The 120,036-nt window shown below is 40.8% G+C and overlaps 2 protein-coding genes across 13 annotated transcripts; one reads left to right on the top strand and one right to left on the bottom strand.

The window, feature by feature from the left end:
• The first annotated feature begins 9,801 nt into the window (after positions 1 to 9,801).
• Positions 9,802 to 43,742, top strand: LOC139466828 (SCO-spondin-like). Of its 6 annotated transcripts, none has more exons than XM_071248533.1 (18): positions 9,802 to 10,022; positions 10,808 to 10,886; positions 17,205 to 17,466; positions 17,747 to 17,949; positions 18,699 to 18,896; positions 21,320 to 21,589; positions 21,718 to 21,915; positions 23,098 to 23,349; positions 24,614 to 24,814; positions 25,746 to 25,919; positions 26,256 to 26,450; positions 26,811 to 27,077; positions 27,708 to 27,893; positions 29,335 to 29,523; positions 33,114 to 33,311; positions 34,669 to 34,795; positions 37,197 to 37,297; positions 41,562 to 41,649. In XM_071248533.1, the coding sequence occupies exons 1-17, from the start codon at positions 9,846 to 9,848 to the stop codon at positions 37,273 to 37,275; spliced, it is 3,255 nt and encodes a 1,084-aa protein (XP_071104634.1). In that variant the 5' UTR covers positions 9,802 to 9,845; the 3' UTR covers positions 37,276 to 37,297; positions 41,562 to 41,649. The 6 variants fall into 6 exon arrangements, with proteins under 6 accessions (XP_071104634.1, XP_071104638.1, XP_071104633.1 ...); XM_071248537.1 differs by lacking the exon at positions 37,197 to 37,297 and adding an exon at positions 37,067 to 37,092 and having other exon boundaries at positions 9,804 to 10,022; positions 17,205 to 17,465; positions 17,749 to 17,949; positions 41,562 to 41,685; XM_071248532.1 differs by lacking the exon at positions 37,197 to 37,297 and having other exon boundaries at positions 9,810 to 10,022; positions 17,205 to 17,465; positions 17,749 to 17,949; positions 41,562 to 43,742.
• A 4,792-nt stretch (positions 43,743 to 48,534) lies between these two features.
• LOC139466827 (SCO-spondin-like) lies at positions 48,535 to 114,944 on the bottom strand. Of its 7 annotated transcripts, XM_071248524.1 has the most exons (47): positions 114,627 to 114,938; positions 98,974 to 99,065; positions 95,359 to 95,931; positions 94,185 to 94,454; positions 93,786 to 93,803; positions 92,885 to 93,427; positions 92,262 to 92,423; positions 91,151 to 91,414; positions 89,084 to 89,245; positions 88,103 to 88,363; positions 87,894 to 87,908; positions 86,855 to 87,397; positions 86,233 to 86,415; positions 81,463 to 81,645; positions 80,129 to 80,302; positions 79,101 to 79,280; positions 78,646 to 78,819; positions 77,251 to 77,430; positions 76,796 to 76,969; positions 75,769 to 75,948; positions 75,318 to 75,491; positions 74,341 to 74,520; positions 73,890 to 74,063; positions 72,863 to 73,042; positions 72,405 to 72,578; positions 71,421 to 71,600; positions 70,868 to 71,041; positions 70,383 to 70,562; positions 69,808 to 69,981; positions 68,170 to 68,355; positions 67,294 to 67,473; positions 66,603 to 66,776; positions 65,996 to 66,175; positions 65,557 to 65,730; positions 64,373 to 64,552; positions 63,935 to 64,108; positions 62,765 to 62,944; positions 62,341 to 62,514; positions 60,978 to 61,157; positions 60,051 to 60,059; positions 59,569 to 59,763; positions 56,973 to 57,158; positions 56,306 to 56,449; positions 55,363 to 55,709; positions 52,542 to 52,647; positions 51,107 to 51,192; positions 48,535 to 49,394 (listed from the first exon to the last, which is right to left on the bottom strand). In XM_071248524.1, exons 2-47 carry the CDS (start codon positions 99,044 to 99,046, stop codon positions 49,356 to 49,358), a joined length of 8,796 nt encoding a protein of 2,931 aa, XP_071104625.1. In that variant the 5' UTR covers positions 99,047 to 99,065; positions 114,627 to 114,938; the 3' UTR covers positions 48,535 to 49,355. The 7 variants fall into 7 exon arrangements, with proteins under 7 accessions (XP_071104625.1, XP_071104626.1, XP_071104627.1 ...); XM_071248525.1 differs by lacking the exon at positions 70,868 to 71,041; XM_071248526.1 differs by lacking the exons at positions 71,421 to 71,600; positions 72,405 to 72,578 and having other exon boundaries at positions 114,627 to 114,939.
• Between the last annotated feature and the right edge of the window lie 5,092 nt (positions 114,945 to 120,036).

Genomic DNA, 120,036 nt, shown 5'->3' with positions numbered 1-120,036 from the left:
ACCAGCTGGTCGCGAAAAGGTAAGTGTAACCTGCCCCACCGGTGGCACACGTCACAAACACATGCAATGTCAAGTCAATTGAACACCAGAAAAAAACACGGGAACATACGGTTCATCTGATTGAAAAAATGGTCAACATATGAAATTGCATTGGACATCTTTTTTTGTCGCTAATGTGTCTGTCTTAAATCTCAGTAATATGTTTCAGATCATACATTTAACAGTTATTGAATATAAACAACCTAACCATTGTGCTTGGTTTGTTCAACATTTCTGCCAAAGTGATCCAGGTTTCTAATGTTATAGATTTAGATATGTCACGTATTCAATTCACGTCACAGCATGACCGGAGGCACCGTGACCGTCCATCTACATCCTGATCACACACGCGGTGTTGTTGAGATATAGGGTCTGGGTGATACGTACATCAAACACACCGCCAGAGGCAGTGGATGGTACAGATGTGAAGCCTAATAATTTTTGGCCTTATAATGTTTCTCTTTATGTTTCTCTTATAGTGCTTGAGGGGCGGTCTGGTAGCCTAGTGGTTAAAGCGTTCGCTCGTCACGCCGAAGACCCGGGTTCGATTCCCGACATGGGTACAATGTGTTGAGCCCATTTGTGGTGTCCCCCGCCGTGATATTGCTGGAATATTGCTAAAAGCGGCGTAAAACCATACTCAGTCAGTCAGTCTTATAGTGCTTGATATGTACCACTCGGTATCGTGACCCGTGAAGACCCGGGATAGAATAGGTCTTTACGCAACCCATGCTTGCTGTAAAAGGCGACTAACGGGATCGGGTGGTCAGGGTCGCTGACATGGTTGATGCATGTCATCGTATCCAAAATGCGTGGATCGATACTCATGATGTCAGTCACTGGATTGTCTGGTCCAGGATCGATTATTTACAGATAACAAATAAACAAACATTCAGCATTGCTTGTTCGTGTTTGCTTTGTGAAGGCCGCCTGACCAGAGAGGCAGTTGGGCAATTGGGCATGTGGACAAGGAGAGAAACTTGCCTTACTTCCAAACTGCCATCCAAACAAATGTTATATAGTTTTCCAGGGCAGTAAGTGGGTTAGGATTTTACTTCACATCGGCAAAAACAGCGTTTATACGTCCTTTGCGAATAGTAGCAGTGTTTACGACGTACTATGCGTAACAAAAAGGTTAGGGATCATGAGTATTTTTGGGGATATTCTTTACAGTTAAGCCTTGGCACGCGATTCCCAAAAATATTCATAATCCCAAACTGTTTTGTTGAATATTTGTTTGTGGTTCATTTCTTTCATGTCTGGTTTTATGACTTTAAGTAAACACGAGTGATAGCTTATGGTTCTTTCTCTGGTGAAGCACGGCGTCTGACATCGTGTTTGATGCGGTGGGCGTCATTGACAGTCTCATCCCCTGTTGCCACAGCGACATCACACACCACCGTCTGCTGCAGGCGTGTCCGGATCAATATTATGATGGAGAAAAGAATATTAATCACCACATGGTACGAGAACTTGATGTTGGAGTACATTACATACTTGTGTTTCATTCACGAATTTTGGAATGTTACCTGCGGTGTTCACACAACCTTGTCCTAATGCTTCATTTTTTTATATTGAAATTAAAATATGATATTGAATAAGGTGTGTTTTGTAACAAAGCTCGACAAGAAAAATATGACGAGTCTGTACAATGTTGCATCGACGTATATATTATAGACGATATTACCAGTCTGAGTGTGTGAATGATGATCTACTCTATAGTCAGTCTGTGAATTGTAACCAGGGGTTAAACAATGATTCGTCTGCTCCTACCATGCCTTGGGGACAGGCGAGGGCTACTTGAGACCTACCCTGCCAGGGAGACGTGCGATGTGTAATGGAGGCCTATCTGCCCCGGAAACAGGCGAGGGGTATTGGGGCCCTACCCTGTTCCGAATAAAAGTGAGGGATGCTGGAGACCTATCCTGCCTAGAACAAACACGAGGGGTACTAAAGGCCTACCCTGCTCCGGAGACAAGCGAGTGGTACTTGGGAACTACCCTGTTCTGAATAAAAGTGAGGGGTACTTGGGACCTACCCTACCCAGGAAACCAGCGAGGGGTACTGGGGACCTACCCTGTCCCGGAGACAAGCGAGGGGTGCTGGAGGCCTACCCTGCCCCGAAGACAAGCCAGGGGTGCTGGAGACCTACCCCGCCCCGGAGACAAGCGAGAGGTACTGGAGACCTACCCTGCCCCGGAGACAAGCGAGGCTTAGTAGAGATCTACCCTGCCCCGGAGACAAGCGAGTGGTACAGGCGACCTACCCTGTTCCGAATAAAAGTGAGGTGTACTGGGGACCTACCCCGTCCCGGAGACAAGCGAGATGTATTGGAGACATACCTGCCCCGGAGACAAGCGAGGTTTTTTTTGGCGACCTACCCTGCCCCATAGATAAGCGAGGGGTACTAAAGACCTACCTTTCCCCGGAGACAACCGAGGGGTACTGGAGACCTACCCTGCCACGGAGACAAGCGAGGGGTACTAAAGACCTACCCTGCCCCGGAGACAAGCGAGGGGTACTGGAGACCTACCCCGCCACGGAGAAAAGCGAAGGGTACTGGAGGCCTACCCTACCCAGGAGACAAACGAGGGGTACTGGCGACCTACCCTGCCCCGGAGACAAGCGAGGCGTAGTAGAGATCTACCCTGCCCCGGAGACAAGCGAGTGGTACTGGGGACCTACCCTGTTCCGAATAAAAGTGAGGGGTACTGGAGACCTACCCCGTCCCGGAGACAAGCGAGATGTATTGGAGACCTACCTTGCCCCGGAGACAACCGAGGGGTACTGGAGACCTACCCTGCCACGGAGACAAGCGAGGGTTACTAAAGACCTACCCTGCCCCGGAGACAAGCGAGGGGTACTGGAGACCTACCCCGCCACGGAGAAAAGCGAAGGGTACTGGAGACCTACCCTACCCAGGAGACAAACGAGGGGTACTGGCGACCTACCCTGCCCTGGACACAAGCGAGGGGTACTGGCGACCTACCCTGCCCCCGAGATAAGCGAGGGGTACTGGCGACCTACCCTGCCCCCGAGACAAGCGAAGGGTACTAAAGGCCTACCCTGCCCCGGAGACAAGTGAGGGGGTACTGGAGCCCTTACCTGTTCCGACTAAAAGTGAGGTGTGCTGGAGCCTTACCCTACCCAGGAGAAACACGAGGGGTACTAAAGGCCTACCTTGCTCCGGAGACAAGCGAGGGGTTCTGGCGACCTACCCTGTTCCGAATAAAAGTGAGGGGTACTGGGGACCTACCCCGCCCCGGAGACAAGCAAGGGTTGCTGGAGACCTACCTGCCCCGGAGAGAAGCGAGGGGTACTGGAGACCTACCCCGTTCCGAATAAAAGCGAGGGGGTACGGAATCCCAACATACCTCTGTAAAAAAACATCACAATACATTTATTTAATGAATCCAGCATGTCGAATAAATAATCCCGTTAAAACCTGATTAGAAATTATACTTTCTACTCGTACACATTATTTGGGAAACACAACAGCCCTCCCTACTCTCAGCATCCCACATATCACATGAACACATCCAGAGAGAACGTACGAATCTGAGAATGTCAATTTGCCACAGTATCGCGTTACACAGTCTCCGACTGGTCATGCTCGACAAACTACATTCATACACCTCATTGACAATACAAACGTTTTCGCGAGGAATATGTTTTCAGATATCGTGCGTGCATTTCACACTATGATTCATCCTCATATCCGTGTCACCTTCTCGCATGAGTGCTACTCCACAACGTTCAGCTGCTTGTCTATGTACACAACGTACCAGCCTTTGATACCCATCGAGGCCCGTCGCGTTCACATTTCAGTTCTTCAACAAAGACGCAAGTCAGGTTCAAAGGCGCGATATATGCCTCCCTGGATCCATTTCAGATCAGACTTCACAAAGTAGCTACTTACCCTATTAGTCCTTCCCAATTTCATTCAAATTCAATGACTACACTTAGATTTTAGACTTCAAACTGTTTTATGCGTGTACAACATTTCAAAGGGAAGATGTTTTGATAGCATCGTTGGCCCTTTTAGTCCATGTAATCTGGGCAATTTTCTCACTCAACCTGTAACAAATTGCAACAAAATTTATTTCACCACAATGCATTTCCACAAGGTCCCAAACACAACACGCTCAAAGTCCCAAGCAATCCCTGTTTGGGAAATATGTCTAATTTGCATAATCCGTATTGGCCACCAATTATCAATATATCTTCCATATTTCAGGTGAGTTTCAATCTATTGATGAAAAAAACATGCTTTGTTTAGCAAAGTAGCCATATAATGTTTCTGAACAGTTTTTTTCAACGGGGGCTACTGGACGTTTTCTACTTTTGAGAAATCTAGATTAAAATCAAGATGGCCGACAAGTTTCCTAAATATGTGTTTAGACTGTGGAGTCTTCTAACTCTAAAACAGTCTGCCGGGACTTATATGCATATTACTCATGAGTCATGTAATGACAACGTCCTGAAAATGTTTACATATATCAACTGGATCAACTGTTTTGATTAATGCTCCCTTCAAACGTCAAGACTCTTAGTAAGCAAACCTCGAATACAGAATCGCCAACTGAAGATGGAAAACGCCGTTTAATCGACGTGGTGTTTTCTGTTCCCGTGCCCTGGTTTCTGTACATATAGACCAGGATAAAACGTGACCTTGTATCTAAGGCATCATGTACATTTACATCCCTTAGTCACACCAGGATTAGCTTCTTTGCCTCGATATGACTGCTTGAAAATGACGTTTAATGTGGACTGGAATACCGAAAATCGTGTCACTGCATATAAACAGGGTTAAACAATACCGTTCGATACTATTTCATTTCTCAACCAGCCCCATGGAGTATCTGAGTGAGAATATAGGTCCCCAGCAACCTATGATTGCCGTAAGAGGCGATTAAATGTGGATTGGGTGGTCAGGCTCAGTGACTGGGTTGATGGCATGTCATCGTATCCATCGATGCCCATCATGTCGATTACTGGGTGGTCAGGCTCAGTGACGGGGTTGATGGCATGTCATCGTATCCATCGATGCCCACCATGTCGATTACTGGGTTGTCAGGTTCAGTGACTGGGTTGATGGCATGTCATCGTGTCCATCGATGCCCACCATGTCGATTACTGGGTTGTCAGGCTCAGTGACTGGGTTGATGGCATGTCATCGTGTCCATCGATGCCCACCATGTCGATTACTGGGTTGTCAGGCTCAGTGACTGGGTTGATGGCATGTCATCGTGTCCATCGATGCCCACCATGTCGATTACTGGGTGGTCAGGCTCAGTGACTGGGTTGATGGCATGTCATCGTGTCCATCGATGCCCACCATGTCGATTACTGGGTGGTCAGGCTCAGTGACTGGGTTGATGGCATGTCATTGTGTTCAACGATGCCCACCATGTCGATTACTGGGTGGTCAGGCTCAGTGACTGGGTTGATGGCATGTCATCGTATCCATCGATGCCCACCATGTCGATTACTGGGTAGTCAGGCTCAGTGACTGGGTTGATGGCATGTCATTGTATCCATCGATGCCAACCATGTCGATTACTGGTTTGTCAGGCTTAGTGACGGGGTTAAACGTTGATGGCATGTCATCGAATCCATCGATGCCCATCATGTCGATATGTACGTATTGTGATTGATTATTTAGGCTATAAAAACATAAAACCAGAAGCATGATACCAAGATTCCATAATCTGGCAGGTGATAGTGTTAGTGATTCTTGCAACAAATATTGTTATTTAATAACCCACTCACTTACTCATATACCTCAAGTAAACGTTAACTAACATGAGAAGGAACGAGTTATGACATGGTCGGACCTGTCGGCATATTGAAGAAAACGATTCGCCAGAATGGGTTAACTGTATCATTTCTGACCACAACACCGAGTATTTTTTTACATGCATTTTCAACACACGAACAACAGATATAACCAGACACCGCTGGTATTTACCGATTACGCGCATTCTATCGCATTGTTCGTGACCTGTTCTTGTTAACGGCTGTTCATTTATATGGAGAGTAAGAGTGGTTTCCCTTTGATAACGTATGAAGTATATTAAAGAAAGAGCACCTTGTCGATTATATATAACTTGACGTCATGCTGTTTGAAAATCATTTAATCCATGAAGGAACATTCCATTACGAATGAAGTGAGGTGAAATTGGGTTTAACGTCGCCTTCAAGATTATTGCACTTATATAGCATCGTGCATGCACGTGTATGTGTGTGTGTGTGGCTGCTTGAACTAGTCCGGGCTGATGCCGATTTATAGTGCTAGCCCACTGAGATACCATGCCGCAGTTGACATGAATACCCCACTCAGACACAGTATACTGACTCCGAGCTGACCAGTCCTTGTTTTAGCCCCTTCATGCCGAGCGCCAGACAGGGTAACAACAAGTAGCTTCTTTTAATGTCTTTTGGTATGACGCGGCCGGGCATCGGACCTCGGACATCCCGCTTTCCGGGCGTACGCTCTACCACTATACCACGGAGGCGGTCTTAAGCTGTATGACAAGAACGTCGTTAAATGCAAGTCCCCGTATTTAGCGCAACAATGCGACATCTCTGCGACGTCCCACGTGACGTATTGAACACTCCCTAAAGCAAAATCGGTGTTGCGACGTGTCGCAAGTTTGTGATCATTGCTACTTATTTCGCAGTATTTTCTTATCACATTTTCGTTTACCTTTCGAATTATATATATTTGTCCTCAATATTTGCTAAATTTATCTATAAAGAATGACAACTTTACGATAATATCCTTCCATTGATCAATTGTACGTAACAACACGAGGCTACTGCATGATACAAAGCACCGATATTTATCTTCTATAGCGGTTTAATTGTTTATCTTTAAAAAGAATTTGGTATTTTGTAACAAATATATTAATAAAATTTCAATCAAGGGAATTCCTGAATATTCGATGACGTCATTGAGAACACGTTTATGACGATGGTCTGTAAATAATCGGATCTAGACCAGACAATTCAGTGGCTGACATCAGGAGTATCGAACAACGCTATTGGGATACGATGACATGCATCAACCAAGACAGCGATCCTGACAACCCGATCCCGTTAGTCGCATGTTTCGACAAGCTATGTTGCTGAACACCAATTTGATTTTCAAAGTACATGTACTTTACGTTGTTGTTTTGTTAGATACGTGTGTGTCGTGTTTATTTAAGTCGAACAAGAGAGATATGAGTAGTGAGCTCCATTGCCTGACATGATTACGTCATATGGGTTGGGCAATGGCGGTTTACATGTTTAACTCACGCCGATGAATTAATATAATAGACAGCATCGTATACAAACGTGTTCCGTGTATTCGAAAGTCAATGTAGGGCGGTGGCTGGGTGAGACTGCTGTGAATAAGCGTTTAGATATGGCTCTGGTGCACTGACAGTTATCAAGTTAAGATGATCGTAACTCAAAAGCTTTTACCCAGATTAACGCAAGTCGTGGCGTTAAAGTGCTTTTAGATGACATTATACAGATTCTATTCACTGGTATCCTGTTGATGTGTTCTCAGTGGGGCGTTGATATGATTTGTTTGTTTGTTTGTTTGTTTATGTTTTGGGGCGGTCGGGTAGTCTAGTGGTTGAAGCGTTCGCTCGTCACACCGAAGATCCGGCTTCGATTCCCGACATGGGTACATTGTGTGAAGCCCATTTCTGGCGTCCCCCGTCGTGATATTGCTGGATTGTTGCTAAAAGCGGCGTGAAACCATACTCGCTACTCGTTGTTTATGTTTTGTTTAACGCCGCACTCAGCAATATTCAAACTATATGACGGCAGTCTGGAAATAATCGGCCAAGTCAGTCCAAGACAACCAAATGATTGACATCATGAGCATCGATCCACGCAATTTGTATACGTTCACAGGCAACCAGGTCAGCAAGCCTGAATACCCGGTCCCGTTAGTCGCCTCTTACGCCAAGAATGGGTTGCTGAAGACCTGTTCTACCCCGGATCTTCACGGGTCCGTTGATATTAAACCAGAGTCACAACCTATCCTTTCATCACATGTAATGGCGAAATCGCATTTACCTATGAAGGCGTCGAGGGTGGATGGGTGAATAACCGATGGATGGGTGGATGGGTGGATGGGTGAATAACCGATGGATGGGTGGATGGGTGGAGACATGACGATTGCATAGATGATAGGTGGATGGTAGGGTCGTTGACGGGTGGATTTAGAGATAACACGTGGAGGGATGGAAAGAAGATAGTTGGGAGAGAGGATAGTGAGTGAGTGAGTGAGTTTGGATTGTCTTGGCCTGACTTGGCCGATTATTTCCAGACTGCCGTCATATAGTTTGAATATTGCTGAGTGCGGCGTTAAACAAAGCATAAACAACGAGTAGCGAGTATGGTTTCACGCCGCTTTTAGCAATATTCCAGCAATATCACGGCGGGGGACACCAGAAATGGGCTTCACACATTGTACCCATGTCGGAAATCGAACCCGGGTCTTCGGCGTGACTAGCGAACGCTTTAACCACTAGGCTACCCGACAGCTCGTGGCGGAGGGTGGATATATGACGGGTGGATTGGACCAGCTCGAAGATTTGTTTGTTTGTTGTTTAACGCCGCACTCAGCAATATTCCACCTGTATGACGGCGGTGTGTAAATAATCAGTCTGGACCAGACAAGCCAGTGATTGATATCAGCATACTGATGCCCACGCAATTGGGATACGATGACATGCATTAACCAAGTCAGCGAGCCTGACCACCCGATCCTGTTAGTCGCCTCGTACGACAAGCATAGTCGCCTTTTACGGCAAGCATCGGATCTTCATCTAACCCAATAAGCTACATTGAGTGGTTACACTTGGGTAACTCAGTTGTACATCTGTCAGACATACAACCACCAACATCTACTTTATGTCAAGATAATACATATCAGCCAATCATAAGCAATCCCTTCACTTTACCGCGTGACTTGATTTACAATAAATACTTATAAACAAGTGCAAAATACATATGACATGCTCAGATGATTTAGGTCGTCACGCACCGTACACTCACAACAGCAGGGGAGTACGTTAAGGAGTCAAGACATCGTCCCGCGACATTCAGAGCGTGACTAAAGACTCGACACAACGACATTGTACTACATACAAAGCCAGGCCCACTGTCTAAAGAAACACCAGAATGATATTTTCCCACAACCCATTTTCCAACACTAAATCGTTACGACCTGCTAGATAAGAGAGGCATGACAGACGCATTCTCTCCACCTTGCTTCCATGGATACTCCACGGTCGTGTGGAATCTGGAGGAGATGCTCATACTACACAGCTAACTATGCCAAAGCTGCTATGCAAAATGTGATGTGAATTTAGTTTAAGAAATAGGATACCCTTTACTCCTATTTGCATATATTGTAATGGACCATCAAGCAGATCGATAGTTGATGATTGATTTGCATCATATGTTCTGACTGATATACAGACGACACTAATCGATAGCGTTCCCAAGCTACAACATGTAAACAAGCATAGAGAAGCCGTTCGATGTAAAGTACAAATCATTGCCTGTAGATTATCAGGTTGTGTTATGTATGTTGTACAGCACACTTAACACATAACATATTAAGGCGATCTGTAGTCATGTGATCACGTGATATAACCCCATCTCTAGCATATTCTGTTTGGAACCTTTCTGTACACTGTAAGTTACGAGGACTACAGCTAACTGTTGATTACTTAGCGAACACAGACATGTCATATCCCTCATTCACTACTTCTTACAAAAGCTGATCTTGCCCCTTGATGTCATGGACTACAAAAACTATTAATGCATGCACGAACGTAAATAATAGAACGAAGTGGTTTGTCTGGTTTGACGACAACAGGCGTTTTAGTCCAACCGCGCTGATACCAGCTGACGGGTGTGTGGTTGTCGACACAAGAGAGAAAAAGCTTGTCAACGACGGCATTCGTAGCAAGGTAATGAAACAACATATCTGAATATATTGATTGATCCTGAGCTTCGTTTCTCGTAGTTTCTCACACATCTATGTTCTACCTAGTCAAGTTCGGGTACATTAACACATGCGTGGTTTCTCTTTATAATTTTAGCAAGAAGTTAATATCCGATTCCACTTAATCAATACCCATGATTGATAGGAATCCAATCTGCTTACAAATCCCTTTCTGACCGGACTGTATCAAAAAGGTATAGAATTTATCCACGCACCGCATAACATGCCCTACCCGACAAATCAGCCTACAGCAGCTTGGGTAGGCTCTGTTACGTGGAGCGGACATAATAGGGACGTGTCGTCAACATGGGTGTGTGGCGGTCCAATGTACAATAAGCCCGCAGCTTATTTCACAATCACGTGGGGTGTGGGACCAGTGACTTGCTGGAAGGGTGAGGCCAAGAGAAACTCCCTCCAACCGGTCACAACATATTAATGTTGGGTGTGATCCTGTCTATATTGTGAATTGAACAACACTCACAGAGCTAGTTTCGAAGGTAACGCAGGTTTTCCACTTACTGGTTCAGGTGTGTTTCTGATCAAGACTAAAACTGTTCCTATTCATGTACTAAAACTACCATGTGTATTATTGACAAACGGAACATCTTAACCCTTACTATCATGATTATGTTTTCATATAGAGTTTAATGATATGCTACATATCTCTGCTCTGTAACATATGAACAGGTATATGTGTCTGTTTATTGAAATCATGGTTTGCCTGTTGTTAATGTATGCCTTTTTGTTCAGATGGCGTCGCCATTGAGATGTCTGATTATACCAGGGATACTAATATTTATCAACTTACCGTCCACATATCAACAAGAAGGTAAGAGGATTTGGAAGTAATTACACACACACACACACACACACACACACACACACACACACACACACACACCGTCCACACACACACAACGTTCACACACACACAACGTCCACACATACACACACACACAGACACAACGTCCACACATACACACACACAGACACAACGTCCACACATAAACACACAGACACCGTCCACACGCACAAACACACACGCACACACACACTGCTGAGAGTATACATAATTGATACATATGTGTTAATCATTTTCAGAACAACCATATGCACATAGATATATAAAAGATACATATCATTTTCAGAACATACAAACACACACACACATACACACACACAAGCACACACACACATATACACAGACATATATATGGCCATGTATCAATATTTTTCTGAATTCACTTTTCAGTGAATCAGAACTTTTGTTCATAATATTATCGTTAATATAACAAAAGTCAATGTGATTTAGAGGTCACAATTTATATCTTTTACAATGTAAATATATCTACATAAAGGAATCCACTGCGTTTATGTATATACCATTTACATTGCTGGACCATCTTCATGCATGAAATCAAATGCTTTTATGGAGACAGATTTTTGCAGTTGATGTGAAATGGGGTTTAACGTTGCGTCCAAGATTATTACACGTATATAACGACAAGCAAACACGCGCGTGCGTGTGTCTACTTGTACTAGTCCGGACTAATGCCGGTTTTATAGTGCTAACTCACTGAGATACCAACCCGCAGTTTAACACGAATAACCATATGCTCATACATATATAAAAAATAGATATCAATTTCAGCACAACCATATGCACATACATATACGTATCTAAACAATACATATCATTATCAGAACAACCATATGCACATAATATTCATATATAAATGATACATATCATTTTCAGCACCACCATATGCACATACATATACGTATATACGCAATACAAATCATTATCAGAACACCCACATGCACATAATAGACATATATAAAAGGTACATATCATTTTCAGAACAACCATATGCACATAATAGACATATATAAAAGACACTTTTCATTTTCAGAACAACCATATGCGCATACATATACATACATAAAAGGTACATATCATTTTCAGAACAACTATATACACATAATAGACATAATTATATAAAAGACACTTTTCATTTTCAGAACAACCATATGCGCATACATATACATACATAAAGGTACATATCATTTGAGAACAACCATATGTACATACCCGATATACATATAATGAAGCCAGATATTATTTACAGCAAAATAGCATGTGCAAGTACATATACATGTGTGCAAGGTAGGTATTATTTCCAGAATAACTGTATACACGTCCCCAAAATACATACATACACAGGTAGACATCGTTTTTTGGTACGTACATATACAATTATACAAGGCATATATCCTTTTCCGAACAATCACGTACGGATAATACACATATGTATATATAGGCAGATGTCACTTTCAGAACAACCACATGTATATATACATATATATATACACATCTATACAAGCTAAGTATCATTTCCGACCAACCATAGTCACTTACACATACATATATACAAGGTAGGTATCATTTTCAGAACAACCATTTGCATATACACATACATCTATACAAGTTAGGTATCATTTTCAGAACAACAATATGCACGTACACATACATCTATACAAGGTAGGTATCATTTTCAGAACAACAATATGCATATACATATACATCTATACAATTAGGTATCATTTTCAGAACAACCATATGCACGTACACATCCATCTATACAAGCAAGGTATTAATTTCAGAATACAATATGCACGTACACATACATCTATACAAGTTAGGTATCATTTTCAAAACATAATATGCACGTACACATACATCTATACAAGTTAGGTATCATTTTCAAAACATAATATGCACGTACACATACATCTATACAAGTTAGGTATCATTTTGAGACCAACCATATGCATATACACATACATCTATACAAGGTAGGTATCATTTTCAGAACAACAATATGCACGTACACATACACCTATACACGTTAGGTATCATTTTCAGATGAACCATATGCACGTACACATACATCTATACAAGTAAGGTATCATTTTCAGACCAACCATATGCACGTGCATATACATCTATACACGTTAGGTATCATTTTCAGATGAACCATAGTCACTTACACATACATCTATACAAGTTAGGTATCATTTTCAGAACAACACTATGCACGTAGACATACATTTATACAAGGTAGGTATCATTTTCAGTACATAATATGCACGTACACATACATCAATACAAGTTAGGTATCATTTTCAGAACAACAATATGCACGTAGACATACATCTGTACAAGTTAGGTATCATTTTCAGAACAACCATATGTTATATACCAGAAGAATATGGAGACGGATTTTTGCAGTTGATGTGAAATGTCGGTTTTATAGTGCTGACCCATTGAGATACCAACCCGCATTTTAAGATGAATATCCCTCTCTGACACAGCATACTGACTCCAGGCCGACCAGTCCTTGTTTTATGCCTTTAATGCCGAGCGCCAGATAGCAACAAGAACCATATCTGATACACACACATAACATCATACGGAATTTACATGTAACTGACATAGCAAAACCTCAATCTCTAGTCGAGGATCTAGGCCTACCACTAGTTATAAACACGATTTAAACCTAAAACCTAGCCAACAGCGAACACACATTAAAACCCAAACAGGAAAATTCCTTGTTTGCTAAACCCTTAAATTTTCTATATTTCCAAAGATGAATGATTGCCTGGGTTCGAGGTACAATATAGCCGGTGCTCCAGAAATACATACAGAAAAAGCCTTCAACACCTTTATCCCTAACATTCAGAAGCAAATGTCTGTTTCTGTACACCTGGCTATATGGCAACAAGGTGCAATGAACATGTGTAAAGTAATAGTTTGGAACTCCTTGTAGGGGTCGGAAGCCATAGATCCTATAAAAACTACTTTATAGCCAACTATAACAGACATAACTATATATCATCATCGCCATTAGCATTGTCAGCATACCATAAGTGTAAGGGTTTACTGTAGTACATAATCGAGCTGTTACTGTATTAGTGTTCATGTTTATCAACTTTCTTATTTAAACACTTAAACATTGAAAAACCTGTTAATTTTATGCATATCTTTTCGATTTCATTGTATGAATGTATTTTTCTCATACAATATTATTAAAGAGTATTCACGTGTCAAACTCAAATATACTTTGGCATTGACATTTCACACGGCTCATCTTCAGTTTTGTTAATGGGCCGTTCATCAGAAACAGACAATTCACTCATTGTATCCGATCCCATTAGTGGCCTCTTACGACAAGCATAGTCACCTTTTACGCAAGCATGGGTTGCTGAAGACATTTTCTAACCCGGATCTTCACGGTGCTAGTCCGATTGAAGTATTTTTACCCTCTGACTTATCGAAAATTTGACAAAATAAGCTTAAACTTTAAAAAAGGATAATGTTAAAATATACCAGTAAGAATTTCGCATAATAACACAATAACATTTCCAAAGACACAGTCTACAGCTATTATCTCAACAGATGACCTTGTTAGTTCAGTATTTTCATATCTCGTAGCTCAGTACGAGGAGGCATGGGCCAGTTTACATACAATCATTTCTGCGGGGCACGGATGCGGCCAAATGCGTCCTTAGACATGCTAGAAACATATGACCCTGAGTTCGAATCCCAGATTGGCCTTGGATGTGGTACATTGTACATGTAAAATATTCAAATATCACAAACGATCAGGAATTTTTCTTTCAAGCAAATCCATTGAGCCTTGCTTATTGTTTTCATTACATGGCTGTGGACAGGATAAGCTTTCTGCTCTACCAGTAGCACCCTTCATTCACATGTCATTGTGTAAGTGACATTAACACTGTTTCTTTCCAAATGTAATTCCCCCTACTGCCGTGTGACACAGAGTCAACTCGACCTCATAACGCATGCCTCACAGGGACGGGGAGCTATTAACCGCTATGTATATCTCCGGGAATTTAACGACGCAATATCACATGGAGCTCACGAAACTGCTTTGATAGACTCCCAGATACTTTGTGTGTTCCGTTTCGCATACCTGTGAGGGGGATACTGCACGCTGAGTTGTACTGTGTGTGGTCGGTGAAGCGTGACATATAGTGTAGTCGATATATTCGTCCGATTAGAGGTATGACTCAGTTATGTCAAGTTGTGTGGGTTGTAAAACACTGAACAATAGACGCCAAGAGGTTCCACTTGGCGTTCCCTGTGGGGATTGCGGGACAGAACAGGTTCCCAGTCCCCAGTCTAGTCTCAGTGTTGGATCTCATGAACAGACAACGTCACAGTACCCAGACTTGTCTCATTGTTTAAACTCAGTGGTAATGTATGCCACAGTACCCATGCCTGTCTCATTGTTGGAACTCATAGATAGAGTATGTCATCAGTTCCCTTGTCTGTCTCATTGTTGGAACTCATGGATAGAGTGTGCACCAGTACCCTTGCCTGTCTCATTGTTGGGACTCATAGATAGAGTATGTAACCAGTACCCTTGCCTGTCTCATTGTTGGGACTCATAGATAGTGTATGTCACCAGTACCCTTGCCTGTCTCATTGTTGGGACTCATAGATAGAGTATGTCACCAGTACCCTTGTCTGTCTCATTGTTGGAACTCATAGATAGAGTATGTCACTTGTTCCCTTGCCTGTCTCATCTTTGGGAGTCAAGGATAGAGTATGTCACCAGTACCCTTGCCTGTCTCACTGTTGGAACTCATGGATAGAGTATGTCACCAGTACCAATGCCTGTCTCAATGTTGGAACTCATGGATAGAGTATGTCACCAGTACCCTTGCCTGTCTCACTGTTGGAACTCATAGATAGGGCATGTCACTTGTTCCCTTGCCTGTCTCATCTTTGGGAATCATGGTCAGAGTATGTCACCAGTATTCTTGGTATTCTTTGGTTCTCAGCCGTCTCATGAGTATCCGATGTTCAACACGTGTGACCTGGTTGCAGTGCCCCGACAACATTGATCCTTGCTCATGCAATCACTGGATTATCAGAGCCAACACTCATGTATATTGGCGACAAGGTAGACAAGGTTAACTTATTATCACTCCGCGAGACGAGTCTCTGATGACACAAAAATACCACGACAGTATTTTGTAGTTTTATTTCTTGAGTTTTGTGTAGGTGGGGATCAAGGGACTTCCTGCTTGACATTCAACTAGTCTACACACTGAACACCAAAACACTAGTCCCCCCACATGGGTACGTTTGAATAGACGCTGACAGAATCCGGTGGTCAGGGCTCGAATGCCAGTTTCGACTTAATGATTATCTTTGTTCTGCGTGCACCACGATCGATACCTGCGTTGTCCTGACGCACAGTGAGACAGTCCGTGATATACTTAAGTACCAGATTCTATTTGGCTTGAAGGGCAAAATAGCTTACATGAATAACCGGCGATCGACTATAAGATAAATGTTCGCCGATATTTACAAGTCACATGTCGGAAGCGGAGTGAACTGGAACTGGAATATTGTGGCTTCGTAAGTCGATATTCAATATATGAGAAATGCAGTATCGATCAACTCTTAACGAAGATCGACTGTGTAGAACAGTGTTCGGTATGGACGTCCATATATCGGTTCTAAGATGTTTACATCGACCTTCTTAATTCCAAACCATACAGAATTTTATCCCTGTGGTAGCATGCTTTGCAAAACACGTCTGTTCAAGTTAACGGCTACACTATGGAAACTAAGGATTCAGTATACAGCTATATGATGGTCAAACCATATGCGACATAGGGGAATGTATTCTTAAACGAGAGGAGTTCACTCCGTAATAAAATCAGAACAACTATAATGATGCCTTGGAAGAAGTTGTCCAAACAAATTATAATATGAGTGGCCGTTTTAATTATGATACATCTTTACAAATGTTTTGATTATTTGTGGTGGGCAGGAAGAAATGCGTTTGGTGAATAACAGCAGCAAACCCCTTTCCATGAGATATCTCGGCTAAATGACTGCATTGCACGATTCCGACTTTATCATGAGCATGTGTTGATGAGTGACGATGTCAGGTGTTTGTCTGATGAGTTTATGATTGTTCAGTTTATAATGAGTCACTACTCGAGTGTTGTAGACATTGTCCCGAGAAGCTGTTATTTATCTTATAATTTATAATGGCAAGCGTTGAATAAATAATAACATTCCTAACGAACGACTGTTTCCCAGTTTTTCAGCTCACCATGAAAAATGCCACGGCTGCGCCTGGAGGGACTTCCTATTTCGACGTTCAAGTCGTTGCTGGAGTCACGGGAGACGGAGAGTGGTCCAAGGATGGCACCCCACTCTCCCCTGTACAAGGCAAACTGATAATTTCCGTCACTGACCTATATCGCCAGCTGTTCGTATTTGGCGTCGCGGCATCTGACGGTGGAAGATATACCTACACTATACAGGGCCGGTCCACGTCAGCCTATCTCATAGTGGGAGGTAGGTGTAGTAGCAGAGTCACCGACACATACAATAACTCTATCAGATTATGACATAAAATAACCTATTGTTCTTTGGTTCATGTCATGTTGTCCTGTTTCCCATTCTATGTTGTATATGGGACGGTCACTCACGACTCTCCAATCGACATCGAGCACAGTCATAGTGTGAATGAACATGAATAAGGGCAAATATATGCAGTTATATTATGTACAACTTTGATACTCTTTTGAACTAAATCTATAATAAACACTTCTCTGTGTAAGGATGCCTGCCTGTATAGCTTCAGGTCCAGTGGACGGGAACTGGGGTCAGTGGACACAGTGGAGTAGTCCCTCCTGTCCTGCCACGTGTGGTCCTACAGCCAGAGGCCCCGTCTACAGATCCAGGACCTGTACTAACCCAGCCCCCAGCAGTGGTGGAGCTTCCTGTCCGGGTCAAAGCAGTCAAAGTGATACTCAAGAGTGTGGACCCACTACCTGTGGTATGTACACGTCAGGCTTTTTCAGTTTGGATGCTCCTCCCACTTGAAATAACCAAGATGCTGCTCCATGTGGCGTAAATCCACTCACTTATTCCAAAGCATGTATTACTGCATTCAGCATGGTTGTTTGTTCTGGAAGGCTCACATTGCCTAGGACACTTCTGTGGCAAATCCGGGAACCGTCATGAAATGTTTAAGAGTCATTAAGATAACTTCATAGGTTTACATAGAGCATAGTTTTTACCCATGCTTTGGTAAAAGGCGACTATGCTTGTCGTAACAAGCGACTAACGGGATCGGGTGGTTAGACTCGCTGATTTGGTTGGTGCATGTCATCGATCCCAAATGCGTGGATCGATGCTCATGATGTCAATCACTGGATTGTCTGGTTCAGACTCAATAATTTACAGACCGCGTTCATATAAGTGGAATATTGCTGAGCACGGCGTTAAACAACAAACAAACATTACAAAGCATAGGTTGTTTCTATAACGTATGTTTTCTCTGTTGATCCAGAAACAGTTATCATAATGTGTAAATATTTGGTCCAGATCCACACCCTGAGGTGTGCTTAAAGTGCTACATTAATACTGGTCGATGGATCAGTGTGCACGCGATTTTCATTCTCAGCTCCCTGGGGGGTATACAAACCAAGCTGCCTGTGGGGTGCTAGAAGGTTAACAGTCACATTACCATTTCATCCTGCTGGTTATGGATTACCAAAAGAGACGATTTCATTATAATTATAGCCCCTGCAGTTAACGGGAACTGGGGTCAGTGGACACAGTGGAGTGGTTCCACCTGTCCTGCCACGTGTGGTCCTACAGCCAGACGCCCCGTCTCCAGATCCAGGACCTGTACTGACCCAGCTCCCAGCAATGGTGGAACTCCCTGTCCGGGTCAAAGCAGTCAAAGTGAAACTCGAGAGTGTGGTCCAGCTACCTGTGGTACGAACAAAAGAACCATATCGTCATATATTTTTTATATGTAAATTTTGCACGATATACGGCTTTTCCATTTGACCTGCCCTGGTCAACCTAGTCAAATTAATGAAGTTGAATGTGGGCCGGTAAATTGTGGTATATACAACAAAAGTGTATGGCTTTTCCATTTGACGAGATCTCAGTCACGTGACCGCGTAATTGACCTTCATAAGTGTATGAACGTCACAATTTAACGTCATTCGTATTTCACGCGACCGTATTCTTGAAATGACTTTATCAATATTAATGACGGGCTACTTCCGCATTTCCAAGTCACGTACACATAGAGAAGCGTTGTTTCTGATCATTTAGACCCTTTAATCTTGAACTCCGTGTTTTAGCATGCACTGAGAAACATCAGAGAGTTTGACTGCATGCCCGTTGACGAACATCCCCGTTACAACCCATCTTTGTGAACAAAACGAAGAAATGCACATAAAAATTAAACTACTGTAGTAGTCTGTCGACTCGATCCGTGTCTGGTCTGACAGTTACAGTCTTCAGCAATATATGAATTTACCTTCGCATAAATTTGACGCATCTTTATTATCACATTTCAATGAACGACCAACTGATAGATGTTGACTAACACCACACTCCGGCGCAGTGGTGACTTAGCCTAACACCACTGAGAGAGGCTAATTGGCATATCACGTGACCGGACTTGTTTGTAAACAAACGTACTTTTTTCAGAAATCAGAATAGAACAGACTAATGCAAGTATTTGTGACGCTTTACATACTGTTTTGCATATTGTATAAATATGCTACTACAACTGCGACAGTGAGTTGCATAACAATTCTATATTTACACATCAAAGTGACCGTATCGCTAGCTCTCCCTATAACAGCACGCGGAGCCGTACAACCAATGTAAACATAGGATAACTACGCAAATGGAAATAGTTTTTCACGATTTAGGATATTTTCTCAATGAAAGTTAACCATTCTTAAACATAGATTTGTGTAGATATGTAGACTTGTCAAAAATGAAACAGATGAAAAACATAATGCAATATCTTGAATGGACTGTGTAAGACGACTTGTGACGACTTGTTACATGGCGCTGGCCTGTGGCAGAGGCGCGAAGCTGGTCGCATGGAACTCTGGGTAGGAGAATGGACGAACACATGTAACCGCGACTTCGGAAATCATTCTCTCCCGTCACGTTTGTCGTGGCCGCCATTTTGATGTTTTGTACTTGATGTTGGGGTAATTCTTAACAGACCTTTCACATCCAAACGTGGTAGTATTTGAATACATTTGTCGTAAGGAAACTACAACAGATGTTCTTGTGAAGAATGTTGAGAACACAGACGTCGCAAGCTCCGACGTTCATACAGTTTGGCCCTCACTCTGTGAAGATTCATACTCCTCTGAAGTCACACAAAGTAAAGGCAGTTCTTAAATACTTTGGGAGATATATTTTGTAGTGAAGACGTAGCACACCATTTCATAAAAATATCCACAAAAATATAGATGATCCCTGACGGTTTTTGTTTAGTATAGTATTAGACATACTGCCATTCAATCGACCAAGTACATGTTTATTTAAACACACAGAGTCGCCTTTCTAATTGTCTCTGACGGGACCATCAGTTGGTCAGGACATGATCACGTGGTTCGCAAACACCTGGTGTCACAACAGTCACGTGACAGAGAATCGTGAATGTCTGTGTCCAAAATGCGGAGACATTAATGGTGACATTTATCATTGATGATGCGACTGGCAAAGGCGTTGAAGGTCAGGTCAGAGACAAGTTGTTACAGTTTGCATTCAAACGCTATGGAGAAAAGCTCTTGCTGCATTTTAATGTGTGTATTATACATTCCTTGTGGGTTGTTGTTTTGTGACTTTCCAGTTCTGTGATTGTATCGAGACGATGACTCAGTGAAAATAGACAAACAACGTTCCTACTTTCCATACATGACAATTGCTGTGGTTGGATCCCACTTTGGATCATGTATACATCGCCCACATCATTCCGTGTATTTGTATTTACCTGATAATGATAAGGATTGATAAACACAGGTACAAGACATTTCACATGTATTGACAACACTGCATTGTGCTTTTCAGCATGCAATTTACTATCCTGCTTATGTTAAATACGTGTTGTATTTTCGGTAATTCTGAATTACAGAGGTACATAAGGTCTCGAAACCGTGCAGCCAGTTGTGTCGACGTTGCTCTAAAAAAAAGTACACACAGGAAAAATTACTTGTGATGCGATTCATTGACTATTTTAAAGAACCGTCGATTATATACGTATCAGCTCATGTCCAACAATGACATGGAAGACGCCTCTAAGATATGTACAGGAAAACAAATATTTGAAATAGGTTTGATGAAAATGTTTTCTAATATACACAATCATGTTGTTACAGTGACGTCTATCTTTGCACGGCAACTGTTGGACGTGACTAAGTCCGTTGGTGGACAGGTGATATTCCAGGTGGACCTTACTCAGTCAGGTGTCACAGGTGTCTGGACAAAGGACGGTGTCACGATAACCGCAGACGCCAACCATCAGCTTGTTACAAGTGGCAATGCTCAGATTCTGTTTATCTCTGGTCTACAAGTGTCCGACTCTGGGCAGTATTCCTTCACTGCTAATGGAGAGACGACCTCAGCCCAGTTGACAGTTCAAGGCTCAAGTATGTCTTTTTGTTCAGTATTATAGTATTTGATTGCTCAAGTCTTTGTCGATACAACTAGAATGTTGATGTGTTAGCATTGTAATGGGTTTTGGGTACTGAATGCTTACATTCATGTATGGCTTTAGACACACCAGTAAACGGGAACTGGAGTCAGTGGACACAGTGGAGTGGTCCCTCCTGTCCTGCCACGTGTGGTCCTACAGCCAGACGCTCCCTCTCCAGATCCAGGACCTGTACTAACCCAGCTCCCATCAATGGTGGAGCTTCCTGTCCGGGTCAAAGCAGTCAAAATGATACTCAAGAGTGTGGACCCACTACCTGTGGTATGTATACAAAGACGTCGGACGTTTTGTTTCTGTACGGCATTTTACTTGAAGTTTATTGGTAGCATAGTGGTTAAAGCTTTCGTTCGTTAGACCGAAGAACTTGCTTTGTAATGGCTGTAATATGGTTAATCCTTTTTTACTAAAACACTGATATTCTCTCTCATATACATGGCATATGGCATCAACATTTTCCTACTTAACATAAATCCTGTTATCTCGAAATAATACTTCACTCGCTGTTTAAGCTTAAATGACGTCTCTTGATAATACCAATTTCGAAAACGTTTTTAATTGACTCACTTGAAATGATATCCTCCCCACTTAGTTATGATGGATGGATCATCTCTCATTTATTCTAGATCTCTTTGTTTCTCTCGTTGAGTGAGTCAGTGAGTCAGTGAGTCAATGAGTCAATGAGTGAGTGATTACTGACAAGGCTTTTTGGTACTAGCATATATTTTCCCTTAACATTAAGCTGGAACAGCAAATAGGGCACTGCATTTTCGCTATTGTAGGACATGACAGGACATGTACATTAGCTTCAGCATTGCTCGTGTCACCTCATGGCCTTTATTTGGTTTGCTTTTATAGTTTTGACTCAACTTTCGCTTTTGATGGCGTGGTTATTGAACCAAAGAGTTAGTCAGGTCAAAGGTAATGCGTTGTATGATGTATTTATGAAACTTGAAAGATAGTTGATTGGAGGTTCTTTAATTTCAAAGTAGACACAACTACTTTATTATATCATATAGAGACGTTTCGGAGAAGATACCTATTCCGTTGTAAAGCAAGTCTGTAACAGTATAAGAGTATATGAAAGAAGTTGATCTGCATTAACTGTGTCCACGAGGACCTCCGTCAAATTCTAAGCAATGCTTATCAAATAGTTCTTTTATGTGTGGCTCACATATTATTGGAGGTATGAATATGATCATGAGCACCCTGAATAACTTTTGTATGAACTTCAGGACATATTGAACTCTTTGGATAAACTTCTCCATACTGGTATCCTGCCAATCGACGTCGGCTAGTAATCTGCTTAGATCTAAGATCGTTGATTACCTTGGATTACATCGATTAATTTAGATTTTAGCATGCTTAATATGCTATTGAATACTTAACAATTTTCTCCATACAAATGCGAGCACTCGTCTTGAACATTTTCTCTCACATATCAAGGCACTATTGAATCCGGCCTGAGGAATATATCTGTCCCAGTCGGTCAAGCCGTGGTCTTGCAGGTCATCGTGAGCCAGCCAGGTCTCGCGGGGGCATGGCAACGTGATGGTGTCAGAATCACTGGAGGTTCCAGATATCAGATCTCTTCTTCTGGCAAGAACCATAATTTCTTCATCAGCAATGCTCAAGTGTCGGACTCCGGGCGTTATACACTCACAGTCAGTGGGGACGTGACATCCGCATGGTTAACAGGTACACACGTGCTTACAGTATCTTGATGATACATGGGTGATCTTGTCAGATAACATGGTTTTCTCGCCGAAAGACCTACAAACCTTGAAACTGTTACGAGTCGAGCAGTCATGACTGAAAATTGCATATTTCTCAGGTAACAGAAATATTGCAATGCTTATTTGTTTATGCATCGTATTCAATAAATATATGAATTAACATTAATAAGTATATCATATCTTTGTACTGAGGTATGATGACATCAATCTCATGTATCTGGCATGAAACGTATTCGAGCACTTTGATTAATCATTTTACCTGACTTGAGAATCTATATCATAGCGAGTTTACGCTATATCCTACTTACCAACTAACATGCTTGATGCACTGTAGTGTACGTTTCAAACATAACGACTTTTCACTTCGCTTAGTAGTTTAATCACTTTGATGAAAGTGTAGAATTCACAACTTGTGGAGGGTAACCTTAAATCTGGAAATTCAATTATGTTGTTTTTCTGATAGTTTATGGGGTCAGTGTGGAGGCCCATTGGTTTAAGTGTTCGCATGTCACGCCGAAGGCCCGAGTTCGATTCCCAAAATAGCTGAATCCCATTTCTGGTGTACCCTGCCGCGATATTGCTGGAATGTTGATAAAGGCAGCGTAAAACTATACTCACTTTAATAGTTGACTTACTAAAACACATCCTGGCGTCATGGAGTTCATGTGGATGGGCGGCAAGCCCAGATGGTGAAACACACTTTCAGAGAGGATTAACACCTGGATTTCTTAAAGATTGTCCTTACTGGTCGATCGCTGTTAAATATTTGACCAATATCTGACTTTACGAAAACCCACTTGCGTGAGTGAGTTCATTCTATTTTAGTGGTGGAATTGTCTCTATGGTGTTTGGGTAAGACCTAACGCGCGTGGGGGTTGAGCATCCAAGGAGGTTTGACATATTTCATGTTTATTTCAAAGAGTTAAAGTTTGTTTTCAGCAATTGTTGATAGAAAAACTAAGAAATAGCCAATGTATACATACCCACTCTCTGTCTCTCTCTCTTCAAACAACATTCTATACTCAAATATCTGGTATATGTTACAATAAAACAGATTCGAGTCTCCCCATGTCAATTCAGAGGTTATTATGATCTCTAACAAAATGGGTTTTAGTTCATGCGACCCTTAATATAAACGAGTACACGTGTGTTTCGGAGACATTGCTGACACCATATAATACCAACGATTAATACACTTCAGTGTGTAAGGATTAGTTCCGAAATAGTTTCAGGTGCAGTAAACGGAAACTGGGGTGCGTGGACACAGTGGAGTAGTCCCCCTTGTCCTGCCTCGTGTGGTCCTACAGCCAGACACACCGTCACCAGAAGCAGGTCCTGTGATAACCCAGCTCCCAGCAATGGTGGAGCTACCTGCCCTGGTCAGCCTGGACAAAGTAATGAAGTTGAGTGTGGACCGTCGACTTGTGGTAAGTACAACAATAATGGACTGACACCCACTGTTTGAGACAAAACCTGCACGTATCTATCAGAAGTGAACTTGTTTCATCACCCAGGGGATGGCAACAGTTACCGTGTGTCGGGCAAGTTCCGACATATTATCTAAACTTCCAAATGGGATAAGGTACACGTTTCAAGTTTTTACAGTACAACTGACATATTATCTTAACCACCAGATGGGACATGGTATACTACCTAAGGCCATTCTAGTGTTGTGTGGAAGAGATTAATATTATCTCTGAGTTCCATCAGAGCGACAGGGAGGTATACCAGGTACCAACTATTGGTCTTCAGGACAGAAGGAATGGTCTTTATCATCCAAACCTGGCTCCCACAGGAGCTATCCTTGAGTGAGATCAAGCAATATTTACATTGTAGATATCGCTTTTCAGACCATTGTGACGTCATTGGTAACCATCACACCACAATCAAATGAAATCACTAATGACTCTGCTACTGAAGCTGTTAGCAGTACTTTTCACACTGCTTATTACTGACTTCAAACTGAAAAAGTAGGAAGAATGTTGTTGGATGATCAATAGAATATCACCCTTGTGTCTTTGGAAATCAAATGTATCAACACTCGTCGATAAAATTTTAAAACCCCGAGGCTTACCGAGGAGTATTAAACTTTTATCGACTTGTGTAGATCGATATATTTCATATCAATAGACACTTAGGTGAGATTCTCCAATGAACATACAAATGTAATGAGGTGGTGAACATGTAGATTTCATGGTCTACCAGACCGAGTACAGGCAGATGTCTGCCTTACAAAGCACGTTAATCATGGATTCCATAAAGGGAGATAACCCTCATAAGCTGCTTTTGAAGGCATCGTCTTGATCTGCAACAGACTACGATGAGGTTTTTTGACCTCGACATTTCTGTTTCTCACAGGTGATGGCGGAGTGTCCGAGTGGAGCAACTGGAGCAATCCCTCCTGCCCCGCTACCTGTGGCCGTGCAGTCTTCCATACTCAGAGACGCAGCAGAACATGCAACAGCGGCAGTACCTGTACACAGTCATTAGAGGAGACCAGGACAGTTATTTGTATGGACAGTTTTTGTCCAGGTAAGTGACCATTGTAAATTCCTTTTGAATATACATAATCATGTCATTCCGACATGCGCATTGTCATGCTTTGAATTATATTTTTTAACATTTACTAAATAGAGAGACGAGAAAATAGTTATTTTTTAGAAATGTAATGACAATTCCATAAAGACAAATTTCGTAAACGAAGCTGAAGCATCATTCGACTCCTAGTAGTAGTCTTAACACTGTTGTGTAAACTCGTGCAAGGCTTTCTGAGAATCTATGTGATAAAAGTGTCAAGACATGAAGGAGGCACATATAAATAAAATAAATAATTGAGTTTTAACTGTTAACAACTTCTTTGATGCGTAGTTGATGGCGGGTTAACTCAGTGGAGCATGTGGACCACAACAACTCCCTGCACGGAGACATGTGGACCTGACGTCATGAAGACACTCATCCGCACCCGGACATGCACCAACCCAGCCCCGTCGTTCGGGGGCAGTAACTGTGTGGGCGACACCCAGCAGACATCGCAGGAGAATTGTAACCTGCCAGTGTGCGGTGGTGAGTGACAACGGCTCTGTAGAAGATTTGTAAATACGAGACTTGTAGTAAAAATATAATAATTAGACACTGAATTATTCACGATCCCTTTAAGAAAGGTTGAATCTTCAACAGGTGTGATAGATGTACGAATATTTATTTGGTTTTGAATTGTTGTTGTACAGTAAACTACGGTTATAACGAACTCGAAGGGACCACTACTTTTAGTTCGTAATAACCGTAGTTCGTTATAAGCATATGTACATCAATAATACAACAAATGGTCGGGACTAAAAGATATGTCCGTTATATTTGTCAGTTAGTAATAAGCGTGTTTGTTATAAAAGGTGTTTACTGTACCTGTAAATCTGTCTACTTCAGCCATTCAGTCCCAGCTGCAGAGTCAATCTGCGGTCCCTGGTGGGGCGGTTGTCTTTGAAGCAACCTTGAACCAAGACAACGCTGTCGGCTACTGGCAAAAGAATGGCAACACACTTACTACTTCACCTAAAACGCTTATCGAATCCATCGGGCGGACCCAGAGGTTGACAATCTCCAATGTACAGGCGTCTGACGTTGGCAACTACTCCTTCGTCGTCAACGGCGAGACAACAACTGCTGCTCTCACTCTTCGATCCACAACCCCTGGTATTGACTGTCAATAACCTACCTTCCTTTTATAATAAAACCTCCGCTTTTAAGATCCCGTGATTCGAATCCTGGCCTTAGGTTAAACTCATGTAGTTCCTTCCTGTGATGTATGACACCATTGTAGTTTGTACTTGCTTCCTGAGTCATCGTACACCCCGTGAATTATACAGATACTTTGCTACACTGACACATGTACAATCGGCTATAACACCTGATAGGCACGTGGAGATCAGGGGAAGAATAGGTCTTCGGCAACCCATGCTTGCCATAAAAAGCGAGTCGTAAGCTTGTCGTTAGAGGGATCGGGTGGTCAGACTCGCTGACTTGGTTGATGCATGTCATCGTATCCCCATTACGTGGATCGATGCTAGTGATGTTAATCACTGGATTATCTGGTCCAGACTCGATTATTTACAGACCGCCGACATATAGCTAGAATATTGCTGAGTACGGCGTTAAGCAACAAACTAACAAACAAACATCTGATATCGAACCATGGTATTAATAAACGATCAGAACATCAATAGGTCTGTATAATGTTTGCTCTTACATTGATAGTTATTTGTGTAACATTAGCTCTTATCGGTTACATTGATAAGAACATGTGCTTGATGCACATTGTTACAGTCGATGGCGGCTTCAGTGTATGGGGCATGTGGACCAGTGGTCAGTGTTCAGTGACGTGCGGAGACGGGATGACGACGGACACAAGAAGACGCACGTGCACCAGTCCTTCGCCTCAGAACGGAGGTCAACCATGTTCAGGGCCAACGTCAGAGACTAGAACAACTCCATGCACCATGACCTGTACAGGTAGGCTAAACTACCACAGCACAGTGCACCGTGACATGTACAGGTAGGCTAAACTACCACAACACAGTGCACCGTGACATGTACAGGGAGGCTATAATGTTGCAAAACAATGCACCGTGACATGTACAGGTAGGCTAAACTTTCACAACACAGTGCACCGTGACATGTACAGTTAGGCTAAACTACCACAACACAGTGCACCGTGACATGTACAGGTAGGTTACACTATCACAACACAGTGCACCGTGACATGTACAGGTAGGCTAAGCTATCACAACACAGTGCACCGTGACATGTACAGGTAGGTTTCACTATCACAACACAGTGCACCGTGACATGTACAGGTAGGCTAAACTATCAAAACACAGTGAACCGTGACATGTACAGGTAGACTCAACTACCCCAACACAGTACACCGTGACATGTACAGGTAGGCTAAACTACCACAACACAGTGCACCGTGACATGTACAGGTGGGCTAAACTACCACAACACAGTGCACCGTGACATGTACAGGTGAGCTAAACTATCACAACACAGTGCACCGTGACATGTACAGGTGGACTACACTATCACAACACAGTGCACCGTGACATTTACAGGTAGGCTAAACTATCACAACGCAGTGCACCGTGACATGTACAGGTGGGCTAAACTACCACAACACAGTGCACCGTGACATGTACAGGTGGGCTACACTATCACAACACAGTGCACCGTGACATGTACAGGTAGGCTAAACTATCATAACACAGTGCACCGTGACACGTACAGGTAGGCTAAACTATCACAACACAGTTCGCTGTGACATGTACAGGTAGGCTATAATATTACAACACAGTGCACCGTGGCATGTACAGGTGGGCTAAACTATCACAACCTAGTGCACTGTGACATTTAAAGGTTAAAATAAATCATTTTTTGGAAGATAATCTTGAAGAAGGAGTGGCGGTCACTCACAAGACATTTTGTCTCTGTTTCGATGATATTTACTATTTGTTTATTTCCTGAACATCGGACACACACCCCTCGTGCTGTGAAAGGTTAGGCTAGTGATGCCATCATTAGATCGTCCCGCTCCAGATGGTGTCGGGTTCCCTGTGTGGTTACAAGCTTAAGACGACCTATCACCACACGTCGTGTCATTGCATGCCCATTACTCTCCTACATACATGCACACGCACACACACACGCACACGCACACACACGCGCACACAGACACACACACGGACACATATACACACACGCACACGCGCACACACACACACACACACACACACACACGCACGCGCGCGCGCGCACGCACGCACGCACGCGCCGGCGAACAAGCCTCTTTTCGCAAGGTGTCATCATTGACTTTCAGCGATCCATTCATATAAATTTCATCACAGTTGGGCCATTTGAGCTTATAACGGAGGTAACCGATTATTCTGTATTTCAGTGAATGGGGGTTACACTCTCTGGAGCGACTGGGTCAGGGGCTCTTGCTCAGGTTCTTGTGATCGTGGAACACAGACAGACACAAGAACTCGCTCATGCACTAATCCTCGACCACAGAACGGCGGCCTACAGTGTTCAGGGCTGGATTCCGAGACACGGACATCATCGTGTATAATGCCCGGATGTGAAGGTACGTGAATAGAACCTGACAGTAGTAGATATAGGTTAGCAAATAGGCGGGTACAGTGACATGTTTCTGTGTGCAAATAGACGGGTACAGTGACATGTATATATGTGCAAATAGGCGGGTACAATGACATGTATATGTGTGCAAATAGACGGGTGCAGTGGCATGTATATGTGTGCAAATAGGCGGGTACAGTGACATGTATATATGTGCAAATAGGCGGGTACAATGACATGTATATGTGTGCAAATAGGCTGGTACAGTGACATGTATATGTGTGCAAATAGACGGGTACAATGACATGTATATGTGTGCAAATAGGCTGGTACAGTGACATGTATATCTGTGCAAATAGACGGGTACAGTGACATGTATATGTGTGTAAATAGACGGGTACAATGACATGTATATGTGTGCAAGTAGACGGGTGCAGTGGCATGTATATCTGTGCAAATAGGCTGGTACAGTGACATGTATATGTGTGCAAATAGGCGGGTACAATGACATGTATATGTGTGCAAATAGGCTGGTACAGTGACATGTATATGTGTGCAAATAGACGGGAACAATGACATGTATGTGTGTGCAAATAGGCTGGTACAATGACATGTATATGTGTGCAAGTAGGCGGGTACAGTGACATGTATATGTGTGCAAATAGACGGGTACAGTGACATGTATATGTGTGCAAATAGACGGGTACAGTGACATGTATATGTGTGCAAATAGGCGGGTACAATAACATGTATATGTGTGCAAATAGGCGGGTGCAGTGACATGTATATGTGTGCAAATAGGCTGGTACAGTGACATGTATATGTGTGCAAATAGACCGGTATAATGACATGTATATGTGTGCAAATACGCTGGTACAGTAACATGTATATCTGTGCAAATAGACGGGTACAGTGACATGTATATGTGTGCAAATAGACGGGTACAATGACATGTATATGTGTGCAAGTAGACGGGTGCAGTGACATGTATATGTGTGCAAATAGACGGGTACAATGACATGTATATGTGTACAAATAGGCTGGTACACTGACATGTATATGTGTGCAAATAGGCGGGTACAATGACATGTATATGTGTGCAAATAGGCTGGTACAATGACATGTATATGTGTGCAAATTGACGGGTACAGTGACATGTATATGTATGCAAATTGACGGTTACAATGACATGTATATGTGTGCAAGTAGACGGGTGCAGTGGCATGTATATGTGTGCAAATAGGCTGGTACAGTGACATGTATATGTGTGCAAATAGGCGGGTACAATGACATGTATATGTGTGCAAATAGGCTGGTACAGTGACATGTATATGTGTGCAAATAGACGGGTACAATGACATGTATATGTGTGCAAATAGGCTGGTACACTGACATGTATATGTGTGCAAATAGGCGGTTACAATGACATGTATATGTGTGCAAATAGGCTGGTACAGTGACATGTATATGTGTGCAAATTGACGGGTACAGTGACATGTATATGTATGCAAATAGACGGGTACAGTGACATGTATATATGTGCAAGTAGACGGGTACAATGACATGTATACGTGTGCAAATAGACGGGTGCAGTGGCATGTATATGTGTGCAAATAGGCAGGTACAGTGACATGATTATGTGTGCAAATAGACGGTTACAGTGGCATGTATATGTGTGCAAATAGACGGTTACAGTGGCATGTATATGTGTGCAAATAGGCTGATACAGTGACATGTTTATGTGTGCAAATAGACGGGTACAGTGGCATGTATGTGTGTGCAAATAGGCGGGTACAGTGGCATGTATGTGTGTGCAAATAGGCGGGTACAGTGGCATGTATGTGTGTGCAAATAGGCTGGTACAGTGACATGTATATGTGTGCAAATAGACGGGTACAGTGACATGTGTATTTGTGCAAATAGGCTGGTACAGTGAGATTTATATGTGTGCAAATAGACGGGTACAGTGGCATGTATATGTGTTCAAATAGACGGGTGCAATGGCATGTATATGTGTGCAATAGGCGGGTACAGTGACATGTATATGTGTGCAAATAGACGGGTACAGTGACATGTATATGTGTGCAATAGGCGGGTACAGTGACATGTATGTTTGTGCAAGTAGACGGGTGCAGTGGCATGTATATGTGTGCAAATAGGCTGGTACAGTGACATGTATATGTGTGCAAATAGGCGGGTACAATGACATGTATATGTGTGCAAATAGGCTGGTACAGTGACATGTATATGTGTGCAAATAGACGGGTACAATGACATGTATATGTGTGCAAATAGGCTGGTACACTGACATGTATATGTGTGGAAATAGGCTGGTACAATGACATGTATATGTGTGCAAATAGGCTGGTACAGTGACATGTATATGTGTGCAAATTGACGGGTACAGTGACATGTATATGTATGCAAATAGACGGGTACAGTGACATGTATATATGTGCAAATAGACGGGTACAATGACATGTATACGTGTGCAAATAGACGGGTGCAGTGGCATGTATATGTGTGCAAATAGGCAGGTACAGTGACATGTATATGTGTGCAAATAGACGGTTACATTGGCATGTATATGTGTGCAAATAGACGGTTACAGTGGCATGTATATGTGTGCAAATAGGCTGATACAGTGACATGTATATGTGTGCAAATAGACGGGTACAGTGGCATGTATGTGTGTGCAAATAGGCGGGTACAGTGGCATGTATGTGTGTGCAAATAGGCGGGTACAGTGGCATGTATGTGTGTGCAAATAGGCTGGTACAGTGACATGTATATGTGTGCAAATAGACGGGTACAGTGACATGTGTATTTGTGCAAATAGGCTGGTACAGTGAGATTTATATGTGTGCAAATAGACGGGTACAGTGGCATGTATATGTGTTCAAATAGACGGGTGCAATGACATGTATATGTGTGCAATAGGCGGGTACAGTGACATGTATGTTTGTGCAAATAGACGGGTGCAGTGGGATGTATATGTGTGCAAATAGACGTGTACAGTGACATGTATATGTGTGCAAATAGACGGGTGCAATGGCATGTATATGTGTGCAATAGGCGGGTACAGTGGCATGTATGTGTGTGCAAATAGGCTGGTACAGTCAAATGTGTAGGTGCGCAAATGGGCGGGTACAGTGACATGCAAGAGCAAGTAAAAAGGTATAGTTGCCTGTAATTGAAGCAATGTAGACAAGTACATTGGCGTAGATAAATAGACACACAGTAAATTGTAAAAAAATAGTTTTGTTAAACTGCTATTTAGATTTGAGATCCTTGCTTTATCCAAATCAATACATCTCCCAATGGATCAGAAGAAGACAGAACTCACAGTGACATCTTACATTTAGGTATTCCTCAGTTTAGGGGGAAGGACAAAATAATATATTCTGCCATATAACACTTGTGAGAAAATGAAACTAAGGATTTAATAATTTTAAAAATGTATTCCATTTGGGAATCGAACACGGGTTTTCGGCGAGACGAGTGAACACTTTAACCACTAGGCTACCCAACCGCCCCTGCCCATGTAGTTCTCATCTAGGAAATGTTCGTTTCAAAGATGCTGACCACTTATTTCAGTTGATGGTGGTGAGACTGAATGGGTGCCCTGGGTCAACAGATCCTGCTCGGCAACCTGCGGTAAGGGGGCAACTAGGACTACGGACAGACACCGGAACTGCACCAATCCGGAACCGAAGAATGGAGGTCGCGCCTGTGTACTCCACCTGTATGAATCTAAAGTGGTGAACTGTGGACTAGGGGATTGTCCGTCAACGGGTGAGGGGCTGTTTTATGTATTTCTTTGTTTAATGTTATTCGCAGATTTAGTCCCCTTATCCAAGCAAGGACCCTTCGGTCGTGGGTTCACAGCCTTGCCATATTTGTTATCCTTACCCCTGTCCTTCACCCAAAATATTTCTACTGCTAACTTTTCGGTAAATATGGTGGTGTTTGTAAAGGTTTCACAGAATATAATATAAACATTGCCAACTCTGACCCCAACTTTTCTGTGCAATAGCCTGGCATGATGTTTTGACAAGTGACATATTGTAGGTTTAACAAGTTTAATACATGTAATATTGTTTTGATAAGTGGCAGATTGTTGTTTTGACAAGTGACAAATTGTTGTTTCGACAAGTGGCATACTGTTGTTTTGACGAGTGACATATTGTTGTTTGACAAGTTATATATTGTTGTTTTCACAAGTGACATATTGTTGTTTTGACATGTGACATATTGTTTTGACAAGTGACATATTGTTGTTTTAACAAGTGACATATTGTTGTTTTAACAAGTGACAAATTGTTGTTTTGACAAGTGGCATATTCTTGTTTTGACAAGTGACATATTTTTGTTTTGACAAGTGGAATATTGTTGTTTTGACAAGTGACATATTGTTGTTTTGACAAGTGGCATAGTGTTGTTTAGACGAGTGGCATAGTGTTGTTTTGACAAGTGGTATATTCTTGATTTTACAAGTGGCATATTATTGTTTTGTTGTTTTGACAAGTGGCATATTGTTGGTTTGACAAGTGACATATTCTTGTTTTGACAAATAGCATAATGTTGTTTTCACAAGTGTCATCTTCTTGTTTTGACAAGTGGAATATTGTTTTGACAAGTGACATATTGTTGTTTTAACAAGTGACATATTGTTGTTTTGACAAGTGGAATATTGTTGTTATGACAAGTGGCATATCTTGTTTTTGACAAGTGACACATTGATGTTTTGACAAGTGGCATAGTGTTGTTTTGACAAGTGGAATATTGTTGTTTTGACAAGTGACATATTGTTGTTTTGACAAGTGGCATAGTGTTGTTTAGACGAGTGGCATATTGTTGTTTTGACAAGTGGTATATTGTTGTTTTTACGAGTGGCATATTATTGTTTTGTTGTTTTGACAAGTGGCATATTGTTGGTTTGACAAGTGACATATTCTTGTTTTGACAAATAGCATATTGTTGTTTTTACAAGTGGCATATTCTTGTTTTGACAAGTGACAATTTGTTGTTTTGCAAGTGGCATATTATAGTTTTGGCACGTGGCTATAGTTCTTTTGACTTGTTGCATATTGTTGTTTTTGCAAGTGGCATACATACTGTTGTTTTGACTATTGACACATTCTGTGTTTAGGAAAAAACTCTTCTTTCACACTGGAGAGAGACGGTTTGTACATTGGTCTGATCGCCGCTATCATCGCTATCGGCGTCTGCCTCATCATCATCATTGTCGCCTGTTGCTTGTGGAACTGCAGAAAAGAGTGAGTAGACCTTTCACCCGATAACCTCTTTCAGCTGTGTCAAATATTTGTCGCGTGTGTTAGCTGTGTTCATATGTATATTCACGTGGAGTTTTCTTTTGCAAAATTGAGCAGATCAGGGTCTGGTTGGGTTGGGTTGGATTTGTCTAAAGTTGGTTGGGGCGAGGGTAGTGGGGTAGAGAGGTTTGTGTAAGACTTGGCGTTATATTTAACTCATATGAACGACATTTCCATTTCATATAAACTGTATGTCCCGATTGGAAAAATATTTACTTGTCCGTAGATTTGAAACAAATATTTCAGGAGGAACATACATATAAACTTGATATGGAATAAGAACGAGTTTTGTATCCCATATATATTATCAACAGTGATTTTGACCAATTATCAGAAAAAGTACATAATGCTTATGTGTCCATATAATAAGAGTGCATTGCGTAAAGATACATTATGTGCAAAATGTAAACATAGATCCGTCATCCGATTTATCAAAACACCCGTAGAGACCGCTACATTATTTTGGAAATTAACGCTTTTGGCCATTGTGTTCTTTCACTGCATAATCGCCTACCGTGCTGTATAAAATCGATGCAACAACGCGTTGTACGTTGAAATGACAAGTGATTTGACTTGCCGTCGCGAGTTTACAACTTGGCTGCTTCGTCTGAACTGGTGAGTTCGACTCCCGTCAGGTTGGTGTGTTCGTAGTGCGCGCTAGTTCGAAATGAGCAAGGAGCAGACAGATATGTTAGTACAACAAGCACAATTTAGAAAACGTCAGGATTGCGGGTGGTTATCGTCATTTTTATTTTCGAAATAGTGAATTTTCATTGCTGAAGATCAACCAGCGGCGGCGTTTGTCATGCATAAATGATTGCATGTAGAAAATACTTAAAAAGTTGATTGGGGAGCCAGTTTACATATCTGACGGGATTACCAACATGATAGGCAAAATATGATTTGGGTGGTATTACAATCTCATCAGCAAGTTTGGGTTACCTAGACAAATGTTTTAGATTTTTTTTGTGAAAAACGAGCGCTGTATGGAGTCAGATTACATTGTAATCCGAGATCCTTCATACTTTAGTTCTTGTCATCTATTCTACATAAAACCACACAATATATTCGTCTATATTGAATTTGTATACATGGATTTTCAAAGGCCAGATTTATCCTCTTTGTTAGGCTATGTTTCTTTCAAATTCTTTGAGAGGCATTTAGTAGCTGGAGTACTAATTAAGGATAGGATATATGGATGAACAACTTCTTTATTACAATTTGAAGCGACGTTTCGGTGTATAGTCTGGAAGGAAATTTAAGGTACCGACGTTTACTACAATATCTGAAAAACTTTCGGACCTACTCCAGTCAAAGTTGGTATGAGATTATTAAACAATCATACATAACTGGATATTACATTTAAAGACAACCGGTGCATGAATAAAAAAGCTGTCTATTTAGCTATCACTATATTTCATCAACAACCAGACCTGTTCGTCACGGGTTGCATAATGCTACCCCATCGTCACAGGGCCATGTGACACAGTTGAACCAATCAACTCAACTCGAAAGGTTGCACGGGAATCACGCACCTTTCGAGTTGAGTTGATTGGTTCAACTGTGTCACATGGCCCTGTGACGCAGGGGTAGCATTATGCAACCCGTGACAAACAGGTTTGGTTGTCGATGAAATATAGTGATAGCTAAATAGACAGCTTTTTTATAGGTTCTATTGGACTATATGTTCTAACACCTTTATCAAGCAAGTGATCACCGAAACGTCGCTCCTTATTGTAATAAGGACGTTGTTCATCCATATATCTTATCCTTAGTTATGTTTCGTCCAGTATATTGTAATTCTAAGAGAAACTGTTTTTACACATATCTACACCTAGAACAACTGATGTGTTTATCATGCAAATACATCATATATGCACTTTGTTTCAATGAATAAACTTATATAATAATCTTATAACGTTAAAGAAACTTTGGAATTTTCTTACGAAGTTCACCTATTAGTCAGTCAAACCAATGCAAGTGTTATGACACATGTTTTCCATTAACGTTCGATATTCTACCAGTGTACGTTACACCGCTTGAGTGTCAATATTCTTTACGCCATTTTGTAAGTTTTCAACCCTCCGTGGAGTGTCGGATAGAGACCAGCGCTTCATGCACAGCACCACTAAACCCCAACTCCAGTCCGCACTCGTCACCTTCACACAAATAATCTACCCTCATATCTCTGTTTCTTTCCCTTTTCTGTTGCAGACCGTTACCCAAGAAAAATGACAACTGTATGTCTGTTTCATGATTAAGTAACTATGTACTCGGCTTATGTAACCTGATATATCAACATGCATTTGCGTTTAATTGCACAACAAACTTTATCTGATTTCAGAACCACCACATCAAAAGTGAAAACAAAAGCTAAACATGAGCTTCTGAAAATATATCATTTGGACAAAGACGGGTTTTAGTTCAATGATTAGACCAGAGAAGGTATTCGTAGCTCGGCTACATAGGGCTCGCATATATCTACCAAACACCTACAGGCGACTTCCGTTAGGTCAATACACAATGACGTTTATCAAATACTCTGTACATAACGCTGAGATTAAGCTAACAAAATGGACAAAGGGTGGGGAATGTAATTACCTTTCTGGTGACATTTATCTTGACTTTCTTGTGACAAACTGTTCCCCATTGCTTATAAATTGGCATCCTCCCTTTCGCAAGTAGGAATTGGGGACATGTTATTTTTGTTGTACGTCGTTAACATGACCGGATTGCTAGATTGGTCAGGCTATCCGTGATAACGCCTACTCAGGTTGGAATAGGTGCTGACAATGTGAGACTTGTTTCCGTGTGTATCCCGCTCCATGTTATCACGAGCTTCCAGACAATGTCTTTCCTTTTCCGGGGACCCACAGCACACTTTCGTCAGGTCATACAACTCATTTCTTAGCTATGTCATGAGGCTTAATTGTTCAATGCATTTTCGGGACAGTATTTATAAATCCCTAACAGATTGATAAATATATTATCGGGCATAGAACCTATGGAATCGGAATTTATCTGAGTTTTTGTTTGCTATGGAGATGCTAGCCTTGTTGAAAGGTTTCTTTGGGTTGGTTGATTTGATATAACGGAATTCGCCTGGAGAACAGCTATTACATTACTACTACACGAAACTGTTACACGATGCAATGCATATTGTCATAATTGTATTACTAATCTAATTATCAATAGTGGTAACCGTTAATAGTTGACGCTGACAGCATGACACAGTGTCCCCTCCCCGTTATTTAAGAAGTAGTATTGCACCGCGTCTAACACGGTATCCTGAATAAACTGCGATATCGCACAGTGCCCTTTCCACATTATTACGTAAAGTATTGCTGTATGTTGGTATAATACAATACACTGCTCAACCTCTGCCAGAGAAACACTCCAGTTCATACAGTCTGATGAGGATTCATACGTACATTCGTGCTGCTTTCAGTTCTCAAATGTAATAACAAAGAATATATTTGTCACAAAAGTTTCAACTCTCAAGATTATGTGTTACAACTATTACTCCTAGGTTAAACAGTCTTTATCTTTCATTGTTAACCATTCACACAACATAACAAACAGATGATATTATTAGTGAGTGAGTTTCGTGTAACGCCACTTTTAACACTATTCCAGTTATATCACTGCGTGTCAGCTTAATGTGGGAGGAAAGCCCAAAGTGATGCAGGTCTCAGACGTTTACCACTTCGGTGAAACCCACGAGTACGGGTATGGTGCTGACAAACCTAGAAACATAATCGGGGCGAACCGGGATTCGAACCCACAATCATAGGATTATGGCGTGCCCAAGGGACGCAACTCGGCATAGCGAATTGCGGCGCCTTAGACGACTGGGCCACCCTTGCCCCCGATGATATTATTATGCTTTATGACAAAGTGTAACAGAATCATCCGTGTCGGTAAATATAGCAATTAGATGTATATCGCATTTATCGTTTTTGTTTTAAAAATAGACAAATGTGTCGAAATATATATGTAAACATCATGAACATATTTGCTTGAGCATTCATCTTCTTTTCTAGTTGTAGAGTGGACGAGTTCACTCCTTTTGATTTCAACACAATATCACCGATTCATAAACCACGCCCATAACAATGATATAGCATTCGACCGATTAGAAACACTGACATGTGTACAAGGGGTTTCAATCCCAGTTATGACATACATGGACCGGTAGTTAATGACGCATACTAACAGCAATATCACCTATGCCATCTAACAAGCCAGTCGTCTCATGCATGCAAATGTGTTCTTGGTGATGGTCACAGATAAGGTGTATATTGGTTTGACCAGTGATAAGGGGTATATTGGTGTTGGTCAGTGAGAAGGGTATATTGGTGTTGACCAGTGATTAGGGTCAGTAAGAAGGATGTATTGCTGTTGGCCCGTGATTAGGGGTATATTGGTGTTGACAAGTGATTAGGGGTATATTGGTGTTGGTCAGTGAGATGGGTATATTGCTGTTGGCCCGTGATTAGGGGTGTATTGGTGTTGGTCAGTGATTAGGGGTATATTGGTGTTGGTCAGTGAGAAGGGTATATTGCTGTTGACCCGTGATTAGGGGTATATTGGTGTTGGTCAGTGAGAAGGGTATATTGCTGTTGGCCCGTGATTAGGGGTATATTGGTGTTGGTCAGCGATGAGGGGTATATTGGTGTTGGACAGCGATGAGGGGTATATGTATATTTGTCAGTGATATAAGGGGCATAATGGCGTTGTGCAGTGATTAGTTGTATATTGCTGTTGACCTGGGACTAGGGGTGTATTGGTGTTGGTCATCGATGAGGGGTATATTGCTGTTGGCCCGTGATTAGGGGTATATTGGTGTTGGACAGCGATGAGGGGTATATGTATATTTGTCAGTGATATAAGGGGCATAATGGCGTTGGGCAGTGATTAGTTATATAGTGCTGTTGACCTGGGACGAGGGGTGTATTGGTGTTGGTCAATGATGAGGGTTTATAGGTGTTGGCCAGTGATTAGTTGTATATTGGTGTTGGCCTGGGATTAGGAGTGTATTGGTGTTGGTCAATGATGAGGGCTTATAGGTGTTGGCCAGTGACAAGTTGTATATAGGTGTTGGCCAGTGATAAGTTGTATATAGGTATTTGCCAGTGATTAGGGGTATACTGGTGTTGGGACGCGATGAGGGATATGTGTGTATTTGTCAGTGATAAGAGGCATACTGGTGTTGGTCAGTAATGAGCTGTATGTTGGTGTTGCACAGTGATTAGGGGTTATTGGTGTTGCACAGTTACAGTTTATATGGGTGTTTACAGTTATCAAGAGTATATTGGTGTTGGCAAGATGTTGGATTAGGTGTGTTGAATTTGAGGTGTATAGATGTTTGCTAGTTATTAGGGTGTATTACTATATTAGTGTTGGCTAGTGAAACGGGAAGTATTGGTGTTTCCAGTGATAATTGTATTTGATTGTTGGTCTTCAGGGGCAAATTGTTCAAAGCCGATTTTATTTTTGCTATGTGTGTTGTCACATGACCTCGATTGGGAGTCTTTGTTTCCTTTGGTATCCTCACTTTCAAAGGTGACATACAAATATAATGTCATTTGCAAAATGAATATAAACGTGTTCCCACCATGCCATTTAGAAACTGGTCAAATGTAACAAATGTTATATTTGGGGTAACACTTTCTCAGTAAAGTTCAGATTCTAGTACTAAAATAACATTTGGATATATATGTGTTTTGTCTTTAAAAATGCCTTGATAAAATGTATGTGGCTGATAACAGCACGAAGCTGATATCAAGACACATTCAACATGTTAACGTCTAATCCTGCATGTGTCTTCACAAGTACATGTATATCACGCCTTTGTGTTTTGTTGTATGTCCGACACATATCTTTCCAGAGTTTACAAATTTACTTCTACACCTGTGTTTTGCAGGAATACAGAACGTGATCATGTGTGTCTTTCTTAAACAGCTGTATCTCTATGTATTATCTCCCATTGTGGCAACGTCTTTTGCTCCCATTGTGGCAATTGGTATCTCCCATTGTTGCAACGTGTTATCTCCCATTGTTGCAACGTGTTTTCTCCCATTGTGGCAACGTGTTATCTCCCATCGTTGCAACGTGTTATATCCCATTGTGACAACGTGATGTCTCCCATTGTGACAACGTGTTATCTTCCTTTGTGGCAACGTGTTATATCCCATTGTGACAACGTGTTATCTTCCATTGTTGCAACGTGTTATCTCCCATTGTTGCAACGTGTTATCTCCCATTGTGGCAACGTGTTATCTCCCATTGTGGCAACGTGTTATCTCCCATTGTTGCAACGTGTTTTCTCCCATTGTGGCAACGTGTTATCTCCCATTGTTGCAACGTGTTATCTCCCATTATGGCAACGCGTTACCTTCCATTGTTTCAACGTATTATCTCCCATTGTTGCAACGGGTTATCTCCCATTGTTGCAACGTGTTATCTCCCATTGTTGCAACGTGTTATCTCCCATTATGGCAACGTGTTATCTCCCATTGTGGCAACGTGTTATCTCAAACTGTGGCAATAGTCATCTCACATTATGACAATGTATTATCTCCCATTGTGTATATCTCACACTGTGGCAACAAGTTTACTCACATTGTTACAATTGCTATATCGCATAATGGCAACATGTTTTCTCACATCGTAACCTTTGGTTTGAACTTCGTAACTCTCGTTTCAGTGCCAAAGCCCATCACTACGCAGATAAGATGAATTCTTTTGAACTTGAGAGTATTTCCCGAAGCCAGCCAGACTATGTTCCCAGAGGGAAATATATGGACCCCAGTTTCAATGGCGCAGTGAGATCATGAGGTGACATCGTATGCAGCACATAGAGGGTTCCTTTGACGAGGACTATAGACAACGAATTAAAATCATTTGCTTCTTCAGTGAATATGTTCTGAATATGTTACCTGCTGGTCATTGCTTATCACATATCATAGGAGCCTCGGTGACACACTTCACGAGGAGAAGCAGATGTAAGCTGGCAACAGGGTGTATGTGCATCACGTGAGGTCGGACGCTGCCTATTTACTTTCTCACCAAAGTTGGTAAATGAGTTCAGACAGTGGGATAAAGACAGTGTGAGCTACGATATTATTTATGATAAATATCAGTTGAATGTAACGACAGGTTACAGCTACATGCATTTTTATGATTAATACATCAATATGTCGGTACATATGTTTTGTGTTCATTATCATTTTGCTATTGTCCTGTAAAACCCTGCGGGTGTCACACGTCACTCTTGTCACTTGTCATATGGGTCACTAGTTGGTCACATTAGTTACAACCTGGTCATATGTGTGATGTTTTGTGTTGGTTACAAGTTGGACACAGACAACGCAGCCATTATTTGGATTGTACAGTCACAGGCCGCACGTTAAATATATCAAAGCAAGATAATCTTGATCATCCGCCGAAACAAATTCCATTTGGCACAAAGGACAAAATAGTTGTGAAAATTATGTGAATGGTCCACTGAAAATCGTAAAAGTACGTGTGTGTGTGACAAAATAGAAACACGTTATACACGTGATTCAGGATATGCATTTGACTATTGGAAAGGAACGTGTCTCTAATACAGGGTGGAATAGAATGTGTCTCTAATACAGGTTATGCCTCTAACCAACGGAACACGTGATACAGAATCTGCCTCTAACCAACGGAACACGTGATACAGGATCTGACTCTAACCAACGGAACACGTGATACAGGATCTGCCTCTAACCAATGGAACACGTGATACAGGATCTGCCTCTAACCAACGGAACACGTGATACAGGATCTCCCTCTAACCAACGGAACACGTGATACAGGATCTGCCTCTAACCAATGGAACACGCCCTACAGGATCTGCCTCTAACCAACGGAACGCGCGATACAGAAAGTGTCTCTGACTTTTAGAAACTAAACGTTATACCAAACGTTATACAGGATGTTCCTGTGACCAATGGAAACTCGTAATACTACGTTCTTCTGACCAATGGAAACACGTTATACAGGATGTTCCTGTGGCGAATGGAAGCACGTGACACAGAATGTTCATCTGACCAATGGAAACACTTGAAACCAGATGTGCCTCTGACCAATTGAAACACGTATTACAGGATGTAACTATGACCAACAATACCCTTCTGTTTTCCTTCTGTCCATCCTGGACAGGACGCTATATATTTGCAGCCTTCCGAGACGTGTTACACACCTTATTCGCCATGTTAATGTTAGACATGAATAATGTCTGTCTGCCTGAAAAATATTGGATCAATGTCGTATGTGGATTTTTATATACTTGCTATATATAGAATTTGTTGTCATTGTAGAACTGCATACAGAATATTTTCATTTATGTCCTTTTTAAATATTTTCATTTTTACGTAGAGTGTGAATGCGATTGATGGATGGTATTGCTTGTTAATACATATGTAAATTATATTTATGCTACCATATTTATAAAATCTTTAATTCAATTGGTGTTATAATTTTAAAACGCAACCGATCTACAGCAGAAGACTAAATGATAAATGTTTCAGTGTACCAAAAGCGAATCTGATCTTGAAGCTTCTTTGACTGCGTTAATTTAACGCTGTTAGAATTGGCCTTCAGCAACCCTAGCTTGTTTTTAGAGGCGACTAATGTGATCAGGTGGTCAAGCTCGCTGACTTGGTTGATGCATGTCATCGTATCCCAATTGCGTAGAACGTTGCTCATAATGTCAATCACTGGATTGTCTGGTCCAGGCCTATATAGCTGGACGATTGATGAGTGTGGCCTCAAACAACAAACAAACAAACAGTCCGTGAGTGCCTTCAGCCTGCGTGTGCAATAAACAGGCCTACTTTTGAACCGGCATGCTTACAAATACCTGTCTTTTATTGGCATTATGTTTTGGGGTAAATATATTTGATGGTTTGCAGTTTTGTTGGAGGTTATCTATTTGGTTTTCGTTTAGGTAGTTGAAAATTCGTTGAGATATTGGAGTAAGTAAAGGGTGCTTCCTAGTTAGAGCCTGGATACGAGGGCGGATATTTTCGTTTATGAGGTTTTGGATGAGAGGGTTTGATTGGGACGAGGCCCAGAAATTAAGGGTTAAGTGTTGCCTACGTAGGTTTAGTGGCATTTCTCCTGTTAAGGCCTGAAGTGAAGTGAGAGAGGTGCCATGTTGGGAACGTGTGACTATTTTAAGAGCTTGGTATTGGATTAAGTCTAGTTTTTTGGTTAGGTTATTGCTAAGCGTATCATAGATCGCACATCCGTAATCTAATTTTGACCTAATTAGTGATGTGTAGAGAGAGAGTAGAGTATCTTTGGAGGCCCCCCAAATCCCCAAAATAGACACATCTCTGGCAAACTCAATAAACAAACAAACCGATCCAAACATAGCTAAATCCACCACACTAGCTTACATACACGAAAACTGGCCAAATTGGTGCCACATCTACACAGACGGATCCGATCACAAATCGCACTGGTTTCGGAGTCCACATAGCACAACCAAATAGGAACACTCAGTCTTATCGACTCCCAAACAACCAATCCATCTTCACTGCAGAGTTAATGGGCATAGCATCCGCCCTCCATAACCAACATGCTAAAAAACATAAAAAAATCCTAATACTCACAGACTCACTAAGTGGACTACAGGCCCTCCAAAATAAAAACACCAAAAAACCGCCCTAAACTCATTAACCAAATACTCAAAAGCGCAAATAACTTAACAGAGGCAGGCAAACAAATAGCATTTATCTGGATCCCAGCCCACGTAGGAATATATGGAAACGAAAACGCCGATCAAGCCGCCAAAAAATCCCTCAAAATTCCTGAAATAAGCCTTAATCTACCAATATCTAAAGCAGAGATCAAAAGCATTAACAAACGTAAAATCACCCAAAAATGGCATAAGACATACCTAAAAACAAACACACAGATAATCAAAATCCTCAAAAAACCTCTAACCAAACCTAAAATCCTCCATCCATCCAAGAAAATTGATAGAATAATCACCAAACTCCAAACAGGTCACACTAAACTAAACAGTCAACTCTTAAAAATAAAAAAACACGCAACCGGAAAATGCCCACACTGCCCACACCTGGAAACAATAGAACATGCACTCTTACACTGCACGCACTACCAAACCCACCGAGCAACACTCCAAACAAATCTAAAACTAGATAAAGCCATAACCCTAGAATCAATCCTAAATCCACATAACAATATAGAAAAATTTAAAGCACTAGGCGTATACTTAACTAAAACCAATCTAATGATCCGCATCTAAAAACACTCAACCACACCACATAAACAAACAAACACACACCAACACACTCCCTTAGTACACTACCACACCCCTAGGCATGCATTCCAAATTTCAAAATCTCCAAAACTTATATAAGCAACCACTAAAACCCCCCTCTGGTTGCAACACCTTTATTTTCCCTTCAAAACCACGCTAAATGGCCCGACCGGGCCCGTGTGCGAAATACGCTCCAGTCGGAAAGCGCACGTTAAATCTCCAAACGTAAGTAAGTAAGTAAGTAAAGGCATTATGTTATACTTTATAGGGCTAAACTTTAGCGTCAGTATAGTGACCGCATACTCATGCAATTATTTAAAGGGCATAACATGCAGGAAAGAGTATGTAATAAATCCACTACGTTGGCTACTTTGTTAAATACAGTGTATTATTATAATTATATTAAGTTTTGAAATTCCGACGTAAACTTTGTAAATAATGAAATATCCATCGAATTATGTAACTTGACATACAGTAAATGTGGGTCAAATAAGAATTGACATTCACTTTGTGTGAGTTCATTGGAGTATGAACCTTTATATACTGAGGGCCAAACTGTATGAACGTCGGAGCTTTATATCACTATTTTTATCACTATCTATACACAGTTCATGTTTACACTGACAGCCACACAACAACTAGCTGTATCGCGGATCGAGTCGATACTACAATAGTTTAGATGTGCATTTCTTCGTTTTGTTCATTGGGATGGATCGTAGAGAGGATATTCGTGAACAGCCATGCAGTCAAACTCTCTGGTGTGGTGTATGCTGAAAGGCTGAGTTAAAGATCAATGCAAGGTGTCTAAATGTTCAGAAAGAACGCTTCCCGTATGTATTCGTGCTTGGGGTTCCCCCCAGGAATGTGGAAGTAGTCAGTGTTTACGTCATTTCAAGAACACCGTCTCGTGAAAAACGGATGAACGTCAAAATGTGTCCAATGGAAAAGCTGTATATAGTGTAAACAAATAAAAAATATAAATGAAACACCATCAATAGAGAATAACTAATCTCGATTATTCACCGAAACATATTACATTATGTGTAAAAGAAAAATTAGCGGTGAAAATTATAAGAACCGAAAATCAATGATGACATCAGGTGTTCGCGAAAAACGTGTCCTACCATACAGCTTTATCTTATAGTTAGAATCGTTCACACGTCATGACTTCCCGTTACATGCACTGCTGTCGTCACACCCGTTACATACACTGTTGTCGTCACACCCGTTAGAACCGCTACAAACACTGGTCATCACTTCCTGTTACATACACTTGTCATCACTTCCCGTTACAAACACTGGTCATCACTTCCCGTTACATACACGGGTCATCACTTCCCGTTACATACACTGGTCATCACTTCCCGTTACAAACACTGGTCATCACTTCCCGTTACATACACTGGTCATCACTTCCCGTTACATACACTGGTCATCACTTACCGTTACATACACTGGTCATCACTTCCCGTTACATACACTGGTCATCACTTCCCGTTACAAACACTGGTCATCACTTCCCGTTACATACACTGGTCATCACTTCCCGTTACAAACACTGGTCATCACTTCCCGTTACAAACACTGGTCATCACTTCCCGTTACATACACTGGTCATCACTTCCCGTTACATACACTGGTCATCACTTCCCGTTACATACACTGTTGTCGTCACACCCGTTACAACCGCTACAAACACTGTGGCCATCAAACCTGTTACTCCCGTAACATCTTAACTGCACCCATTGTTTCCTCTACATTCACCGGATGATAACTCTGTCAAACGGCTGAACGGTGATGTAGTCTAGTGGTGAAAGCATCGCCCGTTACGGAGGTTCGTTTCTTCATAGGAGGACCGTGTGTGGTATCCTTACACCAAGTTTACCGAGGCATTGCGGATTATCGTCTAAAGCTTCGTAAAATTTCACTCAAAAGTTTCCAAGAAGTCACACAATATCGTTGTGGCAGGCTTGGAAAATGATGAAGATGTAGTGAGAGATATCAGTGCACAATGAGTATCGGCTTACATTGGGCGTAAAAGCAAAATAGAAGTGAACATAAAATGAATGGATGACTGAAAATCACACGTTACCGCGGCAAGGGCGTTAACTTACTATAAAAGTCCAGATTCTATCCTTCCATTCCGGAGTTACATTTTGGCGGGACTAACGTGTCTATGCATAAACCAATCAAATAGAGAATCGAACTAGATAACTGGCTAGCAAACAACATGGATTTCAACGTGCAGATTTCGGTTTGACTGCAAGATTTGCAAAGCATCTGGTCCGTCAACTAGACGTCGACAGATATTTGGCAAATCTTTACACCTTTTTAATCAAGGTGCTCCAGTGAGTTGATGCACTTCGTGAGGTATTACAATATAGATCGATTATCGATTAGGTCGTCTTGACAGGGCGCCACCATTATGGCTGAAGCAAATGCCAGTGATACGACATGTGGAATCTGATTGGTAGGTTGGTGGGACATATACGGGACATAACTCGTAATAGCCACTGGTGGCGCTACGATCGCGACTGGAAATCCCAGCCTAGTTCGGCAAGGGTGGAAACTGGACTTTTGCAGTCAGTTAACGCCCTTGCTTCGGGAAGATGGGAAATCAGTGATAACACCAGATGTTCTCGAACACGGCAAGCATGTACTGCCCTATCTGTAGCACCGCCCACTGACACACACGACGGTGACACAATCGAGTCTTGACCCAACAATCCATTGATGGATCAGAAAATGAACTGACACGATACGGCGTTTACTGAGTTGTCGAAACGAAAAACAAAATCTTGATTTCTTTAATTACACTTGCCGTGTACAAGTGCAAAAATTCTGCTGCTTTTAAGTCAACAGAAACATTTAAGAAACATGTTGGGGGGTTTCAACACAGTGGTTATGTAGGTGGCAGGTTTAATGTCTCGGCCCTAACATTTCTTTTGTAGTTTACTCAACATAATTAATAGTGAGTGAGTTGGGTTTAACACCGCTTTAAACAGAATTCCAGTCATATCGCGGCGTGTCAGCTTAATGTGGGAGGAAAGCCCGAAGTGTTGCAGGTCTCAGACGTGTACCACTTCGGTGAAACCCACAAGCACGGGTATGGTGCTGACAAACCTAGAAACATAATCGGGGCGAACCGGGATTCGAACCCACAATCATAGTTTCTGACGTGCCCAAGGCACAGCGAATCGCGGCGACTTAGACGTTACAGCGATATCATAGCGATATCAGATCATTGAAAATCAGTACTGACACCAGATGTTACCGGAAAGGTCAAGCATGTCCTGATCTACCCTCAGCGTTATACTATTTGCAACATTTTTTCAACAAATTCAAACACGACCCAGGAAACTGTGCGGAAGTATTTATTATGCATTAGAAATGTCCAAACATTGAAAGTAGTACAATATCAATATTAAATAAAAAGTATAAATATACATGGTAATAACGGTAAATTTTACATTTCTTTTCCGAAAATGATAAAATGAACAAAATCTCAAGTAAGACACAGTGTTTCTTTCAATTGGTGAAGACAGTGAGATCATGAGTGGTTTGGGTTCTTTATACTCAATACAGCTGTAACGTCGGGAGTTGTCAGTGAAATGTAAAAATATATCAATATTCATATAACAAACTGGTAATAATTTAACAGAAATGCAATAACGTATTGTAAAACATACCGTTTATATGTTGCATATCAACAGAAACATTGGTTCCTTGTGTGAACTGCATCTGGTTCGGGTGAGGTTGACTTTAATCTTACTGGCATGTCAATAATGTACTTATTAGGAACTTAGCTAACTAATTGTGGCAAGGGTCTAGCCAAGACTAAAATACAATATCATCACTTGTACCAGATGGTTAAATCTTATAGGTGCGATAATTTCAGTGATACACCGGCAATATATTCTTCATGTACACGCTAGGATAAAGATGCAGTTATCTAAAACATAATACGTTGGCGGGACTAAACACGAAAATGTTAAAAACAAAACAATGAAACATCACACTTAGCATATGGATGCAGATTACAATATGGCACTAGTAGAGAGTTCGCTAGAATATTGACTTCCGGCTGTAATCACTGACTATAGGTATCCTTGTTGAAAGCACATGTGAACTGTACATGTGTTCAAAGCTTGTGTGAACAGGACAAGCTCAGCGGTTCCTTCAATACAGGTTGCCAGGGTCACACTTGTACAAGTTGATCTGAAAAAGAGAGTAAATGTTCAACATGATTTATTTACTCAATGACTCGATTTATTTTCTCATGAAGCTATTTAGTTCTAAACGCCAACGTCAGGCATTAATCGGTCCCGAACATCCACGAAAACACATTGCACAGAGCGTAAAAGGTAAACTAAACATGACATCAGTCACTGAAAATCACATCTTCCCGGGGCAAGGGAGTTAACTGACTTTAAAGTCCAGTTTCCACCCTTGCCGAACTAGGCTGGAATTATGGAGTTACATTTTGGTTGGGCTAACGAGACTGTGCATAGTCCAATCAAAATCGCGTAACGAACGAGACATCCGGTTCGTTAACAACAGGAATTTCAACGTGCAGATTTCGGTCGACTGCAGGATTTGCGAAGTATGGGTACCGCCATCTTGGCGTCAACAGATATTTTGTAAATTCTTCCATGCTTTTAATCCAGGTTCTCACTCGATTTGATGCACTTCGCGGGGTAAGACCCATTGTTTTACAATATAGATCTTAATAATCGAGCAGATCGTCTTGACTGAGCGCCGCCCGTTTGTGATAGGAGAGATGGAATCTGATTGGTTAATAGGAGGAACATAGAAGGAACATAACTCGTAATAGCCACTGGTGGCGCTACGATCGAGCCTGGAAATTCCAGCCTAGTTCGGCAAGGGTGGAAACTTGACTCTTATAGTCAGTTAAAATCAGTGATGACATCAGATGTTCGCGAAAAGGGTAAGCAGGGCCTCTTTTGCCAGTACCTGATATTTTCATGCTAGTGGAAGTTGGATGTAGGTAGATCGTTGTTAATGTTATCGGTGTCCTTTACCTCTGTGATACGATTCCATTAAATTTACAAATGATCATTGTATTGTTGACGAATATTTTAGATAAGTTATTATCTGCAATATTTACCCGGTCAATGGATCAGTTTGCACTCTAATTTAATTCTGATCTCCCTGGGGAGTATACTTATGAGGTGCTAGAAGCTTAACCATGATTATCTCATGTCATTGTACCGGGAACCCAAACACATTCTTCGCGACCAATGCTGCTTCAACTCGGCTGAATTGACATAGGGGTGAATTTATCATGAAACTCATTTACAGAAGTCCCATTTGTTAACGACTCATGTATTATCTTCGCTGAACAAAAGTATCCATATTTCAGATGTAAGTCAAATGGGTAAGTCCCTCTCACGGGGTAAGGCAATGGCTATTGCGTATTAATCCCTTCGGCATTATGAGTGAGTGAGTCAGTGAGGATGGTTTTACGCCGCTTTTAGCAATATTCCAGCAATATCACGGCGGGGGACACTGGAAATGGGCTTCACACATTGTACCCATGTGGGGAATGGAACCCGAGTCAACGCTTTAACCACTATGCTACCCAACCGACCCTTTAGGCATTTTGTAGGCTAACGTAACAGTTAATTTGATATATAACTTATTATAATTTCAAGAGTGAATATGGTCTCCATCATAAGTTAAAAATGACTTGACAGTAGAGCACTTCTGAACATTATTGACCATGGCTCACTTGAACAGATCGATATTAACACTATAACAAATCAACTTGCTTCACTAGAAATACCTAGAATAGTTGTAGCGATACGATCGCTTTGCGCAAGTGGGCCAAGGCGTAATTTTCTCAGCTGAAGCTAAGGTGCATGCAGATGCACAGCTGACGTAGCGAAGTCGTCCCTGTGGCTACCTACCTCATCCAGCTGACCATCGAACGCTGTAAGCACTGACCCATCAGATCCGAAGGTCAAGCCGCACGCCACTAAGTCCACCTTCGGCGCTGCAGAAAACAATGAGGATTATGTTTTAATAAAACAACGACAGTGAAACCCTTAGAATCCAGAAGATCGGTGTCAAGGACTCTCCCTATATAATTGCAACTGTCGTACATCTTGTCCCAACATGGAAGACTGACGTACTGTAAACAGCTTTATTTCTGCGCCGTTAAAATATTGCGAATACCACGCCAAAGACAATACTGCGACGAGATATTTTTGCGAGTTGCCGTGTTGAGATGACCCCTCGCATACCAAACAATAGACAGCTTCTCTCCGAAACTAGTTTTTCTGAGTTGGCCGGAAAGTTGACCGAAAGAGATTGCGACTAATTATCAAATACGATAACTGACTCAACTCAGTGTCATGTCATGTGTGGACAAAATTGCAAAGGACACTGACGCAATCAAGCGAGGTTGGAAGAAGGCAGGATAACTGTGAGGTAACAGTGACACTAACTGGTCTGTTTACACTGTCTTTTGTGATGTATTGTGTGACCATTCTGCATTCATTTGTGTTTTTAACTTATTGAGTAACTTGTAGTTCTGGTTGATGATTTCAACATTTGATGACGTGTTGCAATGAATAAAGTTTGTATGTATTATTTATACTTATTTTTGCGTTTTTAATTTTTGCGATTGAGTCTCGTTCGCAAAACTCGCAATAATAAAACGGTCGCAAAAAATTCCCTGTTTACAGATATACAAAGGTCATGATCCGTGACAATATTGTGTTCAACGGGAAATGTGCATGCACCGTCTGAATCAACGACTTTGTAGGGTTGTCATAAAAAACAACTAAAACATATTAACTCCCCTTGTTTAGGTATGTAGAGTCTAATCAAAGCATATACTAATCATCAAACAACATAATCTAGGTGTTGATTCTATGCCTAGGTCGGTATGACTGATTCTTCTGACAGACGTGGAACCACATGCGATGGTGCTTTTGCTGATATAAAAAGTTCCGATGCAATCTTATAACCGAGCTAAAACAGCTGCATCAAGACAACACCGACCCACTTACAAACAGCTGCATCTGGTAATCTTACAAACAGTTGCATCTGATCCACTTACAACCAGCTGTATATGATCCACTTACATACAGCTGTATCGGATCCACTTACCAAACAGATGTATCTGATCCACTTACCAAACAGATGTATCTAATCCACTTACAACAAGCTGCATCGGATCCACTTATAAACAGCTGTATCTGATCCACTTACAAACAAATGCAACTGATCCACTTACCAAACAGCTGCATATGATCCCCTTACAAACAGCTGCATATGATCCACTTACAAACAGCTGCATATGATCCACTTACAAACAGTAGCATCTGTTCCACTTACCAAACAGCTGGCCCATGACCTTGTAGTTGTCCTGCTTGATGACCCCTGTCAAGACTTTGCCGTTATACATGAAGGTGACGTCCTTCCATTGCGACGGAGCTAGACCCTGAAGTTATAGCCACACTCGTCAATATCCACATAATCGTATAATTCAGCCAAACTCTAAAACAATTAACGAATCATGTGATTCTGGATGAACGTTATTCATGAAATGCGACACAAGGAGCAATATTCAAGTCATAATAGAGATATGAACGTAATCGAGCCTTTGCAGTCAAACCAGTGACTGTTAGCTTCAGGGCAATAACAAACGAAACTCTGCCGAAGTGGGATGTCATTATGACTTACGTGTTACAGTTGTATGGTAAGACACTGTCAAGGCGTGATGTCATCATGGCTTACGTGTTACAGTTGTATAGTCAAACACTGTCGAGGTGGGATGCTATTGTGACTTACGTGTTACAGTTGTATAGTCAAACACTGTCGAGGTGGGATGTCATGATGACTAACGTGTTACAGTTGTTTAGTCAAACAATGTCGAGGTGGGATGTCATTGTGACTTACGTGTTACAGTTGTATAGTAAGACACTGTCGAAGCGGATGTTATTATGACGTGTTACAGTTGTATACTTAGACAATGTCACCACGGGATGTCATTATGACGTGGCACAGTTGTATACTTAGACAATGTCACCACGGGATGTCATTATGACCTGTTACAGTTGTATAGTAAGACAATGTCACCACGGGATGTCATTATGACCTGTTACAGTTGTATACTTAGACAATGTCACCACGGGATGTCATTATGACGTGTTACAATTGTATAGCAAGACAATGTCACCACGGGATGTCATTATGCCGTGGTACAGTTGTATACTAAGACAATGTCACCACGGGATGTCATTATGCCGTGGTACAGTTGTATACTAAGACAATGGCACCACGGGATGTCATTATGCCGTGGTACAGTTGTATACTAAGACAATGTCACCACGGGATGTCATTATGCCGTGGTACAGTTGTATAGTAAGACAATGTCACCACAGGATGTCATTATGACCTGTTACAGTTGTATACTTAGACAATGATACCACGGGATGTCATTATGACCTGTTACAGTTGTATAGTAAGACAATGTCACCACGGGATGTCATTATGCCGTGGTACAGTTGTATACTAAGACAATGTCACCACGGGATGTCATTATGCCGTGGTACAGTTGTATACTAAGACAATGGCACCACGGGATGTCATTATGCCGTGGTACAGTTGTATACTAAGACAATGTCACCACGGGATGTCATTATGACCTGTTACAGTTGTATACTTAGACAATGTCACCACGGGATGTCATTATGACGTGTTACAGTTGTATAGTAAGACAATGTCACCACGGGATGTCATTATGCCGTGGTACAGTTGTATACTAAGACAATGTCACCACGGGATGTCATTATGACCTGTTACAGTTGTATACTAAGACAATGTCACCACGGGATGTCATTATGCCGTGTTACAGTTGTATACTAAGACAATGTCACCACGGGATGTCATTATGACGTGTTACAGTTGTATACTTAGACAATGTCACCACGGGATGTCATTATGACGTGTTACAGTTGTATACTAAGACAATGTCACCACGGGATGTCATTATGACGTGTTACAGTTGTATAGTAAGACAATGTCACCACGGGATGTCATTATGACGTGTTACAGTTGTATACTAAGACAATGTCACCACGGGATGTCATTATGACCTGTAACAGTTGTATAGTAAGACAATGTCACCACGGGATGTCATTATGCCGTGGTACAGTTGTATACTAAGACAATGTCACCACGGGATGTCATTATGTCATGGTACAGTTGTATAGTAAGACAATGTCACCACGGGATGTCATTATGACCTGTTACAGTTGTATAGTAAGACAATGTCACCACGGGATGTCATTATGCCGTGGTACAGTTGTATACTAAGACAATGTCACCACGGGATGTCATTATGCCGTGGCACAGTTGTATACTAAGACAATGTCACCACGGGATGTCATTATGCCGTGGTACAGTTGTATACTAAGACAATGGCACCACGGGATGTCATTATGCCGTGGTACAGTTGTATACTAAGACAATGGCACCACGGGATGTCATTATGCCGTGGCACAGTTGTATACTAAGACAATGTCACCACGGGATGTCATTATGACCTGTTACAGTTGTATACTAAGACAATGGCACCATGGGATGTCATTATGACCTGTTACAGTTGTAAAATATAATAATGTCACCACGGGATGTCATTATGCCGTGTTACAGTTGTATAGTAAGACAATGTCACCACGGGATGTCATTATGCCGTGGTACAGTTGTATACTAAGACAATGTCACCACAGGATGTCATTATGACGTGTTAAAGTGGTATACTAAGACAATGTCACCACGGGATGTCATTATGACGTGTTACAGTTGCATACTAAGACAATGTCACCACGGGATGTCATTATGACGTGTTGCAGTTGTAAAATATGATAATGTCACCACGGGATGTTATTTTGCCGTGGTTCAGTTGTATAGTAAGACAATGTCACCGCTGGATGTCATTATGACATCTTACAGTGATATAGTAAAACAATGACACCGCGGGGTGTCATTTTGGCATGGAACAGTTGTATAGTAAGATAATGTCGTGGCGGGATGTCATAATGAGGTGTTGCAAACATTGTCACAGTTTGATGTTAGTATGACCACCGTGTATAAAAAATGTACAGTCAAATCCCAAACCAAATATAACTCTTCTGTTGTCAGCAGTACGTACCATCGTAGAAATAGGCATGCTGAGCAGTGTGCCGTACCACGACGTCAGCTCGAAAATCAGGGTGTTGTTGTGGATGGCGATGATCATGGTGTTGCCGTGTCGACAGTCGCTGCTGCTAGCAAGCACCTGTCTCCCTCCACTTCCGTTTTCTCTGTACCTGAACCTGAGCACAGCTGGACATCCGACACCGGCCTCCGGCAGCTTCACGTCGGCCACCAGCTTGCCCAGCCCGGTAAATGCCGCAACACCATTTGTGATATTCACTGTGTCAAGCGTCAGCCAGTCTCCTTTAGCAGCAGCAATGGCGTTCTGGTTGTTGAAGGTCAGCGAAAACTCTGGGTTGCAAGCTGCGCATTGGGACAGACGACAGACATTTACACCATTTCCAGAGACCCAAACAGAAGGGGGAGCGATCGATAACACCATAAGTAGAGAGCGGTAACAGAAGGTGTAAAGAGCAGTGACAGAAATTATAGAGAATGGTAACAGAATGTAGAGAGAACGATAACAGCATGTAGAGAGTAGTGACATAATTTATAGAGAACGATAACAGAATGTAGAGCAGTGACAGAAATTTTTTAGAGAACGACAACAGCATGTAGAGAACGATAACAGACTGTAGAGAGCAGTGACCGAATTTATAGAGAATGGTAACTTAATATACAGAGAACGGTAACAGAATATATAATATAGAAGGAACTTGTTTGTTCTTTGCTTCAGCGGAATATCAATAGAAGTGGTAGTAGTTGTTGTTGTTGTTGCTGTTGTTGTATTGTTGTTGTTGTAGGAGTAATACTGTTGTAATTGTATTATCATCAATATACTATTTAGAAGGACACTGGTAATTTAAAGTAATTTGATTTACGTTAAAGTATTAACTTGGCTGTTACACGTAACTATATCAGAGTAAATGGGCAGTAAACATAAAAAGAGGATGTCTTACTGTCATTCTTGCGCACGTTGCAGCCGCACTCGAGGATGTCGAAGTAGGAGCCGGGGATGCAGCCGCTGTCCATCCATCCAAGAAAACCCACATTCAGTTTGTAGTTCTCAGGCTTATCCCAAGCAGGGGCTTTGTCGCATATATCTGAAATATAACCATGGCAGCGAGTTGATTGATGACACATCATGAACAATAGGTACACAGGAAGCAACGTGCTCTGAAAGCAGCAGAGAGAGAGGGAGGGATGTATTGGTTGGTGCATTAAATCTATGGCCTTTGTACCCTGGGTCGTCAGGCGAGGTACACATGGACTCACACACACAGCTACATCACACCATATGTTCCGAGGGATTGTCTCCCGACATTCATACAGGTAATGTCACTTTGTAAAACGCTTTGATTCAGCCATTTTGACAGCTAGCAGAAGACCAAGTTACTTCCCTTTACCCACTGCATCCGCATGAACATCTGTTCTTTCCACCTCAACGATACTTGCGTGAGATAAGCAAGTTAGCTCGGGTGTGTTACGATTGTTTTATCAGCGGTGTCCATGAGCTGGGTACATGGACAGTAATTGCCCTCTCCTTAACCAATCAAAAGCTAGTATTTTAATGTAAAGGGAGATAATTCCACATTATTACCTCCCATCGGATCATGTTTCACCTACCAGCAGATGTGCAAGGTGTGGGACAAGCATCACGACAATTTAGATCCGGGAAGCAGCCTCGTCCTGAAACGTACCGGAAGCCCACAGCGCAACACTCGGCCTGTGACCTTCCATGGTCACATGACCAGTAGGCGCGACAGCTGCCCTCCATGTTGTATGTTGTTACGCAAGTGTTGTTGCACTTCTCTGGTAATATATCAACACATATACATTATAAACTGATGAAATAAATGACACTTAAAAGAGTATAGTTACTGTTTCTCTCTGGGCATCAGAAAATTCATCATATTAACAAAAGTCAGTTACGATAGTTTTACAACGCTTTTATCAACATTCCAGCAAAAACCACGGCGGAGGACACCAGAAATGGGCCTCACACATTGTAGCCATGCGGGGAATGGAGTCCGGGTCTCCGGCGTGACCAGTAAACACAAGGCGAAGGAGTGTTTGTCTGCAAAACGATCTTAGTGCGTCGACCATAGTAAATCTTTCTCAAATTTAAAGCAAGGATATCGTATGGGCAATTATTGCTGAACTTGGATATTTTTCATGCGCATGTTACTCTCTGTACTACAAAGTTTAAAAAAAATATCCATTGACTTCATTTTAAAAGCCGACATTTAACATTTAACCATTGAAAGTCATCGAACTAAAATTAACAACAATAATTCAACGTCATTTTCTTTGATTATACATGTGGATCGTTTGATTAAAACATAAACTGTGCTTTGAAAGTATTTAAAAGACATGTTAGTGACCTGGTGTAGGAGGCCCAGTTCAGTCCTTGGCTCAAATCTCTTTCGAGTGATTGCGACATTGCAAGATTCAATAATGATACGTGACAGAGAAACCTAATTATTAACTGTTTGTTACATTGCACGATTTTATAGTGATACGTGACAGACAAACCTACTTGTAAACAGAATGTTACATTGCACGATTCATTAGTGATAAGTGACAGACAAACCTTCTTATACACAGAGTCTTACATTGCACGATTCAATAGTGATACGTGACAGACAAACCTACTTGTAAACTGAGTCTTACATTGCACGATTCAACAGTGATACGTGACAGACAAACCTACTTATAAACAGAGTCTTACATTGCACGATTCAACAGTGATACGTGACGGACAAACCTACTTATAAACTGAGTGTTACATTGCACGATTCAACAGTGATACGTGACAGACAAACCTACTTGTAAACAGAATGTTACATTGCACGATTCAACAGTGATACGTGACAGACAAACCTACTTATACACAGAGTCTTACATTGCACGATTCAACAGTGATACGTGACAGACAAACCTACTTATAAACTGAGTGTTACATTGCACGATTCAACAGTGATAAGTGACAGACAAACCTACTTATACACAGAGTCTTACATTGCACGATTCAACAGTGATACGTGACAGACAAACCTACTTATAAACTGAGTGTTAGATTGCACGATTCAACAGTGATACGTGACGGACAAACCTACTTATAAACTGAGTGTTACATTGCACGATTCAACAGTGATAAGTGACAGACAAACCTACTTATACACAGAGTCTTACATTGCACGATTCAACAGTGATACGTGACAGACAAACCTACTTATGAACTGAGTGTTACATTGCACGATTCAACAGTGATACGTGACGGACAAACCTACTTATAAACTGAGTGTTACATTGCACGATTCAACAGTGATAAGTGACAGACAAACCTACTTATACACAGAGTCTTACATTGCACGATTCAACAGTGATACGTGACAGACAAACCTACTTATAAACTGAGTGTTACATTGCACGGTTCAACAGTGATACGTGACGGACAAACCTACTTATAAACTGAGTGTTAGATTGCACGATTCAACAGTGATCCTTGACGGACAAACCTACTTATAAACTGAGTGTTACATTGCACGATTCAACAGTGATAAGTGACCGACAAACCTACTTATACACAGAGTCTTACATTGCACGATTCAACAGTGATACGTGACCGACAAACCTACTTATAAACTGAGTGTTACATTGCACGATTCAACAGTGATACGTGACGGACAAACCTACTTATAAACTGAGTGTTACATTGCACGATTCAACAGTGATAAGTGACAGACAAACCTACTTATACACAGTCTTACATTGCACGATTCAACAGTGATACGTGACAGACAAACCTACTTATACACAGAGTGTTACATTGCACGATTCATTAGTGATACGTGACAGACAAACCTACTTATACACAGAGTGTTACATTGCACGATTCAAAAGTCATACGTGACAGACAAACCTACTTATAAACTGAGTGTTACATTGCACGATTCAACAGTGATACGTGACAGACAAACCTACTTGTAAACAGAATGTTACATTGCACGATTCAACAGTGATACGTGACAGACAAACCTACTTGTAAACAGAATGTTACATTGCACGATTCAACAGTGATAAGTGACAGACAAACCTACTTGTAAACAGAATGTTACATTGCACGATTCAACAGTGATACGTGACAGACAAACCTTCTTATAAACTGAGTGTTACACTGCGCGATTCAACAGTGATAAATGTTCATTTGCACACTTACCATGGGGACAAGTGACCTTCCACGAGTGGTCGCATCTCATGGTCGCTTGTGACCAGTAGTGACCAAATGGACATGTGCGGTACACAGCCGATACCTCACCGTTGGGGTTGAAGTAACACTGGACATACTTGTCGCAGTCGGTGGGGTGATAGCGGTAACCGACGCCGCTGACGTTCATGACGCTGGCGCACAAACCTGGTATTCAATGAAAGCAGAATAAATACTGAGCTTTGCCTACATATGCGTATACGGGGCAGGAAACCGTATTCTTGTTAATGCTGGACAAGGAACATTATTTAATGTAGTGGTGATGAAAATGAGGATTTAGATATGATCCAGTATATATGATCCAGTGATATTATGACCAGAACACCATTAGTGTGTTCATGTAAGTAGCTGCTAAACCGCTCCACTCTAAACTATTTTTGAATGCACCCATACTCATCTATTGGCTCTGTTATCACGTGACACAACTGTCTTACCTGGGGTAACTGTAAAAGAAGAAAACATCGTTCAGTTCATGTGCAAATATTGTTGAATGAATGAATACATGATACGCGTTCCAAATTCTTGTTGTCCTTTTGATGCTGTTTATACACATGAGAAAAAGTTAAGCGCCACCTGCTGTTTTGGCAATGAATCTAAGCTTAAGAATCCGTGCTCTGACACAAAATCTATGTAAAGGGAGTTAATTGACAGTAGAAGTCCAGTTTCCTCCCTTGTTGAACAAGACTCGAATTTCGGATTTATATCTTGGCCAGACAAACGAGTCTATGCATAGTCAAATCAAGATCGCGTAACGAAATCGACATCCAGTTTGTAAACAACAACGAAACTGCCGTGAAGATTTCGCCCGACGGCAGGATTTGCAAAGCACGTGTACCGTCAACTGGGCCTCGAAGGTTAATTTTCCAAATCTTTTCATGTATTTAATCAAGGTGCTCAAGTAATACAAACTGATTCTATCAATGCATAATGTATCCATAGCCCCTAGCACAATAGAAACAATAAGTGTATAACATTTGATACGGAGGCAGTAGTTATTCTTGTACACGTGGATAGGGAGACAGTAGTAATACTTGTACACGTGGATAGGGAGACAGTAGTAATACTTGTACACGTGGATAGGGAGACAGTAGTAATACTTGTACACGTGGATAGGGAGACAGTAGTAATACTTGTACACGTGGATAGGGAGACAGTAGTAATACTTGTACACGTGGATAGGGAGACAGTAGTAATACTTGTACACGTGGATACGGAGACAGTAGTAATACTTGTACACGTGGATACGGTGACAGTTGTTATACCTGTACACGTGGATACGGTGACAGTTGTTATACCTGTACACGTGGATACGGAGACAGTAGTAATACCTGTACACGTGGATACGGAGACAGTTGCTATACCTGTACAATTTGCTACGTTGCAGGCATCATTTCTGTACTCCACGTTATTTCCGGCACAGTTAGAATGTGTTGACAGGTCTTTGTTGCAAACTCGCGTTCTGCTGACCCGTCTCACGGTACTGGGAGGTCCACAGGAAGGGCAGCTGGGCAGATTCCATGAGGCCCACGCAGACCAGGTTCCTATGAAAATATGTGGAACAATTTAGTTGTATTACGTTATATCAGCTTGAAAACTGCAATATCCCAGCTGTATCACGGCGGCCAGTATAAAGTCAGGTCTGCACCAGACAAAAAAGTGATTGACATAAGATGCATCGATCTACGCAAGTCAGCTAACCTGACCACCCATTTCTGTTAGTCGCGTCTTAACATAAGCAACATCAATTCATACCCGAATCTTCACGGGGGTTTAAGGAAGTGAGGCTCTTAGTGACACAAGGTAAAGAGCACATGTAAGGTGCATGATAAGGTACATTACATCGAAACTGGTGTCGTCATATGCTGCCATAATAATGATAAGTAATGTTTCCGTATTATGTCTCTAAAAAGGTAAGATGTATCAACTCCTTCGTCCTTGTAATGAATATGTTCTTATTAAATAATAATCGTCAAAGAATTTATATATTATTAAAACAATAGCGAACAATGGGTATCCTGTTTTAAAATCCGGTTCGAGTTCGTCTTGAGAGACTCATGGCACGAGGCCAGACAAATAAATAGAAAGTGGCTATGACTTTCAGTTGGAACACAGACACAGAATAAACAACAATGTGTTAATACACTGTAAGCGTAACAACTACACACTATAACCAACAATGGCTACACAATATGTCCATACACTAAAAGCATGTACACAACATGTTGACATAAACGTACACACCACAAAATGTTCATACCATAAATATTTATACACATCGAAAGGTTCATACCCTGCATATTTTTACACCACAAAATGTTCATACTATACATATTTATACACCACAAAATGTTAATAACATACATATTTACACACCACAATAAGTTCATACCCTGCATATGTATGCACCACAAAGAGTTCCTACCCTGCATATTTATACACCACAAAATGTTTATACCATACATATTTATAGACTACAAAATGTTTACACCCTGCAAAAAGATTCACCACAAATGTTCATTTCCCATTTTGTTTAATTTGATGTGTGCCTGAGACATGCGACCTGTGGTATGTTTCAAGGAATGAAGGTCACTTTTTCTACATGTGTAACATATACCCAGGGCGTACTTCACCTTGGGCATAGCTCATTATTGGAACATGAGCAGGTTTATACCGATTCAATTAACTTTATATTTGTTGAAAACAATTAATAACAAGTCAAAATACCTCTGCAATTGGGAATGTTGCAAGTTCTGATGTCAGAGTCAGTGCGGGGTCCAGGGCAAAATGCTTGACCCGCTACCTGGTTACATGTTCTGGTTCGAGTGACAGTTCGTGTGATGCTGAGACCACATGAAGGACAACCTGGATTACTCCATTGCCCCCAGTTGTTCCAGGTAGCTAAAACACAACAATCACATGACCAGACTATACAACACAAAAACGCAAAACATGACGGAAACATCAAATACACAATGTCAAGAGAGGAACCAGTATCGCTCCATTTGGTCTTATTACTATAAAACAAATGAACACGCAACCATAAGCACATCAACATATAAAGCGCATGTCTTACATACTCGTAAAGCAATTTCAATCGCACCTTGATTTATCCCAGATTGCTCTGTTCATATCATATCGTAAAACGTACCTGTACACAATGGCATTGAACACGTATCGAATCTGGAATCGCTGCCTGACCCAATACAGTCGTCATAAGTTGTCAAAACTTTGTTGCATACTCTGTTCCTGGTGACCTGTCTTTGTGTACCGACTGGTCCACAGGAAGGACAGTTGGGCGTGGCCCAGGAAGCCCACGCTGTCCACGTTCCTGAAATAACCAGCGTTTGTTACCCTCCGTGTCGTCATCAACTGCAAACAGTACTATATCAATGCCAGAAGAAGAGGGATTTTGTATCCACCTACCACATGACTGAGTACCGAACTGTCCCTAAGACAAAGAAAATCCACTCTTCGAAATTGTTCCCATTTGTAATGTATTACTATAATTAAATTGATTTCACATAGTCAAAAGCAAATTGATTTGAAGGCACTATGTGTTTTAAACTCTCATTTTCTCAATTAAAATGACAGTTAATCATTAGAGTAACAAGGTGGATACACACAGGTTCCTGTACCTCCCCTGCAAATGTGGGAATTGTGAGGACAAAACCCTGGATAGATATTAACATTTGTTTATCTCTTATATACATTTAAACGTATTGGTTTCCCTTGTGATTTGCTTTCTGTCCACAACATGTACTTAAATTGAGAGAAGGTTAAAACTTCATAAGTCCGATGAGTTACAGTCTAGTTACACATGGTGTCAGTATACCCCACTCGATCCGAAAATAGGTTTGTATACAAACGCTAAGTGGAATCTGATGATTTTCCATCAAAGTCACCACGCACAAACATGTTGTATCATGTTTTAAAATGCAGTTTAAGCATCAATGTTTTGGTTGAGATTGAACTGTTAAATGACACTCACACAATATCGTATTTTACGCAGATGATCATTGGAATTTTCGGATAGTGTTTAATTCTAAGGGCTTCAAAGACGCGGGACTTCAGTTTGTTTTAAGGTAAGTGAGTGAGTGAGTATGGTTTGACGCCGCTTTTAGCAATATTTCAGCAATATCAGGACCGGGGACACCAGAAATGGGCTCAACACATTGTACCTATGTCGGGAATCGAATCTGGGTCTTTGGCGTGACGAGGCTAGGCTACCAGACGGCGCCTTACTTTGCTATGGATCATGTTTATATAACTTTATGAAGGAATATGTGCAGACTCATTCAAATTAAATTACTGTAAGTACCTCTGCAATTGGGAATGCTGCAAGTTCTGATGACAGAGTCAGTGCTGGGTCCAGAGCAAAATGTTTGACCCGCTACCTGGTCACATGTTCTGGTTCGAGTGACAGTTCGTGTGATGCTGAGACCACATGAAGGACAACCTGGATTACTCCATTGTCCCCAGTTGTTCCAGGTAACTAAAACACAACATTCACATGACAACACTACACAAACACGAACACAAGTACAAACACAAAACAACAGAAGATGTTACCAGTTTACAACGATGGCTCAGACAAACACGTCAAAAGTACAACACGTGGGTAAAATGTAAGGATGTGTAACACAAATACAAACGAACACAAAACTGCAAGATCATGAAATGACTGACACATGAAACAAAGTCAGTCGTAGAGCAAATTTTGTATGTACACGTCCGTCTATGTCAACCTAAGACGTACCTGTACACACTGGTATTGAACACGTATCGAATCTGGAATCGCTGCCTGATCCAATACAGTCGTCATAAGTTGTCAAAACTTTGTTGCATACTCTGTTCCTGGTGACCTGTCTTTGTGTACCGACTGGTCCACAGGCAGGACAGTTGGGCGTGGCCCAGGAAGCCCACGCTGTCCACGTTCCTGAAATAACCAGCGTTTGTTACCCTCCGTGTCGTCATCAACTGCAAACAGTACTATATCACTGCCAGAAGAAGAGGGATTTTGAATCCACCTACTACAAGCATGAGTACCGAACTGTCCCTAAGACAAAGAATATCCACTCTTCGAAATTGTTCCCATTTGTAATGTATTACTGTAATTAAATTAATTTCAAATAGCCAAAAGCGAATTCATTTGAAGGCACAATGTGTTTTAAACTATCATTCTCTCAATTAAAATGACAGTTAATCATTAGAGTGACAAGGTGGATACACACAGGTTCCTGTTCCTGTCCTACAAATGTCGGAATTGTGAGAACTACACCTGGATGGATATCAAACATTTGTTTATCTCTTATATACATTTAAACGTATTGGTTTCCCTTGTGATTTGCTTTCTGTCCACAACATGTACTTCAATTGAGAGAAGGTTAAAACTTCATAAGTCCGATGAGTTACAGTCTAGTTACACATGGTGTCAGTATATCCCACTCGAACCGAAAATGGGTTTGTATACAAACGCTAAGTGGAATCTGATGATTTTCCATCAAAGTCACCACGCACAAACATGTTGTATCATGTTTTAAAATGCAGTTTAAGCATCAATGTTTTGGTTGAGATTGAACTGTTAAATGACACTCACACAATATCGTATTTTACGCAGATGATCATTGGAATTTTCGGATAGTGTTTAATTCTAAGGGCTTCAAAGACGCGAGACTTCAGTTTGTTTTAAGGTAAGTGAGTGAGTGAGTATGGTTTGACGCCGCTTTTAGAAACATTTCAGCAATATCAGGACCGGGGACACCAGAAATGGGCTCAACACATTGTACCTATGTCGGGAATCGAACCCGGGTCTTTGGCGTGTAGAGCGAACGCTTTAACCACTAGGCTACCAGACCGCGCCTTACTTTGCTATGGATCATGTTTATATAACTTTATGAAGGAATATGTGCAGACTCATTCAAATTTAATTACTGTAAGTACCTCTGCAATTGGGAATGCTGCAAGTTCTGATGACAGAGTCAGTGCTGGATCCAGAGCAAAATGCTTGACCCGCTACCTGGTCACATGTTCTGGTTCGAGTGACAGTTCGTGTGATGCTGAGACCACATGAAGGACAACCTGGATTACTCCATTGTCCCCAGGTGTTCCAGGTAGCTAAAACACAACATTCACATGACAACACTACACAAACACGAACACAAGTACAAACACAAAACAACAGAGAGATGTTACCAGTTTACAACGTTGGCTCAGACAAACACGTCAAAAGTACAACACGTGGGTAAAATGTAAGGATGTGTAACACAAATACAAACGAACACAAAACTGCAAGATCATGAAATGACTGACACATGAAACAAAGTCAGTCGTAGAGCAAATTTTGTATGTACACGTCCGTCTATGTCAACCTAAGACGTACCTGTACACACTGGTATTGAACACGTATCGAATCTGGAATCGCTGCCTGACCCAATACAGTCGTCATAAGTTGTCAAAACTTTGTTGCATACTCTGTTCCTGGTGACCCGTCTTTGTGTACCGACTGGTCCACAGGTAGGACAGTTGGGCGTGGTCCAGGAAGCCCACGCTGTCCACGTTCCTGAAATAACCAGCATTTGTTACCCATCAACATCTACACAGATTTATACAGCATAACGTCCCTTACGAAGTACATCCAAACATGTAATCTGTTGCTGTAGATAATTTCCTTTCCAACAGTCATGTGTGACAATGTTGTCACAGAGTGTCCGAACGTTAACTTCGCCAATTCAAGTAAAACAGATTAAGCAGCACGACCAGGTGGAAAAAACACAGTCCTGTACCCTGCAAATGCTCAAACAAATGAAGTACCATTTACATAGAAACTATGCTTTGTACCTGATGAATTAACAACAACATGTCGTACATGTCGTATTGCATTATGTTTTCAAAAGTATCAGTTCTTCACTATCAATGTTATAGTTAAGATGAACATGGGAAATGTCGGTGTACCTGCATTGACGAAAATCAATAACAAGGTCAAATACCTATGCAGTTAGGGATGTTGCAAGTCCTAACTTCGGTGCCAAAGCTTGACCCAGGGCAAAACGTTTGACCCGAAAGCTGGTTACATGTTCTGGTTCGAGAGGCAGTTCGTGTGATATTTAGACCACACGTAGGGCATCCAGGGTCAACCCACGAGCCCCAGGTGTTCCAGGTAGCTACAACACAACATTCACATGACCAGACTACAAAACACAACATCAACACTGCTATTGGAGCTACAACACAGCTAAAAGGACTACATATAAAAGAACACAAAAAGAACTGGTATGGTTACATGGTGTTCTTAGATGAAATTACGATAAGAAATAATGTGCTAAGGAGATGGAGATTTATTCATCATTTCTGTGTTTGACAGTTGTCTGTGGCAGTGATCACTACCAGAGAACTGATTGTGTGGGAACTGTATTTCCATTACAATTGGCGTCGCTTGGATTTGTCTAAAGGCAGCTTCGGGCTACGATGGAGCACAAGCAGGAACAGCATTGACCATCCTAACCATTGATCACTAAGCAACCAAATACAGTGCTCTGTGAATACACAAATACGACAACAGTGTATGAGGTTTCGTCGGGAAAATATATTCATGACTGAACTAACACTTTAACTTATTCGAACATATTTGTTTGGCCTGTGGTTGCATGGCAGTGTATGAGGTTATGTTCTATTGACTACCTTGGCACGGGGAAATCTGGCACACGGACGTTCTGGTTTCGCTTGTGGTTCCCGGACAATCGGTGTCGGCTGTGTTGGTCTTAAAGCAGGTTCGGGTTCGAGTCTGTTGGGTGGTAACATTGGTCCCACAAATGGAACAGTTGCCAACTGACCATGCTGTCCATGCCGTCCATGTCCCAACTGAAACAGGGTTTAATACGGAACTCCTCACACGGATCATTTTTATGCTTCAAACTATCAGTTTATGTCACATTCATCCTAACTAAAAGAAACGTCAGTATACTACTCCATTCTTGTCACCCTTGGCATATCATAGCTCGAATATTATACCAACTTTACTTTAACTCTCATCTAATCTGTAACCCTACTGAGGCCATGTACTAATACACAGTTAGCTAGGCTGGGTGCTTCTCGTCACACGCGAAACTTACACACAGATGCCCTTTCAGACTTTACCCATACCCGACACACAGATCGACAACCCGGTTGGGCTCCGCGTTAGAGGTTGTCTCCACCAAGTCAGAATTAGTTTTTCGACGAGCCGCTTTCGTATAGACGAAAAACAGTGCAGATGGAAGGTTTGCAGCTGCGACTGAATGGTTTTCGGGAAGTGGTTGGGGGTTAGAGTTTTCGTAGGCGAGGATAAAAGCGACAAATGTATGACATACAATTCTGTAAAAGTTTGACGATAACAACTTTGATGACACCTACGCGAACCCGCGAAATGGTGTCGCAACATTTGTTGCACTTTATCAACTATTTGTAGTCACATCTAAATGCAAATAAAAGCAACAAAGACAAAAGTAAGAGAAATTATTAAAACAATGACATATTCCTACTAATTTAACATCAACAGATTCCCAATGTTGTTCTCACCTCTACACGTGGCAACGTTGCATGTGTCTGTTTTAGTTTCTGTGCTTGAACCAGGGCAGTCTGCGTATGTTGTTGCCACCTTGTTACATGTTCTGACCCTCGTGAAGGTCCCAGTGTTGGTTTGACCGGACGGATTGCAGGCGGGACAGCCTGTGACCACCCAGTTGGCCCACTGAGTCCAAACCCCTAAAATAGAGAGATAAAACGATACACTCGGGACGGTCTGACAGCCAACTGGCCCACTGTGTCCAAACCCTTACAATAGAGAGATAACACGATACACCCGGGACGGTCTGTGAACAGCCAACTGGCCCACTGTGTCCAAACCCCTACACTAGAGAGATAACACGATACACTCGGGACGGTCTGTGAACAGCCAGCAGGTCCACTGTGTCCAAACCCCTACAATAGAGAGATAACACGATACACGCGGGACGGTCTGTGAACAGCCAGCTGGCCCACTGAGTCCAAACCCCTACAATAGAGAGATAACACGATACACACGGGACGGTATGTGAACAGCCAGCTAGTCCACTGACTCCAAACCCCACAAAAGAGAGATAACATAGGGTGGCCTGTGAACACTCATCTTGTTGACAGTGTCCAACCACCAATAGAGAGATAACATGATACAGACAGGATGTTCAGCTCGTCGACTGTCTAACCACCAACACTACAGAGATACCAAGGTACAGACAGAACGGTTTGTGAACTGCAAGCTCGTTTACTGTGTCGAACCACCAGCAACAGACTGATAACGTGGCACATTGTGCGAGGATGGTCTTGGCTGTTCTCTCCAACGTTCAGAAAACAAAGAATAGACTACAATACAGAAATTATTTTAGTCGGGACACACTCTGCATTATTTCAAGGACTGGCACATGTTTATTTTGTTGGTTCACACATTGTACAACAATATGCAACATGACTAACGCGCCATTTCCTTGTGGGTACAGGTATTAATATCTCCGTTGCAACAAAGTAAGCATAGTCCAAGCAGCTTCACGAATCTACCCTAGAAAATCTCTGCTGATGAACAAGTCTGTGCCCAAATGGTACATGTAGCTCCCATCGTCAGTGACAGTTCAGGTTTCACTCGAACCCTCTCTTTCTATAGGATAAACTCTCTAGTTCTTCAGTTAGACACACTGCTAAGGAATATAAACGGATAAATCATGTTTTACAACTTCTGGGATGGGGATATCAGTATTTACAGAGAAAAAACCCATTAATGTAGATGGGTGAAAATACCACAAAAAACGTGTCTTATTGCAAATTTAAGAAAGCATGTTGCAACTCTTTGCAATTAATAAATTTGTAAATACTGTCAAATGAATTATACACTCATAATTGTGTGGTGGACCTCGACCCTATACTTGTTTTTAGGTCCTGATGTGCGGGGTTCCACATAACAGTTCTACAAGTGAGTGAATACCAACACTGAGGACTTTCAGGACTTTCTTATATCGTGATAAGTAACAAAATTGTGTAATCGTCTACAGTTATATTTCTCACCGATATCAGTGGTAGTAAGACGTTGGCAGTTTTTTTTCTCCCCTAAACCACATGAAGATCACTTTTCAAGCAGAAAGAAAGTAGAAGTTAGGAGACATTTGACAAAATATTGAATAATCAAACCTATGCAATTGGGAATGGTGCAAGTCCTAACTTCGCTGCCAAAGCTGGACCCAATGCAAGACTGTTGACCCGCCAGCTGGTTACATGTTCGGGTTCGAATTGCAGTTCGTGTGATGCCGAGACCACACGTAGGGCATCCAGGGTCCACCCATGATCCCCAGGTGTTCCAGGTAGCTGCAACACAACAACATGCAACACATTTAATAGGGGCTACAGCTCCAACTCAACTAATCTAATAGCGGCTTAAACACGACATGGACACATCTAAGAGGAACCGCTGTTTACGTAACACCAACATTGTGAGCTTTGCTAGTAATTTCACAAGAACAGGCATTTACTTAAGTTCAATGGAAATGAAATCGGTTTATAGTTGGAATCGTACAATAGACTTCTTATGAATATGGAAAAGGGTTTTGTCGCTTTTGTTTACAAGAGTCGGAAATAAATCACTCACTGTTCAATCAATGAACCCGTTTTGCTGTAACAAAACAAAACTGACAATCCAATGTCAGACACTGAAAATCAGGATACTTATCGTATTGATGTGCAGAGGGAACTTAAACTGAATATTGTACCTGTACATATTGGAATTGAACAGGCATCGAATCGAGACTGTGTGTTTAGTCCTGGGCAATCAGTATCAGTTGGTTGCACTTTACTGCAAATTCTGGATCGCGAGACAGAGCTTGTGGTCCCCGATGGTCCACAGGATGGGCAGTTGGGTTGAGTCCAGCTTGTCCACGCGCCCCAGGTACCTACAAAAATTGTATGTTAACTGCTTGCTAAAGGTTGTGATTATTCGAATTCCACATCAGGCTGGTTATAATCAGTTCTAAAGGTGAGTCTTATTTTGTCTCTAAAGTGTATGCAGCCAAACAATGAGGTATTTCAAAACATTTTCTCATGTCTAAATAAATTTAAAAAATTGTGTTGTAATTATTCGCTTCAGTTTTATATTTCACCTAAACCAAAGACAGATTTCAAACAGAAAAAAGAAGGAAATATGAGAGAGAATTGACATTCGTGTGACTTGATTTGACAAAATGTTGAATAATCAAACCTATGCAGTTGGGAATGGTGCAAGTCCTAACTTCGGTGCCAAAGCTGGACCCAGAGCAAAACGTTTGACCCGAAAGCTGGTTACATGTTCTGGTTCGAGAGGCAGTTCGTGTGACATTAAGACCACACGTAGGGCACCCAGGGTCAACCCACGAGCCCCAGGTGTTCCAGGTAGCTACAACACAACATTCACATGACCAGACTACACAACACAAACACAAACGCAGATCAATACAAATGTTACTACTTTAGAACATTGCCTCTGACAAATACATCACCACAACGCAACACAACGCCACTAATATACACTGCAACAACTTCCAACAACATTGGCAGAGACACATACAAAACACAACTCCTGGTCGTATTACTACAATACAAACACATAACCACATGCACACATGCACACGAACACAAACAAATACAAACAAACACAAAGCTGCAAGCACACGAACATGAAAAGATCATGACATGACTGTCACATGAAACAAAGTCAGTCGTAGAGCAATATGTGTATGTATGTACACGTCCGTCTATGTCAACCTAAGACGTACCTGTACACACTGGTATTAAACACGTATCGAATCTGGAATCACTGCCTGACCCAATACAGTCTTCATAAGTTGTCAAAAGTTTGTTGCATAATCTGTTCCTGGTGACCTGTCTTTGTGTACCGACTGGTCCACAGGCAGGACAGTTGGGCGTGGCCCAGGAAGCCCACGCTGCCCACGTTCCTGAAATAACCAGCTTTTGTTACCCTCTGTGTCGTCATCAACTGCAAACAATACTATATCACTGCCAGAAGAAGAGGGATTTTGTATCCATCTTCTACATGACTGAGTACCGAACTGTCCCAAAGCCAAAGAATATCCACACTTCGAAATTGTTCCCATTTGTAATGTATTACTATCAATAAATCAGTTTCAAATAGTCAAAAGCGGGGTACAATGAGGGTACAATGTATTTTAACACTCATTCTCTTAATTCAAATGAGTGATAAGGTGGATAGCAACATCGTTTATCTTTTATATACATTTAAACGTATTGGTTTTCCTTGTGATTTTCTTTCTGTCCACAACATGTACGTCAATTGAGAGAAGGTTAAAACTTCAGAAGTCCGATAAGTGACAGTCTAGTTACACATGATGTCAGTATATCCCACTCGAACTGAAATTAATTATGTATACAAACGCTAAGTGGTATCTGATAATTATACATCAAGGTCGCCATGCTTAAAGATGTTGTATTATGCTTTAAAATGCATTTTCAGTATCAATGTCTTAGTTTAGTTTGGATTGTTAAATGACACTCACATGATATCGTATTTTACGCAGATGATCATTGGAATTTTTGGATCATGTTTCATTCTAAATACTTTTGAGACACGGGACCTTGGTATGTGTTAAGAAATGAAGGACACTTTACTTAGCCATGGATCATTTTTTTGTAACCCTATAGGAATATGTGAATGTTCATTCCTATTTGATTAATGTAGCTGACATATTTGTTGCAAACAGCTAAAAACGAAGTCACCATACCTCTGCAATTGAGAATGTTGCAAGTTCTGATGACAGAGTCAGTGCTGGATCCAGAGCAAAAGGCTTGACCCGCTACCTGGTTACATGTTCTGGTTCGAGTGACAGTTCGTGTGATGCTGAGACCACATGTAGGACAACCTGGATTACTCCATTGTCCCCAGTTGTTCCAGGTAGCTAAAACACAACATTCATATGACAACACTACACAAACACGAACACAAGTACAAACACAAAACAACAGAAGATGTTACCAGTTTACAACGTTGGCTCAGACAAACACATCAAAAGAAAAAAAATGTAAGGGTAAAATGTAAGGACATGTAACACAAATACAAACGAACACAAAGCTACAAGCACACGAACATGAGAAGATCATGAAATGACTGACACATGAAACAAAGTCAGTCGTAGAGGAAAAGTTGTATGTACACGTCGGTCTATGTCAACCTAAGACGTACCTGTACACACTGGTATTGAACACGTATCGAATCTGGAATCACTGCCTGACCCAAAACAGTCGTCATAAGTTGTCAAAACTTTGTTGCATAATCTGTTCCTGGTGACCTGTCTTTGTGTACCGACTGGTCCACAGGCAGGACAGTTGGGCGTGGCCCAAGAAGCCCACGCTGTCCACGTTCCTGAAATAACCAGCGCGTGTTACCCTCCATGAGGTTATCAACTGCAAACAGTACTATATCACTGCCAGAAGCAGTGGAATTTCGTATCCATCTACAACATGACTGAGTACCGAACTTTCCCAAAGCCAAAGAATATCCACACTTCGAAATTGTTCCCATTTGTAATGTATTACTATAATTAAATTAATTTCAAATAGTCAAAAGCGACTTGATTCGAAGGCACAATGTGTTTTAAACACTCATTATCTCAATTAAAATGACAGTTAATCACTAGAGTGACAAAATGGATACACACATGTTCTTGTACCTGCCCTGCAAATGTTCAAATTGTGAGGACAAAACCCTGGATGGATATCAACATTTGTTTATCTCTTATATACATTTCAGCATATTGGTTTCCTTGTGATTTGCTTTCTGTCCCCAACATGTACTTCAATTGAGAGAAGGTTAAAACTTCATAAGTCCGATGAGCTACAGTATAGTTACACATGATGTCAGTATATCCCACACGAATTGAAAATTATTCTGTATACAAACGATATGTGGTATCTGATGGTTTTACATCAACGTCACCATGCACAAACATGTTGTATAATGCTTTAAAAAGCTTGTTCAGTATCAATGTCTTAGTTTACTTTGGATTGTTAAATGACACTCAAATGATATCGTATTTTACGTAGATGATCATTGGAATTTTCGGATAGTGTTCAATTCTAAGGACTTCTAAGAGGCTTGACTTTGGTATGTTTTAAGGAATGGGGGACACCCTACTTTGCTATGGATCATGTATGTATAACTTTATGAAGGAATATGTGCAGGCTCATTCCAATTTAATTAATGTAAGTACCTCTGCAATTGGGAATGTTGCAAGTTCTGATGTCAGAGTCAGTGCTGGATCCAGAGCAAAATGCTTGACCCGCTACCTGGTTACATGTTCTGGTTCGAGTGACAGTTCGTGTGATGCTGAGACCACATGTGGGGCAACCTGGATTACTCCATTGTCCCCAGTTGTTCCAGGTAGCTAAAACACAACATTCATATGACAACACTACACAAACACGAACACAAGTACAAACACAAAACAACAGAAAATGTTACCAGTTTACAACGATGACTCAGACAAACACATCAAAAGTACAACACGTGGGTAAAATGCACGGACGTGTAACACAAATACAAACGCAAAGCTGCAAGCACACGAACATGAAAAGATCATGACATGACAGACACATGAAACCAAGTCAGTCGTAGAGCAAAATTTGTATGTACACGTCCGTACATGTCAATCTAAGACGTACCTGTACACAATGGTATTGAACACGAATCGAATCTGGAATCACTGCCTGACCCAATACAGTCGTCATAAGTTGTCAAAAGTTTGTTGCATAATCTGTTCCTCGTGACCTGTCTTTGTGTACCGACTGGTCCACAGGTAGGACAGTTGGGCGTGGCCCAGGAAGCCCACGCTGCCCACGTTCCTGAAATAACCAGCGCGTGTTACACTCTGTGAGGTCATCAACTGCAAACAGTACTATATCACTGCCAGCAGAAGAGGGATTTTGTATCCATCTTCTACATGACTGAGTACCGAACTGTCCCAAAGCCAAAGAATATCCACATTTCGACATTGTTCCCATTTATAATGTTTTACTATCAATACATTCATTTCAAATAGCCAAAAACGACTTAATTTGAAGGGACAATGTGTTTTAAACACTCATTTTCTTAATGCAAATGACAGTTAATCATTAGAATCACAAGGTGGACACACACGTGTCCTTGCACCTGCCCTACGAAAGTTCGAATTGTGAGGAAAAAACCCTGGATGGATATCAACATTTGTTTATCTCTTAAATACATTTAAACGTATTTGTTTCCCATGTGATTTGCTTTCTGTCCCCAACATGTACTTAAATTGAGAGAAGGTTAAAACTTCATAAGTCCGATGAGTTACAGTCTAGTTACACATGATGTCAGTATATCCCACTCGAATTGAAAATTATTCAGTATTTTACAAACGCTAAGTGGTATCTGATAATTATACATCAAGGTCGCCATGCTTAAATATGTTGTATTACGCTTTAAAATGCATTTTCAGTACCAATGTCTTAGTTTAGTTTAGATTGTTAAATGACACTCAAATGATATCGTATTTTACGTAGATGATCATTGGAATTTTCGGAATGGGGGACACCCTACTTTGCTATGGATCATGTATGTATAACTTTATGAAGGAATATGTGCAGGCTCATTCCAATTTAATTAATGCAAGTACCTCTGCAATTGGGAATGTTGCAAGTTCTGATGTCAGAGTCAGTGCTGGATCCAGAGCAAAATGCTTGACCCGCCACCTGGTTACATGTTCTGGTTCGAGTGACAGTTCGTGTGATGCTGAGACCACATGTAGGACAACCTGGATTACTCCATTGTCCCCAGTTGTTCCAGGTAGCTAAAACACAACATTCACATGACAACACTACACAAACACGAACACAAGTACAAACACAAAACAACAGAAAATGTTACCAGTTTACAACGATGACTCAGACAAACACATCAAAAGTACAACACGTGGGTAAAATGCACGGACGTGTAACACAAATACAAACGCAAAGCTGCAAGCACACGAACATGAAAAGATCATGACATGACTGACACATGAAACAAAGTCAGTCGTAGAGCAATATGTGTATGTACACGTCCGTCTGTGGTAACCTAAGACGTACCTGTACACACTGGTATTGAACACGTATCGAATCTGGAATCACTGCCTGACCCAATACAGTCGTCATAAGTTGTCAAAAGTTTGTTGCATAATCTGTTCCTGGTGACCTGTCTTTGTGTACCGACTGGTCCACAGGCAGGACAGTTGGGCGTGGCCCAGGAAGCCCACGCTGCCCACGTTCCTGAAATAACCAGCGCGTGTTACACTCTGTGAGGTCATCAACTGCAAACAGCACTATATCACTGCCAGCAGAAGAGGGATTTTGTATCCATCTTCTACATGACTGAGTACCGAACTGTCCCAAAGCCAAAGAATATCCACATTTCGACATTGTTCCCATTTATAATGTTTTACTATCAATAAATTCATTTCAAATAGTCAAAAGCAACTTCATTTGAAGGCACAATATGTTTTAAACTCTCATTTTCTTAATTCAAATGACAGCTAATCATTAGAGTGACAAGGTGGATGCAGACATGTTCTTGCACCTGCCCTACAAATGTTCAAATTGTGAGGACAAAACCCTTGATGGATATCAACATTTGTTTATCTCTTACATCATTTAAACGTATTTGTTTCCCTTGTGATTTGCTTTCTGTCCCCAACATGTACTTCAATTGAGAGAAGGTTAAAACTTCATAAGTCCGATGAGTTACAGTCTAGTTACACATGGTGTCAGTTTATCCCACTCGAAATGAAAATTATCCTGTATATAAACTATATGTGGTATCTGATGGTTTTACATCAACGTCACCATGCACAAAAATGTTGTATTATGCTTTAAAATGCATGTTCAGTATCAATGTCTTAGTTTACTTTGGATTGTTAAATGACACTCAAATGATATCGTATTTTTCGTAGATGATCATTGGAATTTTCGGATAGTGTTCAATTCTAAGGACTTCTAAGAGGCTTGACTTTGGTATGTTTTAAGGAATGGGGGACACCCTACTTTGCTATGGATCATGTATGTATAACCTGATGAGGGAAAATGTGCAGGCTCATTCCAATTTAATTAATGTAAGTACCTCTGCAATTGGGAATGTTACAAGTTCTGATGTCAGAGTCAGTGCTGGATCCAGAGCAAAAGGCTTGACCCGCTACCTGGTTACATGTTCTGGTTCGAGTGACAGTTCGTGTGATGCTGAGACCACATGTAGGACAACCTGGATTACTCCATTGTCCCCAGTTGTTCCAGGTAGCTAAAACACAACATTCATATGACAACACTACACAAACACGAACACAAGTACAAACACAAAACAACAGAAAATGTTACCAGTTTACAACGATGACTCAGACAAACACATCAAAAGTACAACACGTGGGTAAAATGCACGGACGTGTAACACAAATACAAACGCAAAGCTGCAAGCACACGAACATGAAAAGATCATAACATGACTGACACATGAAACAAAGTCAGTCGTAGAGCAATATGTGTATGTATGTACACGTCCGTCTATGTCACCCTAAGACGTACCTGTACACACTGGTATTGAACACGTATCGAATCTGGAATCGCTGCCTGACCCAATACAGTCGTCATAAGTTGTCAAAAGTTTGTTGCATAATCTGTTCCTGGTGACCTGTCTTTGTGTACCGACTGGTCCACAGGCAGGACAGTTGGGCGTGGCCCAGGAAGCCCACGCTGCCCACGTTCCTGAAATAACCAGCGCGTGTTACACTCTGTGAGGTCATCAACTGCAAACAGTACTATATCACTGCCAGAAGCAGTGGGATTTCGTATCCATCTACAACATGACTGAGTACCGAACTTTCCCAAAGCCAAAGAATATCCACACTTCGAAATTGTTCCCATTTATAATGTTTTACTATCAATAAATTCATTTCAAATAGTCAAAAGCAACTTCATTTGAAGGCACGATATGTTTTAAACACTCATTCTCTTAATTCAAATGACAGCTAATCATTAGAGTGACAAGGTGGATGCAGATATGTTCTTGTACCTGCCCTACGAAAGTTCGAATTGTGAGGACAAAACCCTTGATGGATATCAACATTTGTTTATCTCTTACATCATTTAAACGTATTGGTTTCCCAGTCATCAACTGCAAACAGTACTATATCACTGCCAGAAGAAGAGGGATTTTGTATCCATCTTCTACATGACTGAGCACCGAACTGTCCCAAAGCCAAAGAATATCCACATTTCGACATTGTTCCCATTTATAATGTTCTACTATCAATACATTCATTTCAAATAGTCAAAAGCAACTTGATTTGAAGGCAAAATGTGTTTTAAACTCTCATTTTCTTAATTCAAATGACAGTTAATCATTAGAGAGACAAGGTGGACACACACGTGTCCTTGCACCTGCCCTACAAAAGTTCGAATTGTGAGGAAAAAACCCTTATGGATATCAACATTTGTTTATCTCTTTTATACATTTAAACGTATTGGTTTCCCATGTCATTTGCTTTCTGTCCCCAACATGTACTTAAATTGAGAGAAGGTTAAAACTTCATAAGTCCGATGAGCTACAGTCTAGTTACACATGGTGTCAGTATATCCAACTCGAAATGAAAATTATTCTGTATATAAACGCTAAGTGGTATCTGATGGTTTTACATCAACGTCACCATGCACAAACATGCTGTATTATGCTTTAAAATGCATGTTCAGTATCAATGTCTTAGTTTACTTTGGATTGTTAAATGACACTCAAATGATATCGTATTTTTCGTAGATGATCATTGGAATTTTCGGATAGTGTTCAATTCTAAGGACTTCTAAGAGGCTTGACTTTGGTATGTTTTAAGGAATGGGGGACACCCTACTTTGCTATGGATCATGTATGTATAAATTTATGAAAGACTATGTACAGGCTCATTCCAATTTAATTAATGTAAGTACCTCTGCAATTGGGAATGCTGCAAGTTCTGATGTCAGAGTCAGTGCTGGATCCAGAGCAAAATGCTTGACCCGCTACCTGGTTACATGTTCTGGTTCGAGTGACAGTTCGTGTGATGCTGAGACCACATGTGGGGCAACCTGGATTACTCCATTGTCCCCAGTTGTTCCAGGTAGCTAAAACACAACATTCATATGACAACACTACACAAACACGAACACAAGTACAAACACAAAACAACAGAAAATGTTACCAGTTTACAACGATGACTCAGACAAACACATCAAAAGTACAACACGTGGGTAAAATGCACGGACGTGTAACACAAATACAAACGCAAAGCTGCAAGCACACGAACATGAAAAGATCATAACATGACTGACACATGAAACAAAGTCAGTCGTAGAGCAATATGTGTATGTATGTACACGTCCGTCTATGTCACCCTAAGACGTACCTGTACACACTGGTATTAAACACGTATCGAATCTGGAATCGCTGCCTGACCCAATACAGTCGTCATAAGTTGTCAAAAGTTTGTTGCATAATCTGTTCCTGGTGACCTGTCTTTGTGTACCGACTGGTCCACAGGCAGGACAGTTGGGCGTGGCCCAGGAAGCCCACGCTGCCCACGTTCCTGAAATAACCAGCGCGTGTTACACTCTGTGAGGTCATCAACTGCAAACAGTACTATATCACTGCCAGAAGCAGTGGGATTTCGTATCCATCTACAACATGACTGAGTACCGAACTTTCCCAAAGCCAAAGAATATCCACACTTCGAAATTGTTCCCATTTATAATGTTTTACTATCAATAAATTCATTTCAAATAGTCAAAAGCAACTTCATTTGAAGGCACGATATGTTTTAAACACTCATTCTCTTAATTCAAATGACAGCTAATCATGAGAGTGACAAGGTGGATGCAGACATGTTCTTGTACCTGCCCTACAAATGTTCAAATTGTCAGGACAAAACCCTTGATGGATATCAACATTTGTTTATCTCTTACATCATTTAAACGTATTTGTTTCCCTTGTGACTTGCTTTCTGTCCCCAACATGTACTTCAATTGAGAGAAGGTTAAAACTTCATAAGTCCGATGAGTTACAATATAGTTACACGTGGTGTCAGTATATCCAACTCGAAATGAAAATTATTCTGTATATAAACGATATGTTGTATCTGATGATTTTACATCAACGTCACCATTGCACAAACATGTTGTGTTAAGCTTTAAAATGCATGTTCAGTATCAATGTCTTAGTTTACTTTGGATTGTTAAATGACACTCAAATGATATCGTATTTTTCGTAGATAATCATTGGAATTTTCGGATAGTGTTCAATTCTAAGGACTTCTAAGAGGCTTGACTTTGGTATGTTTTAAGGAATGGGGGACACCCTACTTTGCTATGGATCATGTATGTATAAATTTATGAAAGACTATGTACAGGCTCATTCCAATTTAATTAATGTAAGTACCTCTGCAATTGGGAATGCTGCAAGTTCTGATGACAGAGTCAGTGCTGGATCCAGAGCAAAAGGCTTGACCCGCTACCTGGTTACATGTTCTGGTTCGAGTGACAGTTCGTGTGATGCTGAGACCACATGTGGGGCAACCTGGATTACTCCATTGTCCCCAGTTGTTCCAGGTAGCTAAAACACAACATTCACATGACCAGACTACACAAGTACAAACACAAATACTAACACAAACAGAAACCAACTGAAATAATATCCCTTTAAAGCGTCCTCAAAATAATTCTAGTACTTCGGCTTCGTAAGTTTATTCAAAGTTTCAGATCGACGACAAAGTAAGAATGTTGTATGGAGAGGATCTAAATTTATGCCGGTATGCTATCCCCGTTTTTAGCACCGGTACAGAAACGCCACTTTGAAAAAATATAGACGTTGAAATCCTCACATCAACCCGTCTTCTTTGACCCTAAAACTCAGTAAAATTCCAGCGGTCTGTAAATACCTGTAATCGAGTGTGGACCAGACAGTCCAGCGACTGACTTCATGAGCATCGATCCCGTTAGTCGCCTCTTACGACAAGCATATAGGTCATGTTTTGATAAAGAAATGATGACACGTCTATGAATCTAAAATTCAGACGATCAGTATTCTGTGATGTGTCCCTGGTGCATGATTTAACGAACCACAAGTTTACAGATTTTCTGTAACATTTGTCGCCATTATTGTCATCATTTGAATTCATTTAGAAATTTCAAAGGCTACTTTTTTAAAAACGACTGTAGCCAAATCTTGTTCAGTCATGTTCAGATCGGTTTGGAGTGGGCGAACGAAGTTGTGGTTTCGAAACTGAATGAAATTCATGTACAATTGTTTCCCTACTTTAAGCTCAAATGTTTAACGTTTGTTTAGCCATGCTTGAATATTGTGTCACAATGCAACATACCTGATCGCACATCTGTCTGAAGTTTACTTTTTGAAAGCAAAACTATTAAGGGCGGTCTATAGTAAAATCCCTGAATAGTTTTGCTTTCAAAAAGTAAACTTCAGACAGATGTGCGATCAGGTATGTTGCATTGTGACACAATATTCAAGCATGGCTAAACAAACGTTAAACATTTGAGCTTAAAGTAGGGAAACAATTGTACATGAAATTCATGTACAATTGTTTCCCTACTTTAAGCTCAAATGTTTAACGTTTGTTTAGCCATGCTTGAATATTGTGTCACAATGCAACATACCTGATCGCACATCTGTCTGAAGTTTACTTTTTGAAAGCAAAACTATTAAGGGCGGTCTATAGTAAAATCCTACACAACACAATTTAGAAGAACATTTACCTTGACATGGAATGAGGGTACAGGTAAATACTCTGTTGTCTACAGCATTTCCGGGACAGTCCAGGTCTGTTGGGGAGGCTTTCACACAGTCTCGGGTTCTCTGCTGGTTGATGTTAGGGTTGGATCCGCACAGCGGACATCCCGGGGTCCATACACTCCACAATCCCCACTGGCCAACGGCTGCTGTAGGTACGGCAGATAGGGGTATGTCAGATTACATAGAAACATTTATACCACACATAGGTGATGGTTGTATGTGGAAGATAGAGGATGTTTGACACATGTCTTCTCCGATGTGACATTGGTATTGGTCGAAAGAACATTAACATTTCATATAGTATTCCAGGGATATCGGGGACGATGGACATTTAATGCATATATTATTTCTAAATAATTAATAAAACAACTTCAAATGACGGCGAGCTATAGACGCCTTCCCGTTATCAGCTTCAAAGAGTAATGGGTGAGTGAGTGAGTTTGATTTTACGCCGCTTTTAGCAATATTTCAGCAATATCACGGCGGGGGACACCAGAAGTGGGCTTCACACATTGTGCCCATGTCGGGAATCGAACCCGGGTCTTCGGTGTAACGAGCGAACGCTTTAACCACCAAGCTACCCGATCGCCCCTCACCAGTAATGGACGTGACATTTGATGTATTGGGATAATATTAACGCTCTGATTTCTAGTTTTTCATTTGATAGGTCTACGATTTAAAGAAAGTGACAGCATTCATTCAACGTCCTACACATATAAACAGTTGCATTATGAAAGTTACGATGTGTGACGTCTGCGGTCATAACAACATAAAACGTCAAAGCCAGGGAACGACCAGTCTCGATTATCTGCAGAAACGGATTCCATTGGGCGTAAAGAGTAATGGCGTGGTGACACCAGGTGTCTAACAATAAGAAAGGAACATTGGTGTACGGTTAACACGAAATCCGAGGAAAGGAGTGAGTCAATAGGTTGGCAAGTAAGGTACCACACAAGCACTAAACACATAGAATGTCAAAATTGATCATGTGTGTACAACAGTTAAGCCTGACATAGAGATCAAGTTAGGTATTTGTGCGTGGGCAGTAAAACTATATGATCAAACTGCGTTGGTGGGTTGTTCTCAGTGATTATTACATATATGCGTACTTTACTGGAAACGCATCTAATTTGGATGTTAATATATATTTTATTTGGATTGTGCAAAACTAGCTCAGATTAGTGCAAATTTTAGACAGTAACACAGAATTGCGACATTTGCAACAAGATGACTGTGTGGGTGGGTTGTGAATATAAATTACGTGACGGTAAATGTTAGGCAGGGCAATGAACATGAATCTGCACAAAACAATCTAGAAACACAACAGCGAAGACAGAAACAGAAGGACAATCAACTCAGTAAACTGCTGAATTCAATAGGATCTGTTGGTGGCATCAGCTGTTTGACTCTTCACAACAGGTAGCCTATAGTTTAGGGCAACCAGCTAGCATTAGTTGTTTGACTCTTCACAACAGGTAGCCTATAGTTTAGGGCAACCAGCTAGCATCAGCTGTTTGACTCTTCGCAACAGGAAGCCTATAGCTTGCATGTGGCTCACATTTATTTTACTGGTCAAAACTATTTTAGATGATTACATATGCAAAATGTCAACGCTTTAACCACTAGCTTATCCGACCTCACTAACAAGCACTGTGTGCAACACATGAATATATGTAAACTGGAATGCACGAACTTCCCTTTCAAAAGAATTTAGTATGTTCCAGAACATTAACTGGTTTTTGAAATACATAAAACACATACATTAAAAATATCTTTAAAGTAAATTTCTGAAGATCCGGGTTAGAAAAGGTCTTCAGAAACCCATGCTTGCCGTAAAAGGCGACAATGCTTGTCGTAAGAGGTGACTAACGGGATCCGGTGGTCAGGCTCGCTGACTTGGCTGATACATGTCAGGATCGATGCTCATAATGTCAATCACTGAATTGTCCGGTCGATTATTTACCGCCGTCATATAGCTGGAATATTGCTGAGTCCGGCGTTAAACAACAACTAAATAAATAATCAAACACACAAACTTTCACGGTAAGCTCTTGTTAATATCTAATGTTTTGTAGACCTTTGAGGAGGTAACGTTATGCATTTTAACGTTATTGAGTATTTGACGCCGGATATTTAATTTTGAACCTACTTGATACCAGTCATGTAATATGGAATACAATCATCGCTCTCATCGCCTGTTAATTCAGACATATCACCTATTATATCCTAATATTCGTATATATTCACATCAAACAACTACCAAGGTCGAAACGTTCATACAGGGAACATCATATAGGCGACACGGTGGTAATATTACTTACGCTTAAAGCCTTAAAGGCAATATATTATCCTGAAAAAGATTTAGACTTGTTGGTTAGTAGGATGCATGTACGACATTGGTAAATCTTGTCGGGGGGCTTAATGTGCCACGTGCGTCTACCTACACACTGATGACAGATAGAACAGACAGTAACCTGTACAGACGTCTGTGTTACATGCAACTTGGAAGGTTTCACTGGAGGAACCAGCGCACGAGTTCGTGGGGTCTTCGCATGTTCTGGTGCGGGTGATTGTGAGCAGCCCTCCTCCACAGGAGGCGGAACATTCCGTCCGGCTCTCTACCCAATCCAACCATCGGAATGCTGGGGTTTAATAATAACATGTTACTTGTCAACCTACCCAATCCAACCATCGGAACGCTGGGGTTTAATAACAACATATTGTTTGTCAACCTACCCAATCCAACCATCGGAACGCTGGGGTTTAATAACAACATATTACTTGTCAACCTACCCAATTCAACCATCGGAATGCTGTGGTTTAATATCAACAGACTACTTGTCAACCTACCCAATTCAAACACTGGAACGCTAGGGTTTAATGATAACCTATTACGTGTCAACCTACCCAATCCAACCACGGAACGCTAAGGTTTAATATCAAAAGATTACTTGTCAACCTACCCAATTCAACCATCGGAATGCTGTGGTTTAATATCAACAGATTACTTGTCAACCTACCCAATTCAACCACTGGAATGCTAGGGTTAATAAGAACAGATTACTTGTCAACCCACCCAATTCAACCACGGGAACGCTAGGGTTTAATAATAACAGATTACTTGTCAACCTACCAAATTCGACCACTGGAATGCTAGAGTTTAATGATAACCTGTTATGGCTTAGTAACATTTGCATTGTGGTTAATATATAAACCATTGTGGTACAGTGGTGTAGAATACAACTAGATAAACTACACAGCACACAGCAGTGACTTAAATATTAGGAACGCTATTTCACTTGAGGACAATACAAACTCCACTGTACGAAGAGTCTATGTAAGTCTGCCCTGTGTCCATATGTGGCATATCTTGACATTTACGCTCTTATGTTACTCGGCTTAACGTGTCAGATATACTTCAATGTCCGTTCGACATATTATGAGTATCAGTTTTGTGGAACGTGGAAAGATAAAATCATTTTTATCAAAAGTAAAGTTGTATATTTCTGGACCTCCAATCCTTTATCTCCCCAGCAATACCTTACTCTATGTTCATGGAGTATTCGTCATTCTATTTGTCCGGGTGCAAGTTTGGGAACTACTTGTGATGTGAACACGTGTATAACAGAACATGCAAACTAGCGTCACTAGACGTACTACTGGAGGTACAGGTAAACGTATTGATGAAGAGAAAAACTCAAAAAGGATTCACTTCTATCAAATATATTATGTCATTGTTTTCATCCCATACAGCGTTTTTTTGTAAAAAAATATAAATTATTGGTTTTCAAACATGTACTCAAGACACTTCTTCGATAGTGTGTATTGATATAAACCGGCAATATCTGCCTTCACCATCGAATCAACAATTGCTATCGAATTAACACTAGCAGTTACTAAGAGAATCTAAGTGAGATCCAGTCTACTGACGTTTACAAACAGGGAATTAGCTGTAATAGTCGTAGGTGTTAAAACACCACACTATGCTTTCTGTAAAGTAAAACTGGGGCAGGTGTAATATAGGGTCTTGGATCCTGTCAATTGATGACGTATTCGGATAAGCCCATTGGTAACTGTGACGTGATTCCACAAGGGCAACACAAGGGCGAGTGAATCATATTAAAGATAGGGTTTTGTTTTTACTGATCTCAACTCGGCAGTGGAGGATATATGTATGTGTGAGTGTATGTGTGTATATGTGTGTGTTGTGTGTGGTGTATCTATATGTTTGTGCGTGTGTATGTGTATGTCTGTGTGTGTGTTTATGTGTGTGTGTGTGTGTGCGTGTGTGTGTTTATGTGTATGTGTGTGGTGTGCGTATGTATAGATGGTGTGTGTGTGTGCGCGTGTGTGTGTGTGTGTGTGTGTGTGTGTGTGTGTGTGTGTGTGTGTGTGTGTGTGTGTGTGTGTGTGTGTGTGTGTGTGTGTGTGTGTGTGTGAGTCCATGAAGTACAATACCTGTCCTAAAACGTATGAAGTACGGCACTTTGGAAAAACAAACATCACATGCACAAATAATAACGCTGCACCATATGCCTGACATAAAATAGCATATGTAACAAAACATTTCAAAAGAATTCATTGCTTCCCCCCAGTGATAAACGTTCACTGAAACGCGGACATATCTTACCAGGATATTGTAAGATCGTTACTGATTGAATGCTTTCATACACAAAGGAAGTGACATACTAGACACGACCTCTAAACTCTACACAAAGCGGTCGTTCACTTACTGGGACAACCCTGTGTGTTGCAGACTTCATTCCGAACATCTCTGCTGCTTCCGGGGCAGGTGTTGGTGAAGGCCGTGCTGTTGCATCTCCTCACGTACGTGCGCTGCTGTGTTCCTCCTCCGCAACTCCTGCTGCACGGTGTCCCAACTAAAGGCTGGGAGATCCATTCAGACCATACTGCAACTACGATTAGAGATGGGACAAGGCTAAGAGTTGACAATCAGGAACAAGGTGGTATTAAATAGTTCCTGTTTCTTCATTCAAAATGTCACTCAGAAGAAGAAACTGGTTAAGTGTGAGATATAGATATGGACACATGTTAACATGAGTACGTTCCGCCTGTAGTTAACTCCTGCATGTAAAATGACACTGTCTACGCATGGAGCACATGTTCCCATTACATAGGGTTAAGTATCAACGACAGAACCATTTCTATGATTATGTAAAATCTCTGCTTAAAGCAGTGCATGATGCATAATAGTTCATACTTATTACATAAAAGCGACAAAATCGTTCTGTGTGTTTTTGAATAATTATCAAATACTGATGACAGGTGTTCGCGAAAAGATGAGCATATCCTCCCCAACACCCGTCACAAACACATGCAAAGACAAGTCAATACCTCCGCTGCACTGGTTGGAGATGTTGGTGAGTTGTGAAGCAAGTTGTGCGAAGTCTGACACAAGCACCACCATTACCGGAGATGAGGCCAGATTGATTAGCTCCTGTTGGTCGATGAGATCCCCCACGCCCACGGCCATCACCTGCACATCCTTGTTCTTCAGGGTGGTTGCTGCCGCGGCTGTTCGGTTGCGATCGTCTGATGCTCCGTCCGTAATGATGATGACAACTTTGGCTGCGTCTCTGTTGTTTGCAGTGAACAGTGTGTCGATTCGATCCAGGGCTAAATGTGTGTTGGTGACGCCGTTTGGATATTGAAGACCTGCCACTGATTGACTAAGAAGAGAACTGTCGGCTGTTAGATCTAACTCCCCTCGGAGAATTGTACTGTAGAGCACGTAGCCCATACGTAGATCAGTTGTGCGTGTGAACATTTCCTCAATGAATGACACCAGTGCTGGCAGAAGGTCGAACTCAAAGGGGTCGGGGTTGATGCTGTTTGATCCGTCAATAGCGAGGAAGATATCGAGGCTTCCTTGACATACTGGTTAGAAAGATATATACTATTTACTTCACAAACCCCAATATGATATAAATAGATGCAAATAGATTTTGATTTTGATTAGCTCGTGTATTTACTTATGTTGTTTTCATTGTGTACACTGTTTGAGTAATACTTAAAACATATTTGTACATGATGTACCAATATTTACCCACAATTACCAACAGTTACTCGCAGTTACCAACAGTTACCCACAGTTACCAACAGTTACCAACAGTTACCAAAGGTTACCTATGGTTATTGCTAGGGACGTTGACAATATCATACTATCCACTCAAATGTGATCTTATCCACTCAAATGTGATACTATCAACTAAAATGTGATCTTATCCACCTACATGTGATCTTATCCACTCAAATGTGATCTTATCCACCCCAATGGTATGTTTATCCACGTGACTGTCAATTCGAATGAATGGTTTTAGTGCCTCTCTGCACGTTTTTATTCTGGTAATGTTAAATCATGAAATTTACATACCTGCTCTTGCTGTGTCTGCAACAACAACAAATACAAATTAATAAAATATAAACAATCTTCAAAGTCAAAAGAGCAAAAAGTCATTACAAATACATGACACTGCCACAAAAACAAATAAACATTTTAGAAATATAACAATATTCCAAATCAAGACAGCAAAGCGTGACATGACACTGACACCCTGAAGAAGTGGATGCCCAAGCACTTACTTCGTGGCACGACTGTGACTGTGGCCAAAGTGGTCACTCCTCCTACAGAGAGGGTGTATTGGCCAGCATCACCCAGCTGCGAGTTGGTCACTCTGAGGGTTTGGTCTGTGCCAGTGCCTGTGATGGAGAACCTGCCGTTGCTGTTGACCACAACACCGCCCTTTGTCCATCGGGCCCCAGGAATATTGGCCTCGCGAAACACAGCCGTCAGGCTGAAGGTGTCTCCCTCTGTCACTTGAATATTGATTAACCGTTGCAGCACTGGAATCAGATTTCAATGTACAGTATGAACCTTGGTTCAATGTCTCTGAGCTCACATATGAAACATGTTACAAAGATGATATTTGGGTTTGTTTGTTTGTTGTTTAATGTCGCACCAAGCGATATGATTGCGTTCTGTAAATAATAGAGACTGGACCAGACAATCCAGTGATTGATATCATGAGCATCGTCTACGCAGTTGAGATACGATGATATGCATCAACCATGTCAGCGAGCCTGACCACCCGACCCTGGTAGTTCCCCTTACGACAAGCATGGGTTGCTGAAGCCCAATTTTAACCCGGATCTTCACGGCTCTTCCTGAGAAAAACGTTACAACCGTGAGAACGTTAGGGTTACAATGGTATGGCCGCACTATCCAGGCGTTTCTGTGCTGTATTCATTTATCTGGTACTATTGCGCTAGGAAACGAGGCAATTCGACGGCATTAAGATGGAATTGACAAAATGATTAAGAAATATGTCTAAGCAATATGAACACTTTGATATGTCAGGGTGAACATAGATACGTTGTTCTTATAACGTCATAGAAATACAAAATACAACAAAAGCTGATATCATTATTTGAATGTTGAAAATAGCATATCCAACAACAGATTACAACTTATCGGCAAACTCTTTGAAGATGAGAATGTGGTTATTAAGCAATGGAAAATAACAGTGTCCCAGAAATAGAGACAGTATATATGTTGGTACACACCGGTACAAGGCCCCGTGTTGCAGTTTTCTGTGATAGTTTCGGACGTGGGGCCAGAACAAGTTCCACTTTGGCAGGTGCGGGTCCTGAAGACAGTCTGGGTGCCGCTGTTACAAGGAGCCGAACAGGCCGATCTGCTGACATCAGTCCAGGCTGTGAACACTCCTGGTCATATCAAGAGTTGTAGTTTTACAAGCTTCATGCAACATATTGACTTAATGGTAACAATATTCGTATCTACTCTCGTGACGGAAACTATGGGCGGAAACTATAAGTATGGATGTTGTATGTCTGAATTTTGTCCTTTTAAATATAGTTAAAAAGCACTTTCCGTGTTAAATGTAATCGCTTCAGGAATCCCTCTGCGGTTTCGCCAACGCCTAATTAAAATAACTTGTTTGAGAGGATTTAGAAGTTGGAGTACTAAGCAAGGATAATATATATGGATGAAAAACTTCTTTTCACTTGCTTCATAACGGTGTTAGAACCTACACCGAAACGTCGCTCCTTATTGTAATAAAGTTGTTCATCCATATGCCTGCCTCATCCTTACTCATTAAAATAGTTAATTGTTTCTACGTTTCAGAGTGATGTTTTCTCTGAGTGGTGTTAAAAGAAGTGTTTCAATACGAGGTCGGTTTGGTGATAATATCGAATTACATGACAGTTGAGAATATTAGTCTCCCACCTATGTCCATTAGGTTTGTTTGTTTGTTTGTTTAACGCATTGACCAGACAATGCATGGATTGATACTAGGAGTATTGATGCGACCATGACGGCGGTGTTTTAGTACTTGTGACAGAAATGTCATTCCAGATAGCAAGTTTTTGGTTTGGTTTGTTGTTTAACGCCACACTCAGCAATATTTCAGCTATATGACGGCGGTCTGTAAATAATCGAGTCTGGACCAGACAATCCAGTGACTAACATCATGAGCATCGATTCACGCAATTGGGATACGATGATATGCATCAACCAAGTCAGCGACCCTGACCACCCGATCCCGTCAGTCGCCTCTTACGGCAAGCATGGGTTGCTGAAGACCTAACCTGGAACTTCACGGGTTATGTGAGAGATGATATCGAATCAGACATTGTGATATTGAAGAGGTTCATGGACAGCTACATTGAGAGGGGATGGCGGATCTCATGTATGTTCATTTAGAGGGATGTCGGATCTACACATATGTTAAATGAGAGATATATGTTCAACAACTCAAGGCCCATTGTGAGAACCTGTCGTAATACATCTCCATTGAGTGTCCCCTTTCCCCATTTGGAGACGTTCTACCTTCTCCTGTGCAAATTAAAATAAAATCCGCCTAAACCCATTCACATCTAGTAAAATGATCGGCCTGTAGAATCTCAGCCTACACCCATTCACATTTAGAGAGAATGTCGGCCTATAGGCATTCACATTTAGAGAGAATACTCGCCAATACCAATTCACATCGAGTGAGAATGTCGGCCTATACCCATTCACATTACGAGAGAATATCGGCCTATATCCATTCACATTTAGAGAGAAGATTCTCCTATACCCATTCACATTTAGAGAGGAGATCCTCCTATGCCCATTCACATTTAGAGAGAAGATCCTATACCCATTTAGAGATATCGGTCTATACCTATTCACATCTAGAGAAAATATCATTCACATTTAGAGGGCACGGGTGGCCCAGTCGTCTAAGGTGCCGCGATTCGCTGTGCAGAGTTGCGTCCCTTGGGCACGCCAGAAACCTATGATTGTGGGTTCGAATCCCGGTTCGCCCCGATTATGTTTCTAGGTTTGTCAGCACCATGCTCGTGGCTTTCACCGAATTGTAAACGTCTGAGACCTGCATCACTTCGGGCTTTCCTCCCACATTTAGCTGACACGCCGTGATATGACTGGAATACTGTTAAAAGCGGCGTTAAACCCAACTCACTCACTCACTCACTCATTCACATTTACAAAGATTCACATTTGGAGCAAATCTTATTCTTTTTCCTATGCCCAGCGAATGTCGGCCTACATCTATTTTTCTATTCAGACCAACTGCACTAGCAACACTTTTCAGAACAACTGACCTTGTCGTTGTAGGACTGTGACGGTGGCAAAGGTGGTCACTCCACCCACAGAGAGAACATACTGCCCAGCGTCGGTCATCTGTGTGCTGGTCACTCTGAGAGTCTGATCGAATCCTGTTCCTGAGGTCGTGAACCTGCCACCATTGAATATTGCGCTTCCTCCTTTAGTCCACGTAGCTCCGGGTATATTAGCCTCACCGAAGACAGCCACCAATTCAAAGGTGTCGCCCTCATAGACTTCAATATCGACGAAACGCTGAAGCACTAAAACAATATAGAATATGTAATTAAACATACGGTTATATATTGTACATTGTTATATGTTCTGGCTTCGAATTCTCGAAACTAACTTAAGTTCAAAAACTGACTTTAGTCTGAGATTTTATGAAAATTTGAGAAAACTCAAAAGAATGCAAAATGCATTTCTCGAAACAAACAGAGGTCGATTTTGTAATCAAACTGACTGTACAGTTTGAGTTGGGTAGGTAACTTAAGTTTTTCGGTCGGTCATAAAATGGCTCTGGTGAAAAGGCGTAGACGCTTTAGGGACAAAACGAATATCCACGTGTGGTGGAATGGGGTTTAACGTCGCGTCCAAGATTATTGCACTTATATAGCGACGTGAATGTACGTGTGTGTGTTTGTGTGGCTGCTTGTACTAGTCCGGACTGATGGCGATTTATAGTGCTACCCCACTGAGATACCATGCCGCAGTTTAACATGAATATCCCACTCAGACACAGTATACCGACTCCGAGCCGACCGATCAATGTTTAAGCGCCAGACAGGGTAACAACAAGTTCCATCTTTTAACGTCTTTTGGTATGACGCGGCCGGGGATCGAACCCCGGACCTTCCGCTCTCCCGGCGGACGCTCTACCACTAGACCACCGAGGCGGTCCCGTTATCAAGGAGTATAGTTCACAGACGAGTTTATGGAGCCCGACGAGTTTTTATGTGGTTCCGTTTCTATGGGGAGTGCATTTTATTTATCGTTTCCCTTGTTTGGGAGAAACTTGAACAGTGTATTGAGAAACGCGACTGGGTTAGAAACTCAGCTGAGTTAAAAAGTTGAGTTTGTTTCGAGATATCTGTATTGAGTGACACCCACGTGTACAGGTGGCAGTATTGCAGTTGACGGAGAAGGTTTCCGACGTCGGGCCGACACAGGATCCACCCGAGCAGGTTCTTGTCCTCGTCACTATCTGATTTCCTCCACCACAGGGCACAGTACAAGGAGTTCGACTTTGTTCCGTCCAAGAGGAGAACACACCTGACCACAGGAAAAAGAAACATTCTCATTTTCCAATCTGTACAGCCAATTCTGATTTTTTAAATATGTAAAACATTGTTATACAACATTTATATGTTTATAGTTTTAGTTGGTATTCGTGTAATATTTTTTTTAATCGTGATCAGATTAGGTCAAGAACATGTGATTTCTTTTGTTTGTTTGTTGTCTAACGCCGCACTCAACAATATGACGGCGCTCTTGAAATAATCTAATCTGGACCAGACAATCCTGTGATTGCCATAATTAGCATCGATCTACACAGTTAGGATACGATGAAATGCATCAACCAAGTCAGCGAGCCTCTCCGCCCTATCCTTTATAAATTAACCGCCACATACGACAAGAATAAGTTGCTCCAGGCCTACCCTCACCCGGATCTTCACGGGTACCACATCTACACGTGTAATGTTTAGTTAGTACATACTCTGAAAGACACATACCATTACACTGGCTGGTGATATTTAGTAGCTGTGTTGCCAAACTTTGGAAGTTTTCCACAAGGATGACCATGTCAGGAGATGATGCTAGTCCACGGAGCTCTTCTTGGTTAATTAGGTCACCCACACCGACTGCTATTATCTGCACTCCTGCAGCCTTCAGATTCAATGCTGCCTGTGCAGTAGCCGCTAGATCGTCCGACGCGCCATCAGTAATCACCATTACAACCTTGGCAGAGTCGGTCGTCTGTGCGTCAAACAGATCCTTGATGCGATTAAGAGCTAGATGGGTGTTGGTGATCGCATTTGGGTATGTCTCACCTAGTAGTGAGGAACGTATGAAAGCATCGCTGCCAGACAGGTTCACCTCACTGTTGATGATCCTGCTGTAGAGAACGTATCCCATACGAAGGCCATTCTGGGTTCTGTTAAACATTTCGTCCACAAATGATACTACAGCTGGTAAAAGCTCGAACTCAAATGGGTCAGGGTTGATGCTGTTTGATCCATCGATAGCCAAGAACACATCAATATTTTCGCGGCAGACTAGCAACAAAGAATGAAAATTGGGGGTGATCAACATGGAAATATCTACAAAATAAGAAGTATGCTTCTAAACACAAATAGAAAAACGCTAAATCAATAATCTTTTCAAATAATTATTATTTTTAACCAACAAATAATTATATCTTTCAGTATCAAACAAGAATTATGTTTCTAAACACACATAGAAAAACGCAAAATCAATAATCTTTTCAAATAATTACTATTTTTAATCAACACATAATGATATCTTTCCACGTTATTCATAAACTGTTCATTTCGCGTGGCAAGTTACATTTTACATGGCCTTGAAAGATGCCACAATGATGTTATATTCTTTTGGTACTGAGAGAAAACCCACCTGCAGTTGATCCCGGATCTGAAAAATGATAACAAATTAGATGACAATATATGATGCTCCAAAAGTACCTGGACATGTGGGCTTTTTACATATCCTCGGCCAAACTTAAACAATGCCAGAAAGCCAATACTCTTATTTCGCTGTGAGGATATTATGTAATTTTATACCAGGTACACTAGGTGTAATTGCTTCAACGAACAAAATGTACATTTGTGACATAACATTAGGTACTATATCCACTCTCTCACTGACATTCTTACTCTTTTCGCGAATATCTAGTGTCATCACTAATTTTCAGTAATCCATTCACTTAATTTTCACAGCTAGTTTGTCCTTTATTCTCTTGCAATGGCGTTTTATACATACATATTAGAAACGAAATAATTTGAGTATACATACTTGAATTTCCTTGTACAGTGACTTGTCCATAAGTGCTGACCCCATTGATTGTGAGGGTATAGGTGCCGGAATCACTCTGCTGCGCATTGGTAATAGTAAGTCGGTGTTCGAATCCAGAACTAGAATAAGTAATCCTTGGGTCACTGGGCAAGCGGGTGTTCCCCTTGAACCAGAGAATATCCTGTAGACCGGACTCACTCATGCGGGCCACTAGAGTTAACGTGTCTCCAACAAAGATGGTCTGGTCAACAAGCCCTGATGTTACTGTCACTGAAAATACATGACATCAGCAACTTGAGACATTCCTAAAAGAACATGAAAACAGTATGTTGATTAATATTCCAGTCTTATATATCTGGGCGTCGTTGTACAAAGTGATCTTAGGGCTAAGGTGATCGTAACTCCCGTACCTTAACATAGACTTACGACAGTCGTAGCGCTAAGGTTGTTTTGTACAACGGCAGATCGTGTCAGACTTCATTGGTTAACATTAAACCCCTAAACTCCCTTGGCCTGCTGTGTCGCCAGATCTCTTGCATATCAAACATATGGGGGCTGAAATTAAACGTCGCTGAACTTCCGGTAACGTTGGTCCAGCTGCGACATCGCACAAGCCTTCTCAACCATAGTGTGTCGTCAATGAGGCGCCGTTGTCAAGCCTGTGTCACTAAAAATGTTGGTTACCCAATACTGACAACTGACAATTGACCCCGCAACACTTTCAGTCTGAGTGGACATTTGCAGAGGACGTGTGTTGACACTGTCATGATGAGTTCATGTTTCATGGATACCCATACATTGTTCTGTTTGCATTCACTTACTGATACTGATGCACAGGAACTGTTTCCGTCAGGATACATTATGCTTTGGTCCTGATGTAAATGATACAGTAAATGATACAGTTGGAATGTGACATTAACCAAACCTTAATCAGTAGATCTGATCGCTTATCCAGCCCCGCATTAATGCTGCATCCATCGGTGGTGATCGCGAACACATGATGTCATCACTGATTTTCAGTGGACCGTTCATATAATTTTCACAACTATTTTGCCTTTTACGCCAAATTGAATTTTTTTGGGCCGTCATAACTGGGTTTTTTTGCATTGACGTTTTATATTATGTCATGAGATGTCGTCATCCAAACAATTCTACCTGGGACTGTGATACTTACATTGAGTGACGCAAACTTGATTCAGGAGCCCACTGGCCAAAATCGATAATTGATCAAAGTTGTCGATAGATAATCTATTTTGTGGCGATGTAGCAATACGGTCCAGCTCCAATGTGTAAGATTCAATGATGCGTTGTGGAAAAAGTCTGCTATCCAGAGTAACTCCTACACTGTAAACTGTAATGCCCTCTGACTTGGCAACATTTGCAGCTTTTTCAGTATCATCAGGATATCGGGAGAGTCCATCAGTGAGCACAACCATGGCCCTAATATTGCTTGTGGTGTTTAAGAGCGCCTTAGCAGTTTCGATACCAAGATCGGTGTAGGTGCCACCATTGACTGGGTAGGCAAGGTTTTCGAGAGTCTGAAACACTTCTTCTCTGTTGCTGGAAGGGTATATGCTTTGTTCCACAATTGTACCATAGACGACAATGCCCAATCTGAGATTCTGTATACGGTTGAATGCTTGTCGAGCAAAGGCCTCCGTGGCTGATCTTACTTTCTGAAAGTTGTCTGTCCCAATGCTCTCTGAACCATCGATGACCAGGACGATGTCCATTCTGTCACTACATGCTGGGGAAGAGGACAAAAACGTATATGTATTAGATGTTGGCTAGTGTGTTTATGTTACATGGCAGAAGAGATTGTTAAGTGTGTTGTGATTGTCAGTGGCAAAAAATGACTGAAACGTAAATGTCGACGTTGCCAGATCATAGCAGGAAATGTGATAAGAGTTACCTCCCTTAGTTGTTGACACATGCAGAACAATTATTTGAGACGTTTCATAATAGGGCAGTTTCTTGAAGGCTGGCTGAAACTGAGGAAGAGGGACACGTGGGCGATTCGAGGTCTTTTCCCACCTGACCGTCTCATCTACTGTTGACTAATGTGTTCAAACGTCAACATACAAAACTGAGGACAAGATGCTATGGGTGATGGACTTCCCTATGAAAGCTGTAGTATCGTTTGGTTCACTTACCATATGAGTGAGTGAGTGAGTGAGTGAGTGAGTGAGTGAGTGAGTATAGCTTTATGTGGAAGGAAAGCCTGAAGAGATGCAGGCCATAGGCGTTTTTCTGAAACCCAGAACACAGGTATGGTGATGTTAAACCTAGAAACATAGTAAGGTCGAACCGGGATCCGAACACATGACCATAGGTTTGGGGCTCTCCAAGGGACTCAACTCTGCACAGCAAACTCCCAGAACCAGAGAACATGAAACTTTTTGTGAATAACAACATCTTTTATTTCACAACACCAAAGAATAGAGAAGCTGTTGTCAACAAAATTAAATGTTTTATGTCTTGATACAATTTGTTCGAATATACTGATACTGTGCGAATCCCTCCACAGCTCGGCCATTCGGTACAACAACATTTCATAACGTTACATAATGAGATACATATCTGATGATAACATAGGGTAATTACCATCTGAAGGATGACATCAGACCTTAGTAAGCTCTTACAGTAATTGATGCCCTGAATATGTGTACTACAATGAGATCTCTGATAATAGTCTACCGTTGACAACGCTCCTCATTAATATCGCCCACGTTCCATCCAAATTAGACACCAATAGACTTCTGTGAACAATGCCAGTTTAGGCTAATGAGAGAGGTTTCGACTTTCATTCAGTGAGAATAGACTTCATAAACTGACAAGACAGTGGTGAAGAGTTGGACTGGATGTATTAGAGCACCAGGCGACTGAGCAACAATGCAGGGCATCTTCAGTTTCGCCGTACTGTTATTGTTATTGGTTCCATCAGGGGCGGTGAATGCACCCATGTGTAACAAGCTGTGCACGACGCTCGCCACCGAAGCTATCGATTGGTGTATGGCCAAGTTCTGCCAAAGAAGATATCTATTGAAACTTACCAGGTTTGGAAAACGCAGTGAAAACAGTTTGCCCACTGTCAGCCGAAGTATTGGAATGCTAGACGAAATGGTTTCAGAAATCGACATGTTTCGGATCGGAAGCAACGACGTGAGTTCGTCCCAAACCATGACTCACAAATTCCTTCCCAAGTTGAAGGACGTAGTGATTCGGGAAGAAAGGCCACATGAAGATTATGCTTTTGCAAACAAGTGAAATCCATCTGATTTGTTGAACAAGTGTACTGAACAGAAGGACCAAAATGCCATCAGTGTTTTTCGTCTAGGAAGCAGCCCCACAGTGAAAAGTGACAGTGAAAATGTAATAGTATTGTGACAATCTACAACTTCAATATTAAGTTTTCTAACGTGTTTCATGAACCGACCGAGTCCTGGCCAGTTGAGTGGAGCATGCTATTCTGCACAGGACAATGAATGATGACATTCCGTATGATAAGCCGTGAGTACGTGACTGACACGTTATAGATGTCATGGCCTACTAATAATGACAATCTTCTGTGACATGTCCTCCCTTTCAACGCGAAATGCTATCAAGGTGGGGTTATGTTATAGTACATTTCACACCACCGATTCACAAGTGTGATATTAGCCGGTAGAAAGATGTCATATATCTCATGTTCTGATGTTGAAATATTTTTGAATCAGTATCCTCCTCTTTTGAACGAGAAATCATAATAATCATAACTCTTTGATGATGACTGCATTTATATTTGATTAGATATATATTATTTCCGATCTAAGATGATGTCACTGTGCTGCTTCTGTTAACGCAGCATCACGGTGTGTTTTATCATTCACAAAGATGTTGTCCAGAACTTTAGAACTATCAGATTGTATAGTAATCTCCTGATACAGCAACGCGTGGTAACCCATTCTCCAGAAATGTAGCTCTTATGTAAATCTGAATTAAAATTATCTACAATTCTTGTCTTTCTGTTGAGTGACATCAAGGGACAGTGTCGTTACGTTTGAGTGACATCGAGTGACGTGTCGTTACGTATTGAGTGACATCGAGGGTCAGTGTCGTTACGTTTGAGTGACATCGAGGGACAATGTCGTTACGTATTGAGTGATATCGAGGGACAATGTCGTTACGTATTGCGTGACATCGAGTGACGTGCCATTACGTATTGAGTAATATCGAGTGACGTGTCGTTACGTATTGAGTGATATCGAGGGACAATGTCGTTACGTATTGCGTGACATCGAGTGACGTGCCGTTACGTATTGAGTAATATCGAGTGACGTGTCGTTACGTATTGAGTGACATCGAGGGACATTGTCGTTACGTATTGAGTGACATCGAGGGACAGTGTCGTTACGTATTTACTGTTGGTGAGTGATGTGTCATAACGTGTTACGTGATTTCGAGTGACAGTGTCGTTACGTATTGAATGATATCGAGTGGGGAAAGGGTGAATGGCTGGCTGGTATTTTGTCTCAAGAATAGATTTTCGCTGTAGCTACAAAACCAGATTTTATTTAAAACTATTAGTCTTTTTTGAAAAGGAACACCTTGCAATAATGTAATTGTTTTCAGCAGTGGAAAAATATTTTTTTCCAGTGTTTGATGTGATAACTCGTGACGTAGAATCAAACATAACGCCGTCAAGACGTCTGCACAGATCGGCCATTTGTGTACTTGCGTGTGTATTAACAACGACTAGCCAATCTGATATTTAGGTTATACAACAAGCAGCAATAAATTGGTTACTCACATGGGCCTGTGTTTTGAGCATCCGCAAGCAGCAGCGTGGCTGCAAGCGCCAAGAAGGAGGCGGGTAACCGCATTGTAGTCCTGTCTGGTTACCTGGAAACGCCACAAGAAGATATTACATTTATTCTGGGGATCAATAAGAGTGAAAATAGTTATTATATACTTGACAGTGAGATAACATATATGTTACAAATTTCCCTCCCTCCATCCCCGGACCGCCTCCGTGGTCTAGTGGTCGAGCGTCCGCCCGGAAGGCGGAAGGTCCGGGGTTCGATCCCCGGCCGCGTCATACCAAAAGACGTTTAAAGATGGTACTTGTTCTTACCCTGTCTAGTGCTCGGCATTAAGGGGCTAAAACAAGGACTGGTCGGCTCGGAGTCAGTATACTGTGTCTGAGTGGAGTATGCATGTTAAACTGCAGCATGGTATCTCAGTGAGCTAGCACTATAAATCGCCATCAGTCCGGACTAGTACAAGCAGCCACACAAACACACACACGTACATGCACGTCGCTATATAAGTGCAAAAATCTTGGACGCGACGTTAAACCCAATTTCACCACCACCACCCTCCCTCCCCGACAAACGATATTCACTCTGCAGTGTCTCCTGAGACCAGTCAATATACGAGAATAAAGTAACCATTAAGAACGTGGTCATAGATTCGAATTCTCAGGTTTATTATTATTAGCTAATGGTATCAATAGACGACTATATAAAGGATCAAAAACCCAATTAACACTAAGAATGATCACTGATTAACTAAATCAGAGCAAATATACAAACTGATTAGCTAAGCAACTGTAAATAAATGAGGATATTAGCTGAATCAATAGTCAGTGGCAAGAAGATGCATAGACAGCCACTTACGTCGGCTGCGACCATTAACACCTGAGAGGTGAATAATGAGTGAATACTCTTGGCTGGGTTAAATTGCAGGAAATATACAACGCATGATGAAAGTACACGTTTAAACCGCTAGGGAATGAGATTCACAGGTGGCTAATTCCCTAACAACGAGGGCGGTCGGGTAGCCTAGTGGTTAAAGCGTTCGCTCGTCACGCCGAATACCCGGGTTCGATTCACATATGGGTACAATGTGTGAAGCCCATTTCAGGTGCTCCCTGCCGTGGAATATAGCTAGTAGCAGCGTAAAACCATAATCACTCACTCACTCACACTAACAATGAATGTAAAAACACCGGTCAACGACGAACGACGACCTTTGCCGAATGGTGACGACGACGGATTAAAGACAGCAGTCTAATCCCACTCACTTAATTGCCCGGCGTCGTCACCATTCGGCAAAGTCCGGCTTGTTGATTGTGTGGTTGGTTTGTGACGCCGCATTAAGCGATCTGTCAATATTCCACTTCTGACAACCGTTAAATGCATGTTAAATATACACATGTATCTCATAACTGTAAACCATGTTATATTTCATGCCATATCATCCTCACCGATAATTTTAGATATGTAAAAAAGTAATATAGCTTAATTTACAAAATGTATTTTTGGTGTTCCCAGTTTGTTCTTGACTGTCGTGACAGAAAATAAATTAATTTCGACTCATTTTGGAATTCTTGAGATTGAACATTTATTGTTATTATTAAACCGTCAGTTGCACAATAAAACAATATATATAGCTAATAGATAAATAAAGCGACAAAACCTTTTCATATATCCAATAAAAAAATCTGCATAAAGCAGAGTCGATATTACGATTCCGACTATATCATGAGCTATGCATATACCCATTGGACATTTATAAAAAACGTGCACCAGTTAGTGTGCTTAACACAAACATTCTATAATACAGCAACGACGGTACTATTATTGATACTCAAAGTGCTAAATGGCACTGTTTAATCTTGCTATATGACATCACTGTGACCATGGCAACAGTATCAACTATCACCTGAGCAAACACTCCACACGCGTGCCATTGTTAGAAGGTGAGAGAATCCGAGTCATGTGTCCGTCAACATCGATGATCATTAACCTCTTGTACAAGACACATATGTCATAAATACAAAACATCCCTACGATGCTGTCTCAGTTGTACGGCCCTATATCTCAATATATGATTTATGAAATCATGCTGTCAGATAAAACAATCTGTTAAGGTTTTTGAGACACTAGTTTTGTGCTGAAACTACAAAAATACTTTAGTAAGTGATATGAACATTATATTCATATTTTGTGCACCGGTATTCGATCCTGACAATACTAAATTTGTTATGGGTAAGAATGTTTCCAACAAGAATTGTAGAAAGAATACTATACTTCATGTTTCCAAACTTTTAAACATTTATGAAGGTAAACTGTGTTCGCGACTTACACAAACATGGCTTACAGAAACGCTATGGAGAGTGAGTAGACTTGTGGCAATTCTTGTTACCACATGTTTACCCTTTCCGTGAACACCCGGTGTTCTCACTGATTTACAGTGATCCATTCGTATACTTTTCACCTCTAGTTTGCCTTTTACTCCAGGAATCTGTTTGGGCAGATAATCGCCAAGATAGTTCAGGATATCATAACACGCAGTAGTACAAGTTGTATCAGAAATTATAAATATAAGGTATAACATGAGTTATCGTACAGTTTAACATTGTATAACGTAATGTAAAGCACAGTATATGATAAATTAGCACCAGGTTGATAATAAAATACCATAATGAATATTAAAGAATAGCTGTATCAGTTGACACGAAAGTGGTCATACTATGCATTACAAACGATGCCATACACTCGGTGAATTATCTTTCTGTTTTATTTAATAATGATTTCTGACTAAGTGTGCTCCTGCCTAATGAACTATAACACACTAAAACCTCTATAAATTATGAAGTGAGTGAGTATGGTTTTACGCCGCTTTGAGCAATATTCCAGCAATATCACGGCGGGGGACACCAGAAATGGGCTTCACACATTGTACCCATGTCGGGATTCGAACCCGGGTCTTCGGCGTGACGAGCGAACGCTTTAACCACTAGGCTACCCGACCGCCCCTATAAATTATGAAGACCTTTAAGGCGTATTCAAGTGACAGTTAACCCAAATCACAATTCCATGACAAATCAGTCTATTGAAACAATTGTATGTTTTAGGTTTATATGAAACTGAATTTGGAATACTAAATTATATCTGAAAATATTTAATTGGTATCAGATTTGAGTGAAATGTGAACGGCAGTATTTTCAGTCCGTCGGCATGGCACTGTCCTTTGCCGAGAAAAAATTGTAAGAATATTTTACAGAACAAATAGAATATCATGAAGAGAATTTATGGATGTCAACTTCTTTATTATGAAGAACACAACGTTTCGGAGTATATTCTTACTCCTTCATCATTCACCTGATGAAGGAGTAAGTATAGACTCCGCAACGTTGTGTTCCTCATAATAAAGAAGTTTGACATCCATAAATTCTCTTCCTTATATATATTATTTCTAAATGCCTTTAAAAGACCTAAATAAAACATATTTTCTTGTCGAATAATATGTCTATCTCATGTGGAGGTATGACATTGAAAATACGCTTTGTCGGGTCACTTGATGAGATGAACATGTTATGTGACAAGAAAATACACCTCTATATTTTGATTAACAGATCAGTTATTGTATCTACAACAAGAGAGTAGTGTACTTACTTATGTATTATCGAATACATAGTCCACCATTTTCATTGCTTGAATGTTATTGAACAAGAATAAGCGGTATATGGTGCCATATTTTGAAAGACACCAGTAATCTACTAGTGTCGTTCAGTCACTACACCAAAGGCGGATCGTGGAACTCTCTACTTCCCTGACCCTTCATTATCATAAATTGAACGATGCCAGGAATTTCTGAAGAATTATGTACAAAGCAAAAGGAATATTTGTGTTTTGCGTTTCGGTGCGTCGTTTTAAATCTTGTTTACACTGAATGTTCTTGATAGGTGACCTATTTGTTTAATAATTACTTCGTATGACCATAGTGTTTCATAACTAACACACATCAGAGCGTGTCCACAAAATAACATATGACAGAATAAATGTAGTGTGGTTAAAAACATTTGAGTGGTTGGTGAATTCTTGGAATTTCATACTCTACGAATAAATAGACGAATTTGACAGATACTTAAATCTTTATGCAAGAGCTTGGATTCTGTGGCAGCTCGAAGGTTCCAGGTACCGTGAGCATCAATCATGAACGGTCCTATGTCAAATATTTCATTGTATATGTTTCTGGATGTTCGTGATCTAAATCTCAAGCATTTCTCCCTAACGCTCCCAATTGATCTGTTGAACTGTTTCCAGGAGACGATGAGTCAATGTAAATCTTGCCTCGGGTGGATGTAGACACAAAACCACTCTGCTATAAAATGCATGGTGTGTCAATAGATGACTGCTTCAATGCAGTCTCATATTGCTGGCTGTGTGTGTGTGGTGAGCCATGCTGCGGGAGGGCGTTGTCGCCTGACCAGTCTTACTGTTAAGATAACACGGGGGATGCCAGGCTCAACATCGGGCACCACGGCAGGTGTGAATTAGACATATCCTTACGGATGAAACGGTTAAGACACATTGTACGTATATGATCTTCTGAAAACATCATATCACGAAACGGTTGGGAAATATACCTTTGTTATTTCAATGGCTGTATCCGAAGGTATTGAGATGTTTTATGGTAGACATGTAGAGGACATTTCCAAAATTGACACACCAGTGACAAAAATGATGCCCGATGCCATTACCTATGTTCCCGTCTGTTTTTTCGGGTGAACAATTGACTTGCTTTTGCATGTGTTTGTGACGGGTGTCTCCTGTGATGCGGGATACGCTCACCTTTTCGTGAACACCTGGTATCATCATTATTTGATAGTGATTCATAAACACATGCTCTATATGATGAACATGTGTTGACTTATACCCGGCACCATCCTGACAAACAAAAGCAAATAAGATTGGACCAGTTATTAAATATGGAGAATCTCACCCTTGTGTATTTTGATATCAAATATATCAACACGGGTTGATAAAAGTGAAAATAATTCAAGGCTTGTCGAGGAGTTTCAACGAGTGTTGATATATTTGATATCAAAATACACAAGGGTGAGAATTTATTTATCATCCAACATCTTTCTTCCAACTTTTCCAGTTTGAAGATAGCAATAAGCAGTATCTTAAGTGTAAATAGTACTGCTAACAGCTTCAGTAGAAGAGTCATTAGTGATGTCATTTGATTCTGACGTCATGGTAACCAATGATGTCACAATGGTATGCAAAGCATGGTGATGTAATTCATTGCAGATATATCTACAATGTAGATATCGCTTGATTGAACACAAGAGATGTCTCTTGTGGGAGTCAGTTTTGGATGATAAATATCCTTTAACTCCGAATAAATATTTGTAGCTAACTATTTAATGTTCTTGTCATAAGACTTTTATCTTACTTCAAGCCCTTCATGGTAAGAGTGAATGAGTGAGTTGGGTTTAACGTCGCTTTTAACAGTATTCCAGTTATATCACGGCGTGTCAGCTTAATGTGGGAGGAAAGCCCCAAGTGATGCAGGTCTCAGACGGTTACCACTTCGGTGAAACCCACGAGCATGGGTATGGTGCTGACAAACCTAGAAACATAATCGGGGCGAACCGGGATTCGAACACACAATCATAGGTTTCTGGCGTGCCCAAGGGACGCAACTCTGCACAGCGAATCGCGGCGCCTTAGACAACTTGGCCACTTGTGCCCCCTTCATGGTAAGAACAAATTTAGTCATTCTTAGTGGTTTAAAACTTTTAATGGAACTAATAGGCGTTGTACATTTGTAGTGAGTGAGTTAAGATTTAACGTCACATCGGCAGTATGTCGGCCATATCGTGACGAGATGTACATTTGTACGTAAAAAAAGAAAGAAAGACAAACTCATCCAAAATTACGATCAATTAACAAATCGGTTGATTTTACCGCGTTATATAAAATAGCGGATACCTTTTTAGCTGACCGTTGTATTTTGTTTTTCAATCGAAATGTGATTCATACAGTGACTCTAACAAGGACGGTTGTGCGTTTTCACGTATCTGGTGAAATGACACGACAGTTCGCCACCACAAAGGATTTCAACACATTAATACTTCAATACTGCTTGGTCATCTTGGTGCAAGAGACGAGTGAACCTACTGATATCAGTGAAGGCAAATACATCACGGGAAAGGTTGTTTGACATACCGATCTGCAGACTAGATTATCTGAAAACACTGGGTATATATGTCAATATAAGCGACAAAACCCTTTCAATGTTCATAAGAAATATGTCAAAAAGAGAGTCCATTGTACGATTCCAACTATATAATGAGCATGCATAAGCTTGGACTTGAAAGAGTGGATTGGTGTATTGACGCTATCTTCCTCATAGATCTGGGCACACTTAACGTTAAGGGTTCCTGGGAATATGTTATCACTCAGAGAAATATTGACTCAACACATGCACTGTCGTGACCAGAATTAATATATCATCGAATTATCAGCCGTTCGAGTGTTACGATTACAAGACATAAATAATATAAGGAAGAGAATTGATGGATATCAACTTCGTTATTATGAGGAAAACAACGTTTCGGAGTATATGCTTACTCCTTCATCGGGTGAATGATGAAGGAGTAAGCATATACTCCGAAACGTTGTGTTCCTCATGATAAAGAAGTTGACATCCATAAATTCTCTTCCTCATGAGTATCATTGCTAAATGCCTTTCAAAGAATAAATAATATAATTATAATTAGTAATTAAACAATATAATTAATTACGTTTAAATTAGATTTCTAATTAAGAAGTACATATAAACATAAAGCGTCTCGTTTACATTCATCTTACTATGTATTTCATTAACGTCAGACATGTATACACCCGAGTTTTGACTAGTATTGAAAGGCATGTATGTTGGGCTTTGTGTGAGTGTCACGACTTGGCTCACACAGCATCTTAATCAACAATCTGGGTTGTATGCACCAAGCGCATGACGTCATGAACAGACAGAGGCAAGTAAACTGTTAATAGGTCTCCTTACATCGTCTGAACAAAGCTGCCCAAACCTAATGAGAAATGACAAACAAGCATTCATCCAGGTGTGCTCACAGGTAACACTCATATTGAAGCTTCCCAGTCGTCACCTGCCAAGGGGATTGTCATGTTGATAATGAGACCGTCCTTTGTGGTTTTACTAATCCTTGAATTGCTCCCAGCCAGCGGCAGGGCTGAACAAGTGCAGCTGTGCACGGTGTTTCTTCCATCCAGTATTTGTTTATGAAACCAGTTAACATCTAATATAGGAATTAGTTTTTAAAATCATGTTTCTGTTAAATGAGGCTACTATCTTAAGAAGCCATACACCTTTATCCAGAAGTGTCTTTCGATCTTGTATTGCTTTATTGCCATGTTAACCTTTTAATCTTGTTTCTGTTAAAAAGGCCATGTTTTAAAAACCTTTTTTTTAAACACTTTTACTCACAATCAACTTTCCATCTTTTATCACTCAAATTGTACCTTTTGAATGCGTAGCGCTATCGTCGTTTTGTACACTGTCTAGTTGTCCATTGCTATCACATATCAGCGCTGAGTAGCTGTTAAGCGTTGTCTTCCATTTGTTATGTTGGTTTTAAGTCTGATGTATTTCATATCAAACAAGGCGTTAGCCAAGGCCGAATCATATCTGCACGGCTGTTTACGCTCTACATTAATGACTTACTGTATCAACTGAACGATTCTGTTTTTAAACTTAATCTTCCATGGGGACAATTTCCCGGTATACTCCTTGCAGATGATACATCTTAATTAAGTAGTAGCCCCACGGGCTTGCAGAAACTACTACATGTCACTGAAACGTATGCTAACCGATGACAGTAAAAATACAATGCAATTAAAAGTGCTGAATTTTTATTTAGATGAGCAAGAAAAACTAGCGCCACCCTCAAACGTATATCTAGGTGAAATCAAACTCCCAGTGAGGGATTCTGTTATATATGTAGGAATATTTATCTGTACAGGCAGATCATCCATTGCTTACTACCCTAGCTTGTGGGAAACTCGGAAATTAATTAATTTCAAGTCTTAACCCAATTGTAAATGTGAAAGAGTTGTTTTACTATGTGTTCTATATGGCTGTAATGTGTGGACAAGGCTTTCGCTTAAAGAATATGTTATGTTAGAAATAAAACAACGATACTTCTATAAGAAAATGCAAGGGTTTCCAAAACAAACACCTCATGTAATTGCTCGAGATATGTTGGGACTTATATCTCTCCAAAGATATATAGATCAGTGTACTACAGATACGTGTACACTTCTTCTCTTGGAGAAACCTCTAAACACAAAATCAAGATTTGTTTTTAAACATCCCCCAAAAGGCCAGGCTTGCACAGTATAAATGTAAAGTAACTGAAAAGCGGAAATGGGATATGAAGTCGTCAATCTTTAACATGTTACAGCTTCCCACAAAATAAAAACTGGGCTATGATACAGACAACTCTGTGTATAAGTCTCATTTTATTCAGAAGAAATCTTGGACCAAATTAGTTAAACAAAGTGTAAGCCAACATGATACATTAGCAATACAAAGAAAATATCAGAACAGATTATCACTGTCCAGATACATCGTCATCAGATCCGGTAGTGCACAGAGGTTATGAATACTTGCTAACTTACGCTCAGATAACTACACGCATAAAATCATCCTCTATAGTCTAAAGAATTTTTTTCTCTATTGCTTGGGAGTATGCGTACCTGCTCAATGTGAAACAAGATTAGATTTGGCAGATGTATGGCAGCAAATGATTCTCACCATATGTTGCACAATAAGAAAGTTGGCGTTGCTGTTATTATCATTAATTTATCTCTTTTAGTGTAATACCTATACATATATATGCTGTAGTCTTTATATTACGGTGGAAAAAAAGAATATCTATCTATCTATCTATCTATCTATCTATCTATCTATCTATGTATCTATCTATCTATCTATATGTCATTTCTTAATGCCGTTCAAAGATGTATACATTTTATGATACGGACAATATTCTCCAAGAATACCTGAAATTTGCTTTACCTTTACTTTGAGTTTTTTTTCCAAAAGACTGGGATACAGGTGTCATTATCCCATTACATAAAAAAGGCTCAAGAATAATCAAAGATAACTATAGATCTATTAGTTTATTGAGTATTTTGTTTAAAGTGTTCACACGTATAATAAATACAAGATTAGTTTTTTGGCAGATATGTATGACACAATATCAGAATGTCAATCTGGCTTAAGGCGAGGACACTCGACAATTGACAATCTAATTATTTTGAATGCTATTATTCAGGTATGTCTGGTCGTAAGTTAATTGTAGCCTTTATAGACTTTTCAAAGGCGCTTGACTCTGTCCGTCGTTCTTATTTGTGGAAAGTATTGGGAAAGCACAATGTCAGCACTTAGTCCAAAATGTTAAAGTCATTTGATGGTAATGTTACCGTCATGTATCAGAAGTAATAGCCTGGTGTGAAACCAATTTCAATGTAGGTGTTAGACAAGGTTGCGTTTTAAGCCCCTTCTTAATTCCATTTTTCATAAATGAAATTGTACACACTATGGAACATGAGCAGTTACATGGAGTACAGTTACATCCTGATGTTCTGCAAGTTTTGTTATTGCTCTTTGCAGATGATTTGATTTTAATTTCAGACACTATTAGGGGACTACATAAGGAACTATTTATCTTAGATAAGTATTGTGTGGACTGGACCTACAAAAATGGTAGTTTTTCAGAAAGGAGGGAGGCTGAATAAAAGTGAAAAATGATATCTGAATGGACAACTTGTAGAAGTCACACAATTCCATAAATATTTAGGTTTGTTTTTTTAGCAGCAGGCTGTCATAGACACAAGCTTTAAGCAACACAGCAGTTCAAGCTAAAATGGTACTAATCAACCTATTAAAAAGCATTAATTGTTAACAATCGTATTCTACAACATTTCCTTTCAGATTGTTTGACTCCAAGATATCACCCATGTTACTGTATGGGTCAGAAATATGGGTATTTCATAGAATGGAAGAGGTTGAGAAAGTTCATTTATATGCATATAAATGGTTTTTGAATGTACATCAGGTAGCATTGTATTTGGTGAATATGGCAGATTCTCTTTACATATCAATGCCATGATGAGAGCTTTTAAATATTGGCTACGTATAAATGTGTATGCCTGGTACCCGCTTACCTAAAATTGGTCTGTATTCTGTATTTATACTATAGTCAAGGAAAGAAGAATTGGGTTACTACTATTAAAACAACGTTATTTTTTCTCGGATTCTTTCATGTTTGGTTATCACAATCACCCGGTAATGTATTTACTTCGATGTTATTCAAAGTTTGAAAGATTATTTTCAACAAATATATGTTTATGTAAAAGCTCCAAAATGACCTTCTATTCTCATTTTAAATTAACGTTGAAGTGTGAAGAATATTTGTATTGTGTAACCGTGAGTAAATTCCGGTCATGTATGTCAAGGTTTAGATGCAGTGCACACTGGCTGGTAGAAAACTTAATATCCCTCGTGAAGGAAGATTTTGCAATTTGGCCTAATAGAAGGCGAGTTGCATTTCATGTTAGTGTGACCTGCATATATTCACCTACGCTATCTCTATATTCCTTCAAAATATTATCTACACCCAAATATCCACAAGTTAAATATTCTTTTATCTACAACTAACACAAAGCTCATGACTAATATCGCTAAATATCTGTATCACAGTAAAGAAGAAAGAATACGCATTTCATCATTGTGACTGTTATAAATATGTCATACATTTTGTACAAAGGGCCTGTGGCCTGTATAGTACTGAATAAAGAATTCAACACTCAGATTCAAATATATTGCATGATCGTGCTTTATAACCCTTATCCCGTAACTCTTACGTGCGCTTTACATATGATTATGATGAATTTTTGTATGCCATGAAAGTATGTGTGGTGAGACTGGAATGCCTGCCTGCGTGCCGAACTCCTACGATCTTGAAGATTTCTATAATATAAACTTACTCAAAAGATATGGTGAATTCATATCATATGGTAATATATATAGAATGTTTATCTAATTCAATCAAGTATCAGTATCGTCTTTTTATTGATATACCTCTGTTAAGAATCTTGCAATTTCATTGGTTAATCCGTACCACGTGACACCTTCAATGCAGACAGACAATGACCTCAAATATTGACTCGTCACATGATCAGTATTGACAAGCAACATGATGAATATTGATTCGTCTGCGAGAAATCAAGATGGCGTCTGGTACCAAGATTTCACAGTTCGCAGCTAGGTTACTGTTATGAAACAGAGGACGGTTAAAAACCTTCGACATAACAAAACGGACCCGTGAAGATCCCGGGTAGAATGGATCTTCAGCTGCAGCAGCCCATGCTTGCCTTTAAAGGTGACTATGCTTGTCGTAAGTGGCGACTAACGTGCTCGGGTGGCCAGGCTCGCTGACTTGGTTGATGCGTGTCATTGTATCCCAATTGCGTGGATCGATGCTCATGTTGTCAATCACTGGATTGTCTGGTCCATACTCGATTATTTACAGACTGCCGTCATATAGCTGGAATATTGTTGAGTGTGGCGTTAAACAACAAACAACAACAAAAATATCACAAAACGAATGATTGCTCTTGACGAGGTCAACATGTGAAAACATGGACTCTCAGACCCGACCCCTGAGGTGGTCAGACCGGATTTATATATTGTACATAATTGGATTATTGCTGACTGCGGCTTAAAACAAGGCGGATTGGTTTGGTTGTCTTATAATAATTCCAACGACCGACACATATATTATAATATATCAGTTGAATATTTTGTTTCTTATCCTAACGCATACGGTTGAAGTGAACAGTGTGGTCAACTGATATTGTCAGTTTTGTTTGTTTGTACTTGAATACTGATAAATAGCACCCGATGAAATAGAATCGATTGAGTGAGTGAGTTAGGTTTAACGCAGCTTTGAACAGTATCAGAGTTATATCGCGGCATGTCAACAACCTAAGTGATGAAGGTCTCAGAATGTTTACCACTTTGGTGAAACCTGCGTATGATGCTGACAAACCTAAAAACAATTGTGTCGAAAAGGGATACAAATATACAATCATAGGTTTGCAGAGCTAATTGCGACACTTCAGACGACTGGGCCCCCAGTGACCCCAGTTAAATGGAGATTTACATGTAGACGTATGGCTGAGAACACATAAAACCAGTATACACCTGGTTTATAAATAGGTGACCTGTATATAATATTCTTCATATGTGCCCCGCCTAATTCATAATAGTGAATCGGTGACAGTAACATGAATGAACGTTCTGGGCGTAATATTTACTCCTAGCATATTTTGTATAAATACGCTACAATAATAGAGGGGAAAAGACTGGTATTGCGGTATAGAAAAAGCGAGATGCTGTATGCCATCATATGATTAAAAAGAAATGATAATATTTTCAAACTCTGTATGAACTTCTTATCATCATGATCAAATATAACACAATAATTTTATGAAGCCCACGTTCAACTGTAAACCTAGGCCAGTTGATTTAGGCAAATCAAACATTGTCTTATTGAGGGAGTTCACTTCGGCGTTTGACCTAGTTAGGTTCACCAAAGAATATTTCTATTTCATGTGCATTGCATTTGGGTGGAGTGTTTAAGCCGAATTATTTTTAAGAGAATGTCGCCACAAACAGACCCGCTGAATATACTTCTAATACTGCTCTGCTGGAATATGCTGGGACTTGGGGTGGTTGAAAGGTACAATAAGACGCACCGATACTTTCAGAAATTATGGATAATTGTAAACACCTGCTGCACTCTAACGGTGAATTGTACTTGGATGTACACGGCTTCTTGTTTAACCACGCCAACTCCTACATCAGGGATGGGGCTGCTGATGTTGAATCAATAAGACGTACACTAGGAACCGGTTCTCTACTGTGTGGCATCAGTCACCAGTTGGTCATCAGGGTGTGTGCAGTAAACACACCTAGTCTAATTGCCTGCTCGGAACTTTGAAATAAATATATTTCATCTAAACTGATATAAAAAACACCTGCTTTCCTAATTCGAATAAAAAAACATTGTTTCTTTTCTAAATATGCGTGGCGGCCATGGGGTTTAACGCCGCCTTCAAGATTATTGTATTTATATAGAGATTGTGTGTGGCTGCTTGTACTAGTCCGGCTAATTCCCGTTTGATAGTGCTAGACTACTGAGATAACATACCCCACTCAGACACAGTATACTGACTCCGAGCCGACCAGTCCTTGTTTTAGCCTTTTAATGCGAAGCGCCAGACAGGGTAACAACAAATACTTTCTTTTAACGCTTTTTGGTATGACGCGGCCGGGGATCAAACCCCCGGCCTTCTACTCTCTGGACAGAAGCTCTATCCACAATACTATGAAGGTAGCCTCCTGAATATAAACAAGGACTAATTATGATAATTAATATTACCTACCCTGGAAATCACTGATGAATTAATAATCTTTACAAAATTCACTTGATTATACAATTAGCCAATGGTTCCACACAGGAACGTCATGTTTTGTAACTCTTCTTATATAATGTGTCAAACAAAATCAAAATATTTGTCAAATCAAAATGAAATGTATATACATTACATGACATCGCCAGTGATTTTCGCTAACACATTGTATCATGAATATGGGATGGTGATTCGTAACCACATGCTCATGATATAGTCGGAATCGTACAATGGAAGATTTCCTATGGTTATGGGAAGGGTTGAGTTTACTTGGAGTCAAACTCGGTAATCCAGGTAGCACGTGTCCACGTCGGGAATAGAACTGTGGGATGTGTGCTGATGGACGCTAATCCACTAGGATGCTATCTAAATTTCTTGGACCCCATGTAATTGCTTACACATATGAACAGTGTTATCACATAATGAATATTGTTATAAACCATTCCAAAAGTTTGGTATCATGATCCGATAAGTATGCAAATACGATCACCCCCCAAAAAATACTTTTGGTAAGCTCCATAAATCTATTTCTTTGATGAACTATTGGCTAACGACTATAATGGTGGCTCTGTACACAAACATTGATGCAAATTAGTTGGCACCATATCGTAAATGGGGCGATTATTCCAGCAAACTAGTGGCTCTATGGTAGCCCAGTGGTTAAAGTGTTAGCCCGTCACACCGAAGGCCCGAGTTCGATTCCAAGCGTGGATAGTGGAAGCCCATTTTTAGTGTTTCCTTTCATTGTATTGCTGGAATATTGCAAGAATCTTAGCGGCACACTCACTCACTCACTCACTCACTCACTCACTCACTCACTCACTCACTCACTCTGGCATGGTATTCAAACGCGATATCGGATGTTACTTCTGTGAGTAAAAACGCCGATTATTCCTAAAATGACGTAAAGTCATAAAGAGATAAACAGACGCGTGTGCCGGATCGTAAGTAGAATATATCAGGATAGACTCCCTGTAGACAATTTTTCCATATATTTTCGAAAACATAGCCGGCTGGCTGATGATCTCTGTTTCGTCTCATTAGCCTACCTAAAACGTCACGTCAGATGAAGACGTCATTCCATGCCATTGTGTCCTTGACAATTCTAGGATGTACAAATACAATTAACTACACCTTTGTTGTTTTGAAGTGAAAATAGCATTTTCGCTATGAACAGAATGATCATCTTTTAGCAAACACCTGCGATCATCACCATGTGGTAGTGACTCATAAACACATGGTTATGTGAGGTGAGGTGAAATGGGGTCGCGTCGCGTTCAAGATTAATGCACTTATATAGCGACGTGCATGTACGTATGTGTGTTTGTGTGTACTAGTCCGGACTGATGCCGATTTATAGTGCTAGCTCACTGAGATACCATGCCGCAGTTTAACATGAATACTTCACTCAGACACAGTATACTGACTCCGAGCCGACCAGTCCTTGTTTGAGCCCCTTAATGCCGAGCGCCAGACAGGGTAACAACAAGTACCATCTTTTAACGTCTTTTGGTATGACGCAGACGGGGATCGAACCCCGAACCTTCCGCTCTCCGGGCGGACGCTCTACCACTTGACCACGGAGGCGGTCAAACACATGGTTATGATATAGTCGGAATCGTACAATCGACTCTGCTTTTGGCAGAGATTTCTTATGATTATTGAAAGGGTTCGCTGCTTTTATTTCCAATTGATAAACAGACTCCCAATAATCCATGTACAATACATATGTCGACACTAGCCGAAGGATGTGATTCAAATCCTGACCTCGTTTCGCGATTTCAAATGAAAGATACATTCCATCGCTTATAGTAAAACATTTAATTCTAATCCACAACCGACTATATCACATTTATCTATGTTTCCACACAAACATCGGGCTATTTGACCACAGTACCATACGGTCTCTACCGGAATATAAGGTTACATCGTCTTCATCGATAAATCGAGACAAACGAACACGAGGTAACGACTTTCAGTGAATGTCCGAGTTAGTTTATAGTCACATAGGAAATAAACTAGAAACGTCAATAATACATCTTGAAGACGTTTCATTTATTTTAATTTACCAAATAATTAGGTTATTGTATAAATAACGTACCTCCGGATGATGGTTTTATGTCCTTCTTGCGAAACGAAAGGAAATTTCACCACTTGTTGTTAGTTAAGCCCGACAGTCGTGGTTCTGTAGCGTGTTTCTCCTGGAGAGAATATTGTGTCGTTCCGTGGTTTGATGTTCTCCCGTCTAAAGAGGTGTGACACCCTGCGCTTGGTGTACTTGAAGACGCTCCCATCTACCAACAGGTCGGTTCTTTATCAATTGGACGTGTTGTATCCACCCGTAAAACATATAACAGTTATTCCGTTATGAAAAGTCTTAGCGTAATTCATTGTAGGAAGTAAATATGTTTAGGATTGGCCGTGTTTGCTAATGACACGCACACACACTATCGTCCTATTTAAAAGATTTGTATAGAGTGGGGGACGTTTTTAATAGGCCCTCTCTCAAATGATACTGATTTATTTGAACTTGTGGGTGTACTGCGGTCCGTCTCTAGCCCAGCCTCCCTCTGGTCCAGCATCGCGACACAGGTAGGAGCGGGCATATAATGAAATTAAGAACTCACTGACGAGATGTTTAGATACAGGGCGTTGAGAGAATTCTTTGTAATGCCCAAAAGGCGACAGACGCGCTGTGACAGATACACAACTGCTTCTAAACCCACCTAGGGAATCAGTGAAAAGTAGCAAATAAATGACAAACAAGCACTCCAGCTTCCTCTCTTCCCTCAGATGCAACACTAATTGTCCGTTCTGAACAAACAGTTTAGTGTATGACATAGATATCTTTGACTACCCTCCCAGAATGCGCGTGACGTGGTGGGATATGTATGTCTGTATATCAGCGTGCGCATGACATGGTAGGATATATATATCAACATCGTGTATGCGTGTGCTGGTATAATAACGTTTTTGTTCAAAAGTTCAAATATTTAGAAATTCAAATGATGTGTATCTTTGTCAAACATTCCTTTTGAGTAGATTCATTACATGCAACTGCAATATTCCATCTACGTCTCCGTGCTAGGCCCTAATGTCGCCAATACCGTTGTTTGTTATCCATCCTTCCCGCACTCCTCTCACATCAAGTGGATATAGACTTTTATTCCCGTGTTAGTTTGGACTAGAGTAATGTTAATACACACCTGCAATATATATAACAATTTTTTAAGTTTTTGAAAGATGTGTATTTTTATTGTGATGATGATGTGTTTAAGAATGTGCAGAAAACTGCACGTGGAGAGCTTTTAGAAGTATTCCTTTGAGGTGTACACGATGCGCTCTCGTCACGAATGAAAGCTGCAAATATCAGTAAATGGTAGTCTTAGGTCGTGTGTTCTAAACTGAACATATTTATTAAATATTATTTCTTTATGTAGTTGTTTGATAAAGGTTACAACGTTCAAGGCCTCAGTAAAGTATAAAATATATGGTAGACATTTTGAGGACATTTCTAAATTTGACGCATCAGTGACAAAAATGATGTCGGGTGCAATTCCCTATTTTGACTTTTAACTTATGTTTCCGTGTTTTTGACAGGTGAAGAATTGACTTGCCTTTGCATGTGCTTGTGACGGGTGCCACTGGTGAGGCAGGATACGCTCACCTTTTCGCGAACACCTGGTATCATTACTATTTGATAGTGATTCATAAACACCTGCTCATTGGATAGACGGAATCGTACACACGACTCTGCTTTTGGCAGAGATTTCTGATGAATATAAAAAGGGGTTTGTCCCTTTATTAACAAGCTGCAGAATCTCGTCACTTTTACAGTGCAGATGTTATTCGTTATTCAAAAATAACATATCGTTTTTAGTTTTAAAAAATCAGTTCATGCGTTTTCGTGTTACTGGATTTTCTGGTCCATCGATCACTTGATTGTCTGGTTTGTTTACAGGCCGCCGTCGCACGGCAGGAGTTCTGCTCTAGCGACGCATTCCCTTTTATGCAAATTGTATACGTGGCGGGTGCTACCGGTAATGCAGGACATGTGTTTTGCGAACACCTGGTGTCATCACTGGTTACCATTTATATCATTTTCATTGCGATGTTACTTTTTATGCCAAATGGAATCTGTTTCGTCGGATAACCGAGACTGATTATTCTCTGGTTTTAACGGGTTTCTTTATATGTTTCGACTTTTACACATGTATGTGGTGTTCGTATTGATATGCTATAGAAATATACAATGGTGACATGAATGCATCAATCAAGGTGTAGTTCAATACAAAACCCATGTCTGTATCAACTATTAGAGAAAGTCACGTCAACTAAAATGACGCAGAGAATGAACTAAAACTTATTATATCATTATTACCTATGACATTTGTTTTGGCCCCGCAGCGACGTCATCTTATCAGTCATGACGTCATGTCCTTCTCATGAGGATTATCCCAAGCTGGACTATTTTTGTAAAAATGTCATTTTAATGTAAAAAAATAATCATAACCTTTTGCGACTGTTTTGATTTTTATAACGGTAACGTGTATGTCTCGCAGCTATGCGATTGCATTGTTCATATAACATGGGCATCGCATCACAGATGCGGTGTGATGACTACAAACTTATGTCATTCTTTATAATGATACGTGTGAGAATATTTGAAATTTATGTTTACATTTTTTAACTAATTTCTTTTTTGTAATTGAAAATTGAAAAGGACCGGTGTTAAATATAATATTGTCGACGTATATTTAACCATCTTCCGTTCCTGCAATAGTTTCTAAAAGTGGCTGGGTAATTTTGTGTAAAAGAAAATTGGTTCAATGAAGACTGGGGTAAGAAATAAACCTGCAAGCACATGACACCTACCATGTTGGAATTCTTGTGTGTATAAAAAATCAAATGTATTGATATTCAAAAAAGTTTTAAGTCAACTTTAATGGTTTTTAAATGAAATCATGTACATGTAGAAGTATTTTTTGAGTGCTTACTAAGGACAGGCTCCCGTTTGAGATCAGACAGTGCTACGACACGAAAGGTGAAAAAGTCGGATTACTATCCTCAATTATCTGGAATGTCCTATCATTGTCTGAAAGCAGTCGTATACGTTCGTAACAGAGTTCTACGGATCGGGAATGTTTCAGAGAGGTCGGCCAAGCACTCCCGATTGTATGGTGCGTCCCGTAACATTCGGGAAACTCAGCCGATTTTGTCTAGTCGGAATACAATCGTGACTATGTCGTGGCAGATTCTGTTGTATCGGATCAAAATCGTAACAATGTCCGGTGTTGTCTGGACGGTGTCCTGTGGATCGGACGCTGTCGTGATGAACGGGCATGACTTGTTCGTTGCCGTTTCTTGTCGATTGAGTCCAGATTGCGTCCAGATCTTGCCAAATACGAACCGTCTTTGCCGGTTCACTGTCTCCTCACTGTCTAATCTCTGTCGGATCGCATTCGGGAGAATCGGGACGCTGTCGGGACAGATTCGGTCGTTTTTTACCATGCGGAAGATACAAATGGGATCAGTTTCGGACTGAGAACAGGAGAATCGGGACGAATTCAGCTGGAAACGGCTGAATCGGGACGCTTCATGAACAATGTCTGATTGTTTGTGAATTTCCCGCCACGAATCACAGTATCTTGATCAGAATTTTGACAAATTTTAATCGGGAATGGTCCTTTCAAGGACGTCAGTAAAAATCCCGAACTGAGCCCTAAGCGCCAGTATAGTTCATATATAGTTGTATATAATACCACTAACTTAAGATATGTTCAACTGAAAATCAGATGAGAGGTAGTGTTTCCGCTGCCCCTTAGTGTATATCTATAATAACCTCTATATAAACAGAAGTTCGCAGTTTCTTCCACTCCCTGTGGCTTATGCTGGGAGATGGGTCCTCTTAGTGTTCCGGTACAGTTCACACATATCCCACACACATCTATAGTGTGTCCGTTGACACTGCCACAATGTGAGGCTGTGTAAATATACGTGTAAGTACGTAGTCAGGGACTGGGAGAGAGGGTCTGTTTACACGGAGATATAGTTCACACTCTCCTGTATGCGTTGGATATACTATAAAGCTGTAACTCTTCTGTCTGGTATACGACATCGTGTAACCTCTCTTAAAGCGTGCAAGGCATACTGTCAACTCTCCGGTAGTATATACAACAGTGTTAATTTCCCTGAAGGATACAGTGTTAATTCTCCTAGACGATATAAGATGTAGTATGATATACGATATAGTATTAACTATCCTAAAGGGGTATGTGATGTAAGGTTAACTCCCCTGTATAATACGATATATCAACTATCCTGAAGGATAAACGATTTAATGTTAACTCTCCTGTAGGATATATGATATTGTGTTAACTCTCCTGCGGGATATTCGACACGTTGTTAACTGTCCGATTGTATATGTATACAAAAGTACAAGCTTGAGTTTCAGTAAATGCTGAGTATACTGAATTGTTTTTCTGCAGCTATGGATTAAGACCGGAATGTCAGATGTCGCAATCTTGTTTTTCATTTTTCATCAATTATATTGTCAATGCTTTGGGTCCTGACAGAGAAAGATGTGTGGATATGTGTTGGAACTCAAGTTGTCCTATTATTTGCAGGTGGTATTTATTCGTTCGAGTTTTCTGTTTACAAACACCTCTGGGTAGATCGGATATTACTGTAGTGAATGGAAATTGAAAATCAATATTGATAAGAGTAAAATTATATTCATACAAAATAAATGGTGCTCCATTGAGAGAAAATAAGACATTTCGTTTAAATACCAGTATTTGGAAATTCTCCCAAACTATAAATGTCTAAGTGTCCATTCCACATCTTCAAAATCATCAACATCTTCAAAAATACTTTGCCACAACAAGTTTTGAAAGTCATTCAAATATTACTATCCTTAAACAAAGTAATATAACTGTATGTCATATTTGTAAAATTTAAGTTTTGTACATTCTGTTGTATGGTACTGAGGTATGGGTCTTCCACCATATTTAGATATTGATAATATACATGTTGTAAGTAAATATATATTATGACTCCTAATCTGGATGGAAGAAGGAAGGTTGGAAGTATTCAGCGTATTTCAGTATATAAGTATAATGGAGGACAAGCTAGGACTGGTTGGAGGATAGCGTTATTTTGAGATATATTCATTATATTAATTCAGGAAAGAAAGAAAGACGACAAGGGTGCGGGGCATTAGATGTATTCAGATATGGGACTGGAGAAGTGAGGCTAGAACAAGACGCTGGAAATTAGTGAGAGTTGGGTTTAACGCCGCTTTTAACTGTGTTCCAGTTATATCACGGCGTGTCAGCTTAATGTGGGAAGAAAGCCCGAAGTGATGCAGGTCTCAGACGTTACCACTTCGGTGAAACCCACGAGCACGGGTATGGTGCTGACAAACCTAGAAACATAATCGGGGCGAACCGGGATTCGAACCCACAATCATTGGTTTCTGGTGTGTCCAAGGGGCGCAACTCTGCACGGGG

Source organism: Haliotis cracherodii, unplaced genomic scaffold (assembly GCF_022045235.1).
Source record: "Haliotis cracherodii isolate W230 unplaced genomic scaffold, xgHalCrac1.p SCAF_19, whole genome shotgun sequence".
NCBI classification, from domain to species: Eukaryota; Metazoa; Mollusca; class Gastropoda; order Lepetellida; family Haliotidae; genus Haliotis; species Haliotis cracherodii.
Note: the sequence above shows the minus strand (reverse complement) of the source record. Positions and strands in the feature narration are given on the sequence as shown.

What these genes read in the sequence shown, in the direction of transcription:
- LOC139466828 (XM_071248532.1), top strand. Translation starts at nt 9,846, where the DNA reads ATGTCATGGACTACAAAAACTATTAATGCATGCACGAACGTAAATAAT. An exon ending in GTCCACATATCAACAAGAAG is followed by an intron (nt 10,887 to 17,204) that starts GTAAGAGGATTT and finishes ACTGTTTCCCAG; the next exon opens with TTTTTCAGCTCACCATGAAA. An exon ending in AGCCTATCTCATAGTGGGAG is followed by an intron (nt 17,466 to 17,748) that starts GTAGGTGTAGTA and finishes CTGCCTGTATAG; the next exon opens with CTTCAGGTCCAGTGGACGGG.
- LOC139466827 (XM_071248524.1), bottom strand. Translation starts at nt 99,046, where the DNA reads ATGCGGTTACCCGCCTCCTTCTTGGCGCTTGCAGCCACGCTGCTGCTT. An exon ending in TTCAATACCAGTGTGTACAG is followed by an intron (nt 76,970 to 77,250) that starts GTACGTCTTAGG and finishes GTTGTGTTTTAG; the next exon opens with CTACCTGGAACAACTGGGGA. An exon ending in TAACATTCCCAATTGCAGAG is followed by an intron (nt 75,949 to 76,795) that starts GTACTTACATTA and finishes TGGTTATTTCAG; the next exon opens with GAACGTGGGCAGCGTGGGCT.